Source organism: Calonectris borealis, chromosome 2, assembly GCF_964195595.1.
Source record: "Calonectris borealis chromosome 2, bCalBor7.hap1.2, whole genome shotgun sequence".
NCBI classification, from domain to species: Eukaryota; Metazoa; Chordata; class Aves; order Procellariiformes; family Procellariidae; genus Calonectris; species Calonectris borealis.
Genome location: NC_134313.1, coordinates 33723817 through 33845992, shown reverse-complemented (window position 1 = coordinate 33845992; position 122176 = coordinate 33723817). Strand labels below are relative to the sequence as shown.

At 40.7% G+C, this 122176-nt stretch overlaps 2 protein-coding genes across 4 annotated transcripts; one reads left to right on the top strand and one right to left on the bottom strand.

Annotated features, from left to right (window-relative positions):
- Positions 1-29870: 29870 nt before the first annotated feature.
- ZC2HC1A (zinc finger C2HC-type containing 1A) lies at positions 29871-74339 on the top strand. 3 transcript variants are annotated; one of them, XM_075141609.1, is made up of 11 exons: positions 29871-29950; positions 51966-52039; positions 52768-52884; positions 53093-53228; positions 56584-56732; positions 57738-57837; positions 58753-58861; positions 70475-70582; positions 71281-71406; positions 72045-72158; positions 72309-74339. In XM_075141609.1, the coding sequence occupies exons 1-11, from the start codon at positions 29935-29937 to the stop codon at positions 72391-72393; spliced, it is 1134 nt and encodes a 377-aa protein (XP_074997710.1). In that variant the 5' UTR covers positions 29871-29934; the 3' UTR covers positions 72394-74339. The 3 variants fall into 3 exon arrangements, with proteins under 3 accessions (XP_074997710.1, XP_074997711.1, XP_074997712.1); XM_075141610.1 differs by adding an exon at positions 65586-65708 and having other exon boundaries at positions 71281-72397; XM_075141611.1 differs by having other exon boundaries at positions 71281-72397.
- A 9992-nt stretch (positions 74340-84331) lies between these two features.
- Positions 84332-95017, bottom strand: IL7 (interleukin 7). Its single transcript, XM_075141607.1, has 5 exons — positions 95008-95017; positions 91499-91641; positions 87837-87923; positions 86914-87066; positions 84332-85440 (listed from the first exon to the last, which is right to left on the bottom strand). The coding sequence occupies exons 1-5, from the start codon at positions 95015-95017 to the stop codon at positions 85288-85290; spliced, it is 546 nt and encodes a 181-aa protein (XP_074997708.1). The 3' UTR covers positions 84332-85287.
- Between the last annotated feature and the right edge of the window lie 27159 nt (positions 95018-122176).

The following is a 122176-nucleotide window of genomic DNA, read 5'->3' as shown; positions in this document are numbered from 1 at the left end:
CATCGATTAATTTTTTACAAAGGAAAGACTGAAAGCTGCTGTTGAGACTGAGCACAGTAATGTAACCTCAACTTTGACAAAGTTGGCCTTACCTCAGCAGTATTCCTACGTTAAACTGTTGTGTTTTTGCCCTGACTTATTTCTTTGTTTTGTTTTGCCTCTCTTCCTGGCTGGCTTATTTTCTGTCCTGTGCTTCCCTCGTGTAAAATAATACCCTAGAAATATATGAATATGGAGTGCTGTATTGGATTTTCTGTATATTTAACTGACTAAAGTCTTGTAGTGAAAAGGTTGTTTCTTTTCATCTTTTTGATCAATGCACAAAGGGGGATCTGCTTCAAAGCTCTCAGCACGAGAGAAGCAATAGAGCCAGAAAGGAGGCGTGAATTCAAGAAGATAGACCAGCAATATAAGGAGGATATCTTTTCTTAATAGTAAGGCAGGTGAAGCCCAATGCAGAAAATAGCTTCCTCCATCATATGATGGACAGTAAAGATGTGTTGGTCTTAGCTAAAAAGAAGATAAATTGTTCAACTTAGGTGATATTTTGACTTCAGAACCAACTTCAGGTTTTCAACAGTGCTCTAGAACAGAAGCCTGCATAAATCTGTGGCCCTGACCCTTGAGACAAATGAGAATCACCAGGTTCTAATGAAAGAGAATGAGAGATTTCTTAGATAACTTAGAATACAGGATACTCTCTGAAAAGCAGCAACTTTTAACAGCTAAGAAAATGATAGAAATCAAGGTAGTAGCAGGAACGTTTTCACTATTCTCTGGAGGCTCAGGCTGAACTCTATTCTTTCCTGCTTTTTTTTGTCATGATCAGGGATACTATATTGAATGCAAGAGAATAAGGACAGAGATGGTCAATATGGATGCTTGGTACATTTCTGCTATTATTTTATGTAGTATACTGCCAATATCTGTCTGAGAGAAAACAATGGTCAAACAATGGTCTGGACAAGTAGGATAACAGGGTACTGAATCAGTTCCTATTGTTGTGTGTGACTAATAAATCTCATTGTGAGTTAACAAAATATAAACACATCTTAAAAGCAGAGAGTAAAGCTAAACACAAAGATAGTGCATTCATACTGGCAAGAAACCTCCCCATCTTCTGAAAGCAGCAGGACTTCATGCTCTACCCTTTTACATTGATTCTTACATTATGGCTTGGAGCTGCTGATGTTTTAGGATGGAGGATGGGACAGACCTATCAACTCATGACATGTGTGTATACAAAGGATCTCTCAATATTTTCAGGCAACACATTATGCTTCAGTACCTTGAAACCAAGTATTTATAGAAAGAGCAATGCTAGTCACGAGTTGCTTCTAAGTCCTTAAGCTTTTAGCAAATTAGCCATCGGTATACATTTTCAATCCCATTGTGCTATTAAGAAATTCTCTGGTGCTGATAGGTACATGAGTGTAGTGTAACAGGTGATAGCCTGATACAGGCTTGACCAAGGCAAGTCTCCCAAAATGTCTGAGACAAAAATGTTTACAAAAAATCTACACTACCTTCTTGTACTAGCAAAGACAGATGGTAATAGTGTTTTGTATTTGTTAAATAATAAACCTATTGTATCAATCATTAATCAGTTAATGCTTAAATCTACCTCCATGAAAAAAAACACCTTTTGATCCTGAAAAATTAATCCATTTTTAACGTACAAAAGGATCAGAGATGAAATCAAAAAAAGTAACTCAGCAGTAATTTATAGGAAATAGTGACATATCATCTGAGAACTGCATGGGAGATATTTGTAGGGAGATCAAATCTTGAGCAGCTCTGCAAACCACTATCGGGGGATTAAAGCTACCTGTCATTCAATCAGTACTAGTGTGGCCCAAATAATGCATGTTAGCAGGTGAGTTGATCTATTCTGCATCTGTTTTGTTGCACTAGCATGTAAATTAAGTCTCATTGTGTTCATGAAACATGGATATTGCACAGATACACAGAAGCAGTTTTTAAGTATGAACACATAATTAGTGGCTTCCAAGGCAGCAAAGGAGAAAACAAGATTTTTTTACCATGTAGCATGCTGACAGATCCATGTCATTACTATTATGCTTCCATTTGTATGTCTCTCTTCTCACAAAAAAAAGAACCACACAGGAGTGATTGTGCAAAGAAATTCGGTATTGCAATGGTGCACATGAACAAAACCATGCATTTGTTTTAATAGAGTTCTGTTATCACTTGGGACCTCAAATGTCAAGTATCTAGCCAATGTATTAGCCATATCTTTGATGTGGGAATGTTTTATCATTCATTTTCAGTGGTGTTTCACTGTTTCTTACTAGTTCAGTTGACTCACTAGCCTGTAAAATGACTTCTACTGTCCATGTTCTTTTTGTTTCAGTGATTTAGCTGGCTATTGATGTAAGAACATGTACTGTGAAAGTTAAAAACGCATGTACAATGATGATATCTCTCTGCTGCTTTAATATTTCTCTTTGTCAATAGAACAGGACATATATGAGTCATTGGGGTCAGGAACTACACGGAAACATCCTGGGACTGCCGTCACTGGTGGGAATCCAGTAACTACTCCTGGAAGAGGCCCTGCTAGGTTTTTGGTGGAATGGTGTTACAGTTGCAGACAAATATAAAAGACCAAGACTACGGGTAAATTTGGGGCAGGATGTTAAGCTTGCAATTTTACACAGATAGCCTGAAAACCATATCCTCAGTGAAATGCGACTACTAAATGAGATTTGGCAAATTTATAAATCTCTTAATGTTTTAAGAAATTTGGCCATAGTCCATATAACACATCATTGTATTTGGAAATCTTTTTTAGGCTAATGATTTCTCCTCAACAAGGATGGTATGCACTTTATCAAAACACACGTTGATCGCAAGATGCAATAGAAAGCAGAAATAGTCAATCTGACTGTACAGCTATGAAAAAAGTGTCATTCCTGCACGTCACCCTCCCTCACATGCAGCATCTGCAGGTAGTGCTTGTGACTTGCAACACACTGAATTTTAATTTGGTTGGAACAGGATTTTCAGGAGACCCCGTGGAATACATTTGAACTATGCAGTATATCACCAGGCAGGGCTGGTCGTATTTTATCAACTAATCATTTCTTCCTATCTGATGTTCAAATGAAATCAGATTTACTATTCACTCTAATGTATGCTTCTAAATATCCATGTGGTAATAAATATGGCGCTTCTTCAGGCTGTAGTGTAATAGGATGTCTTGTAGTCATCTGTAATGTCCTATGGATCGCTATGGATCTGTATGTATTTTATGCCTATATTTACACTGAAAATACACTAGATATTTTCCAGTTAAATATCACAAACCAAATGGGAATATGCAACATAGAAATACTGTGTGATATTTAGCTTTTTGTAGTATAGGCTCATCTCTTTTCCTGGAAGTTAGACACAAGTGCAAATAGGGCACAACTTACGTGTTTCAGTAAAAGATCTTTGTTTCCACAGCCTCATCTTTGATCCTGCAATGCAGTCAAAATGTAGACTGTGTAACATCTCATTATAGTCATCATTTCCCTAGCAACAGATTGATATCCTCAATACATTATACAGTATACTTCAGAGAACAGGGCATGCTGTAAGGGAAGAAGATGGATGACTTAACAGGTCTTTTTCATCTCTAATTCTTCTCATCCAGGGAAAGAAGAACTCTCTCCAGAAACAAACACGTCATCTTCATTTGTTTGGAAGTGCAGACACCAACACTATATAATAATAATGATCCTATAGAAACTGCTACCACTGTGGCGTTGTTATGGAGCCCTCCCCCCAAAAAAATTAAAAAATGCAAGCACCCTGGAAAGTAACCGATAAATAGCACACGGACACCTCCTGGTGGCACTGGGTAGTATTTTAAGTAGAAGGATTAGAAATGAAACCGACCTATAGAAACAAAGGTGCAAACAGCCGTGGTGGATCTGGGATGATTAAGGTGTTGAGAAAATTCTTTGCAAATCATGAGAGCAAAGTATTTTAAATGCATCTTTTACATGATTGAATTACAGACTTGGCTTTTGTCCTTAATCTCTTAAAATACCTATTATTTTCCAGAGTTTCCCCAAGATCTGCATCTATACCCCACAAATAAGATCTCCACAACTGCTAGAAATAAAACTGGGGTTTTAAAGTAGGCCTTGCAACCGATTCCAGTAGAAGAACTGAAATAGATATGCGTTATTCTCTTGTCTTCATACAAACTCTGATTGCTAAGAGGACAGCCCACAGAATCCCAGCCTGGATTCACCAGTCTGACAGCACAGTCAAAACACTGTACCTTCCTGGTGACCTTTACTATCAGGAAATTAAGAACCTGAGTATATCAAATAGGCTTTAAATTAAAATAAGTCATGACAGCAAAAACAAAGAATACTCTTCTGACATTTGTGGGAAGTTTGTGCTTACAGGAATTCCTGAAAAAAAAAAAAAAAAACAGAAATGTCATCAGGGCAAATTCAGAAGAACAAGAAGGGATATTCCAGAGCATTACAGAGTGCTTATGATAGACCTCTCTTTCCTGGTACTAATCCCATGATCAGGGCCAAGCAACTAGATGTTAAAGAGACCAATAATGAAGGGATTTGGTGGCTATTACCATAAGTAGCCCAAGATGTTTCAAAGAGAAACGGAACACAAGAGAGCTGCTTTTTAGTGCAGAAAAGAAGAGATCATAAGGAAAGGTGGATGAGAAGCCACTTCATTTTAGTAATCTTTTAAACAAGCCTGCCTGCCATTTCCTCACAGAGAGGCTTAGTGTTGGAGGATATGAAAGAACATAATGTGCTACTAAACTATATCACTAATCCCAGGCATGACACCAGGAAAGGCCTGTAAAACGTATTTACATGTTACTATGCTATACAAGTGCAGAAGTCCCAGAAAGCTTCTCTTCTGAAGATCAACAATACCATGCGGCAATTAGAGTCCTACCACCTCTTCCACCTCACCTGCCAAATTGTGTCCTATTGCTGACAGACAGTCTCACATCTAGGCTTTATTTTTTTCCTTCTTCAAAGAAATACAAGTTTTCAACATGTTTTCACAAAAGACCTGAAGAGTCCTGAGATAGGATGTCAATCTCAAATGCCTAAAATAGACCAGACACTTAAAAAATCTCAGAGAGAACCTTCTTCACTCCACCAACGTTGGTGCATGTTTATATACATACAGCTAAGAAGATGGAAGCTTTCTACTGTCTCCAGTCCAAAATAGCTCTCTAGGGGATCACTCGTAATCCATGATATTCTGTTATTGCTTCTCTTTTTGTTTCAGTGTTAATTCCACCACATTTCAAGAAGGTTCAGCAGGTCTTAGAAGCTCTGGAAAAGTCCACAATCTAAAATACTTGCCTTTCTAAAGTCAATACTTGCCAAACTAAAATTTGCCAGTGAAAGGATTGTCCATTCACCTCAACCACATAATGTTTGCTTATGATAACATGTAATCAATATTGCCACAACTCTGGTGATAAACCTGGTTTCTACCTTCTTTCCTGATGTCTGAAAAGTGACCTAGTGCTGCAGTGGGTCCCATGTTAGGCAACGTTAGTGTCAGAAATTCCATTTTATATCAACAGATTTCTCATTACACTGTCTATAACATGTTCCTCCATCAAGATCAAGTCTTTAGACCAATCATTTTTAGGATTATGAAACAGTTCTGCATAAGACAAAGCCACACAGAGAAATTACATTCCCTTCAAAGAGGCCTATCTATGCTTTCACAAATTCAGGATCCACATAATATTGTAATATTATGATTTATGCCAGTGATGGTAAGTTCTTGTACAATGGTACTCCAAAAAATGGCAAAAATGTTATGCTTGTATGACTCAAAAAGTAGAAATTGCTATTTAACTATTCCAAATACAGTGCTGCCACGTGCACAGCTTTCTCCAGTGGTGTTACTGGTATACCTGAATGTATCTAGCCACCTGTGAACCTGTGGATTCTGTTTCTTTTGTTTGGGGACACATTCTTCCCTAAAACCTCTTTTTTTTGAAAGCTGAAAATTATAAATCTCCCTGATGAAAACTATGTACATTCCTGAGATATAAATATAAAAGAATATGCAAGGTCTGGAAAAAATAGGCAGATATTCCTTTCTTTGGTGTGTTTTGTACTAGTTACTGGCCTATGAAAGTCAAAGCAAAACAAATTCCCATATTTAATATTACAGAAAAATCCAGACCCTTTACTAAATAGCATTCTTCTACCAAATTTTGGCCATAAAAGATCTGATGTTAATGTCAGCTCCTTGTATTGTCACTATTTCTCTGGAGACACTTGTTTCAAAAGACAAAGTATCTTATTTATTCTACCATGGTGGTTTTATCATCAATCATATTGATGCAAAGCTTGTACACAGATGCATCAACATAATATTTTTATCAGTGTTTGACCTGCAGAAGATCTGCTTTCATGTCAGCTACCCACGAGGCCAGCCAACATCCTCCTAAGAGCCCACAACCTCTTCTTGGTCCTTCCCTGCTGTCTCCCATGAAACTCCCTGTCTCTTCAGGCTCTGTTCTCTGAAGCATTGTTGTTTCTCTAAAATACTTCAGTGATTGTTTTTCATGTGTTGTGAAGTCATAAAAAATATTTAGAACTTACTACTTTTATCTCCCATATTAAGACTGATTGTTATTTTTTCTCTGCTGTTTTTATTTCTTTAGGGCAAGTGAGACTATTCAGTAGATATTCCAGTTTCCTAAACATTTTCACAGAAATACTGCATGTAAGTGAATGAAAAGAACTGAGCAGTTAATTTCAAGCTAGAAAAGAAGCAAGTAACTACTTTGAGGTTTAAAACACACTACAAATACACAAATAATAAGTAGACTGTGCTCAGTTCATTCAGCAAAACCAACAGTTTTTTAAAAAGGGGGGATCTGATTTATACAGATTATAGAGCAATCTGATAAAAACTCCCTTCACTGAAGACAATAGACTTGGACTAGTATAAAACTCATGTGGAGGAACACTCTGACTACCAGAAGCAGATTCAGCTGACACATTTTTGATGACAGTTTCAATCACAAAGAGAATTAATAAAGTATATTTTGCCCTCAGGTTTCATTAAATAAATTGCCCCAATTTAAAACCAATGATTCTTATCCCCCATCTAACCAAGTGTACTGGTTTTGCCTGGGATAAAGTTAATTTTCTAGGTGCATAGTTAATGGAGAGAGAAGCTTCTCCAGGGGATGATTAAGAAACACAATCTAGTTTAGGTTCTCTGAGTTGCCCCCTATAAGAAGCATTTAGGGGGACTACCAGGCTTAGTTACACAATTCCCTTCAGTTTCTAGCATGAATATTTCCTTACACCTATACACTGGACAATCAGGACTCACAAGCCTGTCTTTTGATCTTAATTTTCTATTCATTTTGTCCTTTCTCATGAAATGAGATAGCAAGGGCTCATATCCAAAGTGGATCAGCTATTCCAAAATATGTTCCAGTTTCACTATAGTCACCATTATGTTTTAGAAACCACTTGAATTTGTAAAATATTTAAAGTGGGGCTACAGTATTTCCTCCCTGGGTGAATGAGGCTTTGCAGATTTAGACACAAGATGACTTACAATGAAGTTGCAGTTCATAAACACTACTACTCAACATATAATAACCTACTGACCTAACAAAAAAACTTGGAAATGCTAATCAAAGCAGTACCCCAAAAGACACTAATTTGACCAGCTGTGCAAGGTTCTAAAGAAAGGATGTTAATAACTCCATTAACAGGCATCTTGAGTTTGTTCACTTACCAAACATATTGCATATAAAAGTGTATGACTGAGCTGACAAGTGCCTTCAGTGGTAACAGACAGCTGCAAGTCTCCACTTTTAAGCCTGCAGTGATATTTGATATGAATTTGAAAATTGTTCTTACATGAAAACTTGAAAGTTGTTTTCATATATGAAAAAGCTGTTTATTGGGTTGTGCCAGTGATTTTGTTTTAAAGGGACACAGTGAGAATACTGTATTTCATATTATCATATTTCTCTGCACTTACGTGGTAGAAAGAGGAGGGTGATATATGTCACCTTGAAACATACTTCCTTTCCATTCACTACCACGTTCTTTCCTATTTTAAGATTTGAATAGTGCTGCAAAGTGAATATAACATAAGAACTAGTAACAAATTAGACCAGTGGTGATGTCTGGAACTGAACATGGTATTTAGTATGAGGGTTCAATATAATCACGTATAATCTATTGCTTTTTTACCAATACATGTTTTGTACATATTAGTAAACTGATTTCCTTTTTTACTGGTTAGGTACCATACACTGACAATTCTCTCTGTACTTTGTTTTGCCACTTTCTGAAGACTGAATACATTGCTTGTTTGAGCCTGAGACATCTACTTTTAACACTTTAAAGATTAGCCCATTTTGGCCTCTTTGAGTAAAATAAAAAGACTTTTCAAACATTTTTACACAGGAAACATGCAGCTTCAGAGAAGCATGTGCACTCTGTAGCTAACAGCTTTGAGGTGAAAATTCAGGTTTTGTTATTTTGCCGTTTTGTCTACAGCACAGAGAACAGTTAGGAAGGCTTTCAGAAAGATCCTGATGAGTTTTTTTTCATCATATGAAGCACACTGACTAAGAAAATCAATCTATTCCATTACTCAGCCAGGAGTAACAGGTTTTGCCCACTTAAGATCTGAATCAGTTCAGACTTACCACTTGTTTCTTGAACCATGCAGTTCATCAATAAAATATCTGTATCTATATCTATACCTATATATCTTTATTTATATCTATATCTACATCTATAGCTCCATCTAATCATATGGATTAGATATAGCTATATAGAGATATACTAACTACATTTATACAGATATAATCATATAGATATTATAGATACATATTACATATTACATATCTCTATAATCTATAATGAGTAGAACAGTACAATTTCCCCAAGCAGAAAAAATGCTTGACTCACCAACTACAATCACACGGCAATTCAGTCATTATTTTTTCAGTTGCAGCAATAGGAAAAGCAGAACACATTTTTCATGAGCATTATAATACCTAACTAGTCCAGGCAGGCTGAGATTATTTTTTTCTTTGTTCAAATAGATGAACTATTTAATTCAAAGCTGTACGCTTGATCACATGTACATTATGGAGATGTAATGGCACATTAGCATTTATATTCCAGTAAAGATAGTACACCAAGACTTTTGCAGATACACATTACAGAAAAGTAAGCAATTTTATCTTAAAAGCTTTCATGCTGTAGTTTGACAGCTTGGGCTTTGAAATCTGTGATTTCTATGAACCAGTCTGTCAGGCTGCATCACAAGGATGTACAAATGCACTGTGCATGAAGTGAAGGTGCAGCACATAACCTTGAAGCTTCACACATGAAAAAGGTTAGCCCTTTCTTTCAGTTATCGTCTTTTAGCCGTAAGCTGATATGCTCACTCATCCTTACCAGAAATAAATGTTGGAGGGAAATAAATGTTGGAGGGAAGGGTTCTCCCACAGAGATTGTTTTTGACTGAGCTCATTTAGTGGCTCTGAGTATGACAGCCACTGAGTATGAGACTACCAAGGCCAGAAGTGCCTCCTAAAATGTTCATTCTTCCAGAAAGTTGGGTTCCTTCTCTTTTAGACAGCTATTCATCACTTTTGCCAGCTGATCTTTTAAAGTCAAAGCTCAAAACCTTAAATAAGGCACCTAAATATAGCTCAGGGTCTAGATGCTGTGTCCCTTTGTGGTTGAAGGTGAGACCTCTTCCCCTTTCCTGTTGAAAGCCACAGAAACTTTGGGGCATTTTATTCTTTAAAGAAAGTACCTCAAGCATATGTGAAACAAAACAAGGGCAAGAAGATCACGACAATACACTGTGTCTTAGTCTAACATTCAGTCTTTCTAGGACATCACTTTATCAAAGCATGTAGCAACAGTGCCTGTTTCCCCAACAGTTTGAAGATTAAAGCTTTGATCCATGACATCAAAGGTTCAGAATAAATCCCATGCTTTGTCTGAGGCTTTGAATCTCCGTCATCTACCTTCTAGGCAAGAAAGTATTCTGGTGTAGAGACTCTCAAGCCTTCCTTTTAAAGCATTTCCCCATTGTGTAAAAAGAAATTAAAGGCCTTACCTTCTCCCAGGTGAATGCCCTAACCAGTAGACTACCTGACAGTAGTTCGAAAACTACGCTGATTGTTTTCTTTAAGGAAAAAGAGTAGGATTGATAAGCTCATCTTCAAAGGAAACTTCCCGAAGGGATTTACATGCTTAATAAGAGCAGTCAAACCAAAGAAGAGAAAGGCACCCCCAAGCCCAAAGGAAGATATTTACATCCTTGACAAGCAGGTCTTAAACATTACCTTGTGCTATTCTTTACAGGCTTATATACAGGCACATGACTTCTGTAGATCCCATTTCTAAGCCCATAACCCAGAGTCAGTCTAGGCATCCTCAAAGGACAGAGAATTGCAATAGTTGCATCCTCCTCATGAACGCAGTCCAACATTTATTAACTCTCTTCAGCTCTCACAGGAGAGATCACAAACCATGACTCATCTGAAATCTAGATATAACCAACATTTTCCCTCCAACAACAAGAATAATAAAACCTCCTTAAACTATAACTATTCAACCAATCAGTGGCATCTAGGAGCAGATTTCATTCTGGCATTAATATTCCAGGCTAATTTTGGGAGAGGCTAGTGACCAATAGCTGCTTTTGAAGCTGTCAGTTAACGACTGCTTCTCCGTCCTAGGGTCTTTGCCTTTATAACACAACCTGCTTTTTCCATGTATGCTAGTTCATTAAAAATCCCAAAACATGCTTTATCAAGAGAAACATACAACTGGATGAATACAATTAGGGGGCAGAGGAAGAAAAAAATCTACAAAATCATTGCTACTTTCCTGACTTGGAGAGTTGCTTTTACAGTATTCTGAACAAATATTTTGACAAGACTTTTATAAATAAAGACCTATTCTTCATTAAGAAAACATACTTCAAACAAATAGAAAAAACAATAGAGCTTATACAGCTGTGTTTAACAGAAAAGTATATCTGGTATGCATAGAAATAGGAATATATATGACAGAAAAGTATACAATAAATCTATAATTATGACTAGAGAAATTGATGAAGTCAGACACTGAAATTGAGTGGTCATCTGAAAAAAGAAAATTACAAGTGGGAGTTTTCCCTTGACTCCATCTCTCTACAATACATTGTCCCTGAGTAGATGCCAGACTGCTGGGGCAAATTCAGTTCCTAAGATGTAAATCTAGACTAGCAGTGCTGAAGTGAATATTACGCTTCTTTATAGGCTTTGAGAGCAGGAATCAACTGTACCCTATAATTTCTGCATCAAGCCCATGCTGTAAATCAGCTTCATATTTTAGCAGAATTTAAATCTCTGTATAGATGTATTTATTTCTAGGGCGTGTTTGCTGCATAATTGCTACTTCAGGTCTACCGGGGGGGGGGTTCAAACATTGGACTGGACTTCCTTTTATGCAAAATGTCTTTATTCTAAAAAATTATCCTGAACAGAATCCAGCAAAGATATTTCAGAGTTCAGTTCTTTCTTTGAGCATATGAATACAACATTGTTACTATTTACAGCATAAGAGCCATATGGCAGCATCTGAGAATAGCATATTGTTTTGAAAGTTCAGAAGACCAAACAGTAAATCGGAAACACAAACGAAAACCCAACCCTTCAGACAAAACCTTGATTATTTTTATCCCCCTCACGCAAGAGAGCCAAACGGTGACGTCAAGATTGGAGGCAGCCTGGGCTGCAGTGATCATGCACTGGTAGAGTTTGCAGTCCTGAGCGATATAGGTCAGGCAAAGAGTAAAGTCAGGACCCTGAATTTTAGGAATGCAAACTTCCTGTTCAAGGAGTTAGTCAATAGGACCCCCTGGGAAACTGCCCTCAGGGACAAGGGAGCAGAACAGAGCTGGCAGATCTTTAAGGACGCTCTCTATAGAGTGCAAGAGCTCTCGATCCCCAGGTATAAGAAATCAGGTAAGGAAGGCAAAAGACTGGCAAGAGACCGGCATGGCTGAGTTGAGACCTGCTGGTCAAACTAAAGGGCAAGAAGTAAATGCACAAGCAGTGGAAGCTGTGGCAGGAATCCTGGGAAGAGTATAGAGACACTGCCTGATTGTATAGAGATGGGGTCAGGAAGGCCAAGGCGCAGCTGGAGCTGAACTTGGCAAGGGATGCAAAGAATAATAAGAAGGGCTTCTACAGGTATGTCAGCCAGAGAAGGAAGGTGAGAGAAAGTGTACCCCCCCGATGAGCAAGACTGGCAACCTGGTAACAACAGACAAGGAGAAGGCTGAGGTACTCAACTTTTTTGCCTCAGCCTTCACTGGCAATCTCTCTTCCCACACCTCTTGAGTGGATGGACTGCAAGGCAGGGACTGGGGGAGCAAAGTCCCTCCCACTATAAGAGAAGATCAGGTTCGTGACCATCTGAGGAACCTGAACATACATGAGTCTATGGGACCTGACAAGATGCATCCCAGAGTCCTGGGTGAATTGGCTGATGTAGCTACCAAGCCACTCTCCATGATCTTTGAAAAGTCATGGCAGTCAAACTGGAAAAAGGGAAACATTGCACTCATTTTTAAAAAGGGTAGAAAGGAGGGCCCTGGGAGCTACCGACCTGTCAGCCTCACCTCTGTGCCTGCGAAGATCGTGGAACAGATCCTCCTGGAAGCTATGGTAAGGCACATGGAGGACAGGGAGGTGAGTCGAGACAGCCAGCATGGCTTCACCAAGGGCAAGTCCGGCCTGACCAACCTAGTGGCCTTCAATGATGGAGCGACTACCTCAGTGGACATGGGAAGGGCTACAGATGTCATCTATCTGGACCTCTGTAAAGCCTTTGACACGGTCCCCCACAACATCCTTCTCTCTAAACTGGAGAGGTATGGATTTGATGGGTGGACTGTCCGGTGGGTGAGGAATTGGTTGGATGGATGCATCCAGAGGGTAGTGGTCAACTACCATGTCCAGATGGAGACTGGTGACAAGTGGTGTCCCTCAGGTGTCCATATTGGGACTAGTACTGTTTAATATCTTTATCAATGACGTGGACAGTGGGATCGAGTGCAGCCTCAGCAATTTTGCAGACGACACCAAGCTGAGTGGTGCTGTCGACATGCCTGAGGGACAGGATACCATGCAGAGGGACCTGGACAAGCTTGAGAAGTGGGCCCATGTGAACCTCATGAGGTTCAACAAGGCCAAGTGCAAGGTCCTGCACCTGGGTCGGGGCAACCCCTGGTATGAATAGAGGCTGGGGGATGAAGGGATTGAGAGCAGCTCTGCCGAGAAGGACTTGGGGGTACTGGTGGATGAAAAGCTGGACAAGAGCCAGCAATGTGCGCTCGCAGCCCAGAAGGCCAACCGTATCCTGGGCTGCATCCAAAGAAGTGTGGCCAGCAGGTCGAGGGAGGTGATTCTGCCCCTCTCCTCTGCTCTGGTGAGACCCCACCTGGAGTACTGCATCCAGCTCTGGAGCTCTCAGCACAAGAAAGACATGGACCTGTTGGAGCAGGTCCAGAGGAGGGCCACAAAAATGATCAGGGGCATAGAACACCTCTGCTATGAGGAAAGGCTGAGAGAGTTGGGATTGTTCAGCCTGGAGAAGAGAAGGCTCCAGGGAGACCTTATAGCAGCCTTTCAGTACTTAAAGGGGACTTATAAGAAAGATGGGGACAAACCTTTTAGCAGGGCCTGTTGCGACAGGACAAGGGGGAATGGTTTTAAACTAAAAGAGGGTAGATTTAGCCTAAGATATAAGGAAGAAATTTTTTACAATGAGGGTGGTGAAACACTGGAACAGGTTGCCCAGAGAGGTGGTAGATGCCCCATCCCTGGAAACCTTCAAGGTGAGGTTGGACGGGGCTCTGAACAACCTGATCTAGTTGAAGATGTCCCTGGCCACAGCAGAGGGGTTAGACTAGATGACCTTTAAAGGTCCCTTCCAACCCAAACTATTCTGTGATTCTGTGCTTCTATGATATTTATTTGCCATTCAGCTTTGAGACTTTATTTGAGGAGTCATGAGGAGGGAATATTAATAATAATAATAATAATAATGATAATGATAATGATGATAATGATAATGATAATAATAATAATAGTAATAATAATAATAATATGGAGGTATAAAAATAAAATACTGAGTTCATTTTTTTCATGATAGCTTGACTCTGCAAGACTTTTTCACAAAATCGTCACCCAAATAGAAACATGGTGTCATCCATATAAGGGTAAAAATAAAATCACTGCATGCATATATTTAATACATGGCAAATAATATTTAATTTAATATAATGGTATGTATCAGCAATAAACAACTTCTACATGCCTCCACATTTTATCCTTAGGACATATCCACCATGGGGACTGACATGAACCTGGGTGATGCCACCTCTCTACTTCACCCTCACCTTTTTTACTGGGAGGGGAAAAGGGGAAGGTCTCATATGCTAAATAGTCTTTACCTGAGCCATGGTGCTTTTTGGAACTTATTAACTATATTTGCTGAAGTCCAATGCTGTCTTCAGTACACCTGACTTTCTCATTGTCCAAAACAGAAGCTTTTTAGGCCAGCAGATGCAATTTCCTTATAATGGAAACCATTAGAGTAAGTAGGAACAGTGAGCTGATATACAAAAAATTTTTACCTCCCTGTGGGGCTGAGGGGCACAAGGGCACAAGCCTGGGTTCTCCAATTTAGATGTTCAGTGCTGTATTCTAGAAGGGTTCATCCCATACTTGCTAGACCCTACAGACCAGATCCTTTCTAAAATATGATGTCTGGTACATTGTGGAACATCTTTTCTTCACACAAAGTATGTAAAGAGGAAGGTAACTTTGTCAACACCATACACTGCCCAGTTAAACATAATTATAGTAATACGTGCGAGATCTGTGGAGGAATTCTTCATGGTTCTGAATGCTTTCAGAGAGACGACAGAGGATGTTTGGAAATTAAAACATTTACAAGGCCAGATAACACAGTAGACAGCCAGATGGTGTGCACAGAGACTGAGAAAACCTGACGAGAACCACGCTTCTGGTTCAATTTCTGGTTTACAGCAGTATTTTTGAGAGTAGGGTAGGACAGTTAGATTTCTTCTGGAAGGACATATCTTATTCACCGCTTGTGTGAATACCTTTCCTCAGACTTTCCCAGACTCATTCTTCTTTTTCAAGTGTGTCATTAGCGACTCCGGTTCTAGAAATGCTGAGCTTTATCTCCAGTCCTGCTGGTCACAGAATGCATTACCTTTCTGCTCCAGCTGGGACTGGACCTCTCCAACAGCACACAGGCTTTTGGTTTTCTGTTGCAGTGCCTTGGTAGGCGTGAGGCAGCCAGACATCCCAGACTGAAGCACCTTCCAAGAATTGGACAGTCAAATCAGAATTTTGTTTTCCTGAATAATCGTAGATGCATTTTCCCTGGTTTACACTTCACCTTGTCCCATTTCATGTCTTAAGTCCTGCAAGGCTGAGTTATAGAGTGAGATACTTTTCTTTAAGAGTTTCAGAAAGCCATTTGTAGTCATCTTTTATGTAGTGACATAGCAGATGGATGACTATTAAGGCAATCACAGATCATGACAGTCTTTTCTTCCTCTTTTGTAAGAAAAACATCTATTTTCAAGGTTTTCAAGCATTTTGCTTAACTGTATTGCAAAGAACACTTACAAAGCTACTCCTGTAAGCCAGTGCTCTGTACGCAAAACAATCACGACTTGCACTTCTGGGGACCTGAGTAAACAGGAGAGGTAGTATTGCCGGTCAGGGAGAATGTCCTCTCAGGGCAGAGGCTCTCAGACACCAGAGGACTTCACCGTCACTGTGGCGGCACAGGCTTTTTACATCACTTTTGTAAGGTTTCATTTGGAAGAGGCTACCGCAGAGAGAGGTTTGTTCTCATCACACGTCCTGACCTAATAAATTTGGAAGGACTGACTAATGAAAAAGCTGTAATAGATTATTACAGTTATGATAATTGCAATTGGTGATACATGCTTTTCAGCACCCCTTAGTGAGATTTTGATAGAGAATGACAAACCTTACTAAGTAATTAGTTACATGTTAATTAAACAATGTAAAAACAGAAGACTATGTAGCACTCCCTTCATGCATTACTAAAAAGTTCTGGAGTGAATGCCTTTGTTGTTTAATATAATATTATAATAGCTTGCATAAAAAGGAAAAGGAGTACTAGGCCTGCCTAGAATTTTAGGAGGGTTGTTAGGTAAACAGCATTACTATTTTCGAAATGGCATTTGACCACATCACTCTGTTTCACTCTCTACTCCTACTTACAAGTTTCCTAGCTGAGCTGAATCTTCACAACTTTAGGAATTCATCTTTGAATAAAGCATAGGGGCATTTTTGCACAACTGCTTCAGGCAAAATCCTCTCTGAAATGAAGGAGAGGTTTGCATAGTAACTATAAGAAGAAAGAATAATGTAAGAAACTGTAAGAATGTGAGGTCAGATTTTAGGTTGATGGTTTTGGAAACACATACTGAACACATGAAAGGATAAAAGAGAGCTTTAGCATCTACTAATTACAAAGGGTCACATTTTTTCTACACCAATTATGTGGGTGTAACCTCCTTTAGCCAGAAAGTCAAGCACTGAGGTCAACACCTTTTAAAAACCAAAACCACTCTTTCAGTCATTAATAAGCAAGGAAAAAAAATCACATCTTGCAAAATGAAAGGCAGAGCCAAATAATAGATCAATATTCTCATTCACCTCTTTAGAAAGTAAAATAAAAAAAAACTCTAACAAATATATTTACCGAACTCCACAGCATTTCTGTATTAGTCACAATATGTATATAAACATATTTGGTTCTTTTGTACAGAGCTAACATAATGTCATTAAAAAAAAGAGCTAACTTTACGAAAAAAAAAGATTTCTCAGTCTGTTTTTCTGCATTGTAGCAGATAGATGAATAGCCATAAACAGAATGATCAAAACATATAAAACTGATATTTCTCACCTACTCTCAAACATGGAGAAAAATCTACATCCTCTTATTATTAATATTCCTGGAATTATGGAGTTGCTCTGAGAAAAAGGCAGAATAAGCTTGTTTTGTTGTTCTGATATTCAATGACAGTGCATGCCCATATTGAGTCACCTCGTGTTGCTTCATGGTTGGACAGTACTTTTCAGCCTTTATTATTTAGCATCCAGCTGGACCTGGAAGTGCTTCCATTCACAAAAATGCTTTCTACTGGCCATTTAAAAGAACTGTAGCTAAAAATGAGTACTGGAAAAGGAAGAATCTGTCTTTCTGAAAACGAAGCCAAAATAGTTTCCTTGCCAAGTCCTACAATCAGATCTTCTCGCGTGCTTTCCCACACCCGTTGTTTCTGTCAACATCACTCTCCAAAAGTGAAGAATTACTGACAGCAGGATAAGGACATCAGTCATCTGTACCACAGCAGCATACAAATTCAGCCTCTCTGCTGTTTTCATAGTTTTTTAATGATCCGTAGGAGTAATGTGGATGCTTCATAACTAAACAATGTTTTCTATTAAAATGGTGTTTCCTCCAACTGGGAATGGCTGGAGTGTTAGAGCTGCAAACACAAACTTTGTGATGGGACCTGGAAAGAAATTCTCTTAAGCAAATATAAAAGGGGAGAATTTGCCTTGCAGGGTGTGCATATGCCATTTTGATAGCACGTACAGGTGTCCGAATTCACAGTGCAAGTAGGAAGAATGCAGAGCTCCTGTAAATTACTGTATCATGTAGAATACTACATGCTGATCCGTATCTCCACAGATATGAAACAGGGGCCTCAGCCCTTCTACTAGAATGGAGAAATCTGTTATATACAAAAATAGCTACACAGTAATTGTACATCATTGGCAGGAAAAACCAATTACCTCAAAGAATGTCAGTGGCAACATTCGCTTCTAATTTTTGTTTCTGTTTATGGCAAAAATAATAATCATTTTGTTAGCAATTACCAGATGTTTATGCATCAAGCATTTTAACTGAACTGGCATATACACAACTATAGGATAAAATGCACAAAAGATGACTGATTAAGATAATGGATGATTAAACACATCAGCTGATGGAAATGACATTTGAGATTTCTACGGAGGATTTATAGGGAAGCACAGAACTGGGAAGAGCTAAAATGCTAGTTCAAATCCAAGGCCCCAGGTCCAAAAAGTTTGGGGTCTGAATATAGGGAAACTGAAAGACCTAAGAGAAATCTACTCATCCTTAATGCATCATAGTTCTAACATGGAAATACTAGTTCAAGGGGATGTTCAGACTCTGCCAGGAACTGAACTTATATGTTTGGAATGAATTACAGAATCACAGAATGGTTGAGGAAAGAAAGGCCCTCTGTAAGTCATCTGGTTCAACGCCCCTGCTCAAGCAGGGCCACCTAGAGCTGGTTGCCCAGGACCATGTCCAGATGGCTTTTGAGTATCTCCAAGGAGACTCTGCAGCCTCCCCGGGCAACCTGTGCCAGTGCTCGGTCACCCCCACAGTGAAAAAGTGTTTCCTGATGTTCAGAGGGAACCTCCTGTGTTTCAGTGTGTGCCCATTGCCCCAAGTCCTGTCACTGGGCACCATGGAGAAGACCCTGGCTCTGTCCTCTTTGCACCCTCCCTTCAGGTTTTCTACACGTTGATGAGATCCCCCTGAGCCTTCACTTCTCCAGGCTGAACAATCCCAGCTCTCTCAGCCTTTCCTCACAGGAGGCGTGCTCCAGTCCTTTCATGTCCCAGTATGTCCAGTATGTCCATGTCTCTCTTGTACTGGGGAGTCCAGAACTGGACCCAGCACTCCAGGTGTGGCCTCACCAGTGCTGAGTAGAGCGGCAGGATCACCTCCGTTGACCTGCTGGCAATGCTTTGCCTAATGCAGCCTCGGACATTTGCCTTCTTTACCACAAGGGCAAATGCACCAAGCCTTGAGGTAACTTGATGTCGTAGGTCTGGTCAGTAGGGAGGGTGTGTCTATGTTTCAATATGGGCTAAAGGCTAAATTCAGCAGGTACGCAGAGTGCTTACTTGTAAGACACAAATGGGGCTTGCTTTACAGTGACTCAGCCACGATGCCCTAAGCAAAACTCTGCATTTTTCTGCATATGCTGCATTTAGTCACGTATTCATCTGAAGTGCAAATAGCCCTAGCTCCCAAAGCCTGGCTGAACAGCCTCCATCTATCCCAACTGCATAGGGTGATTTCATGTCTGACACTGGACAGACATAAGAACTCGGGGTACTTTGAGGTGCCCAAGAATCTCCTTTTACAAGGTCAGATCACATTTGTATGAAGCTTTAGCTTAAGTTAGTTTGCAGGAAAAAGCAGGTACAAGTAGTCAAGTCTCTACTGACCCTGCTCTCCCAAATTTTGTTTACGGTGTATAAATTGTGTACCAGGGATAATAGAAACATAGTCATCCAAGCCAGATCAGAGATGCAGATGAGGAGCTGGCCTCATTTGGTTCTGCTTACAATACAGAAATCAGTGAGGGGAATAATAACTAGAGGGAAGCAATAACCAGGAACAGAAACTGAGGTGGCGGGAGGAATTATTCTTGCAAGCAAAGCTTTGGAGACAAATGCTTGAAAATTTGGACAGAGGGCATAGGAAATAGCACAATCTCAAAGATTCAGAGAAAGTCAAGCCAGTACAAGAGATTATTTTAAGGTATTCAAAGAAGTAATAGAATTCAGTGGGGTTTCTACCTGAACCGCCGGTTGCAAGACATTGCTAAGCAATGTCTTTCTGTTCTATTGCTAATGAATATAGGTCCACAGAAAGCAAGAATTTCATTCCGGTGGAAAATGGATGAAGTGGTCCCTAGAACCAGAAGGAGGCAGATGGAGCTGCAGGAAAGAGAATATTGTATTGTGAACTTTTCAGGAGCTGTAACAAGTCAGTATCCTAGAGCTGTAAGATTTGTGCTGGCTTAGTAGCAGATGCACACAAAAATCATACTAAAAAATGCAAATTTGGGCTTGAAGCTTAGTTTGATTGCTTTGTTTCTCCTTTTCAGTTTTAACCAGACCTTTTAAAGAATCAGTTCTCCAAAAGTATTTAAAGCAAAATCAAAGGAAGGAACCAATAAGGAGGGGGGAAACCAGCAGTGCCTGCCAGCAAGACACCCATTTTTTTCTCTCATTACTGCCTAAGGTTGACCTCTGAGTAACTCCTTTGCATTTTAATTGACAATACTTGGCACCATCTGATACATTTAAGATCTAAATGGGCTTCCCAAATGGACATAAAAATCTACTAAACAGAGCACTTAAAACGTGTTCATGGGTTAAAGACTAAGAAGAGGCACATAAAAGATGTGGATGTACACAAAGATGTGGATGTACACTCACACAAAATAAAAAATATTTATTTGAGGAATTTTGCCCTGCCCATTTTATCTTAACCTTATTTTATATATTATCTGTTGAGAAAACAAAGTTGAATCCCGTTTAAAATCAACAAATCCTCAAGAATAACATGAAAGTGGTATAAGGAAAACAAAAAAAACCCCACGATACTGCAATCATCAAGAGTTGTAATCAATGTGGAATACTGTCTTCTCAAAATCTCCTTTGGCACCCAGTATTAAATGAAAGCCAAACTCACATACTTAATTTTTTATTTTGCAAGTAGTTAGTATTTATATTTTTTATTTTGCAAGTATTTAGTATTTATATGATTGTGAGTAAGAGTCAGGGGACATAATTTCAACTCTTCATTCTGCTTGTGATTTTTTGTGTGATTTCACTTCCCCTTTCCATGTCTTACACTGCCAGCATCAGTAACAGTTTGAGATCAAAAGATTTCCTTAGTTGCTGGCCATTATTTTCATAATTAATAGCTTCTATATCCAAATAGGTTTTTTTAGACTGAGTATCTTAGAGTAAAGATCAGCTTAACTCAGGCTCTGAGTTCAAAGTGTGTCTCATACTATTGGATAAAAACAAAAACCTTCACTCAATTTCAGTTTTGAGACCAATGTATGTAAATCTTTTAAATCAATGAAATTTCACAGTTAACCAAAGAAGAGATTGAAACATTAAGCTATGTCTAATCAAATACTCTCTGGTGAATCAAATAATCAAAGATTTTTGCACTTCTAAATTCTACAGTTTGATCAAATAACACAAAGTATTTAAGAACACATTGTGAGAATTATTCTGAGCTAGCATGTGTCCCCTCTATTTTTAATTTCTACGATTAAAAATGGAAGTATGCCACAGCCCGGTTGTTGAATTAGTTCAGTATGATGCCACCAGTATGATGGGCCCTTTGCTCAAAGTGAAAGCATTGACTAATATTTCTGTGTTTCTTCTTGGAGCCCATGTATATTTGGTGACTTTTTATAAAGATGTGGAAAAGAAAACTTCACTCCAGATGGTAAATCCAAATTAAAAAATAAAATGCAACATTGTATGAGTTCTTTATATTAGAACTTACAGGAATTATTAAAGTCACTCATGAGCAACTATTCATCACCGTTAATAATGTTTTACAATCTAGTCTGAGCCAATGTGTCAAGACTCTTCCGTAAGTATTCACATGAATCTGGAAGTATCAGTGGAGTTGTACCATATGGTGAAATTAATTTTTTATCCAAACATCTAACTACATAGCAAAGCCAATTTGTACAGAGAAAGCCATCTCAGAGTTGCTCAGACTGAGAGCCACCACATTTACCATAATAACTTTCAGTTTGTTGATAATGTTCAGTATACTGATTTATACCTAAGAAGTCACTTATTACAATACCCTGTTGAGTTGGGTGTTAGAGAGGCTGAAGAGCCCATTTTCACCCCGTACCATAAGTAGCTGTAATTACTGATATTTCTTAATACTGGAAAACAACATGGGGCATGCGGATATCTGGGATTTGGAAAAAAAAATCACAAATCATTATGAGACAGAGGGAATTCTCACCATGGCCGTGCATTGCTACTGGTAAGAGGAGGTAGAGGGAGAAGGGCAAAGACTCACTCATATGGAGTGAGGTTGTGGCTTTGGAAGGAAAAATACTAAGAGACAATCACTGGGAGATCAGCCACAACTAGAACAGGCCTGGAGAATTCATTGAAAAGAATTCATTCTTTTTGTTTAACTGAAGGAAAGCACATCCAATTTAATGACAGTTGGATTGGATGAAACTAAATGTTCATCTAAAACTAGATGAAACTTTAATGTTTTCCTTCTTTGCTATGTAAAATATGCATAGCACTTTGTAAAAAGTGCTTTGTTTTAAGAAGGATTTTTACCACCATATCCATGACTACATATTCCCAAAGAGAAGAACTGCAAATGTGCAAATTTAGTCACATATCGCAAGGTGATAAGGGATGATATGCACTGCATAATCTGTCTAGGTTTTTGTCTAAGAATAGAAGAATCACAAGATCACATTCTGGGACAGAAAATGGCAAGAAGATGACTATCTTAAGTGGTAAATAAAAAAGGAAAGCAATATGTCAAAATATCTTATTCTGAAATAAAATTTAAGTTCAGTCAATAAATTCTACTCTTACTACAATTTAATATAACCTTTTCCACTGCATAGTGAAGAAAAACACGATAAAATCACAAGTTATTATAAACATAGATTAAATTGTTATGCCATTTTAATTTCTCAATTAAAGAAAAAATCTCCTAAAAGGGTGAAACCACCTCATCCCATCCACAGGACCATGGTACATATGTATAATTTTAATTTTAATTGTCATACAAAGCATTTGGGGAATTCCAGAAGAGTTGAATATTTCACCAGCTGTGTGGTCCATTCGTACAATACACAGATGCAACCAGTTTTTACATGCCTACCCAACAAAGTCTGTCTTCTAAGCAAGCACTTAGGGAAGAGAAACACATACAATGCTTTGTGGAACTCCCTCATAAAAAATGGCTTTGCAAAATCAGCTTTGTAGCATTGCTTTGTTTCTCAGTAATCTCTCAGCTGTGGTTTGTGCCGTGCCTTAGAAAACAAGTTCATGTCCTAAATCAACAAGCTGAAGAGTGAAAGTGTGTTGGAAATGAAACACAAACACTGCAGGGGATTTACTAAAAGTCAATCTGTTTGGCTTATGTATTTTGTACTCTGATTTTCCCACTCATTTTTAAGAACTGCCCTGCTAGCAGAACTGTGAAAACTAACACCCCAACATTTGAAGACTGTTATATAGGTTGCAAATGCCAATATAGGGAAATAAGAAAGCAGCAGAGGTACTACATGATGTGAAACTCTAACTGTGTCTCTAATCAGGACTTGGAAGCAGATTATATAGAAAAACTATGTGTATTGTGTAATTTGAAAATGCAGCATAAAAATGCAGAGTCATAAAAGACCAGAATTTCATGCTCAATCTATAAATTTGGAATTACCGAATTGGTCTTGCAAAGTAAATAAAGCTTCTTCAGATAGAAAGGTGCAGCTGGGGCAGTGAGGGGGTGATACACACGCAATCCTGTTTTAAAAGAGAAAATGTAAGCAAACATGTAAAATGTAAGGAATATGTAAGCAAAGAAGGAATATGTAAGCATCATAGAATCATAGAATCATAGAATCATTAAGGTTGGAAAAGACCTCTAAGATCATCGAGTCCAACCGTCAACCCAACACCACCATGCCCACTACACCATGTCCCTAAGCGCCTCATCTACACGTCTTTTAAATACTTCCAGGGATGGGGACTCCACCACTTCCCTGGGCAGCCTGTTCCAAGGCCTCACCACTTTTTCAATAAAGATATTTCTCCTAATATCCAGTCTAAACCTCCCTTGGAGCAACTTGGAGCCATTTCCTCTCGTCCTATCGCTAGTTACTTGGGAGAAGAGACCAACACCCACCTCGCTACAACCTCCTTTCAGGTAGTTGTAGAGCGCGATGAGGTCTTCCCCTCAGCCTCCTCTTCTCCAGACTAAACAGTCCCAGGTCCCTCAGCTGCTCCTCATAAGACTTGTGCTCCAGGCCCTTCACCAGCTTCATTGCCCTTCTCTGGACACGCTCCAACACCTCCATGTCCTTCTTGTAGTGAGGGGCCCAAAACTGAACACAGGATTCGAGGTGCGGCCTCACCAGTGCTGAGTACAGGGGCACGATCACCTCCCTGCTACTGCTGGTCACACTATTTCTAATACAGGCCAGGATGCCGTTGGCCTTCTTGGCCACCTGGGCACACTGCTGGCTCATGTTCATCCTCCTATTTCTTCAATCCTGAAACTTCAGCTTCTCAGTACCGGCTTTACAGATACCACAAGTGTATCTTAGTTTGCAGAAGAAAGCTGTTATCCTAACTAGAGGAGACCGACACCATTCCCTGAAGGATTTAGTCTAGGTCTCTTCTGGAGCTCTGGTTTCTCCCCTCTGCTCTGGGCAGTATGGGGTACTTTGAGGAGTGGAAAAAGGCTGATGGAAGAACATGTCTGGCAGAAGGACAAACAATTTGAGAAACCAACTTCTGCAGAAGTTCATACTGTTCTAACAGTTTAGCATTTTCCACAGCTGCTATTTCAGTCCTGTCTCTAAATATTCATCTATCTGGGGGAGCAAAATATCAGGATTTCTTCAAAACACAAGGAAGAAGAAATATGAACACCAGTTCATATTTCAGCCAGACTGAAAAACAACAAACAGGAATGCCTGCTCTCCTCATTTCGTCCCTTCTATTTTTGAAATGTCGGCTACAAAACCATGAAAGGATTTGAGCTCATTTAAATAATAAAAAAAAATCGCTCCTGTGAGACTTGTATGGACAATGGACCCATTGGGGTTTCATATAGCACCTTAGAGACAGCACAACCCAATCCTACACACAGGGCTGTATTTTAAGTGCTGGGTTTTTGTGCTTCTGGATCAGAAAAAGACGAGGCATTTTAATGGGCATGGGATATACAAAAAAAACAAACAACGAAATCAGAGATCAGGAAGGATATTTAACATCAGAGATGGGAGATTAGAATCTTGCAGTCTTTTTGCAAATCTTCAGGCTTATTGCTGGAGAAAAACCTCCATATTTCGTCATTGTGTCCAACAGGCTGAGCTGAAGTGACTCTCGATTTTATCTGCTCTTTAAACCAACGCAGTCTACCAATGGACATGTCTGTTCTGTCTTCCCCAAAGACTCCGATTTCGATGCAGACATCCTTCCCTGTGCTGGCACAGCTGTTCACATAGCCAGAAAGATGCATAGATCAGACAGGGAGATGTTGGAGCTGAGTAAGTCCCCAAATGACCTCAGCACATGAACATCTGGGCCAGCACAACGAGGAGGAGAAGGATGTCGGAGTGAAGAGCTGAGAAACCATGGTCATCAGAGAAGGACAACCGGGTTTGTTGGCAATGATGGTTTACTGATCAAGAAAGTATGGCATTACTCCAGCAGTAGAGTGTCCGATGGAAAAAATAGTCTTTCTTTTGTTGTTTGCTATCTAACTGAAGAATGACAGCCTTGGATAAAGTTACAGTCCCTGGCCTCCTCCTATTACTGGCTACTTGACTTGAGAAAATATATATAATAGCATAGCATCCTAGAAATTAAACTAGTCTTCTACCTGTGTTTTGGGCATTATTACATCACATTTGCTCTAATACTTCCAGTCTAGAGTCAGCTTTATAAATTGAGCAATTCATGTTTGGAGAGAACAAAAACTGTTCACGCCAGCACTGCTTGCCAATTTTCATCATGGCCTCTGGTCTTGTTCTGTCTAATTTGGGAGTCCCACAGCAAACAAAACTATAGAAGTGTACTGGAAAAAAAAACTGGATTGCTAAAAAGATTGATAGCAAAATCACAATACTCCAATCCTGAATATAAAACAGGACTATAACCCACAAAAGAACAAAAGGCACTCTTGTAGTAATTCGATTGAGGAATTATTTTAATAGGAGAGTAATTATTCTTGCCTGTAGTCCCCAATTAGTGTTAATTGTAAGAAAAAGCTTATTAGGAATATTCAAATTTTAAAGTCCCCCTGTGCAAGCATATCTGAATTCCCAGAAGGTAGTTATAGTGCAAAGTGTATTAATTAAAATGCCACTTTGGGAAATCCTTCCTTATCCAATGTTCATCATTAACATAAAAGCTAGTGAACGGGTTTTGATTTTCTATAAAGATTTTAGTCATTGTGACAGGGATTCAAATGGTGAAGAAGAACATTTGAAATGTTAATGAAATTCTGATCATTTTACAAGACTTAGTCCTTTTATGACCCTTCTGCCCCAAACGAAGGATTTGCACAGCTTTGCAAAGATCCAGGGCAATGTATTGTCAAATTCTGGATCCCAGAGTCACTTTCTAAAATGACTAATGATTTGGAGCGCTTCAGTTTAGGGGTTTTTCTATATTGATATATACAGTAAGCCATATTTATTCCACAGTTCCTATTGGCCTGTCTGAACTCTTTGTAAGACTCATAGTCCATTTCCTGCAGCAGCCCTCCTTACCTGGGGTGACTGTTGACCATATTTATATTTCTAAATGCCAGAATCCTCTCCCCATTGCATTTTACTAAATATATCCTGTGATAAATATGTGCCTTCCAGATGATGCAAATCCAGGTATCTCTATCACATGAGGAGCTGCATGACAAACAGGGCTTACACAGAGGAGATGGCTTGAGTGCTCCGCCAATCATAAGCATCATGCCCAGGGAAAAAGACAACCTTATGTATCAGTAATACACCTGGGACCTGTGAGTACAGTCCTCCAGTTCTTCTGCAAGAGGCTTTGACAGATTCTGGCAGAAAGATGTGGTATCACTGCTTCCCTGAGTTTTGAAATTCAGAACTCTTTCAAATCTTAGACCGTGATTCCACGTCTCTAGACACTTTTGAAAATGCTGACATAAGCAACCAAAGATCCAGACTAAGCTGTAACTTTCATCTATGCCCACAAACCGTAGGGAAAATGGATCTTTGTAATTTATCACAAACTCATAACTTATCACTCACAACTTACCCCTGTGGGCAGACCCCTCTTTTTTACCAACTAAAACTGAAAAACCATCTCTTTACCGGCCAGCAGAAAGATACCTGAGTCTTTTTGGAAACTGTGTCTGAATGTTAGGTGGCATCACTATACTCCTGCTTAATGTCTGCGCTTACTGCAGGTTACCTTTTACCTCTCTTCTTTGGAATTCCTTCTGGAATTTGGTCATGGGTAGTCATGTCCATGTTAGTGTTTGTATTACAATTCTTTAAAACAAATGTGAGGAAGGAAGATGTGACTTTTGCATTTAGGGACATATTTTCTTGGTCCTTCTCAGAGATACTGACGATTCTAAACAGAAGGTGTTCAGACTATTACTCTTTAGGGGCAAAAATTCCTATCACCATTGCTGCCTCTGCAAAACAACTGATATGGAAAAGGAGCTAAATATATACTGGGGCCTACAAGCTTGCCATAACATAGCAATGTAACTTAAGATGCATTAGTAAAAATATTCCCAGCAGAGGTAAAGAACTCTAAGTGATGCAGTAAGATCACCTCTGAGGGACAGTTTAAGATTCTGAAATGTATGAAATATGAACTAACATGGAACAGGTGCAAATGAAGGGTACCATGATGAGCATGGAAATGGAAAGCATAGTTTTTGAGGACAGTTCAGAAAAGCTCTATTTTGTTTAGGCTAACAAGCCAAATACTGAAACAGAATGCATGTTAATTCCCTATAAATACATCAAAGAGGTAAACAGTAAGGAAAATATTTAAGCCAGCAATCAATGTTGGCACAAGCATACATGGTGCAAACCAGTAACTAATAAATTTAGCATAGAATTTGGAAAAAAAAATCCTAAATATTATAGGAATGTCATTGCAGAACAGACATGCATTTGGAGCAGTAGGTCTAAAGCAGAATAACACAGGCCTAGGGTTTTCTTTCAGTATGGAGCTAAGGTAAATTTATGAAGGCATTCATGTAGCACAGTGTCTGTGATAATAGAGGACTAGTCCCCTGTTCCCCACCTGGACACCACAATTAAAAGACAGCTATTTTTCAGCATCAGGAGTCTTAAAGTATGCTGTCCATATCCATAGTTACGCAACGAATGTTCATACACCAGCCACAAGGAGAACCTTTCAGCTTCGCAGCAGATGGCCACTTGTCCATGCATTTTATAAGCCAGCTCTTACTTCTTTCACTTCTTAGGTGAGTAATGGGATGACAAAGTCAATCAATGGCACCTTTGCAGAGCAAAACTAAGCATTAAGTCTGTTTTCAGTACAGGATTCAGCCTGAAGAAATCTAGAGTAGGATTTGACTACTCTAATGCAGGCCTTGACTATTTACTTGTCTCTCATCCTGAAATAGGCATTACATTTGGCCAGGCAGATTGCACCCGCAATCCCGTAGACTATATTAACTACAGAAACAAATCTCTATAGACTAGATTGGGAAACTTGACAGGTAGCTCAGATGTGAGCATATTGTAGATACTTAAAGACGGGTGAGCTGATGTTATCTCCTGCCGCAGTTTTTAATAAAAATAACCCCAAATTTCAAAGAGAAACAACAAACCAAACCAAATAAAATGCTCCGCTAATATGAAACCCTTCACTAAATTGAGAACACAAGATAAAAATTATGTTTATGTTTCTGTTTTCATTATAAAGGATTTGCCTGCTGAGAGATGAAATTATCCTACATCTCTGTTTTTGAGTTTGCAGTCCAAGTACAGAAATACCATGCAAGGAAGTGCACTTTTGATACGCTACCCTAATGGTTAGTTAAACAACAAATGTTTGCTAGCTACAGGCTCATTTAAGTTTTATGTCGAAGATTTAATGGATAATTTGCAAGGTTTAGGATTCTGCAACATCGTGGCAAACTAGTTCCTTCTGGCATGGCCTGTAATTTTATAAGCATAAACTCTGTAGATCAAAGGCAAATCTGAAATGTATTTTTAGTGTGGTTTTAAACTACCTAGAAAAATTGCAGCTAGAATTACCATATATATTCAAGCTTTTGGTCTCAAAGGATGATTTTAATCATATATTAATCATGGTCTACATGCTGACTGTTTGGCATGCAACATCTGGATCTATTTGTCCCATGCTAAGGGGATGCAGAGAAGACAACATGATCATAATCTCCAATTTAATTTAGGTTTTATGTATTTGTTTTGCTTTCTTTGAGTTGCATTCCCAGATGCACCATGACTGGGACAGTAACTGTGATTCTATGGACAAGCAAATCTGTATCAACCAGGCCGTAGTTTTCCTGCAAGCAAGGGGGCACCGCGACAGCCTCACGCTGGGCTGCACCCCAGCACCCCTCTGTCCGGCACCCCAGCACCCCGCTGTCCGGCTCGCAGCCGCTGAGGGCGGCAGGCCCCTGGCGCCGTCTCGGTCGCTCCCCGCGTCCACCCAGAGTCTGACTGCTCTGCGGCTTTTTCAGCAGCACGGTTACTTCTTCCCCACGTTTAGCCTCGGCCTTCTTCATATACAAGTGCTGCTCTTGGAAGAAAAATATCCCGATCGTAGCGTAACCTCAACGTTACAGACTATCCGACATGTCAGCGTACCGGAGCTGGGCCGAGACTGGGGTTTGCAGGAAGACGCTCAGACCCGGTGCCCGGCTCTCTCGGGAAGACCGACCAAGAGGGGCGCAGCCGAACGCTGGGCGGGAGGCCCGGGCGGGGCGGATGGGGGGAAGGTGTTGGGACTCCACCGCTCCCCGGCGGGCAGCGCTCACGGGGTAAGTCGGCCCGCCCGCCCCGGGGCTGTGGCCGTGAGGGGCCGCCCGGGCCCGCCCGCCCGCGCCGCCCGGCCAATGGGAGCGGGCGTTGTTAGCGGGCCGGGAGGTGGCGGCGTTGCCACAGCAGCGGCGGGGCCAGCGGCGGCGGCGGTCGTCGGGGTGCGCCATGGAGGGGCTGGAAGGTGAGGGGCAGAGGCGGGGGGTCCTCTTCCTTCGCCGGGAGCAGCCGGTGGGCGCCTGGGGCGGGTCGCGCCGCGCCGCGCCGGGCCTTTGTGCTGTGGCGGGGCGTGCTTGGGCGGTGGCGGCGGCGGGAGCTGCGGCCAGGGCGCCGCCTTCCCCGTTGTCGGAGCCCCTTGAGGCGGCGCGGCGGCCTCGCCTCGCCGCCGGGAGTGCTGGGGGACGACGGGGCTGAGGTGGGGGAACGCTGTTGAGGGGGGACAGCGTGCTTTTGGGGTGGCAAACAAAGGTGCGAGGCAGCGGGCCCCTGCGCGGAGCCCGGCGGGTTGGGGGGCGCCGCCGGCGGGGAGGCAGACGCGGCGGGCAGGGCCGGCCTCGCCGCGCTTTGTCTCGGGCGCTGCTCGGCTCTCGCAGCCGAGCTGCGGGGTTGTGGCCGTTCCGCGCCGGCCCCTTCCTGCCGCGGCCGAACTCGGATCGCGGTGAGCCTGCTCGGTGATCCGCCGCGGGCAGCGGGTGCCCTGGGGTGGGTCGGCATCGAGTCGTGCAGACATCTTTGCCAGGCATCCTTTTTTTTGCAAACAGTTGGCTAAGGTGGGTATACGCTTATAATGCCATGGAAGCTTTTAGTGCAGTGAAGGCGAGGTATATGTTTGCTGACAGAGTATTTGCAACTTTATCCTGTGCCAGGTGTGTTAATGAAGATCTCGTCACCCTCCAGAGTACCCATCATAGCATAGATATCAGCTTGGAATTTATGAAGTTACAGCTTGCAATCTGAGCGTTTTGGTAGGCCTGTCATTACTGTGTTTTGCAAGCTGCTTTAACCATATTACTTAAGAAAAAATACAGACCTGTTCTGAGTAACTATCACAAAACAGTCATTGAGTATTCCATGCTCTGCTTCACCAGAGGTAACTGAATGCTTAAACAGGGGTGAGCACAAAATAGCCTTTGTTCTTTATCCCTTTTAGCACAGTTGGAGAAGGGAAGTAATTCTCACTGCATACCTGTCTTCTGTCGTTAGTAGATTTTACAGTCATCAGACTCTGTTCTTATGCCTAGTGACTTCATCAAGGCTATAAATTTGGACAACATGATTTGGCATTAAAATCCAAAGAGGTTCTCTTTTATTTGATTTACTCTTTATGCTTTGCTGGCTATTAATGCGTTTTAAATTTGAAAGGTGGTGTCCAGTGGCTTATCCAATAATACTTTATCAGGCACTTGACTCTCATGACAATCCTGTCACAATCGTATGTTGCCTGTCCAGAAGGGGAAAGCTTGCTTTAAATTTGAATCAGCTACGTGTTTGCAGTTGGGACTGCATATCATCTGCAGCCCATCCATCAATTGATTTGGCTGTGAGCTAACTTAGCAAGGCCAGCTATGCCAGCTGTGTTGTATAAGCTCTAGCACCTTCATAACAGAGGGTGGGAAGAAAGCAGATCTACAGATAACAGCAGAAGCCTGAAAAACCATGTCATTCTTGCAGTAGGATTTGTCCAACTTCTGACTTTGCTGGAAATGGTTTACATTTTGTTTGTATTTCAGTAGGTACTGGGCGTGGTGGGAGGAAGAACTGCTAAATCATGGGTGAAATCTCATGTTTACTTTATGAACCATGTCTTGAAAGTGCTTTCAGAAGCTAGAGCTTATCAAAGCATTTTTCCATGATGTGAAATATTCTTTCTGAACACATGAGATTAACTTGAGAATAGCACAGGTAACAAGCTATTTCTAAAACTTCAGATGTCCTTCCATTGTGAACACTCATATCTCACATTGTTATCCAGCATCCTTGAATGCTAAAGTTCTTGAAGCTGAAGAATATAGTAGTTTGCATTTTTGTGGGTCACTTTGTGCTATGTTTTTCTTTCTCCAAACAAATTGCCACAACATAAAATGCTTCCTTTTTTGCTTCAAAACATTTGAAGCAAGTGGTTTTGCTTTTATTTACAGTTTTTCAGTTTAAGCTGTCTCTCAGATTAGGTTAGGCTGAGATGAAGTTTCTGTAGAAAGGTGTCCCTAAGACAGGAAAAATTTGGCAAAACCAATAACAATAATAAATTATTTCATTGGGTATTATGCTTTTTTCCGGTCATTGCTCCACTGGCAACTCAGAAGAACGTTGCTGGTTGCCATTTTAGATTAAATTTCTGTTTAAGAGCACAGTTGCATAGTCATATCCATCTGACATGGAAGTATGGGCTGCTTCTGAAATCTGTCTCAGCCTGCTCCCTCTGTGTGTTAGGGCTTAGCAAAATCAATTCCCAGAGCTGATTTGTACAGCAGGTCCTGGCAGTGTGTGTGTGAGGGACGTGATTATGGTGGAGGGCAGGACTTCTGGCAGCAGTCTGCTGGTGTGTTTTTATGACTGTGGAAGACCCCCTCAGGCTCAGGATGCTTGGCCTGGACTTTCTGCCCTCAGAAGCTGGTGCTTTGCCTTTCTGAAGCTCAGCATTAGAGATGCAAGATCTGGTTTATTTCTGTTTATTTAAGATGCTATTAATAAGAAAGGACTCTACCCAGTTTGTAATGATTCTTTCCATAATATGGAGAGTTGAATGTGTATAAGTTGGCTTGTGAACCTGCATTAGTGACATTTAAAAAGCTGAATAATATTTCCAGTGTTGCAGTTGCATTTTCTCACTATATGCAAGTTTAAATGTTCAGGGAAATGGCAAAGTAGGTTTCTGTGTGACTTAAAAGTTTCTTCTAAAATTTACTTTTGTTGCTTTTTTAAAGTCTGTTGCTTTATTATTTTATTGGTATATCAATATTGTTATATTACTAGATTGATACTGAAAGTCAAATTTATAACTTTAAAGTTTTGTAAAAGGAATCAGTGCACACTTCTCATTACAAGTGACAAATTTGATGTTAAATTTAAAGTCACTAGCTCAGCATTTGTTATTTTGCAGCCTGTGTGCTGTCTGGCTGTTTTTAAATTTTCATTTAATTTACTGGTGAAAATACTTAGAGCAATAGACTGTCTGTGCCTGAAAATGTAGTGACCTCTAAGGTGAGTTTAAAAGTCCTCTCCTGAGTAGTCCACCATGTGCTGAATCTCAGGACCATTTTTGATGGATTAACATGTGCTTGTTGCTTTCACTGCTGGATGGCAAGAAAAAAGCTGTCACATTGGCATGTTTGTTGCTCTCTGTCTTGCTTGAAGGAGGTGGAGGAGGGGATCCAAGCACTGCATTCCTGACTTCATTTAAGCCGGAACAGTCCAATGGTGGCGTTTGATCAGCTTCCCTCCAGTCTGTTGTTTTTTCTGGGAGGATGCCCACAACAGCTGCTTGAGCTGACGAAATGCTGCTTCCCACAGTTGTTCACAGCCCATCCAGCGGGTCGGGACTGCTGGCTGCCTAGGGAGTAAAGGGCAGAGGGGCAGCTGTGTCCGAGGGCGAAAGTCCAGCTCTCTGTGGTTAGGTAATGGCAGCGCTTACCGAGCCCCAGTGTTCTCCTTCAGCCTGCGCTCTAGCAGCCAGGGAAGGCTGGTTGTGGTTGGAAGGGAATGGGTGGCTGCTTGCTCAGGAAATAGCGAGCAGTCTCAAACCCAGAGCTTTCCCTGGCAGATGCCACAGACTACTGTGATTTAGACTCTGAGCAGTCTGGGTGTGCCCTCGAGGTCTCATAAGAATAAGGCTCGCTGAATAGCATCTTCTGCTGAGAGCTGAGATCTGTGCTGTAATAGCATTTGTCCCTGGACCTTTCACTGGCACTGATAATGTCTGAGACACCCCACTCCACCCTAGAGGTGCAAGCATTCTAGTTTGGGGTTTTATATTAGTAACGTAACTGTTGAAGGCAAGTGCTTATGCTTGCTTTGACAGAATTTCTGAATAAGCTAATGCCCAGTCTTTATTTTTTTTTCCCCCAATAGTGTAGAAAATTATTTCCATTTTGAAAACAAAAAATAATATTAATGTGAGTCTTCCTTTCCCTTTAGCATTTATCTTTGTCTTGCCTCACTGGATGCGTAGCAGCTTCCTTACTTTGGCAGCCATTTTCTTAAGCTCCATTTGAGAGAGACTCCTGCCTTTTTGCAACACTTCAGCTTTTTTTTTTTAAGGTATCTTATCTGTCCAACAGAAGGAAGAAATAATTTTACAGCACTGTTCTTAAATTAGCAAGTTGGAAACCACTAAAGATTGAAATGCAAAACTAGTTTTAATGTATATTCTTTTTAAGAAGTTGTTTGTCTCCAGTAGCCATTAAAACACAATGATAAACATGACTACATTGAACTGCTGTGTTTCACTAGGCATATTTGCACCTCTGTTAAGTGATCTAATTTTGACATTTAATACACTGTAAAATTGTGGTCAATGTATTTGCTTTTTCTAAGGCAATTATGTTTTTGGTTTTTAATTTATGTTTATGTTTTGGGGAAGAAGTTGAAATTAAATATTGTACTTAAGGAAAAATTCTGAAAACTAAGTTTAGGCTGATATGATAGGGGAAGTGCACTAGCAGAATATGTTTCGCCTTTAAAAGAAAGTCATCATGCTGCTAGTACAGCCTAATACAGGAGAAAAGTGAGCTTATGATTCCAAAGCAGAATTGTGTAACATGTACATAGATTTTACAGGTCACATGCTTTCTAGTGGCTTTAGTTGATCTTAAAGCTCGTTAATAGAAGACCAGATAATGTATCTGGAAGTCAGATTGATCAAATAGTGCTGCTTATTTGCCTTTGGTTTTGTTGTGTTTCCATACACATTACAGGGGAAGTTCTCATAGATTTTTTCTGGATAATCATCACGACTGAGTGCCTCTCTAAAGTGCCTGTCCATTAATGCTCACAGTATGGGAACAAAGGGGAGGAACTGGAGGTCTGCATGCAGTTGCAGGGCTACGATCTTGTTGGGATCATGCATAGGTAGTAGGACAGCTCACAGGACTGCAGTGCTGCGGTGGATGAATACAGGGTCTTCAGGAAGAACCAGCTGGACGGCAAGGGGGGAAGTTGCCCTTTATGTGGGAGAGTAGCGAGAATGCATGGAGCTTTACTGTGGAGCCACCTGGGAGCTTATGGATCAGACTAATGTGGGAAATGTTGTTGTGGGTGTCTGCTACAAACCATCTGATCAGGAGCAAGATGAGGCCTTGTCGTGGTTTAACCCCAGCCGGCAACTAAGCACCACATAGCCACTTGCTCACCGCCCCCTGCTGGGATGGGGGAGAGAATTGGAAGGGTAAAAGTGAGAAAACTCATGGGTTGAGATAAAGACAGTTTAATTGGTAAAGCAAAAGCCGCGCAAGCAAGCAAAGCAAAACAAGGAATTCATTCACTGCTTCCCATCAGCAGGTGGGTGTTCAGCCATCTCCAGGAAAGCAGGGCTCCATCATGCATAATGGTTACTTGAGAAGACAAACACCATTACTCTAAACGTCCTCCCCCTTCCTTCTTATTCCCCAGCTTTATATGGTATGGAATCCCTTTGGTCAGTTGGGGTCGCCTGTCCCAGCTGTGTCGCCTCCCAGCTTCTTGTGCACCCCCAGCTTCCTCGCTGGTGGGGTGGTGTGAGAAGCAGAAAAGGCCTTGACTCTGTGTAAGCGCTGCTCAGCAGTAACTAAAACATCTCTGTATTATCAACACTGTTTCCAGCACAAATCCAAAACATAGCCCCATACTAGCTACTGTGAAGAAAATTAAGTTTTTCCCAGCCAAAACTAGCACAGGCCTCCTTCAGATAATTGGAAGGAGCCTCATATTCACAGGCCCTGGTCCTCATGAGGGACTTCAACCACCTGATACCTGCTGGAGGGACAAATCAGCAAGGCACACAATCTAGGAGGCTTCTGGTATGCATTGATGACAAATTCCTGACCCAGGTGATTGAGGACCTGGCAAGGTATTGTGGTTTAACCCAGCAGGCAGCTAAACACCTCAGAGCCATTCCCTCACTCCCCCCCCCCCGCAATGGGATGGGGGAGGGAATCAGGGGTGGGGGCAGGAAGTGAGATTCATGGGTTGAGATAAAGGCAGTTTAGTAGGATGGAAAAGGAAGGGAAACTAATAGTAAAAATAATGATAAAAGTATATACAAAGCAAGTAATGCACAATGCAGTTGCTCACTGCCCACCGACCAATGCCCAGCCAGTTCCTGAGCAACAGCCCCCCAGCCAGCTTTCCCCAGTTTATATACTGAGCATGACGTCATGTGATATGGAATACCCCTTTGGTCAGTTGGGGTCAGCTGTCCTGGCTCTGCCCCCTCACAGCTTCTTGTGCATCTCCAGCCTTCTCAGTTGGTAGAGCATGAGAAGCTGAGAAGTCCTTGACTTAGTATGAGCACTACTTAGCAACAACTAAAACATCAGTGTGTTATCAACATTATTCTCATCCTAAATTCAAAATGCAGCACTATACCTGCTACTAGGAGGAAAATTAACTCTATCCCAGCTGAAACCAGGACACAAGGGGAAGCACTCCTGCTGGACTTTACACCTACAAACATGTGAGATGTGAAGGTCAGGAGCAGCCTTACCTACAGTGACTGTGGGATGATTAACTCAGGATTCTGAGAGGAGGGGGCTGGCAAATAGCAGGATCTCAACCGTAGACTTCAGGAGAGCAGGCTTTGACTTGTTGTCCTAGTTTCGGCTGGGTTAGGGTTAAATTTCTTCCTAGTGCTGTGTTTTGGATTTAGTATGAGGAGAATGTTGACAACACACTGATGTTTTCAGTTGTTGCTAAGTGCCCTCCTAGTCCAAGGACAGCTCCCGTGCCTACTGACTGAGCTAGGTACACAAGATGGGAGGGAACATAATCAGGACAGCCAGCCCAGCTGGCCAATGGGGTATTCCATACCATGTGACGTCATGCTCAGTATATGAATGGTAGGCGTGATCCAGGAAGTAGCGATCACTACTTGGTTATCGGTCAGCGCGGGTGGTGAGCAATTGCATTGTGCATCACTCATTTTGTATATTCTATCATTATTTATTATCATTATTCTCCCTTTTCTGTTCTATTAAACTGTTTTTATCTCAACCCACGAGTTTTTCTCACTCTTACCCTTCCGATTCTCTCCCCGTCCCACTGGGGGGAGTGAGTGAGCGGCTGCGTGGTATTTGGCTGCCTGCCAGGTTAAACCACGACAGTCCTTTTTGGCGCCCAATGTGGGGCTCGAAGGGTTGAGATAACGATAGATCTGACCAAAGTGTGTTAAGGCAAAATTGTTATAAGCATCTATTATATTGATTGGTCACAATGTTGATGTATTGGCTGTCAAAGTTGTGGGGCTGGCTCTCAATGTTGGGTCATGTAATACCTTGCTTGCAGTATATGTTCCCTTTTGTGCTGTTTATCATTATTCGGAACTGGGCCAAGATTATAATTTTGTTGCTGTTTTATGAGGTGATAAAATCATTGGTCGTAAGTCTAATCTGGTATCTGTACTCGGTACTGCCGTCATTTCTGTACCTCGGGAACCACCTCTTAGAAATTATTGGTAATTGCACTTGTTTCTCCTCGGAGAATGAATTTAAGGGGGAGACGAGATGGGACACTCTCTCCCACTTGTTCATCTTCCCTTCCGTATCGTCAGAAACTCCTTTTTCTTCTATCCTCTTCACAAAGATGTCCACAATATTCCCTGAGAATTTTGAATATCCTTGGGATGCTCAAACAAGCATGTTCATATTGGTACTATGTCTCCTGAATGTGGTTCAGGCCTTGTTTAGGGTTAAACAACTATTCAGGAATACTGTCCAGAGATCAACCCTCAGGAACAAGAAAAGAGGGAGGGCAAACAGCGGTGCCTCATCGGGGCGGGCGGAGCGGCGAGTCTCGGGGGCGGCCACAGACACGGTGGCTACTCAAAACCCCACGACAGGCACTGCGGCTACTCCAACCCCCATGACAACCCCTGTGGCTACTCAAACCCCGGCAACAGTCACCGTAGCTTCTCCAACCCCTGCGACAGGCACTGCAGCCACTCAAGCTCCAGCAACAGGCACTACAGTTACTCCAACCCCCATGACAAGCACTGCAGCTACCCAAACCCCAGCAACAGGCACTACAGCTGAACCAGAGGACCAACCCTTGCTGGTATCCATTGCCCCTGTACAGAAAAGGAAATCTTGGAAGCAGAGATCAGGTCGTTTAGAAAGGGATGATGAAAGAGCAGGGCCATCACAAGGAGGGGAGGAGGAAGAGGAAGAACTCATAAACGAGACGGAAACCACCCGATCCCTATCCCTGAGTGAGCTGCGAGATATGCGGAAAGATTTCAGCCGTCGTCCAGGCGAGCATATTGTTACCTGGCTGCTCCGATGCTGGGATAATGGGGCCAGTAGCCTGGAATTAGAGGGGAAGGAGGCCAAACAGCTGGGATCCCTTGCTAGGGAAGGAGGCATTGACAAAACAGTTGGAAAAGGGACACAGGTCCTCAGCCTCTGGAGGCGACTGCTGTCAGACGTGAAGGAAAGGTATCCCTTCAAGGAAGATGTTACATATCGCCCAAGCAAATGGACCACTATGGAGAGAGGTATCCAGTACCTGAGAGAATTAGGCGTGCTGGAGGTGTTTTATAGTGACCTGAACGACAACCAAACGCCCAAAGATCCAGATAACGTCCAGTGCACGCGACCCATGTGGCGGAAGTTGGTACGGAGCGCACCAGCATCGTACGCCGGTTCGTTGGCAGTACTGTGCTGGAAAGAGGAAGAAGCACCAACGGTGGATGAGGTGGTTAGCAGACTTCGGGATTTTGAAGAAACTATCTCCTCCTCCCTTGTCTCGGCTGTAGAGAAACTGTCCCGAGAGGTCCAGCAACTCAAAGACGATAGGTCCTATTCTCCACCTGTACGGACCAGTATCTCAGCCATTAGGAGTCAGCGTTTTTCTCCTCAAGAGAGAGGATATAGAAAGTACACACCACGGGGCACCCTGTGGTTTTACGTGCGTGACCACGGAGAGGACATGAGGCAGTGGGATGGAAAACCTACCTTGACCCTAGAGGCATGTGTACGTGAGTTGCAAGGAAAAACAATCGCACAAGGGGGTTCTCTCAGGAAAAATGCTGCTCCAGTTTTCAGGAAAACCCTGTCTCACAACGGTTCAGATTCCAGTGAACAGTTCCCCAGACAGAGTAGAAGGGCTGATCTTACTTTGGACTGTAATGAAGGAATTCTTGACTCATGTTTGCAAGAAGTGAGAAGCAGATACTATGACCAGAACTAGAGGGGCCCTGCCTCCGGCCAGGTGGAGGAAAGGGACAACCGGGTTTACTGGACTGTGTGGATTCGATGGCCTGGCACATCAGACCCACAGGAGTATAAGGCTCTCGTAGACACCGGTGCACAGTGCACCCTAATGCCATCAAGCTATAAAGGGGCAGAACCCATTTGTATTTCTGGAGTGACAGGGGGATCCCAAGAGTTAACTGTATTGGAGGCCGAAGTGAGCCTAACCGGGAATGAGTGGCAGAAGCACCCCATTGTGACTGGCCCAGAGGCTCCGTGCATCCTTGGCATAGACTACCTCAGAAGAGGGTATTTTAAGGACCCATAAGGGTATCGGTGGGCTTTTGGTATAGCTGCTCTGGAGACGTAGGAAATTAAACAGCTGTCCACCTTGCCTGATCTCTCAGAGGACTCTTCTGTTGTAGGGTTGTTGAGGGTTGAAGAACAACAGGTACCAATCGCTACCACAACAGTGCACCGGCGGCAATACCGCACCAACCGAGATTCCCTGATCCCTATCCATGAGCTGATTCGTCGACTGGAGAGCCAAGGAGTGATCAGCAAGACTCGCTCACCCTTCACAGTCCCATATGGCCAGTGCGAAAGTCTAACAGAGAGTGGAGACTAACAGTAGACTACCGTGGCCTGAACGAAGTCACACACCGCCACTGAGTGCTGCCGTGCCGGACATGCTAGAACTTCAATACAAACTGGAGTCAAAGGCAGCCAAGTGGTACGCCACCACTGACATTGCTAATGCCTTCTTCTCCATCCCTTTGGCGGCAGAGTGCAGGCCACAGTTTGCTTTCACTTGGAGGGGCGTCCAGTCCACCTGGAACCGACTGCCCCAGGGGTGGAAACACAGCCCTACCATTTGCCATGGACTAATTCACACCGCACTGGAACAGGGTGAGGCTCCAGAACACCTGCAATACATTGATGACATCATCGTGTGGGGCAACACAGCAGAAGAAGTTTTTGAGAAAGGGAAGAAAATAATTCAAATCCTTCTGAAGGTTGGTTTTGCCATAAAACAAAGTAAGGTCAAGGGACCTGCACAGGAGATCCAGTTTTTAGGAATAAAATGGCAAGATGGACGTCGTCAGATCCCAATGGATGGGATCAACAAAATAACAGCCATGTCCCCACCAACTAGCAAAAGGGAAACACAAGCTTTCTTAGACGTTGTGGGTTTTTGGAGAATGCATATTCCAAATTACAGACAGATCGTAAGCCCTCTCTATCAAGTGACCAGGAAGAAGAACGACTTCAAATGGGGTCCTGAGCAACAACAAGCCTTTGAACAAATTAAACAGGAGATAGTTCAGGCAGTAGCCCTTGGGCCAGTCCGGGCAGGACAAGATGTGAAGAACGTGCTCTACACCGCAGCCGGGGAGAATGGTCCTACCTGAAGCCTCTGGCAGAAAGCACAAGGGGAGACTCGAGGTCGACCCTTAGGGTTCTGTAGTCGGGGATACAGAGGATCCGAGGCCCGCTACACTCCAACTGAGAAAGAGATATTGGCAGCATCTGAAGGGGTTCGAGATGCTTCGGAAGTGGTTGGTACTGAAGCACAGCTCCTCCTGGCACCCCGACTGCCGGTGCTGGGCTGGATGTTCAAAGGGAGCGTCCCCTCTACACATCATGCACCCGATGCTACGTGGAGTAAGTGGGTCGCACTGATCACACAACGGGCCCGAATAGGAAACCCCAGTCGCCCAGGAATCTTGGAGGTGATCACGAACTGGCCAGAAGGCAAAGATTTTGGAATATCCCTAGAGGAGGAGGTGACACGTGCTGAAGAAGCCCCACTGTATAATAAACTACCAGAAAATGAGAAGCAATATGCCCTGTTCACTGATGGGTCCTGTCGCCTTGTGGGAAAACATCGGAGGTGGAAAGCTGCTGTATGGAGTCCTATACGCCAAGTTGCAGAAACTGCTGAAGGAGAAGGTGAATCGAGCCAGTTTGCAGAGGTGAAAGCCATCCAGCTGGCCTTGGACATTGCTGAACGAGAAAAATGGCCAGTACTCTATCTCTATACTGACTCATGGATGGTGGCAAATGCCCTGTGGGGGTGGTTGCAGCAGTGGAAGCAGAACAACTGGCAGCGCAGAGGTAAACCCATCTGGGCTGCCGCATTGTGGCAAGATATTGCTGCCCGAGTAGAGAACCTGGTTGTAAAAGTACGTCACGTAGATGCTCACGTACCCAAGAGTCGGGCCACTGAAGAACATCAAAACAACCAGCAGGTGGACCAGGCTGCTAAGATTGAAGTGGCTCAGGTGGATCTGGACTGGCAACATAAGGGTGAATTATTTATAGCTTGGTGGGCCCATGATGCCTCAGGCCATCAGGGAAGAGATGCAACATATAGATGGGCTCGTGATCAAGGGGTGGACTTAACCATGGACGCTATTGCACAGGTTATCCATGAATGTGAAACGTGCGCTGCAATCAAACAAGCCAAGCGAGTAAAGCCTCTTTGGTATGGAGGACGATGGTTGAAATACAAATATGGGGAGGCCTGGCAGATTGATTATATCACACTCCCACAAACCCGGCACGGCAAATGCTATGTGCTCACCATGGTGGAAGCAACCACCGGCTGGCTAGAAACATACCCTGTGCCTCATGCCACTGCCCGGAACACCATCCTGGGCCTTGAAAAGCAAGTCCTATGGCGACATGGCACCCCAGAAAGAATTGAGTCAGACAATGGGACTCACTTCCGAAACACCCTCATAGACACCTGGGCCAAAGAGCACGGCACTGAGTGGGTCTATCACATCCCCTACCACGCACCAGCCTCCGGGAAAATCGAACGATACAACGGGCTGCTAAAGACAACACTGAGGGCAATGGGTGGTGGGACATTCAAGCATTGGGATACACATTTAGCAAAAGCCACCTGGTTAGTCAACACTAGGGGGTCTGTTAATCGAGCTGGCCCTGCCCAGTCAAGACTTTTACGTACTGTAGATGGAGATAAAGTCCCTGTCGTGCACATAAGAAATATGCTGGGGAAGACAGTCTGGGTTACTCCTGCCTCTGGCAAGGGAAAACCCATCCATGGGATTGCTTTTGCTCAAGGACCTGGGTGCACTTGGTGGGTGATGCGAAAGGATGGGCAAGTCCGGTGTGTACCTCAAGGAGATTTGATTTTGGGTGAAAATAGCCAATGAACTGAATTTTATGATGTCAATTGTTATATGATATTGTATATCATTATTTCTATGGTTGCTATCAATGGTATAGCAGTGAAAATCACCCAGATTAACGAAGAATGAACTAACTACGATGAAACCGAGCAAAGTGCAACGATGATAGAACTGAATGAGCGCAGCAGTACCGAAATGAGAACTGGCTTCAGGATGCAACAGCCCAACACCACACACCATCCTTCTGGCCCTGAAAGACTATTATGACAGATGGAGCCCAAAGTTGTGGACTAAAAGAACTCAATGGACATATATATTTATGTATATATATGTATGTATATGTATATATGTATGTATATGTATATATATATGTATATATATAAAAAAGATGGTGATTAATTGAAAGGTATCGAAAAATGTGAGACCTAAGCATAACGTAAATGGTATGGAATAAGGGGTGGATACTGTCCTAGTTTCGGCTGGGATAGGGTTAAATTTCTTCCTAGTGCTGTGTTTTGGATTTAGTATGAGGAGAATGTTGATAACACACTGATGTTTTCAGTTGTTGCTAAGTACCCTCCTAGTCCAAGGACCGCTCCCATGCCTACTGACTGAGCTAGGTACGCAAGATGGGAGGGAACATAATCAGGACAGCCAGCCCAGCTGGCCAATGGGGTATTCCATACCATGTGACGTCATGCTCAGTATATGAACGGTAGGCGTGATCCAGGAAGTAGCGATCGCTACTTGGTTATCGGTCAGCGCAGGTGGTGAGCAATTGCATTGTGCATCACTCATTTTGTATATTCTATCATTATTTATTATCATTATTCTCCCTTTTCTGTTCTATTAAACTGTTTTTATCTCAACCCACGAGTTTTTCTCACTCTTACCCTTCCGATTTTCTCCCCGTCCCACTGGGGGGCGAGGGGAGTGAGTGAGCGGCTGCATGGTATTTGGCTGCCTGCCAGGTTAAACCACGACACTTGTTTAGGTATCTGCTTGGAAGAATCCCATGAGATGGGCCCTAGAGAGGAGTCCAGGAGAGCTGGTTCTTTTTAAGGATGTGTAATGTGACATTGGCATGTTTTCACATTAAAGTTTACACTCATATGTGGACAGGAGGAAAGAAGGACACACAGTTACAGAAAAGGAGAGTACACTACAATGTGAGTTGTGCATGTGTTGCCATTACAATTGTTCTTAACTACATGCAATTCATTTTTCAGTCACAAAGAGTCCTCCTCCAGGTTGTCACTTTGAGGCAGTGGGGCTCCCCTTGATATGTTGTTCTCAAGGAAGTAATACAGAACTCACCATCATCAGTCTCATGTTCAATGCAATAACAGTAATTTTGGCAAATATTATGCACTTGCATTGTCAGACCGAAGAGCTGACATAAAAACATGCAAAGGTACTATGAAGTCTTACTTTTCAGCTTGGAGGAATGGAAGTTATGCTGCTTTATGTTATCTTTTGGAAGCAGAAGTGACAGGTTTATACACGATTAGACTGCATTGTCAATACAGAAGTAGAAAAGAATTCATGAGGCTGTCCTCTAAAATTAGGGGTAGATAAAGTTTTTTGGTTTGCTATTTGGTATACAATTGCAAAGAACCTAATTGTGTAAAAATTTCAAAGTATGTGAAAGGTTCACATTAAGAAACAGAACTTACTATGATTTCCTCTTCCTTCCACTTCGTGCAAACTGCCGAATAGCGTAGGCAAAAAGGGGTTTGCTTGGTGGGATAAGTCATGCATGTTGTCAGTTATCAAGCAGACTTTACCAAAGGCAAGTTGTTAAGCAGTTGCCTGCTGTTAAGCAGTATGATGTATTTGGCTGAATTTCATTTGCATTTCAGAATTCCTTTTGGCAAAATAATGAAAACTTGCAAAACTTACATGATTGACCCGTCTAGTAGATGAGGGAAAGGCTGTGGATGTGGTCTACCTGGACTTCAGTAAAACCTTTGATGCTGTCTCCCACAGCATTCTCCTAGAGAAGCTGGCGGCTCACGGCCTAGACAGGTACACTCTTCGCTGGGTAAAAAACTGGCTGGACGGCCGAGCCCAAAGGGTTGTGGTCAACGGAGTTAAATCCAGTTGGCGGCTGGTCACGAGCAGTGTTCCCCAGGGCTCAGTTCTGGGGCTGGTCTTGTTCAATATCTTTATCAATGATCTGGATGAGGGGATCGAGTGCTCCCTCAGTAAGTTTGCAGACGACACCAAGTTGGGCGGGAGTGTTGATCTGCTCGAGGGTAGGAAGGCTCTGCAGAGGGACCTGGACAGGCTGGATCGATGGGCCGAGGCCAACTGTATGAGGTTCAACAAGGCCAAGTGCCGGGTCCTGCACTTCGGCCACAACAACCCCAGGCAACGCTACAGGCTTGGGGAAGAGTGGCTGGAAAGCTGCCCAGAGGAAAAGGACCTGGGGGTGCTGATTGACAGCCGGCTGAACATGAGCCGGCAGTGTGCCCATGTGGCCAAGAAGGCCAATGGCATCCTGACCTGTATTAGAAATAGCGTGGCCAGCAGGAGCAGGGAGGTGATCGTGCCCCTGTACTCGGCACTGGTGAGGCTGCACCTCGAATCCTGTGTTCAGTTTTGGGCCCCTCACTACAAGAAGGACATGGAGGTGCTGGAGCGTGTCCAGAGGAGGGCAACGAAGCTGATGAAGGGCCTGGAGCGCAAGTCTTATGAGGAGCGGCTGAGGGACCTGGGACTGTTTAGTCTAGAGAAGAGGAGGCTGAGGGGAGACCTTATTGCCCTCTACAGCTACCTGTAAGGAGGTTGTAGTAAGGTGGGTGTTGGTCTCTTCTCCCAAGTAACTAGCAATAGGATGAGAGGAAATGGCCTCAAGTTGCACCAAGGGAGATTTAGACTGGACATTAGGAGAAATTTCTTTACTGAAAGAGTGGTCAGGCCTTGGAACAGGCTGCCCAGGGAAGTGGTTGAGTCACCATCCCTGGAGGTATTTAAAAGACATGTAGATGTGGCGCTTAGGGACATGGTTTAGTGGGCATGGTGGTGTTGGGTTGACGGTTGGACTCGATGATCTTAGAGGTCTTTTCCAACCTGTATGATTCTATGATTACTGGTATACTTTTTTCTACTTTTATACATTGATCTTTTCATTATTTTATTTAATGCTCTTTAAAATTACTCTTTAAAAATTAATGCTCGAAATTGTATTTGGCTGTTCAAAGTAGCGTTCCCTACCTATGTCACTGCATCAGTATCATTTTTAGGTGACTCTTGTTTATAGTATTTGTCATTAGTCTTTTCAGACTGTTGTTAGTTAATGTGTTGATTAAAAAATATAACCCAGTCAGTACCGATTAGCGGACATATGTTGGTTACTGACAGTCCCCAAAGAACTAGATGCTGTGGCTTGATGATATAGATTCCAATTAATGTGGGGAATGCATTGCATTTTTTTTCGTACCTGAAGTATATATATGGAACTCTTAAGTGGAAAATACCCTGCTGTTGGAGATGAGAGGGAAGTTATGCTAAAAGCAATAAATACAATTTTGCAGGAGAAAAATTTGGCAAGCACTCTTCAAGTAGTAACTTTCAATAATCATAGATTACTTGCTGGTTTCAAATAGATACTTAGTCTCAAGGCTGGAAATCATACCAGAGTGTTTCTGCAAGTTTGAATTCAGTGAGGCTTGATTATCACAGTTGTCTGGCCAAAGTCATTTAGTACTATCACTGCTGTGACAGTAAATACAAATAAAAGGTTTTGAAGGGCATCAAACAGATTTTACAACACGACAAAATACTGTTACTAAGACTAAGTGCAGTCTTGTTTCTTTGAAGCATTCTATACTTTATATCTAAGTGCAGACACATACTTGGGTATACAAAGCTCTCCAAAAGAGAAAACTGTAACAAAACTTCAATTAAGAGCTGTTCAGCAATACTGAAGGCTTCTGCTCCCTCTAGGTGTGGGGTCTATTTACACAACTGTTTAATTAGTAAACCACGACAGCAAGAGCTAGCATTATGCCTGTGACTGTCAGATTGAACTTGTATGTATTGATGGGTCCACACGTTGTACTGAGAAAGATAAATCTGAGGACTGACGGATCACGCTTTCTGCTGTGGTCAGTTGCTGTATTTGAACATGGGAGGAGAGAAAGAAAAAAGTTGTTTTCTGGAAATCTAGGTTTCAAGGAATCATAGAATCATAGAATCATACAGGTTGGAAAAGACCTCAAAGATCATCGTGTCCAACCGTCAACCCAACACCACCATGCCCTCTACACCATGTCCCTAAGGGCCTCATCTACACATCTTTTAAATACCTCCAGGGATGGTGACTCCACCACTTCCCTGGGCAGCCTGTTCCAAGGCTTCACCACTCTTTCAGTAAAGAAATTTCTCCTAATGTTCAATCTAAACCTCCCTTGGCGCAACTTGAGGCCATTTCCTCTCATCCTATCGCTAGTTACTTGGGAGAAGAGACCAACACCCACCTCGCTACAACCTCCTTTCAGGTAGTTGTAGAGCGCGATGAGGTCTCCCCTCAGCCTCCTCTTCTCCAGGCTAAACAACCCCAGTTCCCTCAGCCGCTCCTCATCAGACTTGTTCTCCAGGCCCTTCACCAGCTTCGTTGCCCTCCTCTGGACACGCTCCAGCACCTCCATGTCCTTCATGTAGTGAGGGGCCCAAAACTGAACACAGGATTCGAGGTGCGGCCTCACCAGTGCCGAGTACGGGGCACGATCACCTCCCTACTCCTGCTGGCCACGCTATTTCTGATACAGGCCAGGATGCCGTTGGCCTTCTTGGCCACCTGAGCACACTGCTGGCTCATGTTCAGCCGGCTGTCAATCAGCACCCCCAGGTCCTTTTCCTCTGGGCAGCTTTCCAGCCACTCTTCCCCAAGCCTGTAGCGTTGCCTGGGGTTGTTGTGGCCGAAGTGCAGGACCCGGCACTTGGCCTTGTTGAACCTCATACAGTTGGCCTCGGCCCATCGATCCAGCCTGTCCAGGTCCCTCTGCAGAGCCTTCCTACCCTCGAGCAGATCAACACTCCCGCCCAACTTGGTGTCGTCTGCAAACTTACTGAGGGAGCACTCGATCCCCTCATCCAGATCATTGATAAAGATATTGAACAAGACCAGCCCCAGCACTGAGCCTTGGGGAACACCGCTTGTGACCGGCTGCCAACTGGATTTAACTCCGTTGACCACAACTCTCTGGGCTCGGCCGTCCAGCCAGTTTTTTACCCAGCGAAGAGTGTACCTGTCTAGGCCGTGAGCCGCCAGCTTCTCTAGGAGAATGCTGTGGGAGACAGTGTCAGAGGCCTTACTGAAGTCCAGGTAGACCACATCCACAGCCTTTCCCTCATCCACTAGGCAGGTCACCCGGTCATAGAAGGAGATCAGGTTGGTCAAGCAGGACCTGCCTTCCATGAACCCGTGCTGGCTGGGCCTGATCCCCTGGTTGTCCCGGACATGGCTCGTGAGCACCCTCAAAACCAACCGCTCCATGATCTTCCCCGGCACCGAGGTCAGGCTGACCGGTCTGTAGTTCCCCGGATCCTCCCTCCGGCCCTTCTTGTAGATGGGCGTCACATTGGCGAGCCTCCAGTCGTCCGGGACCTCCCCAGTTAACCAGGAAGTCTAAATTCATCTATAAGGGTATTGAAAGCACTGTGCTACATCTGGGAGACTGACTGTCAGACTTCGAGGTCCACCCGAACTTCACAGCTAAACTCCAACTTCAAGAACAGAAACTATGGGTAACTGGACTGTGACCATATTCAAAAGGAATGCGTGCAATAACTTATTCATTTGCAGGTAGAAAAAAATAATTTGGAAGGTGGTTGTACTCTGGAAGTAGCTGGAGGAGGAAGAGCTCTGAGAGGGACAGTTTAGAAACACAAGTGGTGAGATTATCGTAGTGCTGCTAATAAAACCAGCATCTTAGCAGGTTGAACTCTGTGTTTTTATTTGAGACCTGGTCTCAGACAGACAGTAGGAGAATAGAATGTAAAGCTGTATATCATAATTTTGGCATCACTTCAACTGAAATACTACTTCTTCCTTTGGTATTCACCTATCCATTTTGAACATACTTCTCTTTTCCCTAAGTGTGTTTAGATTAGATAAACAGTAATAATTACGTCCATCCTTTTCTAAGTTAACTATATTCATTCATGTTTAATACAGGCATGTAAACTGCTGGTGATTAGTGGTGTTAAAGATGGTAAAAGGAAAAAGAAGTGTTCCTGCTGGATCTTGGGTCTTCTGTGTTTTATAACCAAAAAGAGGGCAATCCCTGCATTGTTGCTAGACTTAAAGAAGACTGAAGAGAATTGCTATGACACCATCTTACTACCAATTTCTGTTCTCAGACTCGTTTGCCAAGCAAATCCTTCTTCTGTTTCTTGATTTGAGTGGCCCCCGTTTTTTACCTCCCCACCCCCGATACATCCCAACTTAACAACCCATTTCTGTTAACTTTTGATCAGGAAAAAGATTCAGTCAGTCCATGCCTTTTTTAAGAAATCCCAGAGTTTTCAACTGTGAGATTTTGCTTTTATTTGCTCTTCTTTAACTTTATCAGACTAAAATCAATCAGAATAAGATTTTTTTCCATTTTTATTGCATTTTAGAGTCATTATGCTGGAAAACTAGAGCCAAAATAATTCAGTCATTTCATTGAAAAAAGTTATCCTGTTTATTCCTGGTGTTAGAAATACTAACTTTTTACATTACTACTAAAAAATATGTAAGAATTCCTCCCCCTTTATGTTGTGCATTTATGTCACCTGTTGTGCAGAAGCTATGTCAATAACAAGTGTACTGACAGCATTAGATATTGTGCATGAATGCCTTTTTTTAAAAAAAACAGAACAACTCTTTTCCAAATTTCACAATTTTATTCCTGTGTTTTATTTTAAAATGATCAGATTTCATGTTGATGATATTGTTAACCCTTCTTTAAGGGAAGACTTATGGGCTTCTAGAAAGAAGTGTTAAGATTTTGTAGTTTTGGTTTATTTGTGGTGGGTTTTTTTGGGTTTTTTTTGGGCGGGGGGGAATGTTACTTTCAAGAAAAGGAAATTCACAGAGGAATGATTAAGAAAATGAAGGGATGAGTGTGCAAATACTGTAGGCTTCCCATTGTCAACAAAACTTAAGGAACTTTCATTTTCTAAAATAACTTCCTTTTGTGTTTTGGGTCAGTGATTTGTATTAGGAGGGAGGAGGTGTTTGGGGTAGAAATACCTCTTGGCAAATGTGATTGAGTACCTGCCAGCAGCAAGGGAGAGTTAGGAATGCTGTAAGGAAATCCAGCTCTGTAACTGTAGCTGCAGGGAGTGCTAATTGGCATTCGTTATGCATTGGTATGTCCTATGTAAATACTGCTCGATCAGGTGAGCATCTGTCAAGTCTACTTCTTTTAATGGTGAATTTAAACACAAGCTCGAATTCCAGAGTTCAGTGATCAGGAGAATATGGTAGAAAATGTAGCTTTTCTTCTTTAACTAAGGCAATATTTGAAAGAATTTTTCTCTCAATCAAATCCTTACTCTTATACTATAACCTGATTTCAAGATCACTAATTCTGATTTATTTCAGCTAATTTCTTAAACACACAAACAGTGTCACTTTGTATTTCCATGAAATGCCTCTCTCACTTGTTTCAGCAAAGCTGAGGGTTGTATTATAATAATGTGATAAAAGAAAGTTGAACTCTTTAGCAGAAGTGAGTTGGCAGTGATGTCTGTTACCATTATTAAGAGTGCTGAGAACTCTGAAGAATGAAGTAATGAAGCAAACAAATAAAATAAATCTGTGCATACCTTATATTTTTGAGTAAGAGAATTGAGAAAAGCTTACAACCATTGCTGTTTACCCTTGAGGGAAATGGTGAGGGCTGGTTCCATCCATCTAAGCTATATATGACCAGTGTGCACGTTATTACTTGTGATTAACATTATGCTCGGGCATGTGAATTTAAGAAAACAGGCCTATGGAAAAATTTTCAGACATGATTGTTTAAAATTGATTGAAAAAATACAGTTAACAATAAAAAATAAGTTCCTAGTAAATGTTGATAAAATGGAAGTATAATTCAGATGCAAGAATAGAAGAAAAACAAGATTTATCTGCACATTTTCCGTCTTTCCTACTTCCCCCTACTTGTGTATATCTGAACACATATACATTTAGATGACACAGAAGAAAGCTTGATTATGGCTTCAATCATAAAACTCAGTTACTGTCAGTACAGTCCTGCTATGCTGTGACAAGGGCCTATTCATGTCTACGTGAAAAAGGTATATAAATTAATTAAAGATATGAATATAAATGTTGTTTTAAATTGCAGAACACTTTTCATATGATTTGTGATTCTTAAAACGGATTGTGCTCTGTAGTGTATTAATACAATTAATACATTATACGTAGTTACATAGTGATGATGAACTTCATTCGAGTAATTGAAAAAGGCAGAAAGAGACCTAATGGTTACATATTGGTGCTAGAAATCTCCCTCAATTTTAATCTTTACATTTAGAAAAAAAGGTTTTCAGTGGGAACCATGGCTGCCTGAACATGAAACATTTTGTTAAATTTTCCATTTTCTTTAGGACTGCTTCTACAGTTAATTGACAAGTATGTATGTTTAGATGAAGAACTGTTTTCTACCGGGGAACTGGGAACAAAAACTGATCAAATCATTGAACGTTGCTATGTTCATATCTTAGTTTAAGCCACTAGTTTGCCTAAAATACAAGTCAATTCAAAGCGTTTTTGTTTTAACTTTGTATAAATAGAGGGAGCTGTATTGTCTGCAATAGTCTGAGTACAGAGAAAGCAATTTTCTTAAACTTAATCCAAACTTACTGCCTCTTTATTGCTGTATACATGATATAAAAATATCCTTGTATCTCTGGTACAGTACTAAATAAAATAGGTGCCTGTTATTGGGACACCCTGTGGAGTTTTTCTTCTCTGCCATGACTCCATGGCATAATGCATACTATATGAATATATTTGCTTGCATAGGTTTGGATACTTTGATTTGTTGGTCTTTTATCTGGTTCTGTGAATCTGTTGTATGTCAAGTATACCATTTGTATTTTTGTTACCAATGCTTGAATAGCAACATCAGAAATGCTTTTGTAAACTGTCAGTAATAATCTGAATAAAATATATAGTAAAAATAGCATTCAAGAATTTTTCTTTCCAAGAGCAAGTGGAATACTTTAACTTAGTAGAGAAAAATAAGGGATGGGATGTGACTTATATTTGATGCTGTAACAGGTGATTCTCTTACAAAGACACAGAAATACCCACTAAATATCGTTATTCTTGGTGTGTGTTTGGGCTGTCATTGTGACTTACAGTGAATCTGCCATTTGAGAGATGGGCATCCCTTTAAAGGTGCAGAGTTTTGTATTGTAAATTACCAAAATTGATGCCGACACATTATCGGGCCTCACTGCTTCCAAAAGTACGTAAGGACTTTCCTTTCTGATCTGCAAAGTCTCTGCACTGTTCAAAGAATGTATACTTTTACAGTAACAACGGTTATTGCTAAGTATATGACGTTAGCAATCTAGGAAGAAATTTTTGTCATGAATTTAAACAAATTTTCTGGTAGAAGTATGGTGTTTTGTTTTTTTTTTTAAGGTGAGGTTACAGTTCAAACTGGAGATCTGCTGCCATGTAGGATTTGTGGAAGGACTTTCTTTCCAGCAGCACTGGTAAGTGGTATGAGCACTGTTGGCTTTTAGATCTGATAAGCTGATATGGGAGTTAAGCAATGATCAGTGTAGCTAAATAAAGTAAATCTAGATGCTTGGTTTTGGTGGGATTTTGTGAGTTTTTTCCCCAAATAATTATTGATTCCAGTTGTCTCAGTTTTGAAACTCCTTAGAAGGAGGTTAATTTTATTTCAGCATCCCATCACTTTCTGAAAATACATGCTTCTAAAAGTATCTTCTCGAGGGTCACAGAATCATTCCTTGCCTCTGCAGATGTAAGCCCTAGCATCATGCAGTCTTAGCTAGTAAATGAAGTGTTTTGTTAGCTATCTTCAAAATACTGTGTTCTCCAGTCTTAATAGAAATTGGTCTGTCCTTAAATGTGAATATGCATTTCAGACACTTCTGATTTGTCTTGCCACTCAATGCAAATGCTGCCTACCTACCATCGAATTTTTATTTGTAAGGAGCAAATACAGATGCCTCATATTTTTCTTCGTCATCGCCCAAGTTTTTGTGACCATGTATATGCATTCGTGAATTCCTGTAGTTCGTTCTAAAAGTAATGGCTGGCATAAATATTTGAGTGAAAGCAGTCTGATTTTATTCATCAAGAGTTGGGCCTTGTTTGCTGATTGGCATAACGAGAAAGGGGAAATAACATGTTAATAACTTATGTTTTCAAAACTAAGTTCTGTATTCTCCTTTTGCTTTTCTTCTGCTTGTAGAAAAAGCATGGACCCATTTGCCAAAAAACTTCTGCCAAGAAAAGGAAGACATTTGATTCCAGCCGACAGAGAGCAGAAGGAACTGACATTCCCACAGTAAAACCTCTTAAGCCACGGGTATGTTATAATTTAATCTGCATATGAACATTTTAGGCAAACGATGTATGCATTATAGTAGGGCTTATTTCTGCTGGCACTTCGTGATAATTAGATCAATTAGGATCTGGAAGAAATCTAACTATAATGTTGTGTACTAAAATAAGGCACATACTTAGCTTGAAGTAAGGGCTTCAAATGTATAAAGCTTTCTTTTTTGGCTTCTTAGCCGGAACCACCCAAAAAACCTTCCAACTGGAGACGAAAGCATGAGGAATTTATAGCAACTATACGAGCAGCCAAAGGACTTAATCTTAAAGACGGCGGAAAACTCCCTCCACCACCTCCGCCATCATATGACCCTGGTATGTAAAACAATTGAGTTCTTTAGAGATTTTTTTTTTTTAAATTTAATTTTTAAAAACTTTAATCGGAAAGGAATTTGTTGGAATACAGTATTCACAAGTTCTTGAAGATGACTATCTGATTATGTAGATCAGATTATGCAGAACCATCCCTATGCAGATGCTGGTTTGTGACTGTAGGTCTGGCTGTGTTGCTTTCAAAGCCCATGACTTTGTTTTTAATGCATCGAAAGGTAGTTGTGGCCAACTTGTAGCTTGCTACCGTCTTATAAACCATAGGCTGGACAAATTGTTTCAACACCTTTTTTCTGTCCGCAACAGTGGAACTCCTCAGAAAGGGCAGACTATCTTTTTAATTAGCTGCTGATGCTGGCCACCCACAACTTTTCTACATTGTAGGAAGGCACATTGACGTTCTTCAAATGCAGTCTCTCCCATTTCTTGCTGAATTCACATTTAGTTTCATGTATGCAGTGTATGCTTTAGTGTGCGTGTGATCCTTCCTCATGTGGGGGTACTTGTGTTTTGGGTATGAGAGATGTGTGGGATTTATATTAACAAGGGAGTAACAGTCCTTGGGTGCCTTCGGAACTGAGACTGGGTAAAGTATTGAAGCAGTCTGATGTTAGTGAGAAGGAAATATACTTTTCAGTTAACTTCTGTGATGTGATAATAGGTTGGAGAATATATTTCTTCCTCTTGTCCTAAGGGCTAAACCATTTGACCAGCTCAATGGCTATTTTCAGAAAGATTGGAAAAACAGAAAAAATAATCTGTTTGCTTCTGCCTGTCTGTGGTCAAGTGAGGATATGAGTGTTCCCTACCTTGTTTCTCTACAGGAAACATGTTAGTCCACTATTAGGATTGTAATTGTGCCTTCATAGTAAGAAGTGAAGTCGTATTACTCAGCACTTAGTACACACTATCTTGAAATGCCATATGCATTTTAAAATAAAGTAAAACCAATAGCTAATGCTGTGGATAAGAAATACAAGGCTGGATCATGGAAAGGATCATTAATAATCTGGTTGTATAGGTTCTGAATTACAAGCAGAAGAGCCCAGAACTAAATCTAGCTTGGAAAGCTACTAAAACTGTGCGCACTTGGTTCCAGAGACTGCAAATGAGTTTGAAGCGAAGGAAGTAACTATTTAGCCCGCTTGAAAGCAGATAGGAGGTAAAGAGAAGATAAAGTAAAGTTTTTTACTTTTTCAAGCTGAGTTTTACTGTTTGTAGTCTCCTGGCTTCATCCTGCTGCAGTGGGTGAGACACAGGAGTAGGGAACCAGGAATGAAGAGAAGATGCATGAATTTATCAATGGATTCTCTTCCCACAAATAGAACAGAACAAAAATGGAGCAGGGGCAGCTACCCTTGCTCCTTTTCCACTTTATGTGTAGGAGAGAGGGAGAATTATGCATGGGTATCATGGAGTATATCCATCCTCTCCTACTCAGCTCTGTCTTTGGCATGCTTATTTCTAACTAGCTGCTAGTCTTTTCCTTCAAAAGAAAAGAGTTCTGTATTAATATTTCCTGCTTAATTGCATGATTTGAGTTTTCAAACAAGCAGTATTGCTGGTTCTTTGATCTCCTGTTCCACCTTTTCCTTAGAAGAAGTGTAGAATAGCTTCATGATATTAAGAAGGACCTTAAGTCACCCCATTTGCATTGAACTTGACTGCATATATGTACTGTCCACTTATATTGATTAGTATAAAGCTTACATGGAATCCTAACAGTTCTTCTGGACAGTACGAACAGTATTTCTGCATAGCCAGGTGGCTGACTGGTGCTAAGCATTTTACAAAAGGATGAAGATGCATCCCTGATTCTTAAGAGTGTACATTAATCCTCTAGAGTCTGATCCATTTACTTTAGTAGGCTTTGAAAGTCTTCTGTGGGAACTGAGCTGTGCCCCAGCTAGAAATGTCTTTTCTTATTATCTAGGGGCTTCCATAGCTGCTTTATTAATCTATTTTGCTTTTTTTTTTTTTTTTAAAACTTTGTTTGGGCCTGCCTTGGTTTGATCATATAGATATTATAGTTGTTCTTCTTCTGAGTTTCTATCTCTTAAGATATAGTTTATGTTTGAGTATTCTGACAGTAGTGGAGTTTATGTAAAATAAATAAATAATTCATTCATTGTTGTTACCACATGAGATTCCCATGCTGTCACTTCTGTGAGGGATTCCTGTGTTCTTCCTGTGTCCTTTGCTCACACTTCTTGGGTCACAGTTCATGGTTTGGTGGCTACTGCATCACTTGACTTATGCAAAATTGTTAATTTAAAGGGATAACTACTTAAGCCAGATCTGCTGCATTTGGAGTAGTAACATGTAATCCAAATCTTATTTTGGATTGTATAATATCTAACTGTAATCTTGGAGGCAGTGACTGTTGAATCTCTCCTCATTTTCTTCAATACATTTCTAAAATCACCTTGAAACATACTAATTTAACCTGCTTTGCCAGTGTCTAGCTCTTCTGAAGTTGATGTTTACATGGTTTTGAATACTGTAATCTGAGGAATTCAGCATCCATGTCTCTAGACACTAAAATGTCTATCTGAAACTGCAGTCCAAACATTTTAATTTCCAAGGGCAGTGTATTTTAAGGGGTATATTTCCAGTATACAGATGAGGGATCTTTTAGTATTTTAAACATTTACGTAGCCTTTCTGTTTTTCCCCCAATGTTAGCAATAATTCCTGCAAGTGGTACTGTTTGTAATGTCAATAAATTAATCTTGAAAAATAATAGAGCCACCAATTACCCTGTTTTGCATGTCTCTATAGATATCTCCTAATTTTGGCTGGACTTCCTCTGATTTTTTTTTTTTGTTAAATTTCCAATTTTATTTTTTTTAAATGATCATTTCCAGTATTGCAGTTAGTATTTCACAGTCCTTTCAAAACTGCCAGAGGAAACAGATTTTGTTGTCTTTTGCTATTTGTATGGGAAAGGTTTTAATGCATTTTCATGTCTTGAACAAACTGAACTGTGTTTGTGATTTTTTGTTTAGTCTCTTCTCTTCTCCACTTCCTTCCAGCTGATATCCCTGCCATGTCCATATACTCTTTGGCCACCTTCTCTGCTGAATAGCATCTCTCAAAATGTTTCTGATTTCACTTACGTTATTTCTGATCCTCAACCACTCTTCTCATTCTTATTCATAAAACAAAAAACGTCTTTTGTTTTACATGTGGACAGTATTCTTTTCCCCAGCAATACGTATTTCATTTTCAGATTCAAGAGGCCTTAATTTTCTCTGGGCGTGGGGCTGGTCTTTAAAAGACTTTAAAACACTTCATTTTTTAAAAAAACTTTATTAATGTTAGGTTTTTATGTTTTTAAGATTACATTCAGTGTCCATATTGTCAGAGGAGATTCAATGAAAATGCAGCTGACAGACACATCAATTTCTGTAAGGAGCAAGCAGCACGTATTACTAATAAGGGGAAATTGGCAGCTGATACCAAAGGGAAGCTTCCTACTCGAACACAGGTGAACTGCAACATCTTTCTTAACTTGTAACTTGCATTTGACATCAAATAAAGCTTGTTAAATAGTGTGTTGCTCTTAAATGGAAGTAACTATTTTATTCTGTGATTTTATTATTTGCACTAGACTGAAATTAGACACTAAACATGGAAGAGGTTTTTGTTTTCTTATGAGAGTTGTAGAGATCCATAAATCAGATGGCAGCAGTTGCAAAGCCAAAAGCAGTCATAAATGTAATTCAGAGATTTGTGAAAATGACAGGTAAGGGTAGCAGCAGGAAGTAGAGATGCAATGTTTGTAAAGAAAGTTGAATTTCTGTTGTGCAAATCTTCTGAATCCAATTCAAGACTGTTCTGTAAGTGGATGAACAAACATACATGACTGCAGGACAACTGACAGCAGTATTTTGACTAATTAGAGGCTTAGAGGAATTCGGGCATAGTAAGGTAAGAGCTGCAGTAGTTAACTTACGATGGAAACAAATGAAGGATTAAAGTGTAGGTGTGTTTTCGTTTGGTGGTAATGCTTTTTTTCTGGAAGCTGTGAAGAGTTAAACAGACACAAGCAGTTACTTAGTGATTCTTGCACTGTATTCTGAATCAGTGCTGGGACTGGTCCGGAGCACACAGGTGAAAGCAAGTTTTGAAAGACAAAAATGATCCTGCCCTTGAGTACTCTTTTTAAAATTAACTGGTAATGAGGTGATATTGTTCAGCTCATCAGATAGCTATGAAAAAGGTGAGAAAAGCTGTAGAAAAGCCGAAAATACACAAAGACATACAGTTAAATAAAAAACCAAAACCACTGAGTTAGGTAATCTTTCCTACTAGTATCATCTGTATGTATAAGAAAGCAGACTAGCAGAAACCATTTTCATGATCCCATACCAGAAAGAGTGTACCTAATAGGTAATTGTCATCTGTTTTCCCACAGTGCCTGAGATAACTACCTATCGTGTTATATAGTTTGATTTAATTGCTTAAATTTCTAGGTTGTATTTTGTTACAGTACAAACCTGCTGCAGTTAAGAAGATGCCTTCTGTAGGATCAACACCATCATCATCATCACGTTTACCACAACCAAGTGGTGTTAGCAAAACTGTTGTAGGTATGAAATGAATGTTACGAATTTTCCATTTCCTTTCTAAATATTAGTTCTGCAACTATGCAGCAAAAGTAGTATAATTTTAATAGCTGGAATGATTTCTACACCATTGCAGTGATTCAAACTGACAAAGTAAAAAAAATTCATAGGAGGAGCTCAATGTTACATGAGTGGATAGAATGGTGTCTGTTTTTCATAATACAATTGGTTTTCTAATCAATGTTTTTGTGACCTGATTTTTTTGACTTACATATGTGATGGCTATATACTTTATTGTTGAAATTGATACAGTGGTTTGTGAAAACTCATTTAAAGTCAGGTTGGAATGGGCACTGATTGGCATCTATCCAACAAGACTCTTGAGCACATAGGGTTCTCTTCTGTTTTATATATCAGGTCAAATTAGTTTTTTCTGAATTGAACCTGCAAAATCATTCTGTGTAGTAATGCATAATTGTATGGAATACTGATCTCTCACCTGAGATTTTTCTGTTGCTTAATTCTGTATCTAATTTGTATGCTGAATATGATCATGAATTGGTGAAAATACATAGTCAAGCCATGTATATTATAATTATGCAAACACTGGTCTTACTCTGATTTCAGATATTATCAGGTATCAATCATGTTCTGTTTGTACATACTTTGACTTCTAGACTTCTTTCCTTTTTCTTTCTGAAGAAAGTAACTAAGATCCAATGTTTTTTATTAGAATAGAACATTATGTCTCAATTGCCTTTTGTAAATTTCTGGAAACATACTTGCTTTTTCCTAGTATCTTGATACTTGTTCATATCTCAATATTTCTAAAACTCTTGTTTTGAATTTTACAATTAAAAAATATATAATGAATTGTATCATTGCAGCAGCAAAGTCTTAACGTTTTCTTATATTTCCATGCTTGCTTTCAACTGCAAGGTGCCTCTTCAAGTAAAGCACTATCTTCATCTGGATCCAGTGGGAGCAAAATTCAGACATTATCACCAGCTCATAAAAACTCATTGGGAATGGTGAACCCACAAGCAGGGTAAGTTTCCATTTAATGTTGTCATTTATGCTTTATTTCATATTTATGTTGTGCTAGTTCTAGAAATCTCTGTGGTCTGTTTCACTTGCATTTTTTTTCCTGTGAGCTTCAGAAGTGAAGTGTTTTGAATTTATCCTTTATTTATAAACACAGTTAATATTTAAGGAACATTGGAGTAGGCAAAGATGTGTTTTCTAATGTTAAAATAACAGCAAAGGAGGTCAAGTGATAAAAACAGATATAAAGTAGTTTAAAAAGTTACAGAATATGCAGAGTGGTTGGAGCTATAATTTTTTTTCTTTGTAAAAGTGAAGAGACTTGAAAAAGGAGAAAACATTAGGCATAATTTCCTGCAATTCATGGAAATAAAAGGAGGAGGCCTCTGCCACAGACCACAAGCCAATTGTGACAGGATCTTCCCTCTTAGCACAAAAGGATGGATACTTTCCCTTTTCCCTTTCCTGTCTTAAAATACTCAAGAGACGACAAATGAATAAGCACAAATAAGGCGATGGAAACCAGTGCTCTTCAACAACAGCAAGAAGTGGTAGATGTAAATTACTAGAGTTCAGTGAAAGTGCTGGTGTGATCAAGGCTGTTACTGATATTTTGCTGGGGGGGCTAGTCAGTGCACACTATCTCAAAGAAGAAATGTATGGAAGGGATTGAAGAAAAGTAGTGCAATTTTACAGAAGTTTGAGGAGCACCAAGGAGCACTGAGAGAAAACACAAAAAATACAACAAAGTGATTGCAGTTATAACATTGGTGATTGAAGAGGACTTATTTTTATAAAAATGAGTATGAGATTGGTGAAGGCTGTGTAAGGTGGAGAAAAACAACAGCTTAAGTTTGTGAGGAAGAAAAAGGACATTCTGAAAGAACTTGTGGGGATGGACAGCTTTATTAATTACACAAAACTAGTGATTTTTAGTTTATTGCTCTTAAGACTTACAAGTTACGCACAAATGTGAATTACAGGTCTGTCATACCTCCCTCCTAACACCATGTAGCATGAGGATGCAGTTCTGTCCCTCCTTGCTCTACCCACTCATACTAAGTCTTTTAGACACAGACCGGAGGCAGAGTCCGTGAGGCTGTCAGAACTTTTTTTTATTATTTCCCCCCGCCCAGTGTCCTAGTAGTCTTTGGTCTACAGGCCAGCTTCACTGCTGTTTGTAGGCGTCTATGCTTCAACTGTCAGGAAATCCCACCCTCTGTGATTCACTGACTGATTTTTATATCCCATTTCTCCATTTTCAGAAGTTAAATTAACACTTACTGATGAGTGGCAAACAAGTAGGTCTGCAGACCACAGTAAAAAAGTCAGCTGAGATAATTTGAAGGCATGTTTCTGACCCCAGTGGTGAATCCCAGCTGTCTGGGAAAGGCTTTTTCCTGCTGATAGAGTTTCTAATTGCAGTTTGTATTGGTTTGTGAGGGGGCACAGGTTTTGGTCTTCACTTCTTAACAAGGAAGTTCTATTTAATTTTACCAGTCAGTTGCTCACTCGGCTTACTACTTTGTATTCTTTAGTCTTCCATTTACTCTTCTGAAGCCTGGAGGAAGAATTGTGACGTGACCAAGCCAAATAGCAGTTAATATACGGAGAGATGTTTGCACAGGTTCTCTCTGTTCATATATGCTAATGTTAATCACAGATAGATGGCTTCTGGTTGGCATAGCTCTCAGATAATGGTAATCTCTGAGAGGCAGTGAATGTTAGCTTGCCTTTTAACCTCACTTAATTGCCTATACAATTTCCAGTTTTTAAGAGTATGGATGTGATGAATGTGTTTCTGCCTGCAGTCCTCACTTCTCTGCTCTAAAAAACTTGTGTTCTCTTCTTGTTTTTGCCAGCCAGTCCTTATGATTTCTTGCTGGTCATACTAACCAGTCTTCTCGCAGATGGCTATTAAATGTGTCTCTTTCCTAAGTATTATACCTGAGACCTAGCAATTTTTTCTTTTTCTTTTAGCTACTTGCGTTCACTTCTGACAACAAGCTCGTCAGTTTCGTTGAAGCAAAGACGTTTAGGAGCAATTACAACATGAAAGAGTTAGGTGCTTCAGATTGGTCACTAGTGACAATTTTGGCCTTAATCTCAGCCTTAGTATTGGGGTATGAGGGGGAAATATGTAGGGTTCTGTTGAAATACCTACAAAATTTTATCAGAACAGGGACTGAGACATTAACAGTCAACATCCTAAGTCAGAGAGTGAGAATAGTTAATATTGTAGTGACACAGATTTTAAACATTAAAACATCTTATAATTTAGGCTATAGCTAATTGTAGCTAGAATTATATTATAAAATAAAAGCGCTTTTAAAATTTTATAAAAACAATCTTCATTAGGATGAAACAAGATGTATTTCTTTTGCTACGTTTACGATTTAACCAGTAAAATGACAAGCCATAGCATGAGATCTGGGATTCTGTTGTACCTAAGTCAGGCAGAGCTCATGCTGTAAGATGTCATGTTCTTCCTTCTGAGAAGTTGTTAGTGAACTGAATTACCCAGCACAGTCTTGCACATGTGTTGTTTTAAGGGCAGTCTTTCAAATGGAATGGTTAAGCGATCACGTTATTTTTTTTTTCCTTGGCAAATATTTAAGAGCCTACACACTTTTTTGACCAGGTTAAATTCCAGTTTTTGCTGTAAGAAACAAGCTCCTGCAGTTTGCCCTAAGGCAAACTTGGGGTTTTTTTTTGTTTTTCTACATATTAATTAAGTGAAACCTTCCATTTTTGCCCTGATTGTTGTGATGCCAGATTTGGCAGAGAGGTAGTGAGGCTTAATAGTTGAATTACAATTACATTGTGCAATATCAAAGATGACTTATATGTATGTTGGAGGGGGGAAATTTAATCAGACACTGCTGCTTTCTGTAGAATCATGGTACCTGTTCTCTGTGATGGGTATGCAAAGGGGCAAGAAATTACGATCTGCTGGCTAACGTAACAGGCAGAAGTGATTAAAATATACAGGCGTGCAGTTTCCCTCTTGCTCTTTAGGTGGCACTCTTGAACTGCTGCTGAAACTATTGTGAAAGGCACATGAAGCTGTTCGTGCATTTGTGTTAAAGATGAAGCCTGAAACGACCTGGGTCTCTAAGGTTTTTAGTTCTGTAAAGGAAAGATTCTTGAACTTCATTTCATACTTCAATATCGCAGTATAAATTTTTATTTTGTATAAGCAGAAATACAGCCAAATTTTCTGAACTCCCTTATTTTAAGTCATTTTTGCTATACTATTTCTTTTTTTTAATTTGAATTCTTCTCTTCTGCTCCCCAAGTAAAGGACTACTGAGAGAGCACATCACAGCATCATTAACATAAGCTAGGTTAGCGTTAGTGAGGCTTACTTTGTACACGTAGATCAGGATGTGTCATCTGAACTCCGCTGTGAGTTTTCTTTTTCTGCCTGGACAGAATAAAAGCACAGCCAGTTATAAGTATTAATGGAAGTATAGCATAAGGGCATAATTTCTGAGTCCTAGAGAAGCAAGTGAGAGTGCAAGAGTAGCATGTGACTCTGTATTGTAGTCGGTAGGAAAATTTTCATTCGCTTGCATGAAAATAGGATTTCATCTTTTTGATGTTGAAGAACTGGGAAAAGGAAAATTAATTCTACATAAATTGTAGTTAGGCTTATATTTTGATAGTGAATCATGTTAAGATCCTAAGTTTGATACATATTTTGTAAAAGTAGAGAGTTTAGCATTTTCTTACATTTCTTGACGCGTATGGTAGTTTTAGTAAGCTGTCAGAAGTAATCAGATCTTCAGGAGAAAAAAATTGGGTAGATTCTTCTTCCTATCCTAAGGCTAAGCAAACAGGGAAACTCCACCCCCACATGCAAACTGTTTTGCCTAGCAGAACGCGACACCACTGTTTGTGGCCAGCCAGAGATCTTTTGCATGTACAGATTAATTGTCTATGTATGTTTCATTTATGAACAGTATTTATTTTTGTTTTTACTGGGACTTGGAAAATTATATAATGTTTTTCAATACGGCAAATGAACCCTTGGAAATTACTTTGTCATTTTTATTTTATTTATTTGGGGATAAAACATACTATTTAATGTTAAGCTGATCAAAGTTATGCCTCGTGGGAATCATGTCTGTTAGTGACATCCAGTACTGTCTTACTGTCATGAAATCTTGATTTAGGATCCTGTCAACTATGCCAATTTGTCACAAATGAGTGGTTTAGAGGCCGTTTAAAGAATCACCATCAAAAGTATTAGCAGAAAGTGATTTTAATAGAAATTTATAAATTGTGCGACTTAACAGAGTTCAATGGCAAGGTTCACTCTATCAGTTACTACATGGATGAAGCATACAAAGGAAAATCAAGTTAGGATTGAGCTAGAATGATTTCTACAGAGACCGAAGACGCAAAAGGGTAAGGGAGACCCTCCCGTTGAGTCACGAGGTTCAGAGAAGACCCCCTTGCTTTCTAAACTCCTGATGGAGCTTAAGTGCAGCTAGGTCCAATCTTAGTCTTAGACTTGGACAACGGTTTATGTCTAATACAAAAGGGTAAGGAAATACTCGCGTTGAGTCACGAGATTCAGAGTAAACCCTCTTGCTTTCTAAACTCCTTAGCTTAGGTGTGGCTGGATCCACTCCTAGTCCCAGACTTAGTCAACGGTTTATGTCTAAGGGATTATATGTGTCTGGCAACAATCTTATGACTGTGCTTTTTTTCATTAGTACATGAAAGGGCTGTCAGCTTTGGGTTTTTTGGTTTTGTTTTTTAAGTGTGGAAGAATACTGTAGTTCTTTATTTTGGCAATATCATGACTGCTTCTAGGTTATTGCCTTCAGTATTCTATGCTGTAGGTGCCTGGAGTTCACAGATTATGTTGATAAATTGTTAAAGGTTCAGAAAAAAGCTAAGAAAATCATGATAGGTTAGAGTCTGTGCCTTGCAGTGTCAAATACCTCAGTCTTGCTTCTCAGTCCTTGGGAAATATGTAAAGAGTGTGTATTTGGTCAAACAGGAATTGATTAAGCATTTCCTGAGTTAATTAGTTTGAACTAGAACATCTGGGAGGAGGAGTGGGATGGGAAGAGGAACTCTAGGGGAACTTATCTTGCAGCCTGCATTATTTGGAGCTAAGTTGTCAAGACTAAAATCTTAGTGTTCCCTGCTGACTTTATAATGAATGAATATCATTTAGCGTTGTTGAATTTTTGTTCCTTATGGGGAGATTTCCTTTGATGTTTTAGAGATGTAATGTGGATTACAAGGTTCACACCAGCAGCTTCCCAAAAAACAAATTATGTTGCAAACTTTATAGGTTCTGTGCCTTTTAATATGATGTTATTGTAGAAGGAGTATGAAAAGTAGTATGATAAGGCTGTTGGAGATACACAAGAGCCTTTTTTTTTTTAATATATATATTAAAAGCTATATTGAAAATAATATGCTTCCTTGAAAGCAATTAGCTGTTTAGTAATTTTCCTGGTATTGTGATTTATTAAGGTTTTATGACAAGAATCGGAAAACTGCACAGTAATTTTAAGAAATTCTTTTTCTCGGTATGAGGGTATGTTTTGTTGGTTTTGCTTGTTTGTTTTTTCCTTATGACTTCCCTTTAGGGGTGGGAAGCTTACAGAAGAGTTAAGCTTCAGCTACCCAGACATTTCCATCAATATTGCTTGGTTTGTTTCTTTATAGTTCTGTAATTTCAGAAAGATCAATAAAGTTATTCTACGTTTCATAATTTTCCAGTTAAGGCTTAAGTTACTAGGCTTTTTTTCAGAAGAAGAAACTTTGTTTACATTATTGAGGTAGGGGTGGAGATATAATGGGTTTTTTGTAGGTTTTACTGTATGGCTTTAAGATGATAAAAATGCAGAACTTTATTTGAAGACCTAATTTTTCTAATGTAAGTTGTGATTTCTCAAAAGTTACAATTCTGCTTAGGATGATGTGCGGGAGGGATGGCGGTGTGTTTTATTTTGCTTTTTTTTTAATTTAATTAATGTTTTTTAAAATTTGATTTTAGGTTTATTCTTTTTGGTCTGGAAATGTTATCCATAATAGTAAAAAAGTTTTCAAGTATTGCCTGTGTGTATAGTACTGTCTATTGTGGGTGGGTTTTTTGATATTAAAACAAAGTTGGCTTTTTTTTTCAGGCTTTCCTCTGTCCTTTTCTCATCTCCACAAAAGAAAAGAGAATGGAAGGCATGTTATTTTCTCTGGGCACAATGCTTAGCCTTTACCACAAAAAAAAAGTGAAAAAGGAAAAACTTTCCCTCTTCCTAATTCTAAACTTAAGGGGGCTTGTACTTGCATCTCTGTTATTTTCTAACATCTTAATAAAGTTACTATGACTTGTAATTATGAGCCCCCTTTTCTAGATGTGATAAGTTTGACGTTATGAAAGGTATTCTTAAAAAAGGCCAAATGTGAGTGCATTGTGCAGATTGTGAGGATAATTGGCATTAGTTTTTTGTTTTGTTTGAAAAAGTATTAAAAAAAATATGCATTGGAAACCTAATCCAAATATAAGTCTATGAAATCCTCTCTTTAAAGTAAGAAGAACCCTTTCCTTTGCTGGATTATTAAAGTCTGATTTATACATTTTTTTAGTCAATGGGAATTCTGTGGGAATATAAGTATTTAATTGTGAGTACTTTAATTTTTTTTGCGATAACTTGAATAGCAATCTAGCAATCTCCTTATGAGTACCCCTTTATATATTTTAGTAGTAAGATGGACAAGTTAGGCCCACCACTGCGAACTGGAAGAGATGTGCAAAGGTTTTATGACACTGATACAAAAACAGACAGTACCATCAAAAGACCAAATGAGTTGTTGCCTATAAAGAAGTAAGTATTACAAATCAGCGTGGTTTATCTGTTTTGCAGAAATGTTCCTCCAAAGCATTGGAATAGTAAAAGTGTGACCTTGACAAACATCTGCTGCCCAGTATGTCTTCAATATAAATGCTGAGAAGAGTATATAATATAATTAGTATAAGTATCTGTTTCATGCCAGGTAAACAGCTTCATAGTAGGAGAAGAAAGATGAAGACTTTTCTCTGATTTGATTTCTTCTGTCACTGATTGATTGTGGACTAAGAGTAATGAACTTCCATCTTTGTAAACCTAAGTTAAAACTTAATTTGCATGATGTAAAGTTGAAGTAAGCATTTAAGCCTGATAACTGTACAAATATCTGTCTTACAGGCAAATGTTTTATGACAAAGTAATTTTATTCTCTTAAAGTCAAATATTCATCTATCTCCTACCTCTGTAAGAGAGCTATGGTGGTCCAAGAATGTAAGCCAGGGAGACTTTGTAATGAGAGGTAAAGTCTTTTATTAAGTCCAACTTATCTCATATAAACACTTCTGAATATTCAGCAAGTGTAAGATCTAAGTTTGGAAGAAAGGGTATTCCAATCTTTTAAAAAGGAAATAGATACTATATTGTAGTTAACCCTTTGATATAATTTGGAAAATACCAAATTCAAATGGGCTGATTCTTCATAAACAATACCTCAAACCGTATTGCAAAAGAGAAATTAGTAATGAATTATGTGGCACATACATGGAATGTAATGCTTTAAATAGTAGAAATGTGCCGAAATCTCTTAATGCTGTTTTAGTGTTGCAACCAAAGCTGAAGTATCTTTGATACAAGGCCAGAATATTTGGACTTGGGTTTCTATTTGAAGAAGCAAAAGGAATGAAAACGGGGGGAGCTCTTTTTAGACAAACAGAATTTTTCTTTTTTTTTTTGTTCCTTTGCGTGTTTGGTTAGAGCTATAAATCCTATGAACCATCAAAAATTAGGTCAAGTTTTCATTTTATAATACATTACTAAGATGTTGAAAACTTGGCTAGTGAGTTACTAAATGTGCTTACTATAGCCCCGATCCATAGAGCAGTGATTTGATTTTTCGTTTTGAGAGAACTTCTTTAAGCGTATAAACACTTACTCTGCTCTTCATAACATCACTGTTGTTCTTATTCAGATGTCCACTGAGTTCATTAATAGAATCTGCCTTCCTTGCATGTTACGTGCCAACAGCACTGGACAAATGTGAATAGCTACTAGACATTGTTAAATTCAGCATAGCAATGTGGATGGTTACAGTTCATGGCAAAGGTTTCTGGACTTCGGCATGCATGGCATTAGTCATAAAGAACTTATTTATGATTTTGCACAGAACTATGAGCTGTTGTACGTGACAGTGATAGCTATCAAGAATACCTGAAAATGCCCTGTCTAGGAAGCAAGCTTGATATTTCAGTATTTTATGGCAAAATCCAAACAAATTGTGAATGCGTAAATAGAAAAAGACAAGCTTCTTTTACATGTTTCTTTCAGTTTTTCATTTTGCAAGCAGTGCTAATTCAACTAGTTGTACAACATGAGCTGCTTTAGGAAGGGAAGTCCCCTTCAATCTTATTTCTTTTGAAATTGAGAATGGATAATAAACATCTTTAAAGGTATGTCCAGATTTTAAGAGTTCAAGGTGGCATTGGTACACAGCCTCATCTGCTGTCAGACTTCGTTAATACTTCACGTGATACAACTTAGAACAGGGGTTTATATAGCTTTGCAGAAAAAAAAAAACAAACAAACAAAAAAATCCAACCAAACAGAAAAAACAACGGACAGGTGGATAGAAGTGGCAGAGGTTAGACAGATCAGAAGAGACCAAGCTGCGGTGATAAAAGTTGAGATAATCAAGAATGTCTGACTTCATTGGAAGACATCTGTCTCTAGAGATCAGATTGGAACTTAAGGATGCAATTTCAAGATTTGTCTTCAAATATACATGAAACTTGATGCTAATTATGTGTCTAGATCTGGGATGAATAAAGTTATAGACAGTGGCAGCCTGCTACTTCTGTTGATTTACTCATCAAAAATGGCACAAATCATTGCAATTAATTATAAGACTCGTATTAAAGTTTCTAGTCTGAAAATAGATTTGGTTTTTTCTGAATTTTTAGAAAACTAATTGGGGAAAGAAATCTGCAACAATTATATGTTTTAACATTTCAGAATTAAGATGTCCTGTTAAACCTTTAATAAATGATATTTTTTCTGTTCATGGGACTCTGCCTCCCTCAATAGACAGGGTGGACGGTGCACTTTCAATGTGGCTTTTCAATATTCTGATTCCCTCCCCCCCCCCCACCCCGGTTCAATCAGTGGCCTGTATGCTGTACTAGACACCATACAAATCATAATTTTAAGACACTGATTTCTGGGAAATTTCTCTAGTATACACCTAGTATTAAAGCATCAGGTGAATTTTCAGAGTACCTAGTGGGATGAGGGTATATTATACATTTTTAGAGAATTGAACAGTTAAAATACAGGAAAGAATAGTGGACAATTTTTCATGTTAATTTCTTTCAGATATCTAGGACTCCTAGCTTTATGTTCAAAAACGATTGATTCACAGTATACCCTGAAGAGATTTCAGTTTAAGAAATTAATGCTGTTAGTTTTGAAAAAGTAGTATGTTGGTCCCAAGTTGAAAATCCAGAGAAAACTGAGTCAGTAATACTTTTGAAAAATTTGTTTTAAATTACTTGGAGTTGTCTAAACAGAAATTGAGACACAATTCTGTTCTTTGCATGGTTGTCTGATCATCCCTGATCCATGATGATCCATACTGTTTCTGTGTCTACAGCTGAATTTTTCTTTATATGCTTTTCTGCTTCCATAACAAGTAAAGTAACAGTCCAGTATGTTCTTTCCACTATTGAGCTCTAATGAATTTTACTGAATTATAAGCAAAAGTCTCTCTTCAGTGTAAAACAAGATGGGAGAAATAACACAAGATAGAATATTTAGCATCTGTACTGTTGTGCATACTTCTAACAGTGTAATTTAGGTTACATTTAGAACTTTTATCCTGAAATTCTGTAACTGCCGAAAGACTGACATAACTTTTAATAGGTTTTAATTCTGATATAACTTATGTAGTGCTTTTCAGTCTGCACAGTATTTTTTTTAACTAAAACCATCTTTACAATCTTCTTGCTGAATAAAAGGACAGACAGGAAAACGAACGGAGAAGGCTGCTGTTCTGCCCAGCGAGCCAGAATCTTTGATGGTTCCACTCTACCTGTTGCATGTAGAAGCCATTCTTGTTAAACTTGAATACCTCAGTTAGATATAATTTCACTTGATTTAATCTTAAATTTAGTTCCTGATTTCCACTTTTGTGCTTAATCATTTGATCACTTTTCCACTGAAGTGTTTAGGTGATGGAAGAGCTGAAAAGCCATCTTTAGGCTACGCTCATAACATGAAGGAAGAAATGTTTTATGCAACATGTCTAAAATTCAGGAGTTATTACATTGTTCCTCAGTTGTGTTAGTATTGCATTTGAAGTTACTGGAGTTGAATGCATTTCCATATACATACTTTGAAAACCAAACCAAGACTAAGTTTCTGTTTATAATTCTGAAAGGAGCAGTTAGGTTCATCTGAAGGGAAGAAAAAACAAAATCACTTTTGGGTTTTTGTTGCTGATTGGGCTCTTGGTGACTGATTTTTTAAATGGAGTCTTGTTTTAATTTTTTTTTAATGTCCATGAGCCAGTCCCAACTTAAATTTCATTTCTGCATTGGTGTTCAAGAATGAGAACAGAGAAACTTGGTGGGTCATGCACAAGATGTCATAGTCACTGAAGTCTTGCCAAAGAAGAAGAAATCCCAGTGAATGGTAACTCTTTTGAGCAATGATGAAAAATTCTGTCCTTGGTCACTGATGATAAAAAGATGCCCCTTCTTATCTCTTTTTCGTAGTGCTACTCAAATTTTTCAGGGGATTCTGATGTTTGTCTACTCATCAAAGTAAGCAGTAAGATGTTCTTTATGTTTAGGATGTGCTATTCATTGCATATTGGCTTCTCAAAACCCATGAGTCTGGAGGAAAACAGCTTTCACAGCTATGTGGTCATACTATTGAAGCTAACTTTAAGAACACTGTGACAGGCTAGAAAAAAATTAGGCCCTAATGCCCAGCTGGATAGACTTTCTTTCCTCTCCTCCTTCTATTTATATTTCTAGATATAATATTTATGCTTTGAAGAAAGAGGATCTAGAGAATTATCTGAGAAGTATGCATCCTAAATAAAGTCTGTGGCTATGAGGAAAAAAGTCTTGTGACTCACTTCAGATTGGTCACAAAGTATTGAGAATATGGTATCCTTTCTACTTTTTTTTTACATTATTAAGACCTGCAGTTAGCTGCTTTCTATTTCTCTGAAAGCCCTGCCAGTCCTAAAAAGTGATTTGTAGTCTGTCAAGATAGACATTAGAATATACTAAACAACCAGTAGTGCAGTGTATTTTGGTGTAATAGCAAGTGAAACACATGAACAGAAAGGGACTTGCTGTTCTGCTTAGCTTGTCATTGTAAGATTCAAGTCATATTCAGTCCAAACCTTGCAAATTCATTCCAAAGCTCTTTTGTCTGCTCGTGGTAGGAAATAAGTTATATTTTTCATACAATTAATTGATGTGTAGATTGTTGAACTCATTTTTTATATCATTTGTAAATGCGTATCTTGTATCTATTTCTGTGTGTATATAAATCATCAGATATTTATTCTGTTTTAGAGGTGCAACAAAAACACGGACATCAACCCCTCCTAGTGTGGCAAGAACCATGAGCTCGGGTGCTCTAACAAACAAAAGAAAAACTAGCAATTCAGACAGTTACTCAAGGTAGCTTTTAACTTTGTGGATTTTGTCAGTAATAGAACCTTCATTAAAGGGGAGTATGTAATACAAAAGATGTTGGGGAAAATATTGTTCTCTGCAGTTAATGGATAACTCATGGTCAATATTATTTGGCATGTTTAAGATACTCAATATATTTTGCATATTTATCATCTAACAGAACACCTTTGTCATCAGCTCTCAGTTGTGCACAGAAGACAGTGTTAGAAATGTCAAAAACCTCTTAGGAGCTGTTGAAAAAATAAGTGAATGGTCTTTCAAATGGGAAGTGAGTGGTTCAGTTGAAATTGAATGAAATTTGCATGCTAAGCACACGAGTTGTCTGTTGTCTGCCCTTTTAAAGGGTGGGATAAAAATTGTATTGCTGTTTTAGCCTTTCTTGGTTTGACAAGCTAAGTTTTAAGTTTCCAAGAGCTCCAGTTAATCTAACTAGTGAATCAAATATTTGATCCTGCTCCTAAAATTTTGGCATTTTTTGTTTTCTTGCAGGGAAGGCGGGTATCTGGAGATAAGTAGGGGAGTCTGGGTAGAGTTATAAGGTATACCACTGCAAATAAATAGGAAGTGTAAGCATGAAAATGACAGTAACAATAGCAGTAATTCACTGCAAGGATTAGAATAATTTTGCATCAAGTTATACTGAACTGAGTTACAGAGAATGTTCTTTATCTGGGGATTTTCAGGTCTGACAGTAAAATTGGGTATGACAGTGGAGACTACCCATCCTCAGTCAATGGAGGAAGTTCAAAAAGCAGCGAAGGAAATTCACCTGTACAGTTATCAAAGTTCTGCCATGAATGTGGAACAAGGTATCCAGTGGAATGGGCGAAGTTTTGCTGTGAGTGTGGAATTCGAAGAATGGTTGTGTGAACACATTCTTAAAAACAAAAAGAAAATGAGAAATTGGAAGCATCTGCTGTGTACTGCTGCATGGAAAGCTAGAGCACTCCTTCCAGTTAGACTTCATGCTGCAAACATGTTGAAACATCATATGGTAATCTTCTGAGTGCAATCTTCTGGTTACACACTTATTTATAAACAAATATATATACTGTATATAAAAATAGCAGGTATCTAAAACTGTGCCATTCAAGGAAGTACTCTTTAATCTCTGTTGGAAATATTTAAAATTAAGGTAAAAATGTGTTAAGTAACTTCAGTGGTAGAAGTGGTTCAATGTTATTTTTCTTGTAAATCCTACTAGATAAAGGATTCTTTAAATCATTTATGTAGGATAATACTTACCCATAGGGACCTAGCCATGAAGAACTTGGGCTTCAAAAGTTTCTCTGTGGAGGCATTTCCTTCATATGTGACAGTAACTTAGATGCTATGTTCTAAGTGAAAACAACATGAGCAACTCCTTAGAAATTCCTAGTTAAAAATGCAAAAAAAGTCTGGATCCCTTTTAACTGTATAACAGTAATATCCTAATTGGACTTTCCAGTTACTTCCTAGGATTTTTTAAAGAATCGAAGTGGAAAAACTACCTGAGAATTCTGTTCACATGTAAGAAGAAAAGCAAGATTTTTGTTTGTGGCTTTCCTCGTTCTGTTTTCCAGTAAGAATGTGTTAATATTTTTATGTATTTATAAGGAAAAATATGGTATTGTCATTTTATTAAGTTCCTTTTGTTCAGAAATACTTGTCTTCCTCCTGTGCTCCACCATGACTAGCATATCTAAAAGTTTTGTGCTTTTTGTCTTTAAAGGTTTCTGAAGGTCCTGCTTCTTTTTTCTCTTCCCTCATTTCCTGAAGGAGAGACAAAGTCTATGCTTATCCTACCTAAATGTTGAACTCTTCTTTTGAAAAGAGCCTTCTTGATGTATCCAATACAAAAAAAAGAGTCCCATAAAAATATATGTTATTAGAGCAATAGAGCCTGATGTAAGTAGTGACTGTTTATTCTTATTCCTGTGCAAATAGCACAGCTTACATTTGAGTCATAATGGAGTAACTGTGTTCCGGTTTATGTGTTAATACCTTATATGGGTTTTTTTGCAATTTTATGTATTCTTGGGCTCTGAACAGCAGCCTCTTGAAGTTAGTAATAAACCTCATTAATTTGTTGGGAAGAAGGGTCAGTCCCTGGAAGTTGTTGTGGGTTGTTTTTTTTTTTTATAAATTACACAGGATATTAAAACCATTCACAAGCCGAATCACTTAACTTGTATCTGAATGTAGTGATTTGTATTGTGAAGTTTTGCTTTGAAGTACTGGCACCATCTTAGTTATGCGTGAAAGAACAATCTGAAAGAACTGAATTGTGCCTTTCCCACAATAAATACACTGGTTTTGTCAGAAATGGTTACTTTCAGCTCACAAACACCATTAGTATCAATTCATATAATTTCTGTGTAGCTTATGCAAAATATAATGTAGTGTTCCATGATAGTATTATGATCATTGTTTGCATTCTCAAAACTCGTGATTACTGTCAATGGGGCCAATTTTGAAGAAAGCATGATTGAAGAAAATGATCTCCCAAGCAGGTACCAGTCTTGGAGGCTGAGCGAGTTAAGAGACTTGATGTAGTCATGTTGCAGGCCACAAACTATTGATGTTTTAGAATTAGTTCAATGGTGTGGAATTGTCTTACACTTTTTATACAAAATTATTTTTAGAAATTATCCTTCATTCAGTGTAGTCTTGTTTTATTATAATTTGCGTAAGCTGGCTGCTGAGCATGGTAATGACAGTTAGAACTGACAAATCTTAGCCAAATTATGTTCTAGGTAGTTTAGGTTCTAGGATCCATATTTTGGCACATTCAAATCTGTACTTGGAAAAATTGGAATCCTGCATCCTTTGCATAGATAAGCCAGCTTTAGAAAATTTGCCCTGGACTTGGGCCATGGAGGTCTGCAGACTGAATTATTGCAAGCTGAGTGTCCATCAGCAAAGATACAAGTCCAGAATAGGTTTGATAAGTTACCAAGGAATCAATTCCTTTGTCTGACTTGATGAATTTCCAGTTCTTGTTTCTGCTGGAAAAATGCATTTAATCATTTATTGAAAATGCTTTCTACAAAGGGAAGGTTTAGTAAGGAAGTAAATACCTTCCAGGTTTTCCAGGATTGCTGTAACTGTAGGAAAAAACATATTGACTGTTTCTCCTTTGAGTTATAGGTGGCGGGTTTCCTAGTTTCAAATCAATCTACATAGAGTTACCATAATTTCTGCCTTTTGAGCTGTTTGTGTAACTTTTTGCTTCCAATGCAGCATTTAGTAAATTACTCGAGTGACACATCATTTACTTTATTTACACTTTCATGATTTATAGCAAAGACTAGACAGGGGGTTAACCTGAACTAAAAGAAGAATTTTAAAAAGATTTCCTGAGCTCCTAATTTGGCCTTACAAGGTCTAGTGAAATATAAATGACTGTTGATAGTAACATTGGATAATGTGTATGTGTTTGAATCTACAATAAGTATAAGCAGACAATGAAAATATAATTGACTGTGCAGTTTACTACTGTATAGTGAGACTATCAGAGGCCTAGTGTGTTTCCACTTTATCAACTGGTTTTGTTACTGAATGACATAGGTTTCTAAAGTCTCTGATGTTACAGACCGTAGACTGTATTACACAAGTTATCAGCACAGATTGCTGTAATTCCATCTCAATGGAATGTTTGTTAGGAAGTAGTAGATTTGTTGTCATAGTGCCCCTGCAGAACTGAATATGGGAAACAAATTTGTTGTATTTAAAGAAAAAATAAACTGTTAAGGGAGATGGACTCTGAATTTTGAATCTTTAGGTACATTACATGTGTCAGGAAGTTCCCGAATTTAATTTATTAAGGACCTAGGTCCAAACCCTTTTGCCCTAGCCCTCCCCCCTGCCTTTATGCCTTGGTTTTCGTGGGATGAAGAAACATGGGTACGTATACTGAAAGAGGAGTGTTCCAAAATGTCTCAAGAATCAAAATATTGATAATTGTGAAGGTAAAACTCCTAGATGAACCATGCACTGCTGATGCACTTCACTGATGACTCTAAACTTAGCTAGTGTCATCCTCTGGATGCCTTGTTGACAGATATTTAACTTAAAAGCCTAAATTCCTTAGAGTTCATGTGTAAAATTAGGATGATATGATTACTCCATTTAGCATCTGTCTTTCCAGTTCTCTGCGTGTGTGTGTATATATACATATATATAGGGTGTGCATGTGAGCACACACGTGTATTTTGTGAGAACTCATAAATTATACAAATGTAAAAAGTTGTTTCGCTAAAGCAGAGTTGATACAAAACAGGACTGAATGCTACTGGAGGATTGTGAAGCCTCAGACAGTAGACTAATGTAGTTACTGTCCATTTAAAATGAAATTTATTGATGTGATTGTTTTAATGATTTCAATACCAATGTCTGACCCTATCACAGACTTTCTTTCACTGTCTGCCACTATATTTTCCTAATGTGCTTACTAAGGTTCTTACATTCAATTAAAAAAGAAAAAAGGAAAAAAAAAAAGTTAGAGGTAAAATTCCATATAGAGAAATAAGGAGAAGGCTGTTTTTGAGGTCTGACCTGTGCGTGTTTGCATTCCCATTCTGCTTTTGTGAATATCTGTTACACAAGGGATGTCTCCATGCCAGAAAGGAGTGCAGGATCATTGGAATTATACTGATATAAGTGCAATGGAGTTATGAAAAATACCAGCTTCAATAATAAAACCAACATAACATAAGGCTTAATCTTTATATGATGTATCTTACACAGGTTTATATTTATGCATGATACTCACACCCTAGGTAGTTTCAGAACTGGAATCTCTGAATATACAGCAACTTAAGTATATGGTTATATGGATAATTATACCCTCAGTCTTACACACCACTCCAGGGAAGTAGGCATGGGGAGGTGCTTTACCCCATTTCAGCTTGTAGGTATGAAATAAACATTTAGGCAGAATTTTTCAAATTTGCCAAAGAGACTTGAAGAGCCATTAAACTCCCCTGAGTGGATTTGAAAAGCTCAACCCAAAGGGTTCCTTGGCTGGGAAAGAGATGGTGGCGTGTGGGGAGCTCTCCATGGTGCTCTAGACACTGAACCGTTCTTGCCGTGCCGCAGGCGGCGGCTGCTCATGCTCTTCCATGCATGCTGCAGGTAGCGAGGTTTGCAGGCTAGTAACTCCAAAATGTATTTTAAGACCTGACGCAATCTTCAAGAGTCATGGAAGTTCTCTGTCATCTGAGAGAGACTAGCTCCTAATTCACCATTGCGACTGAGAGTTAGTGCCTGAAATGCAGTGTGCAAAGAGAACACTTTCATGATGCACGCTATCAAATCAGTGGAAGGAGATACGATTGCAGTAGTTTAAACACTAATAAACAAGGCATGTAGCAGTGCACACTGATGGAGGCTATGTAATTAGTCTGAGTATAAAATGAAATGGTATTGTTTATGTATTGCAGAGTTCCCAAGAAGTGCTAGTTTCCATCACATAGACTGTATATGTGCAAAAAACAAACTTGTTATAAGTTTTTTTTAATCTTGGCTGACAAATTTGTGTTTTGTAAGAGCACTTTTTGCAACTGTAATTCTTTTCAGTTTGATTAAGCTATGAATAATTGTATGGGTTGTATGACAGGGTAGAATTTTCATCTTTGGTGAAACTGGTTTTGGTGACTCTGGTGAAAATAGTTTTATTGCCTTTCAAGTACAGCTCATTGCAACTTGTGATGGTTTTGTTGCTTTTTTTTTTCCCAACTCGCTGAATAAAGTTTAAGTTACCTAATTGTGTTGTTGGAAGAACTGTTAGGTAAAAGATTCTCTAGCTGTATGCAGCAGTTACTTGGTTGATATTTTCTTTGCAATATTCATAATATAAGAGATTACTCTTGCATACTAGTTTGGTGAGTTTTGAGGTTTTTGTTTTGTCATTCCACAATACACATTTCTGGAGGATCCTACTTAGCCCCATTCCATTTCATGTTGCCAGAAAAGAGCTTATTCAGATTTTCTCTTAATTAGTGTTTCTTCTTTACAAAAATAATCAATAGGGAAATCATATTTCTCCGATATGCACATTAGTTTTTGAGTCAGCAAATCAAATATTCAGTTTAATATAGATGAATATTGAACGTAAGTTCTAAATAGTAGTGTATGGTTTACCATAGTTCTATATTTGTATTTGGATTTCTGGCAGAAGCGTGAATGGATTTGGATCTGATCTGTAAAGTGCTGAGTATTCTACGACTGTTACAGTACCTACTTCATATGATTGCTTTAACTCTTGGTGTTCATCCTTCATATGATACTTAGTATGTATCTTCACAAGTTTATTTATTGATGTTCCATGTTTTTAAATGAAGTGTTCATTCATGTGTTTGACGCGATTAATTTTGTCAGCATTACATTTATTACGTTTGCCTTGCCCCTCAGTGCATTGAATATTGTGTTTGTGACCATCCAGTGTTTTTTTGCAGAATTCCTGGCTTTAGTTCCATCTTATTTGGTATATTATGTTTATTTTAAAGTGTCAGTTCTGCCTTTATTAATAAATGTAAATCACCACCTAATGCTAATTTGCCACTTGTTAACAATAAAGCAAATATGCCAATAAAACTTTCTGTGATGCACACGTTTTTGCAGCCAAATGTGAAATTGTCTTAAATAAAATAGCATAGAGATAGGTAAGATCTCTTCAACCTTATGAATATTGTGATGTCTTTGGTCTCAAGTACACCAGATCTGATGTGAGGACCATCCATTGTCTTCTCCTAGTGGTTGGGAGAGAACCACTTAGTTACTTTTTTCAAAGGATAGGTTTTTTTAATTGACTTGCGAGGTGAGATGTGGATTCCTCTGTCACCTTGAAAAATACTCTATACCAGATATTTAAATCAGTGTGATCTGCTTATATAAAGTTAACTCTGTATCTCTTCTTTTTCCCAATTATATGGAGAGTTTAGTTTATATAGAGCCTATCACTGTGTTACCTATAGTAAATAATTCTTTTTTCTTTTTTTTTTTTTCAGACGACCGTAAGGCATAATGTATAACCTAAGCTTGATCTGTGTTTGTTCTCTTTCATGAGGTTAGAGCACTGTTTTGTTGATTAAATGATTAGCCAGAAAAAAGCAGAAGTTGTATTTTTCCCGTGAAGTTCACATATGTGAGCAGAAATCGTAATAAGGGTTTGGATTCCTGATTTTTTTGGCTAAATACAGATGAGTAGAGAACAATTCCTCTTTTCTTTCCTCTTTTTAGGGGAAAGTTCCTCCTACTGGGCTCTTCTGTTTACTTCACCACACCCTCTTCAGAGGAAGGCAGATACGTTTTTCCTTCATTCTGAATGAAATTCATTTATGTGCCAAGAGTCTGCAAAATCTCTTGTCTCTGCTGAGTGTCGTGGTTTAACCTGGCAGGCAGCCAAATACCACGCAGCCGCTCACTCACTCCTGGGTGATTCCTGGGCGACTGGGATTTCCTATTCGGGCCCGTTGTGTGATCAGCGCGACCCACTTACTCCACGTAGCATCGGGTGCATGATGTGTGGAGGGGACCCTCCCTTTGAACATCCAGCCCAGCACCGGCAGTCGGGGTGCCAGGAGGAGCTGTGCTTCAGTACCAACCACTTCCGAAGCAGCTCGAACCCCTTCATATGCTGCCAATATCTCCTTCTCAGTTGGAGTGTAGTGGGCCTCGGATCCTCTGTATCCCCGACTCCAGAACCCTAAGGGTCGACCTCGAGTCTCCCCTTGTGCTTTCTGCCAGAGGCTCCAGGTAGGGCCATTCTCCCCGGCTGCGGTGTAGAGCACATTCTTTACATCTTGTCCTGCCCAGACTGGCCCAAGGGCTACTGCATGAACTATCTCCCGTTTAATTTGTTCAAAGGCTTGTCGTTGCTCAGGGCCCCATTTGAAGTCGTTCTTCTTCCTGGTCACTTGATAGAGAGGGCTTACGATCTGACTGTAATTTGGAATATGCATTCTCCAAAAACCCACCACGCCTAAGAAAGCTTGTGTTTCCCTTTTGCTAGTTGGTGGGGACATGGCTGTTATTTTGTTGATCACATCCATTGGGATCTGACGATGTCCATCTTGCCATTTTATTCCTAAAAACTGGATCTCCTGTGCAGGTCCCTTGACCTTACTTTGTTTTACGGCAAAACCGGCCTTCAAAAGGATTTGAATTATTCTCTCCCCTTTCTCAAAAACTTCTTCTGCTGTGTTGGCCCATACGATGATGTCATCAATGTATTGCAGGTGTTCTGGAGCCTCACCCTGTTCCAGTGCGGTGTGAATTAGTCCATGGCAAATGGTAGGGCTGTGTTTCCACCCCTGGGGCAGTCGGTTCCAGGTGGACTGGACGCCCCTCCAAGTGAAAGCAAACTGTGGCCTGCACTCTGCTGCCAAAGGGATGGAGAAGAAGGCATTAGCAATGTCAGTGGTGGCGTACCACTTGGCTGCCTTTGATTCCAGTATTGGAGTTCTAGCATGTCCGGCACGGCAGCACTCAGTGGCGGCGTGACTTCGTTCAGGCCACGGTAGTCTACTGTTAGTCTCCACTCTCTGTTAGACTTTCGCACTGGCCATATGGGACTGTTAAAGGGTGAGCGAGTCTTGCTGATCTCTCCTTGTCTCTCCAGTCGACGAATCAGCTCATGGATGGGGATCAGGGAGTCTCGGTTGGTGCGGTATTGCCGCCGGTGCACTGTTGTGGTAGCGACTGGTACCTGTTGTTCTTCAACCCTCAGCAACCCCACAACAGAAGAGTCCTCCGAGAGACCAGGCAAGGTGGACGGCTGTTTAATTTCCTCCGTCTCCAGGGCAGCTATACCAAAAGCCCACCGATACCCTTTTGGGTCCTTAAAATACCCTCTTCTGAGGTAGTCTATGCCAAGGATGCACGGAGCCTCTGGGCCAGTCACAATGGGGTGCTTCTGCCACTCATTCCCGGTTAGGCTCACTTCGGCCTCCAATACAGTTAACTCTTGGGATCCCCCTGTCACTCCAGAAATACAAATGGGTTCTGCCCCTTTATAGTTTGATGGCATCAGGGTACACTGCGCACCGGTGTCTACGAGAGCCTTATACTCCTGTGGATCTGATGTGCCAGGCCATCGAATCCACACAGTCCAGTAAACCCGGTTGTCCCTTTCCTCCACCTGGCCGGAGGCAGGGCCCCTCTAGTTCTGGTCATAGTATCCATCTCTCACTTCTTGCAAACGTGAGTTAAGAATTTCTTCATCGCAATTACAATCCAAAGTAAGATCAGCCTTTCTACTCTGTCTGGGGAACTGTTCACTGGAAACTGGACCGCTGTGAGACAGGTTTTTCCTGACAACTGGAGCAGCATTTTTCCTGGGAGAACCCCCTTGTGTGATTGTTTTTCCTTGCAACTCACGTACACGTGCCTCTAGGATGAAGGTCGGTTTTCCATCCCACTGCCTCATGTCCTCTCCATGGTCACGCAGGTAGAACCACAGGGTGCCCCGTGGTGTGTACTTTCTATATCCTCTCTCTTGAGCAGAAAAACGCTGACTCCTAATGGCTGAGATACTGGTCCATACAGGTGGAGAATAGGACATACCCTCTTTGAGTTGCTGGCCCTCCCGGGACAGCTTCTCCACAGCCGAGACAAGGGAGGAGGAGACAGTTTCTTTGAAATCCCGAAGTCTGCTATCTAAGACATCCACTCTTGGTGCTTCTTCCTCTGCCCAGGACAGTACTGCCAACAAACTGGCATACAATGCTGGTGCGCTCCGTACCAACTTCCACCACATGGGTCGCGTGCACTGGACATCATCTGGATCTTTGGGTGTTTGGTTGTTGTCCAGGTCACTATAAACCACCTCCAGCACGCCTAGTTCTCTCAGGTACTGGATACCTCTCTCCACAGTGGTCCACTTGCCTAGGCAATATGTAACATCTTCCTTGAAGGGATACCTTTCCTTCACGTCTGACAGCAGTCGCCTCCAGAGGCTGAGGACCTGTGTCCCTTTTCCAATTGCTTTTTCAATACTCCCTTCCCTAGCAAGGGATCCCAGCTGTTTGGCCTCCTTCCCCTCTAATTCCAGGCTACTGGCCCCATTATCCCAGCATCGGAGCAGCCAGGTAACAATATGCTCGCCTGGACGACGGCTGAAATCTTTCCGCATATCTCGCAACTCATTCAGGAATAAGGATCGGTGGTTTCCGTCTCATTTATGAGTTCTTCTTCTTCCTCCTCCCCTCCTCGTGATGGCCCTGCTCTTTCATCATCCTTTTCTAAACTACCTGACTTCCGCTTCAAAGATTTCTTCTTCTGTACAGGAGCTACGGATACCAGCGACGGTTGGTCCTCTGGTTCAGCTGTAGTACCCGTCGCGAGGGTTTGGGTAGCTGCAGTGCCTGTCGCAGGGGTTGGAGTACTTGTAGTGACTGTTGCCGGGGTTTGAGTGGCTGCAGTGCTTGTCGCACTGGTTGGAGTAACTGCAGTGACTGTTGGCGGAGTTTGAGTAGCTGCAGTGCCTGTTGTGGGGGTTGAAGTAACTGTAGTGACTGTTGCCGGGGTCTGAGTAGCCATAGTGGTTGTCGTGGGGGTTGAAGTAGCTACAGTGCCTGTTGTGGGGGTTTGAATAGTCACCGTGTCTGTTGCTGGGGTTGATCTCTGGACGGTATTCCTGAATAGTTGTTTAACTCTAAACAAGGCCTGAACCACATTCAGGAGACATAGCAATATGAACATGCTTGTTTGAACATCCCAAGGATATTCAAAATTCTCAGGGAATATTGTGGACGTCTTCATGAAGAGGATAGAAGAAAAAGGAGTTTCTGAAGATATGGAGGGGAAGGTGAACAAGTGGGAGAAAGTGTCCCATCCTGTCTCCCCCCTAAATTCATCCTCTGAGGTGAAGATGTAAAAAGTGTAATTATTAATAGTTTCCAAAAGATAGCTCCCGAAGAACAGGAATGATGACAGTGCTGAGTACAGGCTCGTGACCAATAATTTTATCATAACATAAAGCCAGGTCACACAGTATTGCAAAGCAATGACCTTAATCCATTTCCCCAAGATGACCAACCCCACATAAAAACTGATAATATAGATATAGACAGCCAATAAGGTGCTATATACCACAACTCCAAGAACAGATCCAACAACTCTGAAAGCAAATAAACCAACATTGTGAACATCGAGTACTAAACTGATATAACGAATGCTTATAACAAATTTGTTTTAACCCGTTCGGGTCAGATGTGTCGTTATCTCAACCCTTCGAGCCCCACGTTGGGCGCCAAAAAGGACTGTCGTGGTTTAACCTGGCAGGCAGCCAAATACCACGCAGCCGCTCACTCACTCCCCCCACCCCCTCAGCGGGACGGGGAGAGAATCGGAAGGGTAAGAGTGAGAAAAACTCGTGGGTTGACATAAAGACAGTTTAATAGAACAGAAAAGGGAAAATAATAATGATAACGATAAAATATACAAAATGAGTGATGCACAATGCAATTGCTCACCACCCGCGCTGACCGATAACCAAGTAGCGATCGGTACTTCCTGGATCACGCCTACCGTTCATATACTGAGTATGACGTCACATGGTATGGAATACCCCATTGGCCAGCTGGGCTGGCTGTCCTGATTATGTTCCCTCCCATCTCGTGTACCTAGCTCAGTCAGTAGGCATGGGAGCTGTCCTTGGACTAGGAGGGCACTTAGCAACAACTGAAAACATCAGTGTGTTGTCAACATTCTCCTCATACTAAATCCAAAACACAGCACTAGGAAGAAATTTAACCCTATCCCAGCTGAAACCAGGACACTGAGATTCCATGATATTCCTCATGCTGGCTTCCTCTTTATTCTAGTTCACCATGAACCATTCCAATCAGATAGCAGGAGGGAAAAAAAAAACCTAACAAAAAAAAGCCACAACAAAAACCTAAGTAGCTGCTGAATGAAACCTATCATAAAGCCAACATCTCTTTTGCTCAGCACAAAGCTGAAGAGATGGAACTGGAAGGAAACATATAACCAGCCAGGAAAGGTTTACTCCTGCATCTAGCTAAAGAACTACAGCTGTAAACACCTGTTTGATGATGTGGAGTGAGATTTGAATATTCTCTTCCAGGGGCCTTCCTTGATCTGTCTTTCTAAACACCAGAAATTCTTCCTTCTCATTATAAACTACAGAGCACCTAACTCATTCTTGCTGTTCGAAATGTGCAACATTATCTTGCTCACAGGGGTTAGTCACCGCTTTCTGCTTTCTCATAATCTCTTGCAACAACAGTGCTAAAATTCTTTTTACTAATTTAAATACCTAAGTTGTTTTCCCTTGACACCTTCCCATAAATTCCATGTATTTCTAAATCATGGTTTTGCCCTACTCATATTCCTTCTTTGCTGTGGCCAAATAAATAAATACATACATAAATGAAAGTGGCAGGGAGGTAGGCGTGGTGGTGATACCCTGCAAGGTTTTCATCCCTTCGCCCATTCCTGCAGAGCAGTTTATTGTTGTCCCATTTGTAATTTCAGGAGAGACTGGAGAAGGTTCTCAAATGGAAGGAACAAATCAAAGAGCACAAGTCACTGCGTTTAGCAGTTAGTCTTTGCATGTAAGTGGTGACTCAGGAAATTTGGCAACAAGAATCAGGCAGGCAGGATATTTATTAAGAGAAGCAATCAGAAAAACCCCACAACTTCATAATCACTCAATTTAAATTTCTGCTCTGGATCTAACCTTGGTCTTTTCGCCAAGATAGGCCTGAAACTGCTTGATTTGCTTCAAGATTTAAGTTGTAGGCTGCTGCTTCAGTCATTTAAGCTGACTGAACTTCCAGTTTTGTAGTAGCTAATATTGCAGCTGTGTGTTTTTCTTTTAATTCCCACTGACCTTTCCTTGCCACGTGGTTATTAGGAACTAAATCTTGGCTTTCAACTGTTCTTCAGTCTCAGAGACAAATTTAGTGCTCAGTCTCCTGGGACTTCTTTCAGTAGAAGTGATTTCCACAGAAGTCCTTACAATACTGGTTAAATTCTCTTATTTGCAGTATGATATTGGGAAATCTGTTTCCCGTTCCTATTACATAAAAGAGATATGGGTTGGGTTTGGGTTTTTTTTTCAGTATTTGGAGTTAAAGTTGCAATGTCTTGCATCAAGAACTAAAGAGAATATGTGAAAGTCTCAATCACAGTTTTACAAAGATAACTACTCCTACCTCAAGAAGTCTCTTCACCATAAATAGATGGGGGGTCGGAGGGGGTATATTCCAGGAAAGCATAACAGTACTTTTGCTTTGCTCTTAACCTCTTCCCTCACCATTAGCAGTAGGGTACACTGGGTTTCATGGATTCAGTACAGCAGATCTTATTCCAGTCAAAGGAGATCTATAGAGTTCTTTGAAGCACATCCCACCATTTTTTCAGGTCTTTGTTCTGAATACCAAAAATTTTTCAGAGTAGTCCCACAGAAAATTTCTTTTAGCACAGATGAAACAATATAAGTTAGCTTACTCTGAACCCGGAAACAACAGGCTGACTTAGCTAAAGATTTCCCAAAGCAGATACCTGGTATGGAAATGTTTACCTAAACTGGCCAGGTTACAAGCAACTAAGAAATAGATATTTTATAATGGGAAGTCCCAAGCAGCTGGAGGTTACATTACCAGCTGTGCTTTTAATGACTAGCTGTGAAAAAAAGCTAAAAAAGGAATAATGATACCCAAAAAGTCAACAGCCCAATTCCATAGAAGACAAATATTTTATTATCAAAGGAGTTATAATATCAAAGTAAGAAATTGCAAAGGAGTTATAAACAACTATAAAAATACTTATATTTATCCAAAATTAAATATGAACACTTTATTAGTTAAATGCCAATATATTATTCTCTGAAAATATTCACACATTTTAAGTCACGTTTGTCTAACATATTAAACATGTTAATATAAAATAATTGCATATAAGAAATCACAATCTGAAGGCAAGAAATTCTAGCTCCTCCTGCAGCTAACTCTGGGATAACCAAATACATAAGGCTAGTGCTGTTTCCAGTCAGCTGAACAAACTTACATTCAGGCATCTCCTTTTTCGCCTTCCATCGCTGTCTTGCCTCTACTTCAGCCAGCAGAAGTGTGCTACATCTCTCAAAAATCGGTACCCTTCCTAAGTTTTTCAAAAAGTTAACCTTTTCCCTATTTTTCCAAACCAAAATCAGTTTGCAGACCCATTAGATACCCATGCTGAAAACATTATTGCATCAGCAGAACAGACCCAAGATCTGCTGCTTGTTTGCTAAATTGTTCCTTTTGGTCCTTGATGCATTTTACGTAGATATAAAGAAACTAGCTACTTTTCCAGACTGTTTTCTTCACCTGCGGCTTGTAAGATGTTTTTATAAATTGTAGTAGACATGCAAGTAGATTGCTTTCATATGACAGTATTGTAAAGTTACTCGAAAGATCAGAAAATTCAAAGTAGTTTCCAGAGCATGAAGGTGGGACACAGCCTTCTGCAGCGTTCTTTGTTTCAAACGCTGGTCTTTTATTTCCACTTCTTGGACTTCAACAGCTTGGTTTAGCCGTTTCTATTTATTCTGTCTCCAGGAACAAGGTACAGTAACTTTCCATCAGAATTCTGGCATAAAGTGTTCATATAAACGAGCAGAGTTACTTGAAGAATGCATATAAAATGCAAAGATACCAAGTAATGCCACTTCGAAAGAAAAGAGCAGGATTCACCTGGAATCACCTGGAAATTATTTTTTCAAATTTATTCCAGCAGGATCGAAGGCTAGATATATTTTCTTTCAGTTCACAAAATTCTTGGTTACATTTCTTTTTGGACTGTTCACCTGTTTCTGTATCTTCTTTATTATGTGTATTTACCTGCGTGCAAACCTGAAAAAGAGTAGTCTGTATTGTTAATTCAGCAATGCTTATTCTTTTCATATAGTCTTCTTTTAAAACAAACGGATTCCATTACATCTCAATAAATAATGGATGTACCTTACATGGTAATTAAGCCAGAAAGCTGGGCTACTCACAGAACGTGCCGTGGCGGTACACCGCCTGCGTCGCTCTGATGTTCTCCCTCTGAGCACAGCCCTGCTGCACCCCTGCCCGCTGGACTGGGAGAATGCGGCTTTAACGCACAGCCAAATATGGACAGCTGAAACGAGTGTGTGCAACTGAGAACACGAACATCCTCTGTCAGTGGTTTAAAATTTATCCTCCATTATTTGAAGGACTGGAAAAATAAAGCCAATTAAATTGTGAGCCAAACTTCAAAAGATATGACTACAAGTGTGGTACCTTAAGGCTGGTGGAACAAGACAGACCTGTTCCCAGGGGTTGGTGCCATGGCCTAGTGTTCAGGATCTCACCCAGAGACACCAAGACCATGGTTCTTGTCCATATTCAATGACTGATCATGATTTTTACCAAATTGCTTTAATTGGTCTTTAAATAAAACCAGGCATCCACAAGGTTAGGCAGGAGTTTCAAGGGTGACACTCTCTGACTTCTATGACTTAACTGGGATACCTCTTATGGTAAGGCAAATGTTGGATTCACCACAGGTGGCTAAACAAAATATTGACACCAACATTACTTTGAAGATCTAGTCCTAGAATATAAGAGTTTCTCCATTTCAAGGAGAAAAAGAATGAGTTAAACGCACCCTTCAATCCAACTATTTAAGCCAATCATAAAGAATTATATCCTTTGGTGCCTATGGGGAGGCTTTTTCATGCGGTCAATATTTATGTGTTCAGTAGGTAACTGTGAGCCACACTGAAAAGAACGCTCTTCCTTTGTTATGGTAGTCTGTAGATCATTGCAGTAGATTTGAGTGACACATCGAAGAGCAGATTCTGCCAATGACTAAAAATCCAAATATTTTCATATCTCACTGTTCTTGTTCAGTTTGAGATATTCTGGTTAAAATAAAGATCAAAGGGATAAGGAAAGGAGAGAAACTCCCACTAATTGTTGAAACAAACCAGATTAAACACTAATCTTAGGGTAGAACCCCAATGAGAAGTAACAACTATGATTTTATACACTAGAGAAGTTAAAGGCCACCTTCACACAAGTGCGGTCTTTGTCTTTTACTGGAGAATTAACTCGGGTATTTCAGTACTGAAGCAGAGTATGTATCTTCACTATAGACTTCCAGATCATTGTCTTAGCCTTTGCACTGGGCTTAATGTCTATTGCAAGAAGTATGCTACACAGAGCAAAATTTGTCATGTGTATAATATGTGCATGATAGTTGTACCTTTGAGAGCTAGATATGGTAGTCTGTGTTGAAGAGCTCTAAGGAATAAGTCACATACCTCCAATAAACTGTAGACCATCGCTACCACTCACCTTTTCTTTTTTATGTCGTTCACATTTGCACTGTAGAACCTGTAATGTCCCACATGAAACTAATGCTGCTTTCCATCTAAAGTCTTTGCTGATTTTTTGCTTATGAAAGAACCTGAGCATGTTGCATGCCATACTCTGTAGTGATTCTATTTCCTGTGAAGAGAGCAAGAAAAATATGTCCTGAAAAGTCTGTGCACCATTAATTCTTTATAATGTTAGTTTGTCTTAAAAAAAAAAAAGCTCCACTAGTTACCATTAGTTTCTTTTGCTTTCATAGTGCCAATCTTTTCCAGTAAAACACATGACTAATCTGACCTACCTGCCATCTCTTCAAAATATTTAACGTATCAATTTGTAGTAGTAATAATCATAGCGTAAGGATGTTAGGGAGAAATCATAGCCGTAATGAAATCAGCTGCTGCAGTTAGGAAAACAGTGAATGATTTTTGGAGTCTGTCTTTTTACCAAGTCATGATGAAATTTGCAGGAACGGCTGACAATTGTGCTGTCATTTGAGATCTGCCCAAACTATTACGTTTAAAGCTTTCAGACCTGAAGTGAAAAGCTTAGCTAATATTTTCTGTAGAAAAATGAAAACAGATGTTGCAAAATTTTTATGTTTACTTACATGGCAAAATAAAATAAGTTTTCTGTACTATTTTGGATTAAAAATATAAAAGAATCTTTACAGGAGAAAAAAAATAGCATTTCTTGGATATGGAATTGCTTAATATTTTAATTTTTAAAATATCAATTTACTTGACAAATTGTGTGATTGCAAATTAAAAAAAAATATCATGATTTGACTACTAAAAGGTAATATTACTCTCTATCACGGTATGTTATTCAGGGACTGGACTGCACAAAGATTTTGTATCTGATTTTGTATTCTCTAAAGTAAATTCTTAGAAGTTAAACTTTACCTGAGTATCATTGCAGAAAAACACTTTGCTATTTTCATGTTTTTTATTCTTGCAGCACCTGTCACGATACTCTGCAGACATATTTACCTGTAAAATATCATATATGTTTAAACATGGAAGTACTTTCAATCAAGTGAGCCAAGTTTCTCACTAACAGCTGGCAATGTCAACACTAAATTGTTCTGCAGCATCTCCTCAGGTGTCGCAGGGTCAGTGTACAATTCTGAGCTTTTCCTTGGCAAGCAGACAAAGAAAACCCCAATCCAGCTACAATTTCTAAAGGTATTCATAGAATCACATAGAATCACAGAATGGTGGAGGTTGGAAGGGATCTCTGGAGGTCAGCTGGTCCCACTCCCCTGCTCAAGCAGGGCCACCTACAGCAGGTCGCCCAGGACCATGTCCAGGCAGCTTTTGAGTATCTCCAGGGAGAGAGACTCCACAACCTCCCTGAACAACCTGTGCCAGTGCTCAGGCACCCCCACACTGAAAAAGTGTTTCCTGATGGTTCAGAGGGAACCTCCTGTGTTTCAGCGTGTGCCCATTGCCTCTGGACACCACTGAGAAGAGCCTGGCTCTGTCCTCTTTGCACCCTCTCTTCAGGTATTTCTACACATTGATGAGATCCCCCTGAGCCTTCACTTCTCCAGGCTAAACAGTCCCAGCTCTCTCAGCCTTTCCTCACAGGAGACGTGCTCCAGTCCCTTCATCATCTTCATGGCCCTTTGCTGGGTTCTCTCCAGTAGCTCTGTATTTCTCTCGTACTGGGGAGCCCAAAACTGTACACAAATCTATTCATTTTAAACCTTCATATTCTATCAAATTACTTGGTTCTTTGGCATTTTAAACCATACAGGAATATTTAAATCTCACACAGACATCAAATACAATGTTTGTCAATGTTTGTCTCAATAAATACATGCCCCAGGCATCTAAACAGATTGTAACACTCACTTTGCATATGCACTAACAGAAAATGACCTAAGCAATATCACTTGCTCCCTTTGCGTGACCATAATCTTTTATCAATGGTTTGGGTTTTTTTCTTCTACTTTCACGCTTGTCATCGAGATGACAACTGAACCCAACTCAACAAAATTCCTTCGCTTTCTTCTTCAGCCTGTATCCAGATAACCTAATGCAACCAGAAGGGCTTTAAAAAAGGCAGCTCATGACGATATTGTGTTAGACCTCCTCACTTAGGCATGCATATGAACTCATTAGACAACTTAATTCTCAAAGTTTTTCTGCATATTTTTTGTAACGTTGCCTCTATTTCAGAAGTTTAGCCAAGATGAACAGAACTTCATCCAGCAAGTGCTTTCAAAACCAAGAGTTTAAGGAGTCAAATATTCACTGACAAAAAAAAACCCAAAAACATTTGGAAGATAATGCACACCTCTGCTTGTACCACAACAGAATGAAGGTTTGCTACAGTCACACAGCACCAAGATTTAAAAATAAATAAATATATAAACAAATAATGCTAAAACCTACATATCTGTGGCTTCATTTGCTAACTGCTAAGGGATTTACCCATTTTCACTGACTTCCTCAGATCATCTTTAGTATAATGTGCAGTAACCATTTCTGAAGGCAGTTTATTGGCTGTGACTAAAGCAACCGAAAGGAAATCCTGGCCTCAGATAACTGAAAATCAGATTAACTCACAGAGGTCTAGCATATAACCCACTAGTCATCTCCATAACTGCCTCCAAACATCAGGCTGAGGGACTGAAAGTTACTGACTTTGGCTCTGCAATTGCCGGAAAGTGCATAGTGGGCAGTTGCTACCACCCAAACAGCGCGGTCCCTAATATTTGCTGTTAAGTTACAGTGACAAGACTATACACTGATTTTACAGAGAAGGCAAATGAATCTCTCTTAAACTGGGAAAAATAAAGACAGGAAAATGAAGAAACTTGCACAGTAGCTGCTTGTGCATGCCCATTCTAGGAAGTAAAAACTTCAGAGTTCAGTACATGCCCATTACCTTTCACAAACATTAATTCATTAAGGTTTATTTATTTAATTGGATAACAGTTTTAGTTCTCATACAGTCTCCTAAAAAACTCTATCTGTCTCCTAAAAAACTCTATAATATTTACTACAATAAAAAAGATAAAGACTTTCAAAATGTATCTGGAAGAATGGCATTGCTCCATTCTAATCCTTGGTGGCTCCCTGGGGCACTGAGTGCATCAAGCTTCATCCTGCAACTGGGCAGTGGCAAGGCACTGCCACCTCCAGCCCCGGGCAACCCCCCAGCTTCCCTGACCCTGCAGCTCCAGCAGAGCTGGGATGCGCCTCATGGCTCTCCACCACAGGAAGACAGCAGGATCTGCCTCCCACAGGCTGTTATTCCTGTCATATTGTTTCCTCTTATAGGTCAGCTATTTTATAACTGCTCACCAAGAGGGTTTATTTTTGTTCTCTAGGAAACACTTGTCTTCGTCAAAAATAAGATGAAAAACTAAAGGGGCTACTTATCCGTTCTAAGATGGCCACGCACATTTTCCCCACCTTTGGTGCCTTGTTCGGGATAAGGTCATTTATCTATGCAGAAGTACCTTTCTCTCTTCATAATCTCAACAAACACAACATGATCAGAATGTTTTTGAAGATTAAATGATCGTTCCCCGAGCCTAAAGGTATTTTGTTTCCAGGTGAGGGCTGATGTGTCTTGGTAGAGGAAGGTTGGAAACCACTGACATAATGCTCTGAAGGATGGTGGTGGATAGTAAGTGTAAAGAAATACAATGGCTCCTGATTTCACCTTTGGAAAAGCACTGTATAGCACTTGTATTTCATGCAAACAGATCTTGATTTAAGACTGCAACAGAACGGTGAGTTCTCGTTTAGTCACAAACTGTCAGAAAAATCCCATTTTCGTAGAAATGCCTCTGCTAATCCAACTATGGAGAGTGCTTTCTCCCATGAAAATGTTCTTGACATATGAATTTAATTGTTAATAATTCATGATGAAGAGTTGGAAGGTAGGTTTTTGGGCATGGATTGGTAAACTGTTATGATACTGTTTTGCAAAGCTGTAATAAATCTAGCTGATAAAGTCATAATGGAGGAGATTTACTACCAAGAAAGTTAAGTTTTTCTCTGCTGCCATCTAGAAAAGTTGATTCTTTGTTGGCTAAACAAGATATATTAATAGATAAAATACAAAGAAACTTATTGTTGTATGAATTTTGTGCCTCTATGCATTTTTATTCAATGGATAACATAAAACTTCAGTCAAGAAGTCTACAATTAGAGACTAAATTACAGGTTGTGTAATGCTTTCTTCTCTTGATAAGAAGATATAAACAGAAGCAGTCATGAAATTACTTCAGAAAAGAGTACTTTTTAATGTAATATATTATACTATTAAGGGCTAAATGGTACATATATCTAACTACATGGTGCACAGGCACAAATACCTGTATCACAGTATTTGTACAAGCAAATAGGCAGCATCCACAGATTTCACAGATTTTAAAGAGACTGAATTGTCGCACCCCCCTCAAATAAAGCCACCATTCCAGAATAATGTGCGATTTTAAATTGGTCTTTTATTGTACGTTAACATTAGAGCTTTTTTATTATTATTATTTGCTATCATCTGAAAATAATCAACACTTTTTGAAAGCCCAAGAGCTATTACCTACCAGCTCATCGATGTCGTAGCTTAGTATATTCTCATACTTCACACGGATTTCAGTTGTTTTATTTCCCATTGCACAACTAGATGAATTCACTGGAGACAGAACAAGGAGCAGTGGCAGAACCCGAAAGATAGATCTAAAAAAGGCTGGATTACAAGAAGAGCAGTTAAGTACATATTAAATGCCATAGAGTGTATGCTGTATTAACAAATACATTCTGTAATCTGTTTAAATAGTTTAAAAGGGATCTTTGTGCAACCAAATGACTTGTACCTTGAGGGAAGGATTCAGCACCAGATTAAGACACTATTTGAGTGTCTAAACTCCCTCATACTCAAGGATGATTTAGCCAGCATGGTTAAGAGCCTACAGCTATTGAGCTGACCAGCCACTTGGTGCCTGCTTGGGCTGAATTCATCTCCAGGCTTCACTGCAAGCGCTGACGAGGTCTCTCCATTGACCATAATTGGGCCGTAACTGCCTAGTACATATGTAGACAAGTAAGTGTTTTAGTCAAATAGGTGTAGACATTCAAGTGTCTTAATCTGCAGCTGAATCTCATCCTAACTGTCCATTTTTCATATGATATAGTCTACAAATGCCCATGAACCCATCTTTACGTCAAGTGTGTTTAAACACATTTTCAGGCTGACCAAATGTACAAATCCATACTAGTGGCCATAACATGAGTTAGGTGGCAGAACACCCTTCTCTGCAAGATTTTTGCAATCTTTTGGAGCAAATCTCACTGCCCCTCACTTTGTTTCTCCCTTCAGTGGACCATCTTGCTTTGCTCAGACCCCTGGTCTTATGGCCTTGCATGACATCCAGGAAAATATGAGTGCTGTGAGGATGGGCAGAGAGAAAAGATCAAAATATCAAAAGAGCCTGAAGGGACTGACAGGGTAACTGGAGGCTGCAGGTGACTGGCCTGATGCTGGGAATGAGGGAGACTGGGTACAGAACAATATCGGGATTAGGAAACTCATAATTTGATTCTGGCCTACAGCTAGATTGGCTAGGATGATGCTTAAATTGAAGGGTTTGGGAAAAAACAGAGCTAGAAATTTAGGTTGGAGGATTAGCAAAGATCACAGCAGGTTCCTGGACTAGTATGAGTTGTTTCTATCCATCTCTGCTACTCAGTAAGAACAACAATCATATACAAGTAACTATGGGGTTGCAGGCAGGAAAGGCAGAAGGGATGCCCTGACCCTGGCTGCTACTTTCCTTCCTCTCCGGCGAGGATGGGAGCATTGGGTACAGCCAGTCCAGCACTCAGAGATGGGCGTCTCTGGACTTGGGTGTCACTAGTAAATCCCAGCCTCAAGAGAGAAATCTTGAATAACTAAGAAGAAAGCAATGACACTTGACCATAATCTTTACTGAGCCACTTAACCTCTGTGATGCAAGAACCACAGTCACACCATGCGCTCATCTGCCATTCAGAGAAACACAGCCCCTCACAGCCCATCCCAGCCGACTCCCAGCACACCCCGCTGCTTCAAAGCAGAATGCATACCACTTTTCCTGACTACCAAAGCCTTTTTTTGTGATAGATTAGTTGTGAACATGCTGTTATGTACACCTCTGTCCTAGAAACAGGACTGGAAAATTTTTACCTGTAAAAGCTCAATTCCAAAATTCTCCTTGTGACAAGCTGCCAGCCAAATTTTAATGGGAAATTTGATGGCCTGAAAACCAGATTTTCTAACCTTTTCATATACTGATCAACAAAGGTCTATTAATATCTCAAAAAATCTAGCCTGAAGAGCTAAATGGATCCTAAATGGATCCTACATGTAGTAAATACAAAAACTAGGTAAGGCAAATCTATTATGATCTTCAAGCTCCAAGACACCTGATCTCCACTGAGCTTTACCTTTGTAAATCTCTATGCTAACTATATATATGCCAAGCGAATTACCGTTTTGTAGGACTGAGATTTAATATTTTAAAAGACGTTTACAAAAAAATGCAAGAACTCAATTACAGGACAATATTTTTCCAATATACCATTGCACCTCTTGATTCCCGTGCAAAAAAAAGAACTGTAATGCTTGTTTCTAAATAACAGTGATACCAAGCAACTTGGATATGCAGCTTCAAAAACTTGCTTCAAAAGACACAAATAACAATCTTCTAAATTAAAATCAATCTAACAGATTTCATCACTTAAAACATCTTAACAAGTGGAGATAATAGGCAAAAACTGCAAAGTCACTTTTTATTTTTACTTTCTCTGTATTATACAGATTGTGAATCTTTTTTACATGAGGAAATTACAGAATCAAAGCAGATAATTCTGAAAGAGATGTTGCACACTCATGAAGTCCCTTGACCCATCGCAGGATCGCGATGAAACCTGTTCAGCCATTCCCAAATGAGTTCTCTGGAACCCACCAGGTGAATGTCATAAAAAGTTTCAGGAGTTTTGGACTGAGAATTGAAAGGATTTTTTTTAAAGAGAGGTAACTTCAAAAGAAGCGGAACTGAAAGTGCTCCATACAACCAGCACTTCAAAAGAAAAGAGAGCGTGTATTACTGGTAATACCCCATCCTTTCAGTAAACTCCCAAAAACTCGTAAGTCGTGTCTGGAAAGCCCCAAAAAATTCTCCCAGAAAAGCCAGGAAAAGTTAGTATTCCAGTATTTCCAAATATAAAAAAGCCCCTCTTGGTTTTTTTAATTAAAAAAACCCTCTTGTTCATGCAGCCTGGAAGTGGCACTCCAGGCGCACCCGCGCCTGAGGCGCGTTCCTGGCCGGACCCCGCGGGCTCCCCGCAGCAGCCTGCCTGCGGGGCCACCCGGCCCCCCCAAAACACCCGCATCTCCGCGGGCGGCACCCTCTGCCCCCTGCCCCGGCCGCCCAGACCCGCTCCGCAGCCCGTGGTCCCCGCGGGGAGCGCCTAACAACGAGGTTTTCTCCCTCTGCCTCGCTGAACCCGCGCAAAGGCTCCGCGGGTCGCTCCTGCCGCCCTCCGGGCGAGGAGAGGGGGCTCCGCCGGCCTCAGGGCGAGGCGCCCCCGGCGCTGCGCGGCACCTGCTCCGGGCGCGCCCCGCGGGGCGGCAGATGCCCGCGGTGCAGCGCGGAGCGGCGCGGAGCAACGCTCCCACGCAGCTCCCCCGCCCCGCACCGTCCCGCTGCCTCCGCCACTCCCGGGCCCCGTTTCCTGGCAGCGGGCGGGATGGGAACCGGGCGCTTTTACTTTCATTCTAAGGGGAAAATGAAAAAAAAAAGCAAACCCGGGAATTTCCCCGGCCGTCACCGCGGGTTTAAAAGGGCACCGGGCGGCACTGCGCCGCCACAGCAGGCGAGGCGGCGGGTCCGGCAGCGCGGAGACAGCGGAGCCGGTGAGGAGTTCGCGCGGCCGGGGGCGCGGAGCGGCGCGGAGCGGCGCACCCCAGCCCAGCCCGGGCGCAGGTGGAGCGGGGCGCCCCGCGGGGCTCTGGCCGCCGCCGCCTGCGGAGCGGCGCGGTGCGGTGCGGTGCGGTGCGGTGCGCGCTCCTTACCATGGAACATGGTCCGCGGGGGGGGGTGGCAGGGAGCTGCGCCGGCGGCTCCGCGCTCATGGTGGCGGCGCCGTCTCGCCCATGGCGCCCGCGGAGCGCCGCGCCGGGGGGGCAGAGGAGCCGCGGCGGCCGGGCGGGGCTCAGCAGCCCCCTGCCGCCCGCCTGCCGGGGGGGGGCGCGGCGCTGTCAGGCGCGGCTGCGGGACGGCCGGGCTTTGCGTTTCCCATGGGGCTTCCGCCGGCGGCAGGTACTTTCACTTTCTGCTCCGCCGGCAGCTGCGCTGCTCCCCGCCGCGGCGCCGGGCTCCGCGGCCTCAGCGCGGCGAGGCGGGCGCGGGCGGCTGGCCGGCCGCCGGGGGAGGAGGCATCCCCGCTCCGCCACGGGGGAGGTCGGCAAGCGTCCCGGGCCGGGCAGAGAGGACCGGCGGCGGGCAGGGGCCGGGAGCGGGGCCGGGCGCGCCCGGAGGAGGGGGAGAAGCGGCGGGCGCCGTCGGATCCCCGCGGGCGGCCCGGAGCGGCTGTGGCGGGGCCGTGCCGTGCCGGCGGGGGTTACATAGAGCCCCGGCTACACGCCCAGTGCCGTGTGCGCGGCCAGGGAGGGACGGATGGACCTTGGCAGTGCGCGTGGAAAGAGCCGCTCATCCGCGGGGAGAAAAAAAAAAAAAAAGAAAAAAAAAGAGGAAAAAAAAAAGGATAAAAAAAATTAAACCAACCGTGTTCTGGAGTCGCTTTTTTGGAGGAGAGAGACTTGGTTTCTGAGCTGCTTCGCAGTGCCCGATCGCTCGCTCAGCTGTCTCTGGGTGGGTGGTGGGAGACAGGACTGCCAAGGGCAAGGGTTGCCCCAGGCTGCTGGCATCAGGTCAAAAGTGCAAGGTGGATGATTTTCTGCAGACTTCGCCCCCCCCTCCCCTCCCTCAATAGCTCATCTTGAGAAATCTGGGAGGATTAAGAAAAGACGGTGTATGGCTCAGGAAGGTGTTTTAGTGTAGAAGAAGCTCAAGCTGTAAAAGACACAGCTGTAGCCAGGTGTGTTTTTGTAGTAAATTCAGAATGCAAAAATTGATGCTTTGGTGCGGGAGAAAAGGCTTGGAATAAAATAGGGTATGAAATGTCTTTGTAGCATCCCCTTCACATCTCCCCCCCAACACACTTTTTGAATTTTGAGTTCTACATCACTTTTCCTGCTCTGCATGAGCATAGAGAGCTGATTCCATAACCCCTTCTCATAAGGGTGCTTATTTAAGCGGGGAATAGATACTGGGCTGTGAATATCAAGGAGCAAATATATGGAGTTGGCTACGGTGTAGACGGCTCAGAATGGTTTCCTCACGTTCTCTCGTACTGGAATTGTGCCACTTCATTCACATACAAGGAGATATTTAGCCCTTTTGGACTTGTCTCTGGACTACACTCTGCTTTGGATTGGGTGTACATTTCTCATGAGTTTTTCTTTGGAAAAAATTTAATCAATCCTTCTTCAGAAGTATTCTGACAAGATTCAAGAGTGTGGGTGTTTTCCCCCCCTTCAGCTTTGAGCAGGTTGACTTTAGTAATAATTTCACATCACTACCATACTGTTTGGGCAAGGGACAGTGATCGGTATCAACACAGCTCCATGCAAAGAGCAAGGACCTGTCCTTGCTTGTTCCCTTAATGTGTGCCAGGCTGGATGTGACGGATGGCTCAGGTCTTGAATTCGGACAAGGATTTTGCCTTCCTAATAGCTACATGATCTAGTTGTTAGATCTAGTTCATAGATGTGTCTTAAGTTGTCACTCTTTTTTTCATTTATTGTCGTCTTTTCCCTCTTCTGCTAAATATCGTCTGAAAACATCCCTCCGTGCACATTTCAATTTGCTGGTGTGTGCAGGTCAGAGAATGCCACGGGACTCTTTGTTTTTGGGAGGAATAGTACCTGGTGTAACGCAAGCAAATTTATGAGTACTTGTTTCTAGAGTCTGGCACTTAGAGACTGGCACTTTCAAAACTCAAATGTTTTGAAGAAGCTGCACTATAAAGCTCCAGCCATGCAAAACCATATCCACAAGATCAACTTTCCTTCTAGGCAAGTAGTTCTTCCAATTTCTTATCATAGTACATGTGTGCTCACAAAATGAGGTATTTTATGCACATGCTAGTAAATTGTCAGAGTGTAAAATATAAAGGAAAACTTCTTTAGCTGCTTTGGTTATGCTAGTTTTCTGGCTGAAACATCAGGAAGATATTAATTGCTTCAATTTAAATTTTTAAAAAATAGTGTGATTGATGGAAACAGTGTAGTAGCTTTACGCATTAATGGGAACATGACTCTGAAAGGTGATGCTGGAGTGTTAATAGGAGTTTTGCTCTTTTCTTCGGTGGTGGCAGGGTTTTGTCTGCTGTTTTTTGAGAAGATGAAGAGTCTGTCCGTTGAATGTATGTGGAACTTCTTCTTTAGTCGAAGTGACAAATAGATGGTGTTATCTGTATTTTGGCCCTAATCACGTACTTAGATCCCAATCAATCCCTGTTATGTGACTAACCCTGGACTGTGGCACACACTTACGATATAGATGTTATTTGATGTATTTCTGTGTGGAGGGAGCTTAAATATTCAAGCTTTGACTGTAACTTTTATGTGTTTTTTAAAATATTTTGAATCATCATATGCACTTTGTTTTCAAAATACTTCTTTGAGTGATTTAGCAATGATTTCTTCTGAGAAGATCACCTGCAGAAAGATCAAATGCAAGTCTTCAGAAGACTGTTCAGCAGATGTAATCGCCTATTTTTTAAAGAAAGAACAGACACCAACCAGTTGAAATATTAAAAGAAAGATTTTAAGACCGATTATATGAATATCATCTTAGCAGCCCATTTTAATCAAGAACTCATGAAAGGATTCTTGAAGGTATAAAAGTTTACCCCACCTGAGAGTCACCTAGTCTAAATGACTGATATCGGTTTGCCCGTTTTGCGAAATGCAGGTGGTGCCGAGCTGTAAATAGAGAGCTCTCCCTCTGGAGTTGAATTAAGCTGCGGCTTGACTGTGGCTGTGGGTAAAACCTTCGGGGAGAGAATAAAACTGAAAATATTTCTGTAGAATTTCCCACGCGTTAGGTCCCACTTCTCTTTAATACCTTGACAATTTATAGGGCTGTCTGTTTTAATAAGATACAGATTAGCTTTACTATGAAAATAATTTGACTAAGTAAAATTACAAGTAAGTGACTTCTGGCAAGATGCAGTCTAATGCAGGGCGTTAGTGCAAATGTGTGCAGTTTTCTCTTTCGCACTGCTTTCAAAAATAACTTTTAAAACAGTAAAAGAAGGTACTGCAAATTGCATAGCTAACAACTGAAAGGCACCAGTAATTTTATCTGTTCGTGGACAAATGTATTTCGTGATTCTGTTCAGTACATTTTCCGAGGATAGTTTCTCTAAACAAGTTTAAATTTAAAGATCCAATTGTCTCCTGACCTGGTCAAATTTATTCTTAGAAAAGGAGCTATTTTGGCATTACATATTAACCTCCACTGGAAGACCAATATTCCTGGATAGTTACATGATTGCAAAGCACATGATTTCTTGTTAAGATTCAGTTCTCGAAAGAGACTGAAGTACTTCTGGGAATGTTGCTGTCTTTCTGCAGCTGTTGCTTGTCAGCTTGAAAAGATCTTTGCTCATGACTTTAGATTTGACTTTAGGCTGTTTGCAAACTTACAGTACCATTAGTGAATGATTGTAATATTGGATAAAATTAGTTGAAAAGTTTTATTTTTTTAATTTTATTTTGGAGTAAAACGTACGTGCTGCAATCGTCACAAACTGGTGGAACTCAGGAAAGCGTGGCCACTGGTATTGATGTTCTTTTAAGAATATTTTTAAGAATAAATGTGTTTGGTACTTAAATTAATCTCATCTAACTATGGGGGACGGGGAGAAGAGGAGACATATTCCCTCCTACCCCACCCTCCAAAAAAAACCAAAACCACATGAGGATCCCTACTTAACTGGGATTTGGAGTTAAGTTTATTGTGTACCCAAAACTCCCACTGATATGCGGGTCTGGGAAGTTCTAATCTTCTGTCACATTTAAGCAAGACCAAGGGACCTAATTTTGCCGTTGCACCAGAACATCCATTTTATTGAATTACCGTTGCTACTTTTTCTGCACAAATCATTTGTTCTGTCATTGGGACGTGTGCTGAAAAAAACTGAACTGACTGATACACTGTTTTTTATTGCAGAATTATATCTTACATTCACTCAAATGTAATGTATATATCTCACTTTTTGGTGAGAATTCAAGGTAATTTCCCCAATGGAGCTTAGGAAAGAAAAAAAAATCTGGAAAACTATTAAGATAAGAATTGTGGAAGCATGGGAAGCTCACAGGAAATTTTTGTTATCAAGCTGTGGAAAAGCTTATTCCTTCAATAGAAAGCGCTAATTATTTTATCTTCCTGTCTTGCAGTACAGGAAGATGCCAATAAAGATTTTATCAAAAGCAACATGCCAAATAAAGGGATTCTGATAAACCACCACTGGGAAGGGGGAGTTTCCTAAGAGCAGCACTACCAGTGCTGAGGAGATGGTGTGGTGTAAGGCAGTGGTAGTGGGAATCTTCCTGGGAGCTTCTCACTCCTGTCTGCCAGGGGCCCTACCCACGTTCCCAGCCATGAATCCATCCCAGAGCCGGGTGCGTAAGTCAGGCTTTGCCCGTGCTGGTCCGGCGGCGTGAGGAGGCCAGTACCCCTCTGGGCTTCCAGCCTGCGGGTTAGCACCCTCCACCCGAGGCGCAAGGAACAGCCCTGGCCACCACCTTGTGGGCTCTCACTGCCCCTCCTGTTACAGCTCTTCTTCCTGCTGTTGAATTACTGTAACTGAGATTTGATTGCAGGTGGGAAGCGGGGTGCTAGTTCAGTTCACCGAGGAGAAGGCTCGGTTTCAGAAATGCGCTCTGAAACATCTATCTTTAAATGAAGCGGAGCAGCCTCGACACTTTCTCCAAGAGCCCCAGTCCCTGCTCACCCGGTGGTGCAGCAGACTGCACGCGAGCCCGGCGATCGCTGGGCATCGAGCGCAGGATGCGGCCCTCCTCCTCCCGGCGATGCTGCGGGCGAGGCGTTCGGCAGGCACCTGAGGAGCGTCCGTCGGGCACGAGAACCGTTTCTGGTTTCCGTTGTTGGGGCCCAGGGGTGTGCCCGCCGTCCAGCCCTTACCGTGCCCATGGGTGGCTCAGCTGCTTTACGTCAGCTCTGTGGCAATGAAAGACTTCCGTGGGGTTGTCCTCTTCACCCCGTGGCGGTTTCCGAGCCAGTTGTTGTCTGTTTCGGTGGCTCGGACAAGGCTCCTGAATGTGGGTGAAATTAATATTTCAGCTGGGACAAATTATAAAAATCCTGCTTCTGCTTTAGTGAGCCACAGAAGAAAGAAGAGGCTGGGGCGGGGGGGGGAGGGTTTCTGTCCATGCATTTTCTCTTGCCTTTCCTACTTTAAAAAGTGCAGTTTTGGGGACAGGGGAGGTTTGGTAGCAGCAATGGTCTTTGCAGATACTCACACGTATTGAAATTATGAAAATGTCATTGCATTTCAGGGTCTTGGAGGTTCATTTGGTTTTGGTGTTGTGCTTTTAAGAGTGTTTTTCCAAAATTATAATCAAATATATTTTATGATTTGTGTGAACTTACGTCTCTCCTCTCCTCTCCTCTCCTCTCCTCTCCTCTCTCCTCTCCTCTCCTCTCCTCTCCTTGTCTCTCCATTTCTTTCCTTGCCTTCATTGCCCATTATTTATCTTGAGAAAACATGGTTGGTGAGTAATACCCATGGCAAACTATCCCTGAAATATTACTCAATTTCTTTCTTTTCCTTTTTTCTTTTTTCTTTTTTTTAATTTTCTTTTTTTTAAGAGAACTGTGAGTCTTCTTCCTGATTTTAAAGGAGGCAGAGGCTCACCCTGTAAAGAGACAACAGCTTCAGTGGAGCCACTGCTGGGGAGTAAAATTAAGTAACTGCAATTTTGTAGAGCCTGAGTCTTCCCAAGGAATAGGCTTCAGGTCTTAAATCTTGGAAATATATTGCAGGGTAATAATGGTTATTTCTTCTTTGCTTTGGATGTATATTAAAAAATGTACGTGTCCCATTACAACCAATCTGATGAAGGGTTTAGGTATGTTACTAAATTTATTGAAAGACTTTTTTTTTCCATCAGAAAGATATTTTTTTTTTTGTAAATCCCTTCTCTGAATAAACGCTTATTTTAGGAAAGGATATTCTGTGTCTTTCATACATAACAAAAAGCTGACTAATATCTGCAAGTGTGAAAACAAACTTCAGTGTGATGACTTCTGTGAACTTCACAGTATTTTTCTTTTGCTAACCATGCATTCCCAGTTTTGACAACTTTTACTTGTCTTGTTTGGTCCAGCAACGTGTTTAAATCCATGCACTTAAAAATTCTTATGAAGTGCGCTCTTTGCTACCAAAAAGCTGCATTTATTGTGTGGTAGTAAACTATCTTGAAGGGGATGTCTGTTCTTAAGATTGATTTAAAAAAAAAAAAAAAGATCGATACAAATAAATTGTTTAAAACGGAGATCACATTGTAAATGTGGACTTCGTGGGCCTGATCCTGCAAGCATGTGCCTGCTTAGCCCTGATTTTAGCATGCCTAACTTACATGCTTATTTTTAAGCAAAAGATTAGTTTGCAGACTTGAAGCTCAGCTGAAAATAGAGCATCTCCACTTCGAAGCTTTGACTTACTTCTGACATTTATTTTGCTGCGGTCTGGAGTTACCCTAAAATAATTCCAAATGCATCTCTGTCTTTGAAGATCCCGTCACCCAAAGGTGCCTTTCTCCCTTGTTTGCAGTGAGTGTGAGATCCGTGCGTGGTTAGAGCGGGAGGGGGCGGTTAAGAAGGAAGCAGAATTACAATCAAAATATAGTGCACTAATGCAGTTTATCCGATAAACATCACTTGGCAAATCAAAAGAGTTGGTGCATGCTGAGACTTGAATTTCTTTTTTTTACAGAGAAAATACACGTAAATATTACATGAAGACCTAGCAAATGTATTTCATAAGAACAGTGTGCAGGTACTGTGTTTTTTGTTTTATCATAACCCTTTTAAAGGGCTGACTTTGGAGCACTGAATGGATACGCGTGTGCTTGTTCTGTGGTGTTTGAGCCTTTCAGTGTCTTTGATTTATGTTCTCTCCTTCAGCAGAGGTAACCACACCAGCTCCCAAAGATGGCAAGTGACCTGAAATGAAAATGTGTGAAGAGCTATAAATTGTTCTAATCTCTAAAAATGGACCAAATAACGATGTAAACTCAAACTAAGAGGAAGAAATGAGTGAACAATAGTAGCTTTTTTAATTCTTTTAAATGATATTCAGAAATTGTTCTCAAAATATTCAACAGTTACATTTTTCAAAACAGTGGTGAAGGACCAAAGCTAAACTCTTTCCCTCACACCACAATTACTACTGTCTAATAAATCAGTCTTTAGTAAGTTGTTGTGATTTCAGAAACATATTCTAGAATGCTCCACTTTGCATTGAAGATCTGAGTCTCTTTCAAGGTAGATTGCTATAAGAAAGGCATTTAATTTGAAGGAACAACAGCAATAGCAGATGCAGCTAATGAAGGTTAGTAAATTGATAGTAAAGGTTTCCTGAGTCAGCAGGTTTTAGCCCCTTCCTTTCTAGAATTATAGAAGAAATACATGGTACATCTCTTATTTCTTATCCCTGGCTTATTTGTTTGATTTCTGGGCCATAGAGTTTTGGAAGGAAAAACAACTTGCTAGTAATTCACAGGCTATTTCACAGGCAGAGTTCCATTTTGCTACCTGTTTTATTTGATGTGTTTTTGTATGGGCCGTGAGAAGCTGTGGCATTTTCAGTGTGTGTCACACCCAATGTTGTCTGTTATCTTGTCTGACCCAGATGATACAATTTAGTGCTTTTTTCTGTGTATGCTTAAGATTAGGGCACGGCTGTGAGCAAGGCAGCTGAAGATGTGTCTAGGTAAGACTGCGTCACTGGGACGCATTTAAGGAGATGAATGGGGGTTGCAGTAGGGAGACATGGGCCTCCTTGGGAGTGCTAGTCCATTACTGGCAAGCTGGTCTCCTAAATTAGGAGTGGTTTTATAAGGTTGCGGAACTGCCACATCTTCTTGCAGGGAGGCAGAGTCTTGCAGACATCGTGGCATCATATGCACTGTCTTCAGTTGCTTCTGAGGAACACCCTAGAAAGGGATCCCTGTGCCATAGTGTTCTCACATTTCTCTTAAGATCCCTTAAGGCACTTCTGGTACTGCTGGTGCACCCATACATGGAGTACTCCTGGGCAAAACATGAGTCTCAAATCCACCTGGCATCCTTCTTGCACTTATCCTGCCTCAACTCAATATCCCTTGTCCCCTGCTCTGCTTATAAGGGTCTTGTTTGAATGTAAACATTACCCAGTGGTGCTTATAACACAGCTTGTGAACCAGGGCAAAACGTCTTCCCCAGTGCTTATTGGGTGTATATACCAGCAGGTCAAAAGCTGAAACATTTGCTTCCGTGGGTTTGGAGTGGGGCATTCAGGAGCTGTACGGACAGCTTCCTCTAGCCGCAGATCCTGGGGCACACGCTAAAACTGCCATCCTCTCCATTTGCCTGGCATGTAAACCTCTCCTCCTTACTGGAAACAGCCTCTAGGCTATAATCAGAGCTCGCTGTTGCTCTTAGTTTGGCAAGCAGAAGATATGGGAACTTTCTGGGTTTGTGTGGTTTTAGGAAAAGAGGTTCTAGGCAAGTGAGCCTCTAGGAGACAAGATACAAAGAAAGTACCAAATGTTCTAATTCTGGTAAAAGAAGAAAAAAATCCTTATTGTTGTATAAACCAAGACACCTTGGCTCTTAGCAGTTGTAGATGGTAAACAGAGAATGTACCCGTAACAAGTAGGACTCAAAGCCTCAGTGTAGTATGAAGAACTCCTTTGGCTCCACGGCAGCCCGTGATCGTGACCCCCTCGAGAGCAGCAGCCTCTCCTGCTGCCTCACCATAGCTGACTAAAACAGCAGCAATAAACCTGTGCTAGTGAACAGATTGCGAAATTGTTAAAAAGCCAAGTCTGTCTCACAAGCAGTATTTTAGATGATACAGCAGTGCATATGTGACTGCAAAAGAGTTTGGACTGAAATATCAGGAGTATTTTCCCTTGAAACTGGACTACATAAAGAACAACGTGAAGATATAATGGTGCATGGGCACCACTGTCATCACCACCAGTTAGACTCCATCTCCCCAAGGACTGATCTTTCTTAGGCTAGGTTTTAGATGCATTTCAGCATGTGGATATTAGTCTTCATATAAGTTACCAAAAGTTGGGAAGTATGGGAAGTGCTAGCAATTATCAGTTTTTTCACTTTTGCTCATTGAAAGATTACTAGCCTCTCCCTATTCTGTCCTTCCTGTTCACACTGGTTGGAGTCCGTATGTGGCACAAAGCTGTGTTCCTCATGTAACAAGTGTCCTCTATTCATCTAGAAGCCACCTGAGGAAGGATCTTGGAATAACCTGAAAGGAGGTGCTGGAATCAGGCTTAAGTTGCTAGAAACCTGCCTCTCATTGAGTCTGTCAAAAGGTTTCTTAGCCATTGTCCTGCAAAGAAGCCCTCCATTGTCAGTAACTTTTGGTAGGCAAATTACTTAGGAGCCTGCCGAGGAAACTTACACCCTACAGTGACCGATCAAGCTTATCTAAATCCAAGATGGAGACCTGCTACCCAGACAGTCAAGAAATTGCTGTCGTCAGAACAAGACAGAGCAGCCCCATTAGGGAGGGAGAACAGGAGGACATCCTTCTGGTCCCTGCCCAGGAGGTGTTTCCAACATGAGCTTTGGAAAGCAATCAAGGCATTTTCCCTGAGGCACATCTGTAGAGACTCAAATGGGATGCCTGCTTCCATCCCTTGCCTCTCTGAATTCAGTGGGATACTTACCTCCCAGGTCCTTCTGGTGCCAATTAAATCTATTTTTCCCCCTTTTCTAGAAGCATTTCAAAAAACTTCCAGAAAAGTAAAAAGTGCTCAGGATTGTCAAGGCTGGAGTCACTGCTGCTAAGCCCTGGAGCATTGCTTGGATCAGTGGCTTAGGAAGAACCAGGGGGTTCTTTGCAGGGTTCTTCCTGCAAAGGCAGGACGGGGTGAGACCAGCTCGTAAACAAACTTAATTACTCAGAGATTCCTTCCCTTTCTTTTCAGCGCTGCACCTGGGGTGTGCACCGGGGATGCACGGCCTGGTGTGCCAGCCTGAGAGTGCTGAGAAGGAGCCGGCTCCATATGAATGATAAGGTGGCCGGTGTTTGCAGGGAGCTGGGGTGTTACAACCTCCCCTTCCCAGGTTGGCTGCGTGACCTATGTGCACAGGGGACTAGAAGGCTACAGCATTTTGCTTTTCCCTCCAGAAACACTTTGTGAAAATACTTTGTGGTTATCTTGCCCCACCACAGACAGGAATTGAAGACCATAAATATGGCAGATTGACATGTCTTTTAAAATACTGTTTAAAAAAACCCCAAATAGCAAGTAGGCATGACTTTCCCCGTTCCACACTAATTATGAAAATGTTGGAGATCCTCTCTGAATAAACTCAAGGGCTAGCCTGTTTCTTTTTCCCTAGCCAGCTCTCCTTGCTGTCCCTAAGAAGCCTGCCAGGACGAAATCAGCCTGGTGATAAACTCCTGCAGAGGTAGCCTGAGACAAAGGTGAGAGCCTGGCTATCATGGCAGGAGATGGTCTGATGGCTGGGTGGGACAGAGGTGGGGTCAGTTCATGACTTGCCTATGCTGACAGCCCCTGGGGTGACAGCTGGGATGAAGCTCTGCTCACGTCCTGGGCTACGTGTGTCTGTCAGGGACAGTGCCACTGCTCAGCACCTTGCCCTCTTACAGTGTATTGGCATCACTGCACGCAGAGCAAACAAGGAAAGTAGTTGTTCAAGAATAAAATGACAAAACCATGCATATGTGTGCAGTGCTGGCTGACATCCATGGTGCCAGCCACAGCCAGCTCCCACGTAGGTTTTTGCTTGTTAACTTACATCACCACATTTGACTGGTCCTGTTTGAACGGGGCACCAGACAAATGGAGGAGGAGGAGGGGAAAAAGTGGGTAGGCTGGAAATCACCCTCTTTCCTCATCTTTCACCCAGGTAGCTCTCTGCATGTTGCTCTGGAGGTGAGACAGGCTTTGGTTGTGCTACCTGTGAAATGACTGCCACATGCTGCATGGGAGCTACCTATTGCCGGTGGAGTTGTCGATCCCACAGTCAGCAGCTAAACAAAATGATGGGTCAGGTGTGAGATGTACCTGAAAAAGGGTCAGGCTGGAAAGGGGTTGCTAGCATGTATAACATGAGAAGGTACAGGGTGACTGTAATGCTTAGTTTTAATTATACATAAAATTGATGATCCAACAGCTTCTTCTTGGCTGCTGCTTTATTCTTGCGTCCCTTTACTTTTAAACTGAAGAAAGGCATGTCTGTTCCCAGCCTGACAATATTATTGATAGATTATTTCAGGAAAAGTTAAGTAAGAACAGGCTGGTTGACTTCTGAAAGGAAGACAAGTGCTGAAGAAAAATACTTGTTAAGACACATGTAAACTTGTTCACTCTAGCTGCCCACAAGCGGGAGAAAATTTGGCATGGCTCACACAAAGCATTTTTAATGTTCCAGTTAAAACTTGATATGGTCTGTCAGCTATAGCAAATGTTTGTGCTGGCTTTTGCAGCTATCTGTCAGTGTTTGCTGGCTCTGTGTGTGCAAATGCTAAAGGGTGCCCTTCCCTCCCTGTTTGAGGGTGCTTGCAGTAGGATGGGAAAGAAGGACCTGTGCTCCTGTGAGTAGCGTGGAAAGCACATGGCAAAGGCTCGCGGAAAGCCCTTCATTGCTTCACATAGGTAGGGCCAAAATAAAAGGTGTTTCCAGCACAGATGGAAACATTTGCATGCTGTTTCTCATGTAATTTATTACTTGTTTTGTCCTTTATCAAAAAGCAATCTGATTTCCCTTCCTCCTTTTCAATAACCAATGAAGATTTTGTTTGCTTTCCCCTTTCTGTGCCATCTGCGAGACAATCCATTTTTTGCCCTCACAAGAGCATGAATACAGATTGATTTCAGAGATACATACTTCTAAATAAGATATGCAAAAAAAAGTAGTATCTGTAGAAGTGCCAAGGCTGAAAGATAGTTTATTTGATTTGTAGAGTCATAAACTGATAAACTGGTAAGTGTAATGCTAACTGAATCTAATGGCATGCACCACAGTGATTATTATGCAGTTAAGTGCTTCAGCTAAGTGCCATTGTCACTCAGTACTATCATTAACAATTAACATGGTGGCTATGCATTCAGAACTACCACTACTAAGTGTCCTCCTGATCGTTCCTTTGACATGGAAAAAGTAGCATGCAGATTGCAGATACAATTATTTTTTATCAACAGGTCATTTGCCTCTTGCCCTGAAGAAAATGACCCATTAGGTAGAAGTAATGCTCTACAGTTTCACAAAGTAGAAGATAATTATGGGATACGAAGACCTGTTAGAAACCAGAAGAATTATTTATGGTACGCATGTATTATCTCTGGTGGAGCTTCAAGTCAAACAGGTCAGTAAGCCAAAAACTTCTGAACTCTGCCACTTAGGTATTGAGTAATACTGATGGTCCTAAAGCACCCGATATTTTTTAATTGAAGTGAATAATTGTACATCTCAAGATGCCATGTTACTTCAGATGCTCTTGTAGAACAAAAACTGTTTGAGGTCAGAATAAAAACGATTTCTTCAAAAAATATGCTTTTTGCTTTTGACTACCCCCCTTCTATGGTAGAAATGAATGCAGTTTTGATCTTACCTGAAATCACATTTGAGAATTCTGAGTAGGTCTTTAACAAAGTAAGTTGCCTAAATTCAGCAATTTGCAAAAATCAGAATATACCTTCAGTCTCATCTCCAAAGCCACAAATGCCCGACAGTCATTCTGAGTCCTTGTCTCCTGTCTCCTAGTTTAGGTGAGCGGAGCCCAGCTCAGAGGTTGGGAGAGACATGTTACACAATGCTTGTTTAGTGTAACAGATTTTGGCTAACACATACCTGCTGAAAGTTGGCAGTCTAGGTAGGCTGCGAAGTTAAATTCTGAGTAGACATGTTTACCTTTTTGTTAGCTACAAAACATGTTTGGGGGATTACATCAAATACTGTGCTCTGATAACCAGGAGCTGTAGTCTCACCAATTTAGAAATGTAACTGGCTGGCGTTTTACACATCAAATTTGTACACTGCTGCGGGTATGAAACTTCCCTCGTAGCTCATCCCTGGCTTAGGCCAGATCCTTAATGGATGCCAGTTTAATAAGGTCAGATATGCTGTGTACTTCTAGAAGTTTTAATAAGTATTCCTATAGCTGCTGGTTTATTTCAGATTATAACACACTGACCTCCTCTTGTATGTAGTAGCTATCTGAAATTGTACGTGCTTCATAAATGGATTAGATGACTTTTCATAGTAGTTTAACTTCTACTAATTCCTTTCAAATACACCAAACTTCCCTAATGTGCCATATTTTACAGGTGTCTCCTTCTGGATCTAGATTCTGCATTCTTGGAAAGAATGCAATTAGAAAAAATAAACAAAATAACCTGTGCAGAAATGGGTCAGTTCCTGGAATACCTATTGTCTTCCTAATTAATCTTAAAGTTCTGGTCTACAGATCTATTCAGGCTACTACTCTGAGAAGTGGTGCCTTAATGATTTTTTTTTAAAAATGTTTTGATAGATGAGGGTGTGAAGTGCTGACAGTGAAGGATGTAAAATCTTCTTTTATAAACTTCAGTGATTCAAACATTTATTAAATAATTTACTTCCTTGTAGCACTAGGTCATGCTATAATGCAGTAGTTGTTGGACGTACGTCTGGTAAGCTTCTTTCAGAGTTAGACCATAAACAATACCTACTGTCTGAATATCACAAAAGTGTCCTTCAGTGACTTTTAAAAAGCACAGGTTTTACTTTATTTGATAGAATCCTGTTATGGATTTTATATATGTAATGTATTTTTAAGTTATTCTACAGCTGGTTTTAAACCAATTACCAATATGCAACCAAAACTATCTGAGTACTAGTAATATTTCGTGTGTAGTCTCAGACTATAAAACATCTATAATATTTACTTTTTCCCTTAGAGCTTCTTCCTTTTTAGTAAGAGGATTATATAAGAATTAGTCAACCCCCACTATCAACCCTTTTCCCTGCCAAAAATAAATGAGATATTAATTCTTGTGGTCAGGAGAAAAAAATTCAAAGGCTCAATAGAATAAATAAGTTTGTTAGAACCAAGATTTCCAAACCTTAGAACTATAATCAACTTAAACCAATTTTGGGAATGTTTAATTGTTGTCAGTACTTTACTAAAGAGAGCTTATTTAGAGCCAGTTAGTACTTGGCTTGTAAGCAAATACATTGTGCAAGGAGTCCTTCCCTACCCACTACGTCGTCACTGCAGCCTCCTCTTCTCAGCCTAACGCTTCCTTTTCGGCAGTGCTTTCACTGGGTTTGTACCTGCTTAGCCCAAAATGCTGGTTTCGTTGGTTGACATGAGCAGCAAGTCGGCAATCACAAAGATACGCAGTTCCTCCAGGTTCTGTGAAAATTGGCAGCTGGGTGGAAGAAACCCAATGCCTTGACTGAAGGAGTGGCTTTACTATAAACTTGCACTTTGCTGTACATCAGATAATCAACATGAGAGAGAGAATTATGAAACCTTGCAGTTTGCAGCCAACCTGATAGGCAAAGCTAGAGAAAACCAAGCGTGGTTTGGTCCCTGTGCATTTGCAGGTGGGTTTTTTCTGGACGTGGCACTGTACTACCACCAGTCGGTGCAGGAGCAGGGCTTAGGGGTATGTCTGAAGTGTCCTGACAGAGCTGTATGATTCTTCGTGGTGGTTTTTTCCTAATAGAGCAGAACCAGAAGTTTTTTGCCCTTTTCTAAACAGGAAAGGTCAAAAATGAATGACTTTGTAGTGTGCTCATAGCTTTGTCCCCAGGTTTGTGTTGACAAATTATGATAGATTACATTTATGGGTATGTGTGAGTTTGTGTGAGCGTGCATGCATGAGTTTTGCAGAGCTTAAAAGGAGTACTGCTGTTGAAATGGTGTTTTCTGCAGCCCCTTTGCCGCCTTTATATGTCTCTGAAGGTTATTCTGTGGGTTTGAAAAATGTAGTAAGAAAACATTTTTGCACACATGGGTGCTCTAAATATTTGTTCATTTAAGGGTTTTGGAATCGCTGTCTGCAGAACAGTTGTTGGTGGCCTTAACACAGCTAGCTGATCATGTTGAGCAGGCACTGCTCCAGACACTAAGTGCTTACAGGATGGTATCTCATGCGGTTCTGCAGGGTAGATACGGATCTTGTGTGACTGCAAATGGAAGTAGTGAGCTCTGTAAATCCATTGAGATACAGGCCTGTGATAAAAGCATTTGAGAACTTCCATTCTAATATTAAAGAAGGGTAATGCCCCCTGCAATAAAATTACAGCCACCCAAGGCTTCCTTCTCAATAAAAAAGCAACTAAACAAACCATTAATTTTATATTATTTTATTTGCTCTTTTGCATATCCACTCTACTCTCAGGATTTTTTTTTTTATTTGTTAGACTTCATCTTCTTCAGAGGTATGACGTGGCATCATGGTGGTCTAATACAGAAATATATATTTTAAATAGGTTTTTTCCCAACCTAATTACTGAGGATTATTTTATACAAGTAAAACTCCAAGACGCTGAGTCTTTGCCTCTGTTGTCATGATTTTGGGTATAGCCATGTCTGAACGATGTGGAATTTTTTAACAACTCTTCAGGCTTGGAAACTGGTGACAATATAAACCCAGAGTTTCTGTAGGCTAGCCCTTTATTTCTGAACCCGTCACTGGAGAAAGAACAAGGAAGGAGGAGCAGCAAAATGACTCCAGGGGACTTTCTCCTGAGAGGACGTCACACACTGCTGTTACAAGTTCTGTGTATTGCAGCAGGGTTCCAGGTAGGGATGCTTGGGCTGGGGGAGGATGGGTCCTTGCTTCTGATCCTGAGGTCTAATCCTCCAACTTCTTCTCAAACAAGAAAGGATTTGTCGGACAAGCTTCCTTTAAATAAAGGATTAAAAAATAGAGAATTGCACTGAGAAGAAAGAGGCGTAAACAAAAATGGATTTCAGTACTTCAGTGCAACCTCATGTACCAGAGTTGTTTATAGATTTTAGCTTATTAAGCAAAAACCAAAAGCAGATTCTTTCAATCTTGGATATACCGCAAGATCAGCGTCTCTCAGTATGAATTCCTGGGAGGAAGATGACAAGCTGTCAGCACTGGGTAAAAATTGTGTTCTTGTTCAAAATATATACAAGTGAAGGGTGCGACACTGAGTAGCCAAGACTTCCAGGAAAGAGAGAGTCAAGAAATGAATCAGCAAGCATGAAGAAAGAATATTTAAAATGTCAAAGATTAGACATCTGTTATGAGATATGGATTTCCTTCCTGTTTTCAATTTCAGCCAAGACCCTCCTTTCTCAGGCTACTCTGTGGTCTACTTTTGGGAATGTCGTGATTAGAAGTATCTGCCTATTCAAGTACTTTCATTCAGAAATGGGGAGAGAAAACAAAAATATGCCATGAAATAAATTATATACTATCCATGTCTTTTTTTATAACCTTCATTAGTGTAAACATAATATTGTAATATATTAATCTTTTTCACTGTTTGTTCCCAGTCTTCTTTCTTTCCATTTTTTTAAACTAGCGTATCTGATACATCCTTACCTAAAAGATAAACAGAATTTTTACTGATTATTTTAACATATTCCTGTTATTTTTTTTACTGTATGTGAAGTGCAAACAGTCTTAATTTCAACAGGGGGTTGTTTTTTTGCCTCTGATTCTGCCTCTGATTCTGAGCTATTTGGAAATAATCTTGAAGGGAGGCATGTCTGTAATTTATACTATTAAGAGCTATTGTCCTTCTCCAGTAATAGAATTCACAGCATCAACGAAGAGGCAGGATGTTGTGTCAGCCAACATTTTAGGCACCCCCAAATTAAAATTGTTTGAAACTATTTGAAAACCAGAGTTGCTTTGCACTGTCTGCAAACTTGGAAGACAGGGTAAGTGCTGAGAAAACAGATGTTAGTAGGGAAGAGGGGGAAGGGAAGGAGGAAGAGAAGGGGTGGGTGGATGGTTGTAGACCAGTCAACTAACTACAATTTCCAGATAAATTCTGGAATAAAAACTCCAAATACATGTAAGTACTTGAAAGATCAAAATGAGATGAATTCTAATCAACAAGTTGTGTCGAGAAATATTATTTCTTTCGATACTGTTATTTATGACATGCTCGTACAGTAAATAAGCTAGAGAAATATGGCCAAGGCAATGTATAACTAGCTGGGTGCAAGACTTAGAATTCAGATTTCAAACAAGCTTGCCACTGAGAATACTGTCAAAGAAGTAGAATACGTATTGGGTAGGGTCTTGCAAGGGTCTGGTTTGTGTTCCATGCTAACTCGTGTTTTGCCTAGGTGATGGAGAGTGTGCTATTGAGTTCTCAGATGCCATGGAACTGTAAGGGGTATAATGCATGCTGGAGGACAGGATAAATATTGAAAATAACCTTGATGAGCTAGGGTAATTTGGGGGGCAGGTGAAGAGAAAAAAGCATTTCAGTAGGAAGATGTGAAAGATCTGCAGCTGGTAGGAGTAAGCCCATACAAAAGCAAAATACAAAATTGTGAACGTGACTCTAAAGCAGACAATGAATAAACATTGCCTTTTTCTGTAATCTCTTTCTGTGCTTTTCCCCTTACAATACTTGTGAATATGTGTGGACAGAGTGTTTTCTTCTGTCCTTTATGACCTTTGCCTGTTGAATCTGCCTTTGTGCCTTCGACAGCCTCATTCTGTCCTTCATGCTTCAGAAAAGTTCTTGCTCCTCATTCATTTCTGTTGTGTACTTCTTTCTTGAGTTCAGATTATTGAGTACCCACGACTTTGTCAAGCTGATCTCTTTTTAAGTTTCCTCATTCTTTTTTTTAGATGGTGCAATTGCTTTCATTTTTCTCTGAAGAAGTGTGCTACTTTTCTGCCAGTGAAATATAATCAGTTCCTTGAAACTGGTGTCTTCTATCTTGGGCCACTGTTCTTCTTCTTCCTCTTTTTTTCCTAGAAATGCTAAACTAGCATGTAATGATTGTGCTACGTGACCTGCCTGTGTATGCACAGCTGATTCTCCTAGAAGCGCTGCTGACCGTTGGAAGTCTCCTTCTCTCACTCCTTTTTACACCTTCTCTGTCAAATTGCCCCCGCATCCCCCCCCAGCCCCAAAATCATTAATAGAATTTGCTTTTCTTTCCCAACACTAGGAGACAGATTTTTGGACAACTGTATGAGTCACTCTTCTGACAGGGGGCTGGGTCTCCTCACCTTTACCTGATCACTTCCAGCATAACATCTTCACCGCCCCTGTGCCAAGGGGGTGCTGCCCTGGCACAAGGTAACAGCACCACCCCAGCTGTCCTCCTGAACAGGCTTACTCTGCTGCACATCCAGCCTGCACCAATTACCCCATCCATTCTCCGTTATGCTAACTGGCATAGGTAATCACACTTCTTCGGGGTGTTCTATTCGGTTTCCTACAGATGTTTGAAGTGTTCTGTAGTTGTTTGGTTTTGTTTCCTTGCCACTTCGTATGACGTATTTTAAGGAATAATCATGCCAGATCTCTTTCTCACTTCTAGGCAGATGCAATTGGCAGGTCATCAGGAAAGACATTTTCCATTACGAGCGGAAATATTAGTGGTAAGGCGCTGTTGAAATACAGATCTGGAAGAAGGGGGCGGGAGCAAATTCAAGAAAAATAAAAGTTGACAAGAACTGGTGCAGACACTTGATATTAAGGGGGCAAAGGTCCTCTAGTGCCCAAGGAAGCTAACAGGCTGATCTCTTTTGCCTACCGAAGACAGAGAATGGGGTTGTTACTCATAGGTAAATCTAGAGACTGAGCCCAATGGGAAAGAGCTAGATAAACTGATGGGTGATTGATGCCAGAACAAATGCATGTAAATAGGTTACAAATAACGTCAGGCTAGACACTGGAAGATGACTGCTAACCAAGGGAGAAAACACAGTTCTGGAGCAGATTCCACTAGAAGAAGCGTTTAGGCTATGTTGTGGCAGAGATAAAAAGAGACCAGGAAAAAAAAGCGTAGTAACAATATGAAAATACTCTTGCTAGGAGGTTGTAGGAGACATGGTAAAATGGCCCAATAGTACCTTGCAGTCCTGAGCTTTAGAAAAGATTTACAATGCACTAAAGTCTGTCTCTCATACTCTCATTTCTTTTTTGATACAAACATTTTTATATCCCCTACATAATTAAAAGCAGGGATTGATTTAGCAAAACCGCATAAATGTACCTACTGTGATTCTTTGAAGGTGTGAGTTAAAAAGAATAGTTTTCTGGGGTGAGAAAAGAGTGATTCTTTGGTTTTAATGATTATTTAAAGGGCTAACTGGTAACTCTTTGTTATGTTTAACTTATTCTTTGTCCCCAAGAATTGATCACCCATCTTAAAATCAATGGTTGCCTAGTGACAAGCGATTAAGATATAATTTGATTACTTGTGTACAAATAAAATATTATCTTGGTCTGTAATGATGGTAACAAGCCTAAAGTTACAATTTTATCAGAGTTTTGGAGGTTTTAACAAGACACATACATTGGTTTTGGCATTCCTGTAAACCTCTTGTAAATTTCAGTTAATGTGTGGAACAATTTGCATGATGTACTTTGTGTTTATGTTCAAGGGAGAATAAGGAGGCACGCTTAGGTTTTTGCTTTGGTTTGTTTTTTTATCCTGTAATATCAGTATTTAAAAAATTATCCTGTAATATCAATATTTAAAAAATATTTTAGCCAGGAAAAAAAAAAATTCTGTGCAAGCCTTCTTTGCTGGGAGCTCTGGCTGGCTAAGCACCACCGGCACTGGCACAATCAGTGTTTGCCACTTATTTCTCCCAGTTCATCTGAGTAGGAGGGTAAATTCCTGGTGGATGTGAATTTGCTGATGGTGAGTTGCCTCAAAAGACTGAAATAAGACATTGCAAAGACCAGTCACAAGAATGAAAGTATGTTGTTCTTATTTACTAAGCTTCATTTGTGTTTCCGCAATTCATGTTATTGCAAATTAAATTCTTTACAAGGGGTAATTGTTTTTCTGAAAATTAAAGTGAAAATAAGACACACAAGAAATGAAAGAGAAGATATATTACCACTGTATTATCCTCAATTTATGAGGAGCATGAATTTTCAAACAATGTTTATTGTTTCTGTCAGATTTCACTAGTACAGAAGTTTCAAATCAAAATTATTAAATTCTATCAGAGGAGATTGTACTCAGTGTTGTTATTATTTACTTTATTGCTGGCATCAGTGTTCACACAGTAACAAAGAGTAGGCTATCCAAACAGGTAGCCTGAACCTGGGATAATTATCAAGTAGCCTGCTGTAGATTGGATTGGGACTACATAGACATTTTCAAGCCTAGAGTACATGTGGGAGGCGAAGGAGGTGTCCACTGTTTCTGCAGGAGCATCCATATTACTTATTTTGGCTGCACTTTCCTAGGAAGCAGCTGTTTTATTTGTTCTCTTTGCAGCCATGGAGGTGAAATTCAACATTTCACTGTGCTGGAACCATTTCATTGCTTCAGTGGAGGACAGTGAAGGCTGGGAAAAATGCAAGTAACCCTTTTCTAACAGATGCTTCTGTGTAAAATCATCCACCTCTCTTATGACAGTCTTGTGGGTGATTTTTTTTTTTTTTACTTATCAGTTGCAATATCTATTACCACTATGTAGACAAAAATAAAACACATCATATAAAAATTACTTGGTGCAGTGAATGGCATTTTAAGTGCTACAGAACACTACTGTTATGCAATCACTTTCCTTTTTGTATCTATAATTCTGTACAACTTCCTTCTTAAAAAATAGTTTTTGTACAAAAAATTGACTTCTTGCATGTGGTCTGTACTTTAAGTGCAATGATGAACATGATATGTGGTGGAATTCTGACCTTAACAAAATACTGCTTATTTTGATATGCCATATCAATTAATACCTTATATAAATAGCACATAGAAAACTTCATGTAAAAATGAACCAGCAAGGTACTTTCTCACCAGTCAGACACAATTTGGAGCATCTTGTAAGTATTTAAGTCTAGATGATGCTTTTTTTTCTCCTGGTTCTTGTTTCACTTTGCTTTTTCTTCTGTTTAATAAAGAAAAGAAAGGACTTCAGATCATGAAGGACCATCAAATAAACATGAGCACTTAGTAAGATGATGTCATCTTCGTATTTTATGCATCCATGGAGAGCTGAATGGAAATACGAAGGAAGAACAGCGAAACGGGTATTACTTCTGTAAGTGACATCAGCTCTTCTCTTACCGGATTGCAGTGTTGCTTTTTATATCACTGCTATAAAAGAGATACTGTAAAAAAAAAATTTGAAACAATTAGAAAAATTAGAAAACAACCACAAGAACAAAGTATAAATATTCTCTTCAAAAAGAGCTCGGTTGGTTCAGTTCATCCTAGAGCTAGTTGTCACTTGGTGTGATGCTGAGTGCCAAGGGAGAGCTCTGGCAAGAGGAGAATCTTCCGTCGTCAGGTACGGTGCAAGCAGGAGCTAGAGGCCGGCCGGCAAGGTGGATATCACACAGACAGAGCCGGGGAAGCGCTGAGGAGAGAAAGGAGCCTTGTGAAGCTTTGCTGAAGCCTGATGAAGAGATGGAGTATTGTGCTGATGAATAGGGTGGTTTAGTGTAGGAAGGTAGTGCAGATGAAGTAACTAATTTTTTTAGAAATTAGAGTGTGAGGACCTTTTAATCTATTTAATGAAAGAGTTTTATTAGTATATAAACTTCAGGGCCAGGAAGATACAATGTGTAACCAGTATGTCCTGTTCATAGGGAAAACGTTGCCTGTGGCTAATCCTCCACGAGAGGGAGCTAGAACTGTCTTTAAAATGTTAGCAAGAAAGCCGGTCAAATAATACAGCCTAAACTCGACCTGAAGCGCTTACATTATTTTCTGACAAAGCCGGTGTTTTAGCTCAAACGCCGCACGCAACGAGTGCTCCTCTATGGGCTTTGCCCACCCTCGCGTCAGAGCAGCCGAGCCTCCCCAGGCTGGGCGCAGCGCAACTGTGAGGGAACTGCTCTGATCCACTCAAACCACAATCGCCACCACCTCCTTTTTTTTTCTATATACCTGGTGTGTACTGTGCCGAGGAATTATTAGCAGTGCAAAGAAATTCTGCTATGGCAGTGCAAAGATGCAAGTGTCTCACTGCTATTAGCCCTGTTTGGATAATTAGCAAAAAATGCAATTCCATATCTGCAAGTGAAGTTTATTGTGCTGCATATCTGAGGCAACAAATGCAGGAGGCAAACTGGGAGGTGAAACTGGAAATAAAATATGCAGCGCCTTGCTGTGCAATAAAAAGTAAGAATAGTTTTTGGATCATTGAGCTGGATGTGTAAAGCTGTAATTCCTACTGACTTAAACACAAACAAAACAGCAAAGCCGCTAATTGGAACCTTCTTCTAGGAATAAGCGAGCTACATGGAAAAAAACCAGACATAAAATTGGTTAGTGAATGATAATGGATTTCAGAATGGCTTGGAGTTTTGAAATCAACTGCAATAAATAATAACTGGTCTGAAGGAAAAGTCAGGGATACTGAAAAATACTACTAAAACTGCAAAAACTTCCACTGGCAAGTAAGTGTCCCTTAAGAAGATCAGCTGGAACTGCTGGTTGAACAGCTGAAGCTCAAGCTGAATCCTGCGCTGAGCTAACTGAGCAAGGGTGTATGTTGAGGGAGGCCGGTGAAGAAGCCTTCCCAGGGAGATTCCTGGGTCAGAGAAGCGTCCAACATCAAAGGCAGAGGTCTGTGAGCATGAAGACCTATAGGTACATAAAGAAAAATGAGAAATTATGAAAAACTTTTAAATGGGCAAAGTACAGAAATATTTTCATTTTCAAGTCAAAAACATTAAGCAAGAACAGTCTCATTTTTGCAGTGAAAACTATTGGTTATTGCATCATTGGATGTTACAAACCAAACAACACTCTTCTTCGGGCATGCGGTGGAAGGATTTCAGAATTCAGCATGTATGTGCATGTGAAAGAGAGAGAAAGTACAACACTTACAGGTCACTCAAGAGGCAAAACGCCTCGATTACTGTGCACAATAACTGGTCGGCTACTTAGACTAGTGTGCAAAGAAAGCTGCCTCGCCACTAGGATCCGGGGGGGGTTGCCTGTGTGTGAAGTCCGTCTTGTTGGCCTGAACTTGGTGTCTGATGGACCCAATGGCCAGGGTTGAGGGGCAGTAAGGGCTGGTTAAAAGAATGAGTGAAAAAAATTGACTTAAGGCAGGGGATATGTTCTGGATTGTAAAGTGTTATTTTTGTTTCTTTGAGGGGGGGTGTGTGTGTGTGTGTGGATATATGAACACTTTCTGTATCACGCCCTAGGGTGGCATTGTTAGCGTGTCTTCCTCTTACTTGTGCAGAGAGTAATGGGGGCTGCAGGAGGAGGGTGAAGCGCTGGGCAGTATCTCATTTGTTTGACTCCTGAAAACTTCACTTGACATATGTAAAACTGACCTACTCATAATCAGAGACTAAATTTGGTAACTTTGGTTTTGCCAAGGCCAAAAAGCTTTTTTTGTTCAAAGGGTTCTCGTAATGTATTTTACTGCTGGTCGCTCCACCACTTTGCCCTTTGGTTTACTAGGAGCAGCCAAATACTGAAACATGATACTCTTGAGGATTATGCAAACAAAGGGAATATTTTCATATAGAGAATAACACTGACATTTGCATGTGGCTCATAGTGCCACTTCAAATTACGCTGAGCAAGGTTATAATTCAGGCTTCTTTGTTAGCTTTGCATGCTATATAAATTATGGCTGACATTAAAAATACAAAGTGCATCACTGGAGAGCTCAGACACAAAGTAATGCGTGGCTAAAACTTATCATCAAGGCTAATATTAACAGCTATTGCAAACAACTGGAACACTGTATAGCACCAAAATGCATTAAAAATATCTAGTGCCCAACAACTGAAACTGCACTCAGATTTTTCTTCAGCCAGCTTGTTTTATTGAAAACATCCCTTAAGAGTCAGTGCAGTACAATTATCCTCTTTTTGATGTTAGCAGTCATATGACAAAATAGTTGTGTGGGAAGAAATATCTTTGAGGAAGCATCTTAGCAAATGCCTTAATTGTTAAGTAAAACCAACTTTCTGTCTGGCAAGGGAAGAAAAACTTGCCAAATACCAATATGGGGTTTTTTTGAAGGTTTCTTTTATATAAATATTACTAAGTCATAGAGCAAACATTTTCAGTGAGAAATATTTTTCTCTCATTTGTTCTTTAAAAAAAAAAGCAATATATTCAGCATATGTCTTTATAAAAGAAGGGCAAAAAAACCCCTAGGAACTCAAGGGTTAGAGAATATACTGGTATACTTACTGACTTCTTTTTTGTTTTAAGTGACAAAGGCAAAGCAGAGGCTGTGCTGACCTTTATGAAAGAACAGATCCATGGGGAAAGAAGTTTTTTAATGCCAGAGAGGAAGCTATCCTACTCAACAGTTAAGGGTAGTGAAGGAGGATGTTTAAGTCATCTGTTATCCCAGTGAGTGAAATGCAACCTCAGGGCTGTGTTTCTCTAAGGCTAAAGGTGTACTTACACAGAACATCTCATTTACAGAAACTATAAAATACTCTGCTGCAATTACTTTAATCCAATAAGCTAGCTATCTGTTAGTGTTTCAAAGTAATCTTTTAATTTAAAATATTTATTGTTTTTCTTTCAATATTTATTTTTCTCACTGTGCATATAATCCCAAATTTCATATTCTCATTATTATACTACATAAATCTCCATGTCTGCTCTGTATTGCAAGGCTGTCTGTTAATCATTGTATTACATTTCAAAATCTTAAGTAGGCTTTTTTGTCTGCTTATACAAAAAGCTTTCCTGGTTCCCCACGCATATCTGGATATCAAAAATAGTTATAGATAATCAATATTTGCTAAATCAAAGAGTGAAAATTAGGAATCTCTGGTGGATATAGGTGTAATCACAGTACAGACAATAGTACCATAGCAACTCACTATGTAAATGCAAATGATTGTAATGTATGATAGGTGATTAACCTGTGAAATTTAGGAATCCAAACTCAGCGTGGTACATGTTTACATAAACAAAAAGAAAATACATATCATAAAAAAGGCATCCTGACTTTATACAACGAGAGAGAAAACTTCCAGAGTAATAGGTACCTGTTAGCAGCTTGTCTCTCTTCCTTGGTTTTCCTTACAATAGATTGCGTGACTACAGATTTTCTCTTTTGTTTGATAAAGCTTCTCTTATCAGAGAGAGCCAGCCAAAACACCATGGTTGCAAAAAGTTATTATTTAAAAAAGTATTAATGAGACCATGGCTTCATTTGTGTTATGCAGTGCTCTCATTCAAAGGAATTCAAATGAACCTCGTGTAAAACTGAAGGGGGAAGAAGAACGTTGCTACATAAGAAGATGTGAACTCCCAATAAAATAGCTGAATCAATATAAAAATGAAATTGCAATGCCTAAATACCCAGCACAGTGTATAGTGAGCAGAATACAAAGAGGGAAGGTAGCCTAGGTTCTCCCACACTGACTTTGAAATCTAACTAAACAGTGCATTCTTCTGTAAAACTGAAGTGTAGAGTTAAAAATAACTCCAGTTAAACAATTTAAGTTAAAAGTGCTTTGGTACAGATCATTCTGATGTCTGTAGAGCATCCCATGTGTCACACATCTGGTACCTGGGAGCTCACTCTAGTCTACATGTTGTGACTCCTCCGTTGCCATCAGGTTGGGGTTGGGGTAGGTGGGACACACTGTCCCTTCCCCTGAAGCAAGGCCCGGCAGTACGTGGTTCTCCTTACCGACCCCACGCTGCTCCTGGTCACCAGCGACTGAGGAGCCTGCTGCTGCGGGAGCCTGGGGACCGCTAGCCAGTGTCACAGCCAGAGAAAACAAATTAGGCAGAAATCAAAGAGGAGCCAGAGGCTGAGAACATGGCAGCTGAATATTGCAGAGTGCTGTGAAGTGTTAATGTCCTGGGGGTTAGATAGTATCAACATAACTTCCCCAAGCGATGGCAATCAGCAAGCAAGTCCTTTGGAGCCTTTGCCATGCACTATGCTCTTTAAAGTCTTCAGACGTAGCCAATGTAAAGGTTGCATCATAGCTTTCAGAGGCTGGTCTGTAACAAAAGCGTAGTTCCCAACCTGATTATCGCCAGTCACATAGCAGCAGTAAAATCCAGTTTGTAGAATGGGGCAGCTCCATGGTTTTGTGAGACAAACGGGAGGCTTCAAGTTGCTAAGGGGTATCATAAGTCTTTATTTCATGTGTGTGGGCTCCTCAGGATAGGTTATGAGTTGTACTTAAATTAGGAGTTTCCAATACAATGAAATATTGTGGAACCAAAGCCTGTAATCACTGCCACAATGAATTTCATGGTGAGTATAAAATGTCTTAGGTTCCCTCAGTGGTGCTGCATGTAGACAGTGTTGGGCAAACATCGATGCGCTGGTTTTCTGTATGATGGATACAGTTCATCATGATTTGCACGGCACACTGGTGATCACGCCAGATCAAATGGTACCTAAAGTTGGGGCTGGATGGAAACATGATTGCCTGTGCCAGCTCTGCCCAGGCTCGCTGAGCAGGCTGATGGTTCTTCAGAAGTCTCCAGAGCATCATCTGGTTAGGTATCTGCTAAATTTACAGAACCAGACTGACTTAATTTAGAGAATCTTTCTAATTACACTTAGACGTAATGGACTCCGATTAAGACTGTGGGAAGGACTGGCAGGTAATACAAATTTGATGGAGTGTTAACTGTAGAAGTTTTCATCCAGATCAGGCCAAAAGCATATATGAAAAAATATATAATATTCTCCTTATTCTTGAATTAGTATGATTTGACCTTCATTATAATAC

Bases quoted from the DNA above. Each gene is read 5' to 3' on its own strand.
- ZC2HC1A (XM_075141609.1), top strand. The intron at 58,862-70,474 runs GTAAGTTTCCAT...ATTCTGTTTTAG, and splicing joins ATGGTGAACCCACAAGCAGG to AGGTGCAACAAAAACACGGA. The intron at 72,159-72,308 runs GTAAGAATGTGT...TTGTCTTTAAAG, and splicing joins TTTCCTCGTTCTGTTTTCCA to GTTTCTGAAGGTCCTGCTTC.
- IL7 (XM_075141607.1), bottom strand. The intron at 87,924-91,498 runs GTAGGTAATAGC...GATATTTTACAG, and splicing joins GCTACGACATCGATGAGCTG to GTAAATATGTCTGCAGAGTA. The intron at 87,067-87,836 runs GTAAAGTTTAAC...CTCTCTTCACAG, and splicing joins TTTTCTGCAATGATACTCAG to GAAATAGAATCACTACAGAG.